We start from the raw sequence: 144,179 nt of genomic DNA, 5'->3' as shown, positions 1-144,179 counted from the left end.
ACATTGCAGTATATTTGCATTCGTCCATCCTGACCCCAGAGCAACTGGTTCAGAAAAAAATGGGGTTACTCAACTTTACCTCATTTTGGTACAATTGCAACAAATTCCCCTACAGAAGATTAAAAATTTAGGTTGGGACAATGGCCATCAACATTTAAGTTCCAATAGGTATGCAGTTTTGCCCTGTCCAAAGCAGCCTGACTCTGATAGGATGGCTGAGTGATGTTCCTAAGGGCAGGAGATGGGCCCTGCGTTATTTAAGGATCCTATTACCCCACCAGGGGAAACAGACATGAGACAGAGCAAAAAGCATGTGTAGGTGGAGAGAATGATCTGGTGAAGTACGAAGCCAATCTTTGAGTTTCCTGATTTCCCATCATGTCACTGGGCCCTCTGGAACCAATCCAGTAGTGTAAAAAAAAGAATCAGCACCCACTGCAAGACCTGGTTCTAAGATGTTAGGTCCAGAAACATCACTAGTATTTGGTCTGTCTTTGTCAACTTACTCAGGTGACAGAATGAACTATCATTAACCACTCTCCAGAAAGCGTGAAACTTTATTTTCCTTCTTATTTGAGTAAACGAATTATTCAGGATGATCTATTACCTTGTTAAGGATTCTGGACATCAGTGGATTTCATGTCATTTAAAAAAAATTCTGAAATATTTGTTTTTCAACAGTGTCGTGTATTTTAACATCATACTGTGCATTTAAAAAATGAAAAACAAATCATGTAAAAACAATACTATATTGCTAAAAAATGTTAACTATCACCTGATCCTTCAGTGAGTCATCATCTTTTGCAACAGTAACACCAAAGATCACTGATCACAGAACACCATAACAAATATAATGAAAATGAAAATATCTGCAATATTGTGAGAATTACCAAAATGTGACACAGAGACATGAGGTGAGCAAATGCTGTTGGGAAAAACAGCGCCAACAGACTTGCTCCATGCAGGGCTGCCACAAACCTTCAATCTGTAAAAAAATGCAGTATCTGTGAAGTACAACAAAGCAAAGTGCAATAAAATGAGGTATGCTTGTATTGTCAATAAATCTACCTAAAAATAAGAAATAAATATAATTAAAAATTTTTAATGCAGATATCTATGCAAAGCAAGTTCCTAATAGACTAGAACACAAAGCTGGCAGTAAAAAGGCTGGTTGGGGGCCTATTTGACAGTTGAAAGACATCAATGACACCTAAATGCAAGACAATAACAGTGAGAATGCAAAGAAAAAGACTTGCTTAAAGTTAAAATGCAGAGCAAGACTATTAAATTATTCACATCACAAAATCATCCTGAGATTCCATGTTTAGCAGGTCCATATTACACTGATAAAATAAATGACAATATTCTTATTAATCTTAAAATTCCAAAGACCAGACCCAATCAACACTATCTCAGTTTTGCTCTGGCAAAAAGAGTTAATTTCAATACAGTACCCCAAGCTCTGGGAAATTCCTTCTTATGGCACTGTCATCACTTTCCAGACTTAATTTGCAAGCTGCTCAAGCCTCTAAAAGTTCTCCTCTACTTTTTCTTAATCAACATGTCACGAATTGGGTAAAATGCAATTGCTGAAAATGGTGCAGTTTTATGATATGAATAACCAGGTTTTTCTTATATAGTTAATGGACTCAGAAAATAACACATTTTTCATTCAATCACATTTTTCTGTGAAACAGTTCTTAATAAATATTAACTAGTATTAACATATTCAAAAGGATGAGATATAATGTAAAGAAATATAAATATCCAAATATCCCGTTAGGGCTTCCCTGGTGGAGCAGTAGTTGAGAGTCTGCCTGCCGATGCAGGGGACACGGGTTCATGCCCCGGTCCGGGAAGATCCCACATGCCGCGGAGCGGCTGGGCCCGTGAGCCATGGCCGCTGAGCCTGCGCGTCCGGAGCCTGTGCTCCGCAACGGGAGAGGCCACAACAGTGAGAGGCCCGCGTACCGCAAAAAAAAAAAAAAAATCCCGTTAATCTTTAATTCATCCTTCGCTGCTCATTCTAACCCTGGTTTTATTGAGCACTGAGTTTTCTAATTTACCTTTAACCACTGCCAGAACTGGACTTTCCTGATGTTTATCGCTTTAAGACTCTCCAGAGATTCAAAGATATCAAAATTCTCAAAGGCTCCCTTTTCTAAAGATTAAATTATCCCAACGGGAGAGGGAGCTCTGACTTCCTTCTACTGTAGTCAGAAAAGGCTCTTAGGATTCACCTTTCCTGTAAATTTAAATGGTTCTCTGTGAGTCGGAGTTAATAGATAAGTTTTCTCTTCCATAGCTAGAAGATAAAAGAAAAACATCTGTGCAAAGTATCTCTAATGTTAATGTTTACTGATTAACATACAATCTGTGCCCTTATAAACAGAGGCTTATGTCATGAAGTTTTTACTGTCAATCCTCTGACACAGACTGTTCAATCAGTCAAAGTAACTTGGAGTTAGTAAACTTCCAAATTCTCTCAGAAGCTAACATTTTTTAAATATTATGATCAGGTTAAAACCAAGACAAATTTATATCTCTACTGATATAATATAAAAATGGCCAGTCATTATGAATGACTAAGCTCTTATAATATGCAGAATTGGGCTTCCCTGGTGGCGCAGTTGTTAAGAATCCACCTGCCAAGGCAGGGGACACGGGTTCAATCCCTGGTCCAGGAAGCTCCCACATGCCGCGGAACAACTAAGCCTGTGTGCCACAACTACTGAGCCCGCGCTCTAGAGCCCACGAGCCACAACTACTGAGCCCATGTGCCACAACTACTGAAGCCCTTGCGCCTAGAGCCCATGGCCCCACAACAAGAGAAGCCATGGCAATGAGAAGCCTGCGCACCTCAACAAAGAGTAGCCCCCACTCGCCGCAACTAAAAAGAAAGCTGCACGCAGCAACAAAGACCCAACACAGCCAAAAATAAATTAATTAATTTAAAAAAAAAACCACCTTTAAAAAATAATAATATGTAGAACTTCTAATTTACTGAATTGATAAAAAAGAAAAGTTAGTATTCCACATAATGTGAAACATCACCATATGCATCAAAAGGCAAGACCTCCTTGGCAAAATGTAGAAAATAGCCTAGCCTCCTTTAAACATTGTAAATAGTTAAGCATAAAAAAATAATGTCCTGCTACATAAAAGAATAAAATTAGCACACTCCCTAACACCATACACAAAAATAAACTCAAAATGGATTAAAGACCTAAATGTAAGGCCAGACACTATCAAACTCTTAGAGGAAAACATAGGCAGAACACGCTATGACATAAATTACAGCAAGATCCTAGAGAAAAGGAAGTAAAAACAAAAGTAAACAAATGGGACCTAATGAAACCTGTAAGCTTCTGCACAGCAAAGGAAACCATAAACAAGACAAAAAGACAACCCTCAGAACGGGAGAAAATATTTGCAAACAAAGCAACTGACAAAGGATTCATCTCCAAAATATACAAGCAGCTCATGCTCAATATCAAAAAGCAAACAACCCAATCCAAAAATGGGCAGAAGACCTAAATAGACATTTCTCCAAATAAGATATACAGATTGCCAACAAACACATGAAAGGATGCTCAACATCACTAATCATCAGAGAAATGCAAATCAAAACTACAATGAGGTATCACCTCATACCGGTCAGAATGGCCATCATCAAAAAATCTACAAACAATAAATGCTGGAGAGGGTGTGGAGAAAAGGGAACCCTCTTGCACTGTTGGTGGGAATGTAAATTGATACAGCCACTTTGGAGAAAGTATGGAGGTTCCTTAAAAAACTAAAAATAGAACTACCATATGACCCAGGAATCCTACTACTGGGCATATACCCTGAGAATACCATAATTCAAAGAGAGTCATGTACCACAGTGTTCACTGCAGTACTGTTTACAATAGCCAGGACATGGAAGCAACCAAGAGTCCATCGGCAGATGAATGGATACAGAAGATGTGGCACATATATACAATGGAATATTACTCAGCCATAAAAAGAAACAAAATTGAGTTATTTGTAGTGAGGTGGATGGACCTAGAGTCTGTCATACAGAGTAAGGTAAGTCAGAAAGAGAAAAACAAATACCGTATGCTAACACCTATATATGGAATCTAAAAGAAAAAAAATGGTTCTGAAGAACCTAGGGGGAGGACAGGAATAAAGATGCAGATGTAGATAATGGACTTGAGGACATGGGGAGAGGGAATGGTAAGCTGGGATGAAGTGAAAGTGACATGGACATATATACACTACCAAATGTAAAACAGATAGCTAGTGGGAAGCAGCCGCATAGCACAGGGAGATAAGCTTGGTGCTTTGTGTCCACCTAGAGGGCTGGGATAGGGAAGGTAGGAGGGAGACGCAAGAGGGAGGAGAAATGCAGATATATGTATATGTATAGCTGATTCACTTTGTTATACAGAAGAAACTAACACACCATTGTAAAGCAATTATACTGCAATAAAGATGCTAAAGAAAGTTATTATGAAAAAAAAAAAAATGTCCTGGGGGCTTTCCTGGTGGCGCAGTGGTTGGGAGTCTGCCTGCCAATTCAGGGGACAAGGGTTCAAGCCCTGGTCTGGGAAGATCCCACATGCCGTGGAGCAACTAAGCCCGTGTGCCACAACTACTGAACCTGTGCTCTAGAGCCCGCAAGCCACAACTACTGAGCCCATGTGCCACAACTACTGATGCCTGCATGCCTAGAGCCTGCACTCCGCAACAAGAGAAGCCACCACAATGAGAAGCCGGTGCACTGCAACAAAGAGTAGCCCCTGCTCACCCCAACTAGAGAAAGCCCGCGTGCAGCAACAAAGACCCAACACAGCCAAAAATAAATAAATTTATTTAAAACAAAAATAATGTCCTATTCAATACTGTACTAGACATGCTAGCTAGAGAATTAAGCAAGAAAAAGAAACAGAAGGAATCCAAATTATAAAGAAGTAAAACTATCTCTATTCTCAGATATCTTGATTCTACATGTAGAAAACCCCAAAGAATACACACACACACACACGCATTAGAGCTAATAAATGAAATTAGCAAAATTTTCAGGGTACAATATCAACATACAAAATCAGTTGAGTTTCTGTATAAGGTTGACCCTTGAACAACACAGAGGTTAAGGGCACTACCCTCCATGCCATCGAAAATCCATGTAAAACTTTATAATCTGCCTTACATATCCGTTCCTCCCAGTCCGAGGTTCCACATCTATGGATTCAACCAATCTTGGGTCTCATAGTATTATATGCATTTATTGAAAACAATCCATGTATAAATAGACCCTTGCAGTTCAAACCCATGTTCTTGTTTTTTTTTTTAATTGAAGTATAGTTAACTTACGCTTCAGGTATACATCAAAGTGATTCAGTCAAACCCATGTTGTTCAAGGGTCAACTATACTAGCAATAAAATATCCAAAAAGGCAATTAAGAAAACAATGCCATTTATAATAGCATCCAAAAGAATAAAATACCTAGAAATAAGTTTAACTAAGACTTCTGTACTGAAAAAAACTACAAAGCACTGTTGAGAGAAATTAAAGACCTAAATAAATGGAAAGACATTCCATGCTCATGAACTGAAGAACTTAATATTGTTAAAATGGCAATACTGGGACTTCCTTGGTGGCACAGTGGATAAGACTCTAAGCTCCCAACGCACAGGGCCCAGGTTCTATCCCTGGTCAGGGAACTAGATCCCACGTGCATGCCACAACTAAGAGTTCACATGCCACAACTAAGGAGCCCACATGCTGCAACTAAGGAGCCCACCTGTCACAACTAAGGAGCCCGCCTGTCGCAACTAAGACCTGGTGCAACCAAATAATTTTTTTTAAAATGGCAATACTACCCAAAGCAATCTACAAATTCAATGCAATCCCTCCCAAAATTCCAACAGCCTGTTTTTCAGAAATAGAAAAGACAATCTTGAAATTCATATGGAATCTCAAGGGGTCCCAAACAGCCAAAACTATCTGGAAAAAGAAGAACAAAGTTAGGGGCTTCCCTTGTGGCACAGTGGTTGAGAGTCCGCCTGCCAATGCAGGGGACATGGGTTTGTGCCCTGTTCCGGGAGGATCCCACGTGCCGCGGAGCAGCTGGGCCCGTGAGCCATGGCTGCTGAGCCTGCGTGTCCGGAGCCTGTGCTCCGCAACAGGAGAGGTCACAGCAGTGAGAGGCCCGCGTACAGCAAAAAATAAAATAAAAAAGAACAAAGTTAGAAGACTCACACTTCCTCATTTCAAAACTTAACTACAAAGCTACAGTAATCAAACAGTATGGTACTGACATAAGGATAGACATATAGATCAGTGGAAAAAAATTGAGAGTCCAGAAATAAATCCATATATCTATGGCCAATTGATTTTCAACAAGGATGCCAAGACCATTCAATGAGGGAAAGAACAGTCTCTTCAACAAATGGTGCTTGGTCAACTGGATAACCATATGCAAAAGAATGATGCTGAGCCCTTACCTCACGCCATATAAAAAAAATTAACTCAACCTTACACCCTATAAAAACATTAACTTGAAATGGATCAAAGACTTAAATATAAGACCTAAAACTATAAAACTCTTAGAGGAAAACATTGGCGCAAAGCTTCATGACATTGGACTTGAGAATGAGTCCTTGTATATGACACCAAAATCAAAGGCAACAAAAGTAAAAATAGATAAATTAGACTACATCAAAATTAAAAACTTCTCATCAAAGGGCACAATCGACAGAGTCAAAAGGCAACCTATAGGAAAAATTGTCTACAAAACTTATATCTGATAAGCAGTTAATACCCAGAGCTCCAACAATGCAACAACAAAGAAAACCAAACAACGTGATTAGAAAACAGGCAAAGGACTTGAATAGATATTCTCCACAGAAACTATATTTATATTTGTATAATGGCCCACGAGCACAGGAAAAGATGCTCAGATGGCTCAACATCACTAATCATTAGAAAAATACGAATCAAAAGCACAATGAGATACCACCTAGCACCCGTTAGAAAGGCTATTATTTTTTTTTTTTTTCCCAAGCTTTAATTCCAACTGGAGCTGGCTGCTCAGGGGAGAGAAGATGACACAGAAGGATCAATGCAGACTTCCAGGAGTGATGGGGCCAAGGAGGCAAGCAACATTTACTGAATGTCTAGACTGTGCCAGGCCATCCTAACATTTAATACTGAATGATAGAAGGACAATTGTACCCTTCTAACAGATGAGGTTAACAAATGTGCTCCAGGTCACATGGGTATGAAGAGGTGGGCTCCCCACCAGCACTCACTCCAGTATATCTGATCAAAAGTCCATGCTTTTTGCATAGAAAGGCTATTACTGAAAAACAAACAGAAAATAACAAGTGTTGGTGAGGATATGGAGAAACTGGAACTCTTGTGCATTGTTGGTGAGAATGTAAAATGGTGCAGACACTATGGAAATGGTATGGCAGTTCCTCAAAATTTAAACATAATTACCACAATTCCACTTTTGGGTATACACCCAAAAGAACTGAAAGCAGGGGTTCAAAGAGGTATTTGTACACCAGTATTCATAGCAGCATTATTCACAGTAGCCAAAAGGCGGAAGCAACCCAAGTGTCCATCAAAGGATAAATGGATAAACAAAATGTGGTATATACAATGGAATATTATTCAGCTTTAAAAATGAAGGAAATTCTGATACATGCTACAGCATGTATGATCCTTGAGGACATCATGCTAAGTGAAATAAGCCAGTCACAAAAAGATAAATAGTGTATGATTCCACTTACATGAAGTACCTAGAGTGGTCAAATTCATACACAGAAAGTAGAATGTTAGTTGCCAGGGGCTAGAGGGAGGGAGGGAATAGGGAGTTGTTTATTGGGTAGAACTTCAGTTTTGCAAGGTTTAGAGTTCTGGAGATTGGTTGCACAACAATGTGAACATACTTAATACTACTGAACTGTACACTTAAAAATGATTAACATGGGGACTTCCCTGGTGGCGCAGTGGTTAAGAATCCACCTGCCAATGAAGGAGACACGGGTTCGAGCCCTGATCCGGGAAGATCCCACATGCCGCGGAGCAACTAAGCCCGTGCTCCACAACAAGAGAAGCCACTGCAATGAGAAGACTGCACACTGCAATGAAGAGTCGCCCCTACTCACTGCAACTAGAGAAAGCCCACGTGCAGCAACAAAGAACTAATGCAACCAAAAGTAAATATAAAATAAAAAATAAATTTATAAAAAGAAATTATTAATATGGGGACTTCCCTAGCAATCCAGTGGTTAAGACTCCATGCTTCCAATTCAGGGGGCACAGACTTGAGCCCTGGTCAGGCAACGAAGATCCCACAGTCGTGCAGTGCAGCCAAAAAAAAAGATTAATATGGTCAAATTTTTTTGAAATACTTTATTTATTTATTTGGCTACATCAGGTGTTTAGTTGCGGCATATGGGATCTTTCTTTTGCGGCACATGGATTCTAGAGCACGCGGGCTTAGTTGCCCCATGGCATGCGGGATCTTAGTTCCCCACCCAGGGCTCGAACCCACGTCCCCTGCATTGGAAGGCGGATTCTTAACTACTGGACCACCAGGGAAGTCCCCAATATGGTCAATTTTATGCTAGGTCAATCAATTCCTTGCCACAGATTTTAAATACTTTTATTAAACATTTCATATATAAAAGGTACCATACCTTTTAATAATGGGGCACACACAAGAAGAAAGTCACACAACTTCTGTTTTGCCAAAAACCTGAATGAGCATGAACTGAACGCCATTTGTTAGAAATAAGAATCTCACCAAAAGATAATGGTAAGCAGGAGAACCACCAACCCCAAAGAAATATGTCTGCCTTCCACAATTATTCAAAATTCTTTTTGCGTTTTAAAAGAATATTTACACAGCCATTCATATTTACAAGAGAACCTCATCATTTACCTCCTTCCATGAATTGAATAAAGTACCACAGACTAAACACCACCATATTTGCAATTTCTATATGGTGTTTTAGGAGTTTCCATTGTCTTTTGTTTTAGCTTCAGTCAGAAAGCAGTATCTCACTTACTTAAGGGATTTTTATCCCCTCAGGCATTGGCCTTGTGGAAAGGAGGCAAGGCAAAGTATTCAATAAACCTGAAGATGTTATCAGCAATTCACCTATTCAGACTACTTAAACGCAAAAGTGGGCTAAAAAAATGCTTAAAACAAAAAAGGCAGCAAGTTAGTTGCTTAAAGACCTTATATATGTTCGTACATATATGCACATATTTTGTTGTTGTATAAGATACACTATTTTATAATATCTGTAATCATTATTCCCAATCTAATTCTCCTGGAAACCATCTCATCTTGTTTTTAAATGCCAAGAAAAACAAAAACAGCTTTCCCAATTATTGTACCTTTTGAACTAAAATATATTATTTCACAAATTCAGTCAATTCTTATTATTCACAGTTGAGAGAAAAACGATTACCTCTATTGTCACAATAGCTGGTTCAGTCACTTTCCATTGTAAAGTATCTATCTACCTGTGAGTAGTGGGGAAATAGTAATGAACCAACTCAACTGAATTAGGCTCATTATAACATAAATCAACTAGAAATGGGAAAGCATCTAGATAGCAAGAAAATGTTCTGGGTCTAAGAGATAACGAGACGCTTGCTCCCTAGAACTTATTTCCCAGCTATAGTGAATGGATCAACACCCTCATGTAACGCTTAGAAGATTATCTAAAAACATCCCGTTACATCCAGAAATTGAGTATTAGCTATATTCAAAATTGCCACAGATCTATATAATTTTATATAATTATATAAATGCCACAATTTATATAATTGGTAAGTGTGATCAATAAGACAACCAAATATTCTATAACTTTCCAAGTTTTACTGTCACACTGAAAAAATATTTTCCTATTTAGCGGAAGTTTAGCAGGTAAAAAAAAATCCTGAAAAAGATTACATAGTTTTTCTTAAAAGAAGCAGAGAGACAAACTTGATGCACTAATTTCTCAAATCTAAATACTGTACTGGAAATCACTTTCCCAAATAATTCTCAAATTATTAAAATAAACAAGGAAAAAAAAACCCAAGTAAACTTTGAACAAAAATAACTAGCATTTTCTAAAAAACAACAAACCCGAACTACAAATCTTATTTTGCATCTTGTGTATAAATTTTTGTCTCTACTTTTGATTATAGCAGTATGCTGCTTTGTTGATACGCAAGAAAATTCAAAATCTATTTCACTTCTTCCTGTTTGGGCATCTTATTTTCAATATCATATTCTAGTAGACAAGAGCACAAAAAATTCTTATTGGACTCATACACCATAATTTCCTGCAAATATCCCAGTTTTTCATTTATTATACCCATGTTTATATTCTTTATCTTAAAAGTAATACAAATTGTGGCAGATTATATCATCCAAAAATGGCTACAATGGCAGATTCCATCCCATATGCTCTTATAAATTGATGTTGATACTCTTCCCTTCAAGTGGTGGGGTCTATGTCCAGCCCCTCCTCTGAACCTGGGTGGACCTTTATGACTACCTCAACCAACAAAAAAAGAGCAGAGTAACACTAGGTGACTTCCAAAACTAAGTCAAATATGCCAGGTAACTTCGCCTCGCTCTTTTGGGATGCTCTCGCTTGGAACCCACCATGCTGTGAGGAAGCCAAGCAGCCAAAAAGAGAGGTCATCTGCAAGTGTTCTGGCCTACAGAGAGCACTAACCACCAGACACATGAGTGAGCAAGTCTTCAAATGATTCAAGGGTGGGAGGGAGACACAAGAGAGAGGGGATATGGTGATATAAGTATACGTATAGCTGATTCACTTTGTTATATAGCAGAAACTAATACAACAATGTAAAGCAATTATACTCCAATTAAGATGTTAAAAGAAAAATGATTCTAGCTCCCAGCCATTGAGCCACCACCCTCCCTCCAGCAACCCCACCTCACACCACGTCTTAACAGAGATAAGCTGTCCCCACCAAGCGAGCCTTGCCCAAATTGTGGATTCATGAGCAAAATAAATGACTGATGTGTTTCAAACCACTAAGTTCCAGTGTTTTGTTATGCAACAACAGGTAACTAACGCAAGTTCATAAATACAATTTGGAAAAACATACAAAAAGAAAAATATTTTAATTACCCTAAGTTTCACCACTGATAACATTTTGACACATATTTTACAATCAAGAAAATGTTTTGCCCACCCACCTAGAATTCCAAATGCTTTGTTTTTAACAGGATAAAGGGTTAAATTCTTAAAGGCAGTCAACTGTTTGCATCTAACAAGAAATAGGAAGGAATCGTATTAGCACTCATTCTACTTTTCTTATCCTTCTTATCTCTTTCACTTACCTGTCCTCAGTGAGGTGTCTGAGGATGGCTGGCCCACCAATATTCCAATCTATGGATGTGGATCAAAATCTTGGGTTGCAACAGCAGCTGCACTGGCCTTCTTCCCTGGAAGTTGTTTAAGCCCCAAATCTGAAATTTTCAAGGAAAGAAAACGCTAAATATAGACATCTTTTTAAAATCACTTATAATTCCATCTCTACAACTGAATGGGAGCTGTTAGAGTAGGTTAAAATTACATGGAAGTGAATGCACAGGTTTCGCTAAAATGGATTTGGGTAACATGGATTCAGTCCAACTCTACTTCTTAACAGCTATATGATCTTAGTGAAGGCACAAATTGTGCCTTAATCTCAGCATGTGATGAAGACTGAGGGGACAGGATCAAAATTTGGGGCTGAGAGTCAGAAGATCTGGGTTCTAAACTCAGTGGTCATTCTGCCTTGCTGTAAGAACTTGGATACTTCTCTAGATTCAGATACATCATCTCTAAAAGGAGAGGACTGCATTAGATAATAGTTCCTGAAATCTAATTCTTGAACAGGTACCAGCCATGACCAAAAAGATGGGTTTAAAGTTACCAAACTGTGCTTACTATGAGATTGCCTTTCCTACTTTTTTGGTGTTAAAATGGCTTCTTTTATGAGATGATGTGATAGACAGTAGTAGTTGTGTTTTAAATACCCTAAATAGGCAAAATCAAAAGCTGAAGCCCTATGTAAACAATCAAAAATTGTATTTTAGAAATTTAGTGTCTAATATTTACATGAGCTCTAAAATTCCTTTTACTTCTAACATTCTACATATTCATTCACTACTCAACTTTTATTAGGTAACTAATATGTGACAAGTACTCTACTAGTTGCTGGGGGGGCCCCAGAAATACTTAAGACTAGTCCCTGCTCTAAAAAAATCTCCCAATCTAACAGGAAAACAGACACATAAACCTCAAATACAATTTAATGGGTTAAGTCTTCAAAGAGAGGTCTTGTACCTACGACAAACATACAGGAGGTAGAACAGTAAAATGAATGAGTTTTTAAATTAAGTAGGATTTTGGACTGAGTTTTGTAGCTGTATGAGGAAACTACCTCTTTGAACCTCAATTTGCAAATTTCCACATTTGCAAAACAGGAATGATTACAGATACCACTGAGTTGTGGTAAATATGACAAGATGCTAAAAATAAAGGGCCAATCCACCCACAAATTTGGCTTATATACCTTCCTGAAGACAAAATAAAAATGTATCATGTATTAATGAGCTGGCACAAAAGGGGTTATTTACAACACTGATTTACACTCAGTGGTACCTTTCTCTACTAGCCTCTGAACAACTGAAGGACACACCCAAGTTTGCTCCATTTTACATTCCTAGCACCTAGTACAATGCCTTATAAAGAACAGGTATCAATAAAGTTTATTAGGAAAAAATGACTTATTGAATGAATGGCTTCTCTCTCTTTTTTTATACAGGAATTAAAGTTATAGTAGCTGAAAGTAAAAATTCTTAAGATTTTTATTCAAAACTAATTTTAAGTGTATATGTTAAGCACCCAAACCTGTCGTATTAGAACCTGGATATCCATGCCTGTTTTAAAAAGCAAAATAAATTCATCATAGACAATGCAATAGTGGTGTTCCCAAATAAAAAGACTAGCAGCAACTAACATTTATTGAATACTTACTGTGTGCCAAAACTCTTCAAAGCATTTTCCGTGGATTAATTATCTCACTTAATCCTAACAACAATACTTATGAAATGGACTATTAATGATTTTATAACCAGAAAAACTGAGGCACAGAGAAGTCAAGTTACTTCCAACATCACAAAACTACTAAGCAGTAGGGTTGGGATTAAAGAAAAAAAATCAGGCTGCATGACTCCAGACTCCTCTTTTTATTTTTCTTTAACTAAATAACTTTAAGAAAAAACAAAACAGATTTTACCAGAACTAGAAACATATGCTCCTAATGAGTCTTAAAAAAAAACTAAACAAAGAGTCCTTTAATATGTGCGCTAAACACAAATATATAATATAGTTCCTGCCCTCAAAGGCTCAATTACACACCAACGTGGTGATGTAATATTAACAAGTCACACCCTAATTTTATTCTTAAATTTAATTATTTCAGTATTAGACTTATCTGTATTTTCTTTCTCATTTACTTTACATTTACATTACTTTTTCATTTATTTCATATTTCAATTACATTTCCAGGTATTACTATCTTGAGTTTTCAGAATATATAGGAAAGGCTTATATGGTTCTAAAGGAAAACTGGGTTAAAAACTGGAAAACGTTAGAAACTTATTTTGTATGGACACCTACTTTGAGATATTTACATTTTTATTTTTTATTTATTTTATTTATTTTGGCTGAGCCGGATCTTAGTTTCGGCATGCAGGCGTCTTAGTTGCAGCATGCATGCAGGATCTAGTTCCCCAACCAGGGATCGAACCCTGGCCTGCTGCACTGGGGGTGAGGAGTCTTACCCACTGGACCACCAGGGAAGTCCCCAGATAACTACATTTTTTAAAACCCACAGAATAAGAACAGATGAATTTCATTTCCAGTAGATGCTCTAACAAAACAATTTCAGATGTAATTTGCAAATATATTTTTAGCCTATAATCTGTTTTACTTAATTTCTTCCTTGGCCTGATTCTAGAACAGACTATAATGCTTTTAATGTTTTACTTTCAGTTTTAACAGTTATGTTAAAAGAGAACGAAATACTGAAATAACAATAGGTGCAGCAAACGCTTTTCAAATATGCCAGAAATCGCACTGGGTTTGTAACTAGCGAAAAAACTTGACATGTGGTTCATTTAATCATAATGAACCAATACAATTAAAGGAACAATGAGATTTTGTCCATGATTACATTTCACATCTTTCTGCCTACATAACAGTACAATAACTAAGTCTCCTTACAATATTATAACTATTGGGTTGGCCAAAAAGTTCGTTCAGGTTTTTCCTTACGGAAAACCCAAACTAACTTTTTGGCCAACCCAATATTTTAAAAGGAAACCAACATGTTCCAATGACACTAAAACAAAGAGCCATAATAAATTATGGATGTTAGTAGTAATTCCCCAATATCTTCAGATTGGAACAAACTAGGTGTTATATTAAAGAGGATACATGAAAATATGTTACTTTTAAAATAGTACCAGAAAGGGGAAAAAAAAATCTAAACTTCTAAAAACACAACTGGAAACACTAGCATTGTGAATTCATAAAACTAAATAAAAGGTTGCTGGTTCAAAGATTTGGCTTGCCAAATTTTTCTCTATGGATAAATGCTTGATACCCACTGGACATTTTATACCACCTCCAAGATTAAGAGTCTTCTGCTAATTCTGTGAAGATAAATGAATTCCCAGGTTGCTTATGCTCCAAGTAGCTGTCACCAGAGGAACAGATCAGAGAAGGGCAACTTAATCACATTTAAGCTTATTCAGATCTGTAAAACAAAGGAATTTTTTTTTTTTTTGGCGGTATGCGAGCCTCTCACTGTTGTGGCCTCTCCCGTTGGGGAGCACAGGCTCCAGACGCGCAGGCTCAGCGGCCATGGCTCACGGGCCAAGCTGCTTCACGGCATGTGGGATCTTCCCGGACTGGGGCACGGACCCGTGTCCCCTGCATCGGCAGGCAGACTCTCAACCACTGCACCACCAGGGAAGCCCAAACAAAGAAATTTGACATACTCTCCACACAGAATATGCCTATGGGAAAAATTATACTATTTAAAGAAAAAAAACCAAACACTTATTTTTACTTTTTTTTTTTTACTACAATCACTATGCCAATTAGAGTAAGTATAAAGAGGAGAGAAAATCTTCCCAATTACAAACTAAGTCCTCCTAGTCAATACCTAACTCTTAACAAATTTTGTTTCTCTGACTAGATATTTACTTTTATCATACCTGAAAATCCTCATCTCTTTCACCGCCTAGTATCTTTTCAAAGGTTTTAGACCCACCCACTATCCAACCTCAGTTGATTACCTCCTTAATACCCCTTCTTTGTATATGAACATTAACAGCTCTTATCATTTCACTTCACCAAGGCCAAGTTCTGAGTGATGTGCTGCTCAGAATTCCAAGTCTGTGCTGCATGGCCCCAAATCACTCCTCTCAAAATGGTAGCAGGCTATTCTTCTTTTCTCTTATTTATACACTAATTCCTTGCTACACAAAGTGTGGTTCACAGATTGGTAACAGAAGCAGCACCCAGAAGCTTGTCAGAATTGCAGAATCTCAGGCCCTACCTTAGACCTATTGGCTAAGAATCTGCAATTTAACAAGATCCTCAGGTGATTCATACACATAGAAAAATTTGAGAGGCACTGTCCTTGTTCACTCATTCAGGGTCTCTTTCTCCTGCTTTACAGTTCCTCACTTCCTATCTGGCATATAAGGGGACCAGATCCTTTTTCTTTTGAGCATACTGAAACCCACCAAAATGAAATAAGGAATCTTTAAATAAGACTACATAGTTTCTTCCTAACCTTTTCATAAAAGATTGTAAACTCCATGAAGCCAGGGACTTCATTGTATCCTCAAAACCAAAACAGTGCCAGGCAAATATTTGTAAAGGGAACAAAATAGATAGCAGATGATCCCTAAAGTCCTCCAACTCTTAACTCTTTGGCTCTTCCATTTGCTATGTAAGCAAAATTCTACCTAAGGTAAGGGAAGCTAAAATATGAGATCACCTAAACTTAAAAAAGGAAAAATATAACACTTTAAAGGATTTGATCAAGGTCACAAGGCAGGTTCATGATTAAGTTCATAAGACTCAACAACATTTTAATCAAATCATTACATCATTATTAATATTACTGTATTTCATTATTATATTCTAGGTCAAATGACTCTAATACTTCCTCTACATATATCAATACATCCTCCACTATCACCTAGGTAGCTAGCAAGTTCAACTGTCCAGAAGAGTTATGCACTCAGAGTTTAAGGAAGCCTAAAATTTACACACTGCTGGACAGAATCTGTACATAAAAATTAAAGATTACATGGTATGATTAATTTTTTTAAAACCAGAAGAAATAAGTTCTTTCGATCCTTATCTAGCTCTTGTTGAAACAGAGAAAAGAAACAAAAGGAAAAGAAATGAATAAAGGTATGGAAAAGACAAAAAAAATCAGGAACCAGATATAGCAACAAGATATAGAAAAGAAGAGATCAGGATTAAAAGTAATCAAAGGTCTCAAGGAATGAGATATAGGCAAAAGTGGCTACAAAGACAAAGAGCAGAATACCAACCAAGGCAGCATCCTCGTCAACAACCTCTAATGATGACACATAATGCAAGAAATTTTTAGAGCAAGTAGACTGTAGAATATCTCATGAGGTTAGTGTATCACTTCTCCCATCTACTATATCCTACATATCTAAATTAACAAGAAAATACATCCCAAACCCTTAGAGATCAATAAAAAGCAAATTAGGTTCAATATGTACTATGTGTTCTGTGGCAAGTTAAGTATTGGTTTGGAAAAGTTTTCATCAATCTCTATGAAGATTTTCATCCAAAAAAAAAAAAAAAGGTTAAAATAAAGTTTTGATTCCTCACCTGCCTTTTACATTTCATTTTCCCAAACTACTTACAATATCAGATGTAATTCAAAACAGATTTAATCAGTTCATGCAGAGATTTCTATTTCTAAAAAAACATTTTCTAGAAATCTCTCAATTTTATACATATATATATATATATATAAAAAATATTAAATCAGGGTGGGCCAAGACCACCAGAACAATGGGCCAAAATAGAAATAGTAAAGGACTAATAAAACTGACTATAAAAATGTAAAACATCTATACTGCAAAAGACATTATGAAGAAAAATTAAAAGACAAATGACAAATTGGGAAAATATCTACAATATAAAACAAAGGTTTACTATCCTTAGTGTATAAGGAGCTCTTACAAATTAATAAAAAGACAGGAGCAGAAATACATGAATACCAACTGACAAAAAAAGAAACAAAATAATAAGCACACGCTGTTCAACTTCACTAGTAGCGACCAAAGAGATGCAAATTACTATAATTTCTTGACAAATACGAAAATGATCAATAAAACCCAGTGTTTTATAAGGTATGGGGAATCTGGCACTCCTATTCACTATTACTGGAACTATATATATATTTTTTTGCATTTTATTTTTAACTTTTTATTTTATATTGGAGTATAGCCAATTAACAATGTTGTGATAGTTTCAGGTGCACAGCAAAGCGACTCAGACATACATATACACGTATCCATTCTCCCCGAGACTCCCCTCCCATCCAGGCTGTCACATAACATTGAGCAGAGTTCCCTGGGCTATACAGTAGGTCCTTGTTGGTTATCCTTTTTAAATGTAGCAGTGTGTACATGTCAATCCCAAACTTCCTAACCATCCCTTCCCTCCACCCTTCCCCCTGCCCCCCTGTAACCATAAGTTCATTCTCTAAGTCTGTGAGTCTGTTTCTGTTTTTTAGATTCTGCATATAAGCGATATCATACAATATTTGTCTTTCTGTGTCTGACTTACTTCTCTCAGTATAACAATCTCTAGGTCCAACCATGTTGCTGCAAATGGCATTATTTCACTCTTTTTTATGGCTGAGTAATATTCCATTGTATATATGTACCACATCTTCTTTATCCATTCCTCTGTCGATGGACATTTAGGTTGCTTCCATGTCTTGGCTATTGTAAACAGCGCTGCAAGGAACATTGGGGGTGCATGTATCCTTTCGGACCATGTTTTTCTCCAGACAGATGCCCAGGAGTGGGTCATATGGTAGCTCTATTTTTCATTTTTAAGGAACCTCCATATTGTTCTCCATAGCAGCTATACCAATTTACATTCCCACCAACAGTGTAGGAGGGTCCCCTTCTCTCCACACCCTCTCCGGTATTTATTCTTTGTGGATTGTTTGATGATAGCCATTTTGACTGGTGTGAGGTGATGTCTCTTTGTAGTTTTGATTTGCATTTCTCTAATCATTAGCAATACTGAACATCTTTACACGTGCCTCTTGGCCATTTGTATGTCTTATTGGAAAAATGTCTATTTAGGTATTCTGCCCATTTTTTGATTGGGCTGTTTGTTTTGATGATATTAAGCCACAGGAGCTGTTTGTAGATCTTGGAGACTAATCCCTTGTCAGTCACATCATTTGCAAATATTCTTCCCAATCTCTGGGTTTTCTTTTCATTTGTTTATGGTTTCCTTTGCTGTGCAAAAGCTTTTGAGTTTAATTAGGTCCCATTTGTTTATTTTTTATTTTATTTCCATTACTCTGGGAGACAGATCAGAAAAGATATTGCTGTTATTTTTGTCAGAGAGTATTCTGCCTATGTTTTCCTCTAGGAGTTTTATAGTGTCCAGTCTCACACTTAGGTTTTTAATCCATTTTGAGGTTATTTTTGTGTACAGTGTTAAAGAATGATCTCAATTTCATTTTTTTACATGTATCTGTCCAGTTTTCCCATCACCATTTGTTGAAGAAACTGTTTTTCCATCATTGTAGAGTCTTGCCTCCTCTGTCATGGGTTAATTGACCATATGTGCGTGGGTTTATTTCTGGGCTTTCTATCCTGTTCCATTGGACTATAGTTCTATTTTTGTGCCAGTGCCACACTGTTTTGATGACTATAGCTTTGTAGTATAGTCTGAAGGTACTATATTTTAAAATAGTTTATAAAAACTTTTAGGAAAATAATCAAATTTCAAAATATGCCTATCCTTTGACAAAACAGCCCCACTTCTAAAAAATTTATTCTAAATAAATGGATGTGTGCAAATATGTGTGTACAGAAGAGCCATTACATATGCCTAGCATATGGCAGGTGTTCAATAAATATTTGATGAATGAACCATAATATTGTTTATAATAGCAAGAATTGTTAACAGTAGAAATGTCTACAAATAAACCATGACATATCCATACCCTGAAACCCTATGCAGCCGTCAAAAATGATAAAAACAGATCTATAATTATTGATTAAAAATACATCTATAATAAATTATAGATGTAAAAGAAAACCAGTAAAATGTATGGCAATTCCTCAAAAAATTAAACGTAGAATTACCATATGATCCAGCAATTCCATATGGTATATACCTAAAAAAATTGAAAGAAGGACTCAAACAGGTATTTGTACACCAATGTTCACAGTAGCATTAGTCACAAGAGCCAAAAGATGGAAACAATCCATGTGTCCAGTGATAGGTTAATGAATAAACAAAATGTACATACAATGGAATATTATTCCAAATAGACATACAATGGAATGTTATTCAGCCTTAAAAAGCAATGTTCTAAACGTATGGACACCAAGGTGGGAAAGTGGGGGGGGAGGGCGGGTTGGTGGTGGTGGGATGAATTGGGAGATTGGGATTGAAATATATACACTAACATGTATAAAATAGATAATTAATAAGAACCTGCTTTATAAAAAAATAAAATTTAAAAAAAAAGCAATGTTCTGATAAATGCTGCAACATGGATTAACCTTGAAGAAATTACACTAAGTGAAATAAAGCCAGATACAAAAGGACAAATATTGTATAATTCCATGTATATGAGATATTCAGAGTAGTCAAATTTGTAGAGACAGAGAGAAGAATGGAGATTGCCATGGGCTGAGGGAAGAGGAGAATGGGGAGTTAATGTTTAACAGGTACAGAGTTTGAGTTTGGAAAGATAAAGTTCTAGAGATAGATGGTGGTGATGGTTGCACAACAATGTGAATGTACTGAATGCCACTGCACTGTACACTTAAAAATGGTTAAAACAGGGCTTCCCTGCTGGCACAGTGGTTGCAGCGGACATGGGTTCGTGCCCTGGTCCGGGAATATCCCACATGCCGTGGAGCGGCTGGGCCTGTGAGCCATGGCCGCTGAGCCTGCGCGTCCGGAGCCTTGCTCCGCAATGGGAGAGGCCACAACAGTGAGAGGCCCACGTACCGCAAAAAAACAAAAAAAAACCCAAAAACATAATGTTGATTAGCCAAAGCAAGCAAGAATATACATACACCATGGTTCTATTTTTAGAGTTAAAAAATAAATAAAACTAAACAATATATTTTTGAAATACATGCAAATGTGGTAAACTTTTAAAAAAAGGAAGGGAATGATAAGTAAACATTCCAAAACAAAATCCTGAATAGTTTCATCCCTGGTGGAAAGACAAGTAGATGGAAAACAAGGAGAAATATCCCAACAACATTGGTAATGTTCTTTTTCTTGAGTTGGGTGGTGGGTTTACAGGTATTGGTTTCATTATATGCCTCATTACTTACATACACAGTACCATATTCTAATCTATATATCAAATAGTTCATAATGGGATGGGAAAACAGAAAACGAAGGGAGAGGGAAGAAAAGGAAAGGGAAGGACAGACATCAATAATGAAAGTCAACATGGAACTCCTATCTCTCCCTGCAAAGGGCACATAAACTTCCATTAAATATAGGCTCCATCCTGAAACCCCACTAAAACAAAAAAAGTTTTTTGTTTTGAAAGCATAAATCTGAAATGAAACGCAAGTAGGTAACTTACCTATCCTCAGTTTTTAAAAATTACGATAATGCCTAGGGCTTCCCAGGTGGTGCAGTGGTTAAGAATCCGCCTGCCAGTGCAGGGGACATGGGTTTGAGCCCTGGTCCGGGAAGATCCCACATGCCTTGGAGCAACTAAGCCCGTGCACCACAACTACTGAGGCTGTGCTCTAGAGTCCATGAGCCACAACTACTGAAGACTGCGGGCCTAGAGCCTGTGCTCCGCAACAAGAGAAGCCACTGCAATGAGAAGCCTGTGCACCACAACGAAGAGTAGCCCCTGCTTGCCACAACTAGAGAAAGCCCGCGCGGCAACAAAGACCTGATGCAGCCAAAAATAAATAAATAAAATAAATAAAAATTTTTTAAAAGATAATGCCTAATGTAATATAAGAGGGGAAAAAAGTAATTTTTAATAAACTATTTTAATATGTAAATGTACCAGTATAACCATCCTAAAATTCATATTAATAAGAAAATAGACACTTGCTCCCACACACAGAAATGCCATGAACAGGGACTTCCCTGGTGGTCCAGTGGGTAACATTCCGTGTTCCCAGTGCAAGGGGGCTGGGTTTGATCCCTGGTTGGGGAACTAGATCCCACATGCATGCTGCAGCTAAGAGTTCACATGCCGCAACTAAGAGTCTGCATGCTGCAACTAAGAAGTCCGCATGCCACAATGAAGATCCCTCATGCTGCAACTAAGACGCAGCACAGCCAAAATAAATAAATAAATACAAAAAAGAAAAAAAGAAAAGAAATGCCATGAACATGACAGCTACAAATGAAGACTGACACAAATGAGCTGTGTTGGGAAATCAAATACCACAAGGGGCAATGCCATTGGTAATATGATTTTCCAAAACAGTTAACAACTCGTTTTAGTTCTAAACAAAACAAAGTACAATTTGCTCTCCATTTACCCAGTAATTACATTCCTGGAAAATTCAGTGTCTATTAAAGCCATGCAAAAACCCACTTTGTGTTTAAATGTAAAACAGAACTAGGATCAGATAAGTACAAACAGGTTTTTCACCCTTAAGAAGGTCTGGGGAAATGTTCAAAATTCATGCAGAACTGTCTCATACCTTGTGAGATGTATGGCATTCCTGAGTCCTGCTCACTAAATGCCAATGCTGCACCTACCCCACCTTAATCACTGTGGCAACCAAAGGTGCACACTCAAAGATCCAAGCACATCATAGGGGAAGTACTTACTCCATTGAGAACCGGTGACTTTGAGAAAGGCTAGGTCCCAATTTGGATTCTAGATGCCCCTTATTTTACATGACATCACGAAGCTGAATGTAAATGATAAAGTCTAACCAATTTCTAACTTTGGCAAAGGAGGAATCCTCATAAGGTGAAGAATTTATTGTTAGGGAAAATATAAAGGCAGGCAAAAACCTAAGGATATTCGCCTTAAATACAACTGATACATCAAACCAAAAGCTGGCAGTCTTTTCACCCAAATGATGGCAATCTTTAAGGACAGTATTGCTCTCTGGCTAAAATACAACAAATGTCACAACTGAAAAACACTGTAAGAAAGGGTATGTTATAGATCACAAAGCATTTTTAATTTTAATATTTATAGCAATTCTATGGGACAGATATCATTATTCTTTTCAAATTACTTATAAGGAAAACAATCTAAAAAGGTCAGGGCTTCCCTGGTGGCGCAGTGGTTGAGGGTCCGCCTGCCGATGCAGGGGACACGGGTTCATGCCCCAGTCCAGGAGGATCCCACATGCTGTGGAGCGGCTGGGCCCGTGAGCCATGGTCGCTGAGCCTGCGCGTCCGGAGCCTGTGCTCCACAGCGGGAGAGGCCACAGCGGTGGGAGGCCCGCGTACCACAAAAAATAAATAAATAAATAAAAAGGTGAAAGTCGGGGCTTCCATGGTGGCGCAGTGGTTAATAATCCGCTGCCAATGCTGAGTACACGGGTTCGAGCCCTGTCCAGGAAGATCCCACATTCCATGGAGCAACTAAGCCCATGTGGCACAACTACTAAGCCTGCGCTCTAGAGCCCACGAGCCACAGCTACTGAACCCGTGTGCCACAACTACTGAAGCCCGCGCACCTAGAGCCCGTGCTCTGCAACAAGAGAAGACACTGCAATGAAAAGGCTGTGCACCTCAACGAAGAGTAGCCTCCGATCACCGCAACTAGAGAAAGCCTGCGCGCAGCAACAAAGACCCAACACAGCCAAAAAACAAATTAATTAATTAATTAAATTTTTTTTAAAAAAAGGTCAAAGTCACAGACCTAATAAACTGACAGAGACAGGACTTTAAGCCCTCTGATTTCAAATCCTGCGTCTTTCCCTCAAACTAGTATCTGCTTCACAGAGGCCCAATATGGCAATACAGATCAAAGGAAATTCATCACTCAGTACAACAGAAGTGTCAATGTATAGCCTCAATCTATTTTGATATATGACAGATAGTTGCACTTATACTACGTATGTCAGTTATTTCTCAATATGAGATTTTTTTTTTTTTCTTTTTTTTTGCGGTACGCGGGCCTCTCACTGTTGTGGCCTCTCCCGTTGCGGAGCACACGCTCTGGATGTGCAGGCTCAGCAGCCATGGCTCACAGGCCTAGCTGCTCCGCGCCATGTGGGATCTTCCTGGACTGGGGCACGAACCTGTGTCCCCTGCATCGGCAGGCAGACTCTCAACCACTGCGCCACCAGGGAAGCCCTATGAGAGATTTTAAAATGTTAACAGTCTTGTCTCATATTGAAAAAGAAAAAGAAAAATACTTAAAAAGAAAAAAGTAAACTTTTAGCAGTTACCATGACATATAGTGTCTAATTATTTCCTAATATCAGAAAGATTCTGGATCAGAATCCTAATGAATCTTCTACTGAATCAAACACTTCAGAATCCCACCACAGATTCTGACAATTAAAGAGTTAATGGGAAACTTCCGGGAAGATGGCGGAAGAGTAAGACGTGGAGATCACCTTCCTCCCCACAGATACACCAGAAATACATCTACGCGTGGAACAACTCCTACGGAGCACCTACTGAACGCTGGCAGAAGACCTCAGACCTCCCAAAAGGCAAGGAACCCCCCACGTACCTGGTTAGGGCAAAAGAAAAAACTAAACAGAGACAAAAGGATAGGGACGGGTCCTGCACCAGCGGGAGAGAGCTGTGAAGGAGGAAAAGTGTCCACACACTAGGAAGCCCCTTCGCGGGTGGAGACTTCGGGAGGCGGAGTGGGGGAGCTTGGGAGCCGCGGAGGAGAGCACAGCAACAGGGGTGCGGAGGGCAAAGCGGACAGATTCCAGCGCAGAGGATCGGGCCGACCGGCACTCACCAGCCGAGAGGCTTGTCTGCTCGCCCGCCGGGGCGGGCGGGACTGGGAGCTGAGGCTCCGGCTTTTGTCGGAGCGCCGGGAGAGGACTGAGCTTGGCGGCGTGAACACAGCCTGCAGGGCGTTAGTGCACCTCGGCTAGCCGGGAGAGAGTCCGGGGAGGAGTCTGGACCTGCAGAAGAGGCAAGAGACTTTTGCGTCCCTCTTTGTTTCCTGGTGCACGAGGAGAGGGGATTAAGAACGCTGCTTGAGAGAGCTCCAGGGACGGGCGCGAGCCGAGGCTGAGGGTGCGGAGCCCAGAGACAGACATGAGACGCTAAGGCCGCTGCTGCCGCCACCAGGAGGCCTGTGTGCGAACACAGGTCACTGGCCACGCGCCCCTCCGGGGAACCTGTGCAGCCCGCCACTGCCAGGGTCCCGGGATCCAGGGACAACTCCCCCGGGAGAACGCAAGGCGAGCCTCAGGCTGCAACATCACGCTGGCCTCTGCCGCTGCAGGCCCGCCCCGCACTCCGCGACCCTCCCTACCCCCCGGCCTGAGTGAGCCAGAGCCTTCGAATCAGCGGCTCCTTTAACCCCGTCCTGTCTGAGCAAAGAACAGACGCCCTCCGGCGACCTACACGCACAGGCGGGGCCAAATCCAAAGCTGAGCCGCTGGGAACTGTAAGAACAAAGAAGAGAAAGGGAAATCTCTCCCAGAAGCCTCAGAAGCAGCGGGATTAAAGCTCCACAATCAACTTGATATACCCTGCATCTGTGGAATACCTGAATAGACAACGAATCATCCCAAATTAAGGAGCCCTGTGGATGAAAGGCTCTTGGTGCTGCAGCCAGGAGTCAGTGCTGTGCCTCTGAGGTGCGAGAGCCAACTTCAGGACACTGGTCCACAAGAGGCCTCCCAGCTGCACATAATATCAAACAGCAAAAATCTCCGAGAGATCTCCATCTCAACGCCAGCACCCAGCTTCACTCAACGACCAGCAAGCTACAGTGCTGGACATCCTATGCCAAACAACTAGCAAGACAGGAACACAACCCCACCCATTAGCAGAGAGGCTGCCCAAAATCATAGTAAGTCTACAGACACCCCAAAACACACCACCAGACGTGGACCTGCCCACCAGAGAGACAAGATCCAGCCTCATACACCAGAACACAGGCACTAGTACCCTCCACCAGGAAGCCTACACAACCCACTGAACCAACCTTAGCCACTGGGGACAGACACAAAAAACAACAGGAACTACGAACCTTCAGCCTGCAAAAAAGGAGACCCCAAACACAGTAAGATAAGCAAAATGAAAAGACAGAAAAACACACAGCAGATGAAGGAGCAAGATAAAAACCCACCAGACCTAACAAATGAAGAGGAAATAGGCAATCTACCTGAAAAAGAATTCAGAATAATGATAGTAAGGTTGATCCGAAATCTTGGAGATAGAATGGACAACAGAATGGACAAAATGCAAGAATCAGTTAACAAGGACCTAGAAGAACTAAAGATGAAACAAGCAACGATGAACAACACAATAAATGAAATTAAAAGTACTCTAGATGGGATCAATAGCAGAATAACTGAGGCAGAAGAACGGATAAGTGACCTGGAAGATAAAATAGTGGAAATAACTACTGCAGAGCATAATAAAGAAAAAAGAATGAAAAGAACTGAGGACAGTCTCAGAGACCTCTGGGACAACATTAAACGCACCAACATTCGAATTATAGGGGTTCCAGAAGAAGAAGAGAAAAAGAAAGGGACTGAGAAAATATTTGAAGAGATTATAGTTGAAAACTTCCCTAATATGGGAAAAGAAATAGTTAATCAAGTCCAGGAAGCACAGAGAGTCCCATACAGGATAAATCCAAGGAGAAATACGCCAAGACACATATTAATCAAACTGTCAAAAATTAAATACAAAGAAAACATATTAAAAGCAGCAAGGGAAAAACAACAAATAACACACAAAGGAATCCCCATAAGGTTAACAGCTGATCTTTCAGCAGAAACTCTGCAAGCCAGAAGGGAGTGGCAGGACATATTGAAAGTGTTGAAGGAGAAAAACCTGCAACCAAGATTACTCTACCCAGCAAGGATCTCATTCAGATTTGATGGAGAAATTAAAACCTTTACAGACAAGCAAAAGCTGAGAGAGTTCAGCACCACCAAACCAGCTCTACAACAACTGCTAAAAGAACTTCTCTAGGCAAGAAACACAAAAGAAGGAAAAGACCTACAATAACGAACCCAAAACAAGAAAATGGGAATAGGAACACACATATCAATAATTACCTTAAATGTAAATGGACTAAATGCTCCCACCAAAAGACACAGATTGGCTGAATGGATACAAAAACAAGACCCATATATTTGCTGTCTACAAGAGACCCACTTCAGACCTAGAGACACATACAGACTGAAAGTAAGGGGATGGAAAAAGGTATTTCATGCAAATGGAAACCAAAAGAAAGCTGGAGTAGCAATTCTCATATCAGACAAAATAGACTTTAAAACAAAGACTATTAGAAGAGACAAAGAAGGACACTACATAATGATCAACGGATCGATCCAAGAGGAAGATATAACAATTGTAAATATTTATGCACCCAACTTAGGTGCACCTCAATACATAAGGCAAATACTGACAACCATAAAAGGGGAAATCGACAGTAACACATTCATAGTAGGGGACTTTAACACCCCACTTTCACCAATGGACAGATCATCCAAAATGAAAATAAATAAGGAAACAGAAGCTTTAAATGATACATTAAACGAGATGGAGTTAATTGATATTTATAGGACATTCCATCCAAAAACAACAGAATACACATTTTTCTCAAGTGCTCATGGAACATTCTCCAGGATAGATCATATCTTGGGTCACAAATCAAGCCTTGGTAAATTTAAGAAAATTGAAATTGTATCAAGTATCTTTTCCGACCACAACGCTATGAGACTCGATATCAATTACAGGAGAAGATCTGTAAAAAATACAAACACATGGAGGCTAAACAATACACTACTTAATAACGAAGTGATCACTGAAGCAATCAAAGAGGAAATCAAAAAATACCTAGAAACAAATGACAATGGAGACACGACGACTCAAAATCTATGGGATGCAGCAAAAGCAGTTCTAAGAGGGAAGTTTATAGCAATACAATCTTATCTTAAGAAACAGGAAACATCTCGAATAAACAACCTAACCTTGCACCTAAAGCAATTAGAGAAAGAAGAACAAAAAAACCCCAAAGTTAGCAGGAGGAAAGAAATCATAAAAATCAGATCAGAAATAAATGAAAAAGAAATGAAGGAAACGATAACAAAGATCAATAAAACTAAAAGCTGGTTCTTTGAAAGGATAAACAAAATTAATAAACCATTAGCCAGACTCATCAAGAAAAAAAGGGAGAAGACTCAAATCAATAGAATTAGAAATGAAAAAGGAGAAGTAACAACTGACACTGCAGAAATACAAAAGATCATGAGAGATTACTACAAGCAACTCTATGCCAATAAAATGGACAACCTGGAAGAAATGGACAAATTCTTAGAAAGCCACAACCTGCCAAGACTGAATCAGGAAGAAATAGAAAATATGAACAGACCAATCACAAGCACTGAAATTGAAACTGTGATTAAAAATCTTCCAACAAGCAAAAGCCCAGGACCAGATGGCTTCACAGGCGAATTCTATCAAACATTTAGAGAAGAGCTATCACCTATCCTTCTCAGACTCTTCCAAAATATAGCAGAGGGAGGAACACTCCCAAACTCATTCTACGAGGCCACCATCACCCTGATACCAAAACCAGACAAGGATGTCACAAAGAAAGAAAACTACAGGCCAATATCACTGATGAACATAGATGCAAAGATCCTCAACAAAATACTAGCAAACAGAATCCAACAGCACATTAAACGGTTCATACACCATGATCAAGTGGGGTTTATTCCAGGAATGCAAGGATTCTTCAATATACGCAAATCAATCAACGTGATACACCATATTAACAAATTGAAAGAGAAAAACCATATGATCATCTCAATAGATGCAGAGAAAGCTTTTGACAAAATTCAACACCCATTTATGATAAAAACCCTGCAGAAAGTAGGCATAGAGGGAACTTTCCTCAACATAATAAAGGCCATATATGACAAACCCACAGCCAACATCGTCCTCAATGGTGAAAAACTGAAAGCATTTCCACTAAGATCAGGAACAAGACAAGGTTGCCCACTCTCACCACTCTTATTCAACATAGTTTTGGAAGTTTTAGCCACAGCAATCAGAGAAGAAAAGGAAATAAAAGGAATCCAAATCGGAAAAGAAGAAGTAAAGCTGTCACTGTTTGCAGATGACATGATACTATACATAGAGAATCCTAAAAATGCTACCAGAAAACTACTAGAGCTAATCAATGAATTTGGTAAAGTGGCAGGATACAAAATTAATGCACAGAAATCTCTGGCATTCCTATACACTAAGGATGAAAAATCTGAAAGTGAAATTAAGAAAACACTCCCATTTACCATTGCAACAAAAAGAATAAAATACCTAGGAATAAACCTACCTAAGGAGACAAAAGACCTGTATGCAGAAAATTATAAGACACTGATGAAAGAAATTAAAGATGATACAAATAGATGGAGAGATATACCATGTTCTTGGATTAGAAGAATCAACATTGTGAAAATGACTCTACTACCCAAAGCAATCTACAGATTCAATGCAATCCCTATCAAACTACCAATGGCATTTTTCACAGAACTAGAACAAAAAACTTCACAATTTGTATGGAAACACAAAAGACCCCAAATAGCCAAAGCAATCTTGAGAACGAAAAATGGAGCTGGAGGAATCAGGCTTATAACTTATAACTAACTTCAGACTATACTACAAAGCTACAGTAATCAAGACAGTATGGTACTGGCACAAAAACAGAAAGATAGATCAATGGAACAGGATAGAAAGCCCAGAGATAAACCCACGCACATATGGTCACCTTATCTTTGACAAAGGAGGCAGAAATCTACAGTGGAGAAAGGACAGCCTATTCAATAAGTGGTGCTGGGAAAACTGGACAGCTACATGTAAAAGTATGAGATTAGATCACTCCCTAACACCATACACAAAAATAAGCTCAAAATGGATTAAAGACCTAAATGTAAGGCCAGAAACTATCAAACTCTTAGAGGAAAACATAGGCAGAACACTCTATGACATAAATCACAGCAAGGTCCTTTTTGACCCACCTCCTAGAGAAATGGAAATAAAAACAAAAGTAAACAAATGGAACCTAATGAAACTTAAAAGCTTTCGCGCAGCAAAGGAAACCATAAAGAAGACCAAAAGACAACCCTCAGAATGGGAGAAAATATTTGCAAGTGAAGCAACTGACAAAGGATTAATCTCCAAAATTTATAAGCAGCTCATGCAACTTAATAACAAAAAAACAAACAACCCAATCCAAAAATGGGCAGAAGACCTAAATAGACATTTCTCCAAAGAAGATATACAGACTGCCAACAAACACATGAAAGAATGCTCAACATCACTAATCATTAGAGAAATGCAAATCAAAACTACAATGAGATATCATCTCACACCAGTCAGAATGGCCATCATCAAAAAATCTAGAAACAATAAATGCTGGAGAGGGTGTGGAGAAAAGGGAACCCTCTTACACTGTTGGTGGGAATGTAAATTGATACAGCCACTGTGGAGAACAGTATGGAGGTTCCTTAAAAAGCTACAAATAGAACTACCATATGACCCAGCAATCCCACTACTGGGCATATACCCTGAGAAAACCATAATTCAAAAAGAGTCATGTACCAAAATGTTCATTGCAGCTCTATTTACAATAGCCCAGAGATGGAAACAACCTAAGTGTCCATCATCGGATGAATGGATAAAGAAGATGTGGCACATATATACAATGGAATATTACTCAGCCATAAAAAGAGACGAAATTGAGCTATTTGTAATGAGGTGGATAGACCTAGAGTCTGTCATACAGAGTGAAGTCAGTCAGAAAGAGAGAGACAAATACCGTATGCTAACACATATATATGGAATTTAAGAAAAAAAAAATGTCATGAAAAACCTGGGTGAAACAGGAATAAAGACACAGACTTACTAGAGAATGGACTTGAGGCTATGGGGAGGGGGAAGGGTAAACGGTGACAAAGCGATAAAGAGGCATGGACATATATACACTACCAAACGTAAGGTAGATAGCTAGTGGGAAGCAGCCGCATAGCACAGGGAGATCAGCTCGGTGCTTTGTGACCGCCTGGAGGGGTGGGATAGGGAGGGTGGGAGGGAGGGAGACGCAAGCGGGAAGAGATATGGGAATATATGTATATATATATAACTGATTTATTTTGTTGTGAAGCTGAAACTAACATACCATTGTAAAGCAATTATACTCCAATAAAGTTGTTAAAAAAAAAAGAGTTAATGAAGTCTTTTTTAAAAACTTTCAGTTTGGGGAGAAATGCATAACCATTAAGAACTCTTTAAAAATCTCAACTTAAGCAAAATACCACTAACGTCACCAGCTGGATCAGTCCTCTGTGAAACACATATCTAAAGTTCACCTGAGAATGACTACATGATGGGATGACATATTGAATTAGTTTTCATTCATGACCAGTAGATTAAGACTCTAAATGGTATTGTGCCATGCTTCTTTCTTTGAACCACTTTCTTGGTTCCAAATACCTATATGTGCACAATAGTTTACAACATAAGACAAAAATAAAAGCCCTTGCATCAGGGCTTGATGCAAGAGGAAAAAGGAAGTAGTGTGTCTTATTATTTCAGCTGAAGAAATAAGGAAGTAAGATCATTTATCAGCAAGCACCATCTTAGACACATCTCTAAAGGGCAGAATAATCGATTCGGCATAACCTTAAAAACAGTAGTAGCTGATGATCTATCAGACTCACCCTTCCACTAATTCAAACCCAAAATCCAAGAAGAAAGAATAATTTAACTGACATTTCTCTTTTAAAAGAAAAAAATTTTTAATTTATGCTTCTGAATTCATGGGTAAAGTTTTAACAGACTAGATGAAGGCTTTAGGGGTTACAATATTCAAGCATATTAGTTATACCTAAACACACAAAATGGAAATCTGTCATAATATTTTATCCCTCCTTTTTGTTCCTCTTTCCCAAAGAGGATCTTTACCTCAGCGTAACTATGCTTGTCAAAGCCAAAACCTCTCCCTCAAACCACCCTTTTTCCTCTCTCATGCACACTTTTAACATTCCCTTTCCTGACTTAAAATTCACTCCGTTATAACTTCCATAATCTCTATGATCTTCTCACATACTGCACTGACTTTTTGAATAGTAGCTAATGGAAAGTACATGCAATAGAGCTTAAAAGAATATCAATTACTGGACTACCACAAACACAAAGAATAAAGCACTTCAGCACTTTATTACATTGAAAAAAAATTTGTAATTCCTCCTGAAAAATTTCCAATTCAAGCTTGCCAAAACACAGATTAAAATTCAATTTAAATGTCCCACCAAAAAGCCTCAAAACATGCCATAATCCCCAGACACATTTGCAGAAATTTCAAATAATGACTGACAAGTGTTTTGGGGTCACTACATATATATAATGCACACTATATATATACACACACTATATATATGTGTGTGTGTGTGTGTGTGTGTGTGTGTATACACACACACACACACTGTCTAAACACAGAAATCAACAAGGAATTCTAGGACTCACCTGAACATACAACAGCTCCCATATATAGAGAACTAACTTTATGCTAGGTATTGTTCTAAGAATTTATATACAAGTGTGTAAAAGGTTTCTCAAGGTGGTACAGTAAATTCACCCAAATAACAATCAATATATAAACGTATCAAATACATAAACAAACAATGCAGGACTTGGCGCAGTGGTTAAGAATCCGCCTGCCAATGCAGGGGACACAGGTTCGAACCCTGGTCTGGGAAGATCCCACATGCCTCGGAGCAACTAAACCCATGTGCCACAGCTACTGAGCCTGCACACTAGAGCCTGTGCGCCACAACTGCTAAAGCCTGTGTGTCACAACTACAGAAGCCCGCGCGCCCAGAGCCCATGCTCTGCAACAAGAGAACCACCACAATGAGAAGCCCACACACCACAATGAAGAGTAACCCCCGCTCACCACAACTAGAGAAAGCCTGCACACAGCAACAAAGACCCAACACAGCCAAAAATTAAAAAAATAAATTTGTTAAAAATTAATTAATTAAAAGAATAAACAAACAAGGCATAGCTGGCTCAAAAAACAATATAAATATCTCTCAGGCAGTGATAAGGAACAGAGATGCAAAATGATGTGGTGCTGAAACCAGAGGCCCACTGGGTTCCTGGTCTAGAAACAGGCGGTGGCAGCTGGGACTTTGGCTTCCCTGGGGAACAGGGACTAAAAGTGCTCCATATGAGACAGAGGGCTTATCAGAGCTAGGCCAGAGCTAGGGCTGGGTAGGGCTCTCTTATAAAGAAAACAACTGCCAACTCTGCCTGAGGTCATGGCTTACAGGAAATAACCCCCAGGAAGGTTGCAGGATACAGACACAGCTTCAAAACCAAGAAAGAAACCAGGCCACCTGCTAGGTCTGTGACTGGGTCTGCAATATCCACAGTATCACCAATATCTCTGAGGGGCAGGAACTCTAAGCCTGGTTCTAGAACTGGGGTCCAAAGGCAAGTGTGAAACTACTATACAAGGAGGGAGGTGAACACAAGAGGGACAAGGAAAGTTAGCTGAGACTCAAGAATAGAAGACAACTAAAGGGACTTCCCTGGTGGTCCAGCGGTTAAGACTCTGTGCTCCCAATGCAGGGGACCCGTGTTCGATCCCTGGTCAGGGAACTAGATCCCGCATGCCACAACTAAGAGCCTGCATGCTACAACTAAAAGATCCCACGTGCCACAACTAAAAGATCCCACATGCCACAACTAAAAGATCCTGCATGCCGCAACTAAAGATCCCGCACACCACAACGAAGATCCCATGTGCTGCAACTAAGACCCGGCACAGCCAAATAAATAAATAAATATTTTTTTAAAAAAAAGACAACTAAAGCTGCTGTTATAGTCTGAATGACATTCCATTATCTATTTCCTGAAAGTGTAACTATTAAGACCGTTTCCAGGGCTTTCTCTTACATCTCAGTATTTATAAGATAAATCCTCATTACTTAAGGTAACCAGGAAAAACCTAACACTCTTAAACCTTTTCTACCTTCCCAACAAACCAATAATCACGATAATCTGAAAAGATTACTTTTTTAAATGCAATGAAGTGTCAAAAACCTATTTCTAAATGATAGCCTTTGACAACTCCAAAATCTAGCATCCAGTTTCCCACGGTTAAAGCAAACTGTCTTTATAACTAAATGTGTTGACTATGCCTACACAAACTTTAAGTGATGTAGCATCTCTCAAATTCAGCCTTCCTATTATCAACCAGACACAGGACTTTCCTACCACTAAGAAGGTTGTGGTTTCCAGCTTAAAGATGACACAATTGAAAGGTTCTGAACGGCCATTTAAAATAGTCTCTAGAAAGAATAACTCAAATAAAAAGTGTTTTGGTAAAACAAGCATCAAATTAGTAACCCACCATTTAAATTCTAGACCTACTTCTGCCACTAACTAGCTATGTGACTTTAGCTAACCTAAACTAGGCTTCATCTTTACCTGTAAAACAAACACTATAAGTCTCTAGGGCTTTACTAATTGTAACACTGTAACATTCTTTTAAACTTATGGTAAGAATGTTTGCTAAATGCAGACAAATTCATCATGTATGCGTTTTCTAGAGCTTCAAAGAATTTTATAAATGCCAATAATGCCTGTCCACCGCTCTCTCCTCCCAAAAAGTTACATATGCAAAATCTAAAAATAAACAAAACAACATTTTCTTGAGACAGTTTTCCAAAATACTTTTTAATATGGTAACATATTACATGCTAGAACTTTAACTGAGGTATAATTTATATACACTAAAGTTCACTTTTAAGTGTACACTTCTGAGTTTGAAAAACACATAGTCATGTAAACACCACCGCTGTCAAGATATAGAACAGTTAACAGACAATATAGAACACCACAAAAAACTCCCTCCTACCCTGTGTAGTTAAACCATCCCCCCACACCTTGGCAACCACTAGTCAGTTTTCTGTCCCTTTAGTTATGTTTATTCTAAAGTACCATTAAAATGGAACCATACAGTATGTGGTCTTTTGAGTCTGGCTTCTTTCACTTAGCATAATGCATTTGATACCCATCCATGTTGTTGCATGCACTGCCAAATAGTACTCCATTTTTATGAATGTACCAAAGTTTATCAATTCACCAGCTGAGGTTCATCTGGGTTTGTTTCCAGTTTGGGGCATTAGCATATAGATTTGTGTGTGACTACACGTTTTCATTTCACTTGAGTAAATACCTAGGAGTAGAACTACTGGATTATTATGTTAACTGTATGTTTAACTATATATAAGAACCTGCCAACCTGTTTTTTAAAAAGACTATACCAAAAATGAATAAGTTGTTTAATGGTTTTAAGGAAAAGTAAGTTTAGATCTTATGTCACAAACTTCATAGAAAGATCCTAAATAGATCCAGAGGAAATTATTTATTTATCAGAGGAAATTATTTTCCTATGTCCTATTTATAGGAAGTAGGAGTTAACAAAGGAAGTTGATTTGATAAATAATAAATATTCATATTGATAAATATCTGTATTTATCAAATAGACAAAAAAGATTTTTTTAAGACTTTAAAATATGTCATGTTTTACACAAAAGTAAACTCAAAATGGATTAAAGACCTAAATGTAAGGCCAGACACTATCAAACTCTTAGAGGAAAACATAGGCAGAACACCCTATGACATAAATCACAGCAAGATCCTTTTGGACCCACCTCCTAGAGAAATGGAAATAAAAACAAAAATAAACAAATGGGACCTAATGAAACTTAAAAGCTTTTGCATAGCAAAGGAAACCATAAACAAGACGAAAGGACAACCCTCAGAACGGGAGAAAATATTTGCAAATGAAGCAACTGAAAAAGGAATTATCTCCAAAATTTACAAGCAGCTCACGCAGCTCAATATCAAAAAGCAAACAACCCAATCCAAAAACCGGCAGAAGACCTAAATAGACATTTCTCCAAAGAAGATATACAGATTGCCAACAAACATGAAAGAATGCTCAACATCATTCATCATTAGAGAAATGCAAATCAAAACTACAATGAGATATCATCTCACACCCGTCAGAATGGCCATCATCAAAAAATCTAGAAACAATAAATGCTGGAGAGGGTGTGGAGAAAAGGGAACCCTCTTGCACTGTTGGTGGGAATGTAAATTGATACAGCCACTATGGAGAACAGTATGGACGTTCCTTAAAAAACTAAAAATAGAACTACCATATGACCCAGCAATCCCACTACTGGGCATATACCCTGAGAAAACCATAATTCAAAAAGAGTCATATACCAAAATGTTCATTGCAGCTCTATTTACAATAGCCAGGACATGGAAGCAACCTAAGTGTCCATCAACAGATGAATGGATAAAGAAGATTTGGCACATATATACAATGGAATATTACTCAGCCATGAAAAGAAACGAAATTGAGTTATTTGTAGTGAGGTGGATGGACCTAGAGTCTGTCATACAGAGTGAAGTAAGTCAGAAAGAGAAAAACAAATACTGTATGCTAACACATATATATGGAATCTAAGGAAAAAAAAGGTCATGAAGAACCTAGGGGCAAGACGGGAATAAAGACACAGACCTACTAGAGAATGGACTTGAGGATATCGGGAGGGGGAACGGTAAGCTGTGACAAAGTGAGAGAGTGGCATGGACATATATACACTACCAAACGTAAAATAGATAGCTAGTGGGAAGCAGCCGCATAGCACAGGGAGATCAGCTTGCTGCTTTGTGACCACCTAGAGGGGTGGGATAGGGAGGGTGAGAGGGAGGGAGGGAGACGCAAGAGGGAAGAGATATGGTAACATATGTATATGTATAACTGATTCACTTTATTATAAATCAGAAACTAACACACGATTGTAAAGCAATTACACTCCAATAAAGATGTTAAAAAAAAAATGTCATGTTTGAAATCACAGTCGTAAGCTCTATAGGGACTTCCCTGGTGGTCCAGTGGCTACGACTCCGCACTCCCAATGCAGGGGCCCGGGTTTGATCCCTGGTCAGGGAACTAGATCCCACATGCCGCGACTAAAGATCCTGCATGCCACAACTAAAGATCCCCCATGCCACAACGAAGATCCCAAGATCTAAGACCCAGCACAGCTACATAAATAAATAAATATTTTTTTAAAAAAAAAGCTCTATAGGTCACTAACTCTGTCCGTGTGCACACCCACTTCAGTCTAGCTAGAATGTGGGTTTAAACTGTCTATTTAGAATGGAAGGTTCCAAGTGGTTAAGTCTTCACAAATTCTGGTCATTTGGAACATAAATGAGAAAGACATAATAAAAAAGATTTGATCTTTCCAACTCACTTGTTCAACTGGCCGTCAGAAACAATTCTTAGTTCTTAGGACTTCCCTGGCGGTGCAGTAGTTAAGAATCCGCTTGCCAACACAAGGGACATGGGTTTGATCCCTGGTCTGGGAAGATCCACATGCCATGGAGCAACTAGGCCCGTGCGCCAGAACTACTGAGCCCATGCACCGCAGCTACTGAAGCCCATGCATTCTAAGGCACGTGCTGCAACTAGTGAAGCCCGAGTGCCTAGAGCCCGTGCTCCGCAACAAAGAGAAGCCACCGCAATGAGAAGCCCACGCACCACAATGAAGAGTAATTCCCGCTCACCGCAACTAGAGAAAGCCCATGCACAGCAACAAAGAGCCAAAGCAGCCAAAAAGCGGAAAAAAAGAAGAAATAATTCTTAGTGCTTAATGAGAGGACCTATTTATGAAAGTCTCCACTTGGTCCTTATCAATCTCCTGGTTTCACTCCTTTTTTTTTGGGGGGGGGGGGCCTCGCCAAATGGCATGCAGGATCGTAGTTCCCTGACCAGGAATCGAATCCGTGCCCCCTGCAGTGGAAACACAGAGTCTTAACCACTGGACCACCAGGGAAGTCCCTCTCTTTTTTATCCAACTAAGATTTCACAGTCCAACAATATAATCACTCCTTGAACTCAATTCAATGTTTCCCATGTCTCTCTCCTTCACACTCTCCTAGCAAAATTCCAGCTAACCTTCTCCAAGACTGCAACAGAGCAGTGGAATCTTGAAGAAGATAACATATCCAGGCAGAATGGTTATTGTCATAAATTCACACTTAACAACTTCAACCAAGTTCGTGCACCTGACAAACAGTGAGGCCAAACAAACCAAAACATCGGAGTTTGGAGTGAAGAAAAATTTATTGCAAGGACCAAGCAAGGAGGATGGGGCAGCTCATGCTCAAAAGGCCCTAACTCCCTGATGGTTTTCAGGGAAGAAGTTTTACAGGCAAAATTGCAGGGAGGGCTGCAGGGTGTGTGACCTTCCTCTGAGTGGGTGGTGATGAGGTAACAGGTGTTGTTCTAGGAATCTCAATCATCAGCCTCTGGTTCCAACCAGTCTGGGGTCCACGTGCTTATGCTTAGCCTGAAGTTACCACACTCCACCTGGGTGGGGGGCCTTAGTTCCTATAGAACTCAGAGGTATGTATGTATCAAATTGCTATGCACATCCTCTGAGGAAGAACCAGGACTCTGCCCATCATTGCACTGGGGCTTCTTTCTGCATTCCTACACCCCCCCAGTTAGCAACTGTTTGAATCTGCCCTTTGGAACTCAGGGAAGGTCTAGCAGACTGAAAGCCTTTTTTCTGCAAACAAGAAACAGGGACAGGGAAAGGCCTCTGTGCCTGGGAGGGCCCCATAGGGTCCCGCCCAGTTTCAATATCGCTATAAAAGTTCCCCGTAGTTGCTGCTTTATACTTTTTCCTCAGTTCTTAAACATCTCTCCCCTCCTCTCCATTTCCTCCCAACTCTTTTTTTTTAAATTTATTTATTTTATTTATTTTTGGCTGTATTGGGTCTTCGTTGCTGTGTGTAGGCTTTCTCTACTTGTGGCAAGCGGGGGTTACTCTTCATTGCGGTGCACGGGCTTCTCATTGCGGTGGCTTCTCTTGTTGCCGAGCACGGGCTCTAGGCGCACAGGCTTCAGTAGTTGTGGCCAGCGGGCTCAGTAGTTGTGGCACGTAAGCTTAGTTGCTCCACGGCATGTGGGGTCTTCCTGGACCAGGGCTCAAACCCATGTCCCCTGCATTGGCAGGCGGATTCTTAACCACTGCGCCACTGGGGAAGTCCCCCTCCCAACTCTTTTAATTTGACACTTTCATTAAGAAAATGGAAGCTACATGCAAGAAACTATGATAGGCAACTGTGGGAGTTACAAAGAATAAGTCAAAGTAACATGGATCCTGTTCCCAGTATGTACATAATCTAGTTAGGGGGGAAAATGTAAACAACTATAATGCAAAGCAGACAATATGCCATATAACATTGGTATAAAGTGCTAAAGAATCAAAAGAGAAAGAAAAAATGTAGAGAAAGTGATAAGAAAGCCCTCATGTAAGGAGATGGTTCTATTATGGCTTGGAAGGACAACAAAGAAAAAGCATTCAAAGCAGAGCAAACAACCTTAATGAAAAGACAAAAAGGGAGAAAGTAAAGGGTATATAAGGAGAGGAGGTTAAAAAGATCAATGCAGCTAGAACATGAGGAACTACAGAGTTCTACTGCAATGTTTGATAATGGTAGTTAGGAAATAGGAAACAAAATTTTCAGTGAGTGTGATATAGAACTCAACTTTATCCACTATAAAATGAAAATATGGAGTATTTTCAAGTAAATGAAAACGAATGTCCTTTCCAGGTCTAAATTCCAAATGACGGAGCTTATACAGACAACTAGTTTTAAAGTAAAAGATACTCATAAAGCATGTTTCATCAATTTCATGTGAAATTTATCATGACTTTTAAAGTGGTTTTAAACTATTTGTCTAAACTACAATTTTTCAAAAATCCTGCTTACTCTTTCCAAAACTGTAACCAAAGGGAGTATGGAATGGGGCAGGGAGTGGGGGGAGCATTCAAGATATTTAATATTACACCCAGTCTAAATTTCAAAGTAATTTAATTAAACATTTCCACAAGGAAAAGCCAAGTATTTTAGTGGTATTCTCAAAAGTCAAGAGTCATATTTTTACTGATATTAACTTGTGACACGTTGTTGTCCATAAGCTTTATAGAACATAACTAGCTGTTGTTCATTATACTCATTCAATAAGTAAGTATTGATTACCAAGCAGTATTACAGTACTACACACAAAATCACAGAATTTTATAGGCTAACAGAGAGAAGAAAAATCAAGATAATTTTAAAGAATAATGAAGTGGGGGGATGGGGCCTCACCATACCAGACATCTAAATTTATTACAAAGCTACAGTAAATAAAGACAGTGTAGTACTGCCTCATGGATAGGCAAATAGAGAGAGCATAAAAAACAGGCCCATGCGTATACAGAACATGACATATGACTTAAGATTCTCACTGTAGGGCATTCCCTGGCGGTCCAGTAGCTAGGACTCGGTGCTTTCACTGCCGAGGGCCAGGGTTCAATCCCTGGTTGGGGAACTAAGATCCCACAAGCCACGTGGTGTGGCCAAAAAAAAAAAAAAACCAGATCCTCACTATAGATCAGTGAGGAATGGATGATACTCAATAAATGGGGTGTTAGTACTACTTATTTTCTATATGGAAAAACTGAATTATATTCATTGTATTATTCACTGTAATTTTTAGAATAATTTAAATATTTCAGCATCAAAAAAACTTTAAAGATCTAGTCCAATGACTTCACTTTGTTAAAGAAGAAACAAAGACCCAGAGAAGTTAAAACATTTAGCCAAATCAGAGTGTGGCAGCACAGGAATTAAACTCGTATCTCATGATTTATTCATTCGGGAATTGGCATTCCCTCATTTAATACACACAAAATACTTCCCACCCACCCCAACTTCAAGTTACCCATGATATCAACATATCAACAGACACAAATCAGAAGTGGAGGAAGCCACAAAAGGTATGGTGAAAGAAAAAGCCGATACTTCTTTCATTTTCTTCCATCTCCAAATCTTCTTTCAAGGAAATGAGCCAAAAAATATAGTCCTCCCCTCAAAGATTAATCTTATCTAAACCCAAACTAATGACAAAGAAGTGTTCCATGGGTCAGTATGCAGGGGTTTCAGAAAGAAAGAAAAGAATGTCAAGAACTGTGATTCCCCATCATAAATATCTATGAACATTAAGTATTTTAAATGACTTTTTTTTTTTTTTTTTTTTTTTTTTTTTTTTGCGGTACGCGGACCTCTCACTGTTGTGGCCTCTCCCGTTGCTGAGCACAGGCTCTGGACGCGCAGGCTCAGCGGCCGTGGCTCACGGGCCCAGAGGCATGTGGGATCCTCCCGGATCGGGGCACGAACCCATGTCTCCTGCATCGGCAGGCAGACTCTCAACCACTGCGCCACCAGGGAAGCCCGAACATTAAGTATTTTAGATAGTGCTGTTATTAGGCCCAACGTTTTTCAGGCACAAGTTCCATCAACCTCGTATCTAACTCAGTTTGTTTCCAGAGGATGTTAAACATTTACACTTAGAGATTTTCACAAAGACCAGTTAAACAAACACTACTAAAGACTGTCCAAAAATAAATGCTCCAATTCCAAGAGTCAATTAAGGTATAGAGAGAAATGACATCTTCTCTAGGAAAGCACTCAATCTCAGGTTACTAGGGTTTCCATCATCTGTTAATTCAGATAAAACTTTCCTTCCATAAATCACCCCCCGGGATACATGACAGGAGTATTGATAGTGAAGGGAGAGAGACTGGTAGACAGCCTATGTTCAAACTTAGAAATCCCAGTTTAAACTCTGACCACCACTACCACACATTCTATAAAGAATGCAAATTTGACTGCATTTGATTCAATTACTTTAGCACTGAGGGGTAAGAATATGAGTCCATCACTTGCTCTATGATTTGGGGCAAACTGCTCTCTGTGCTTCAGATTCCTCAACTGGAAAGTAAGGATAATAACAGTACCTACTCTCGTAGGGATTATTGTAGGATTAAATTAGTGCATGTAAAGCACTTCGAGCAAAGCCTGGAATACAGTGTTAGCTGTTGGTAGTATTATTATTATTACCTGATACCCTTACTAGACTATCAGTTCTCACGTGTGGCTCAAATACAGAATAGTTTTTGAGCCAGATCATGCAATATTAATGTTCCTGAATCAATGATTCAATTGCAAAAATTCAAAAAGCAGCTCTACAACACACAGTCTGAAGTCCTCCTTTTGAATCATTTACTTATCAAAGTTCTCACAAATATTAATCAACAGCAAATGTTTACTTAACTCCAAGAAACCACTATGAATTATCACTATGATATGGAACTTCTGAAAAATCTTATACTTGAAATATTTTTCATTTTACTTTTAATTACAAATTAATCTCTGATCTTACAAATCAGATAAGTCTAGATCCATTATATAGTAATAAAACACACTGAACTTTCTGTTAAAGTATTTACTATCAATCTGCAAATTTGCCTTTGTAAAAGATTTTAACCAAAAAAAAAAAAAATCAGTAAGTGCTCAACATCTTTAGTCACCTGGAAATTGCAAATTAAAACCATTCTAAGATATCACTTTACACCCATTAAAATGGCTAAAAGTCAAAAAGACGAACAACCCAAGTGGTGGCAAAGACATGGAGCAACTGGAGAACCATTCAGCAATTGCTTATAAAGTTAAACATATATCTGCCCTGTGACCCAACAATTCCACTCCTAGGTATTCGACCAAGAGAAATGAAACATATGTTTAAAAGACTTGTACAAGAATGCTTACAGCAGTCTTATTCATAACAGGCAAAAAAAACAAAAACAAAAAAAACAGAAATAATGCAAATGTCTATCAACAGGAGAATGGAAAAACAAAGTGTATTATATTTATAAAATGGAATACTATGCCACCTAGGAAGTTATCTGGTGTTTACAAAAATGTTTTGAATTTACTATTCAGTGAAGAAGTCTTATTTTTATTCTCTTCAAATTCTCTCTCATTTTAAAATGCATTTTAAACAATCCCTAGTTGAAGATAATTTTTATTCTGAAAATAACCTTATTTTTTGTTTGTTTAGTAACTAACTTGAGTTTTCTTGCCACAATATAAACTTTTGAGAAATGTTTTAATTGGTGCTTTTAAGAGGCAAATAAATCTCAGGGTTTTATTAAATGATTCTCCCACAGAAACTCTTAAATGTATTTGCACATACATATTTTTCTTATGCATTCCTAGTGCATGTTCATCCTGAGTAGAGTGCTCTCTCCAGAAATTACCCACGTGTAGAAATAAGACTGGCTTAAAATGGCTACTGTGATGGAAATGGTGTCTTAGGGAGATACAACTTGGACTTGAGGTAAATTAAATAGTTAACAAACTGTGGTTTAGAGAATGCTTTAATGGCATTTTATTTTAAAGGCCATACCATTGCTGTAATTTTCTATTGGTTATGGTTTCCTTAGTAATAAAAGTGTACAAAACAAAATGAATCTCAAAAACATGTTAAACAAAAGAAGTCAGATAAAAAGAGTACATATGGGGTTTTGGTTTGTTTTTTGGTTTTGGGGGGTTTTTTTGGCCGCACCACGCGGCATGCAGGATCTTAGTTCCCTGATCCTCGAACCATGCCCCCTGCATTGAGAGTGCAGAGTCTCAACCACTGGACCACGAGGGAAGTCCCAAGAGTACATATGGTATTACTGCAAATATATGAAATTCAAAAACAACAGTAACTTAACTTAAAGGAAATACTTAAAGGTTAAAGATCACATTTAAAATATTTGGCTAGTGATCGAATAAATTCAAATTTAAGAAATCAGTTACTATTTTCTCTTTATGTTAACATTTTAAATATTTAAAATACTTTAAAAGGTATATATCTCAATCTTATGTATCGCTAATGGGAATGTAAATTGGTCCTACAACCTTTCTGGAGAGCAACTGTGCAATGTTTTGCTCTCTTCAAAGCCCTAAGAAATGTATACCTTGACTTGATAGTTCCATTTACAGGAATCTATCTTAAAAATAAAGAAATGTGGGACTTCCCTGGTGGCGCAGTGGTTAAGAAGCCGCCTGACAATGCAGGGTACACGGGTTCGAGCCCTGGCCTGGGAAGATCCCACATGCCGCAGAGCAACTAAGCCTGTGAGCCACAACTACTGAGCCTGCGCTCTAGAGCCCAAGAGCCATAACTACTGAAGCGTGCGCCTAGAGCCCGTGCTCCACACAAAGAAAAGCCAGTGCACCGCAGCGAAGAAAAGCCCCCGCTCTCCGCAACTAGAGAAAGCCCGCGGGCAGCAACGAAGACCCAACGCAGCCATAAATAAATAAATTTATTTTTTAAAGAACACAGAAATGTGGACAAAGATTTGGGTTTCGCATATTCACTAAAGTTTTGTTTATAATAACTGGAAATTAGCAATCTAAATGTGAACACTATGGACACTGGTTGTATAAATGATGTATCCATTATTGGAACATTCTTCAGCTCTTTTAAACTGTTTTCAAATAATTGTAATGATATTAAAATGTATGTTAATAAAATGTATGTTAATAAAAGTGTCTGAATTTTATTGTAAGAACACAAGTTATACCCCTCACTAACTAGGTCTACTGGAGGGGGAAAAAAGACCAAAAGAGTAAGAATATTCATTAAAGAAACACACCATTAGTATTATATTATTTCAGATACGAACAGCCAACTCAGCAAATGAAGTCAAAGTCCTTCAGGGTATGCTAACAAATCTATAACAAGAAAAACTCACAGAATTCAATGCAGTGCAAATATATATCAATCATATTTAATTTGAACTGGGGAAAATAATTAGATAATTTAGTGATTTTCCACAGGACTGAGCTCAGCTCTTTTACAAAGCAACAAAAGAAGAAGGGAAAGGCACAGCAAGAAGTCAAGCCAGCAATCTGATTTCCCAGGAAATTAGCTCTTTCTTGGCAAAGTACTGGCCTCATATTCTAAAGAAGCAGAACTCTACAGAGATGAGACACAAAAAATTCAAATACTCCGTAAAAGATGTATACTTTTGCCTTTGCTTGTAAGACCTCCAAAAGAGAATAATTAATGCCTCTTAAAATAGGAAAAAAGTTAAAAGCCCAATTTAGAGTTAAATGTTCTATAAATAATGTTTCTTTCAAAATGCTAAGTAATCTCACAAGTTGTAAAATAACTGTATTTTTATTTTTTTTAAATGAAAGGAAAATACCATGCTATTTCTAACCTTCAACTAGGATTACAAGGAAAAGGAAACTTTGATATTATTGATATTAATTCTGGATTTTAAATTTACCAAGGTTAACAAAAATACTTATAATTTCTCTATAATGTTTTCAATCGTCACTATAAAACATTTCCTTCAATCTCCAACTTAAAATAAAAAAGCCTTAGTATTTGATCTTCCTTCAGAAAAAGACTATCTGTTAATAGTCCAAAAGAGGAGTCTTCTTAAGATAAAAAGGTAATAGGATAGGTGAGTTAAAGAAGGAAAAGGGGGGAGGGGTAGGAAAAGGGGCCATAATAGAAGCTTTTCTTCTTTTAAGCCACATGTTTAAAAATCTGACCCTGATTTCCATTAAATGGTCCAGCACTGAAGCTTCTGCAGAACTATGGGACATGGTCGCCCAGTAGGCAGAAAAATGGCAGCTGAACTTCATATAGTATTCAAGTATAAAGTAATGTAATGATGAAATTAGACAACCATATATTTAAATCAGCAGGTTCATTTATAACCCATTCTTGCAACTCTAAACTGTTTCCCTCAGCACCATGACCCCAACTGCCACACTAGACCAAAAGGCCAACAAAATGCTACTTCAAAGAATCAGTAACAAAGCAGAAAATTTTATTAAACTTTTCTAACAAGCCAATAAACAAAAAGTAATGGTCTCAACAAATGGTGCTGAGACAACTGGATAACCATATGTAAAAGAATTACGTTGGGCCCCTTCTCCATACCATACACAAAAATTAACCCAAAATAGATCAAAGAACTAAACATAAGAACTAAAATTTGTATAAACTCTTAGAAGAAAACATAGGCATAAATATTCATGACCCTGGATTAGGCGATTGTTTCTTAGATATTATACCAAAAGCACAAACATAGCGCTATATCAAAGTGAAAAAGTTTTATGCTTCAAAAAAAGTTTCGTGCATCAAGAATGTGAAAATAGGGGCTTCCCTGATGGTGCAGTGGTTAAGAATCCGCCTGCCAGTGCAGGGAACACAGGTTCGAACCCTGGTCCAGGAAGATCCCACATGCCGCGGAGCAACTAAGCCCGTGCGCCACAACTACTGAGCCTGCAAGCCACGTGCCACAACTACTGAAGCCCGCACACCTAGAGCCCGTGCTCCGCAACAAGAGAAGCCACCGTAATGAGAAGCCCGCGCACAGCAACAAAGAGTAGCCCCAGCTCGCCGCAACTAGAGAAAGCCTGCATGCAGCAACGAAGACCCAACGCAGCCAAAGATAAATTAATTAATTAATTTTAAAAAAGAAAGGAAGAAAGTGGAAATACAAGCCACATATTGGGAGAAAATATTTGCAAATCATACATCTGACAAGGGACTTGTATCCAGAACATATAAAGGTTTTTCACAACTCATAACTCAATAATAAAAGATGACCCCGTTTTTAAATGAAGACCCAACGCAGCCAAAAAGAAATTAATTAATTTAAAAATAAATAAATAAAGTCAATTCCAGTTTTTCTAACTGCCACATTGCTTATAATCACAGTATCTGGGATATTAGCCCTTCCTAGAAAGAGAAGTCTAATATTGTTATAATTACTAATAAAAAAAATTAACATCATCATGTGTTGAGTGCCCACTATAAGCAAGGTACTACATAAAATGCTTTTCATTTAATTCTCAGCTTAGTTAAGGAGGATAAGCTCTATTTTATAGATGACAAAACTGAGGCTACAAGAGATTTAATAAACTGCCCAATTAGTCAATTAGTAAATGACAGATCCAGGATTCAAAAACATGGTCATACAATGATAAAACTTGGATTTTTCTTCCATTCTATCATTCTTACTCAGAACACAAATGATGCTTTTTTCAATATCATAATATGCTATTACAAATATACTTCTGTGATCATCAGGCTATTCTATGACTCCATGAGATTCTAGGTTGAAAAAAAAGTTTATCTTGATGAAATAATCCTGGGAGCTAAAATTCCTGATAACAAAGTCAGCTATATTAAAAATAACTAGGTAAATAAACCCTTATAAATTATGCAAAGCAGTACCACATGACACAATTGAAAGGTACCCATGGAGTACTTGTGCACAGCTGACCAGGACAAAAGCATCACTTTTACTTTTCTAAGGCCAAAGGAAGTCAATTTTAAAGATATAAATTTTGCTTTTTTCTGTGTTCCTGACTTCCCTGACTTTGCCTTTATTCAGGAGCCAAGCAGTGTTCTATGGCTTTAAATCCCTCTTCCTCCCCAACTAAACTGGAAAAAAACTGGATAATAATCATTTTCCTAATTAACTATATCCACCTTAATATAAACAAGTTACCACAATTAATATTTTGCTATCTAATCAGAGAACTCAAGACTTTGATCCTGAAGGTAAGGTATCAGCAAGCAAGTAGGGAGAAACAGTTTCGAGAGAGGGAAAGGGAAGTCACTGAACATTAATTATTAAGCAGCCCCTTGGTTAATCCATTTAAGATGACTGGGAGTCTCTTCCTACTGCCTAATCCCAGACTCCATTAGAAAGGACAACTGGGAAGACTTGGCCTAGTTACAATTGTTGGGCACCTATTCCCAAGAACCGGAGAAGCAGAGACAAGTGTCCAGCCTTCTAAATCCACATGGTCCTGCAAAGCCTCCCATCCTAGGACTAGCAATTCTCAGTGTATTCATTTGTATTCTGACACGCTTTCCTGAGAGGAACACAACAAAGAAAGAGTTCTAACAAGCACAGCGAAAAATATGTCCGTGCGAGAATGTTGCAAATAGGATCATCCTCCTTTACATATGTCACTCCAGGAAAACTGCCAAGAAAGGCTCACTCCTCTAGACATACTTCCTGCAGATCCTCCGACTCCTCCTCAAACATATCAGTATTCTCCTCATTCTCCCTTAGTCTCAATCCTTTTGCCCCAAGATTTACAAGTGCATATTTTATATTCTCAAAAATATATGGCAATAGGATAATGACATCTTATTTATCATTACCTGTGTCTCATATCTGAACAAACGTCCTAAAGCCTTATATAGAATTTCCATCTTTAATAATGAGATTTCCAATACATTATATTACTGAATATAAATTTTCTTTGCAAATAAATTTTTCTTTCTTTCCAAAAAATTGTATTTCTTTGCAAATAAAGGATTTATCATAATGTCAAGATAAAAAATAATATAGCAAAAAAATTTAAGGAGTACAATTGTTTCCTTTCTCCCTAGCCCCACCAAGGAAACATATATCAGAGTTCAGAAACTGGCAGAATTAAAGATCCATTCCATAGAAATCAAAATTTATTAAACACAATACATGTATTTTGGCAAGTCCAAAATAAAACGTAGCTTTCCGGGCTTCCCTGGTGGCGCAGTGGTTGAGAATCCACCTGCTAATGCAGGGGACATGGGTTCGAGCCCTGGTCTGGGAGGATCCCACATGCCGCGGACCAACTGGGCCCGTGAGCCACAACTACTGAGCCTGCGGGTCTGGAGCTTGTGCTCCACAACAAGAGACCGCGACAGTGAGAGGCCCATGCACCACGATGAAGAGTGGCCCCCGCTCGCTGCAACTGGAGAAAGCCCTTGCACAGAAACGAAGACCCAACACAGCCAAAAATAAATAAATAAATTTATTTAAAATAAAAAAACACGTAGCTTTCCAAGTACTCTATTAAAAGACTTTTTTTAAGGTAATAAGTTTACCACGGGACCTTTTCTGATAAAAGGAATTCTCCCAGCAAACTAAAAACCAGATGTTGGGGTTCTGTACTTTCACAGAACTAGATTTTCAGGCAGCACATTTCCATTAGGATTTATTGTATGAGTAGTTGAAGAGAAAGAAGCAGAGAAAGCAGATCAGAAGCGATGTGTAAAAGACAAAACTTTATTGAAATAGAAAATAAACTTAATGAACTAGTGTTAATTGAACTTCCACTTTTAAAAACCATTTACCTGAATAATCTTTGAAACTGGAAAATGAGCCTCACTAAATTGTACCATCAGGAGCAGTTTCTCTGGAATTTAAAAACCACCATTTTTTCAACTACAAATTAACAAATCTCACTGTAAAAACGGTTGAGCAATCAGAGATATTCCTAGATAAGTATGATTAAATTATGGGTGAATAATAAGTCAACTGAATAAAGTCCATTCATTAAAAAGCAAGTAAGTAATCAAACTAGTTAATGTCCACAATTATGACGAATGAATTTTATATTTTTCCCACACTCGACTACTAAGATTTTACATTCTTCCATCAGTTAGTAAAGAACTGAATGATCAGGCTTCCCTGGTGGCGCAGTGGTTGAGAGTCCGCCTGCCGATGCAGGGGACACGGGTTCGTGCCCCGGTCCAGGAAGATCCCACATGCCGCGGAGCAGCTAGGCCTGTGAGCCATGGCCGCTGAGCCTGCGTGTCTGGAGCCTGTGCTCTGCAACGGGAGAGGCCACAACAGTGAGAGGCCCACGTACCGCAAAAAAAAAAAAAAAAAAAGAACTGAATAATCTATACAAAAGTGCCCATCAATTGTACAATGACTTAACCATTTTGGTGGTAGGGATACTACATTTAACTCAAAGCAAGTAATTCAAAAGCTTTCATCCTTGGAACCTCTGTCACAAAAAATTAGTAAATTTGTTTTATGAAAAGACTGCTTATGTTTTTCAACTCAAAAATGAAATAATTACATGTTTCATAGTCTTCCAAACAAAAATTAAAATTTTGTAAAAATATAATAAAAACATGAAATAGAACTAAAAATTATTTGAGAAAAAATCTAAAAATCCTGATGCAAAGCTACTCCAAAAGTTTCTTCACAATTTCATAAAACATTAATGAAAGGGTTATAAATCCCCTAGATTAAAGATTTTAAAGAGAGCTATAAGAATCTCTTTCAGTTTTCAATACTGTTTTCTCTGTCCTTACATCCATTAAAACAAACATGAATCAACTCTTTCTAAATATAAACCATCTAGTCTTACAGAAGAAAAATCAAACGAAGAACAGCACAAAACATACATATATATTCTTAATATAGCTTAAAATAAGTATATAGATTACATTTGGGTCCCTCAAACAAGTTAAATTTACAACTCTATGCCAGATCCAGATCATTCTCAAGGGAGAAAACCATCAAAACAAAAGCTCCTGCTTAATAAACTATTTACTTTGTAGTTAAAACTCTATCCCAGGTGCATCTGAGCATTATTACTATGTCTTCTCTCTTCAAAAACCTAGAAATCTAAAATACACAAGTATATCTGGTTCCCTTAAAAATGCTTTTATATTATATATTTTGTATTAAGGCCATGAAAACTTCAGAATTCCTTACTCTCTAAAAAGGAAACACCCTTTTGCTTTTCTCTTTTGAAATGTGTCTTATTTGGTTTTTGCTTACTTTCTATACAGGAACTGATCTCAAACCAGTCTATTTGTGTTGGTTGTTTACTGTCAACACGTCTGTGTATACTTAGGTTTTATACAGACAGTGCTTTACAGTACACTGGTAAAAAAGAAAAGGTAAACAAGAGGGCATGAGTGAAACAAAAGTGGACCACATCTGAGAAACACCACTCAATTTCACCTCTCTACCTCAAATTCCCTTTAGTCCTCCTGTTAAAGATTCTCAGTATTTAAAAAGAAGCGCAACACAATGTATGATAAGGCAAACACAGGAGAAACCAATTCAGAAACTGAAGAAATTTAATAGAATGTATCACCACCTGATAAAATTACCACAAAAAGAAAAATAAATAAACAATAAACCCAGTCGCTGGATGTCCCTACTGAAGGGCTGCTTTTGCTGCACTGCATGGCTCAAAACAGTTTTACAAACTCTTTTTAATGCAAGAAATACATTTTACATTGTGACCTAGTACACACATGTATGAGCAAAATTTCCCAAAACAATATTTTTCCTTGCCACGTGCAATGGTAGTCAATTCTGTTCTATTCTATTTTATTTTTAATCAATTTAACCCACTAAATTGATTTTATAAATTACTAATAAATCATGATCCACAGTTTGAAAAACACAGGCTTAAAATACGGCATCCCTTATACATTATTAGGATCTTTGTTTTGCAATTTGCTTCTACCTGTCTCTAGCAGGGTAGACAAGTATTTTAAGGTTGCTACATTATTACTGTTTTCAATAAAGCAAGTGGTTCCCCTGACCAACATAAGCCATCACCTGAGATAAATGCAAACTCTCAGGCCCCATCCCAGACCTACTGAATCAGAAACTCTGGGTGGAGCCAGCAGACTACATTTTATCAAGCCGTCCAGGTGATTCTGGTTTAAGTTAAAGTTTGAGAACAACGCATTAAAGAATTCAGGACTTTCTTTATCCTCTACACATTTAATAATCCAGTACAGTGCTTACTTTGTGCCAGTCACTATTCTAAAAGTTCCACAGATATTAACTCATGTGAAAAAGCAACCCTAAGAAGTAGGAAGTATTGTTATTCCTATTACACAGATGAAACTTCCAAACAGAGAGAGGTTAAGTTGTCAAAGCTAAGTGGTAGAACTAGAATTCAAATTTATTTCTAATCTGGCGAAAGTTAAGCCTGTTCTCTTCATGCCTCTCTTCTAAGTCCCCGGTCGCACTCCTTTAGTTCAGCTATCCCCTTTTCCCCTTTTAAATTCCCCATATTGTCAATGTCCTTATTTTCTAACATTATTGCTCGCGTCCTAAAACAAATTTCTTTTCTAAAGCATTGGAATGTAAGTCACAACTCTGCTTTTAGAACCCTTTCTCTGATCCTAGATGGCATCTTAGTATTACGAAGCTGAAGGTTCTACTATTTCTGAAGTCCTTAGACCCTATTAAGGGCCCCATGTTAATTTCTCATATCTACTGTTCCGGCCAGTTTCCACAAGACCTCTAGTCTCTTCCCGAGCAACTTTCTCGCTCCCTCCTACTACACCCTACCTCCCACTCCCTTCCTACAAGGAAACAACTTCTCCCGCCCACCGCCGTGTCATTTTGCTTGACTTATCCCCAACTGAGAGAACTTCCATTCCTCAGCTAAACCCCTCACCACAGTCTCAAACCCGAGCTACCCCTCCAAAACTTTTTTCAAAACCCTGGTTTCCTGGGGACCCTCAGACCTAGGGGTTCCCAGGCCACTCTTGAATTTCCCATCCCAGACCAGCGGTGGGGGGCAGGGCGCTCCCGTTCCTCCCCAAGCTATTCAAGGTCTCCACGGGTCCGACACTCCAAAGCTCCCCAAGAACCCCAGGAGCGCTCCTCTCTCGGATGGCCGCCTTTCTCAGGAGGATCCTCAGGTGCCTTCCCTGCCTTTCCTCGACGCCCTCGCTGAGACCCCGGCCGCCCTCGGCCTCCCTTCTCCCTCGGACCCGGGCCACTCCCAGTCTCCCGGCCCCCCAGCTTTCTCCTCTCGGGCCGCTCCCGGGCTTCCCGGGTTCCCCTTCCTCCTCGCACCCAAGCTGTCCTGTCCGAGTCACCTGGCCCGCAGACCAGGTCGTAACCGGTCACCCCGGGTCACCCCTTTCTCTGGGACCCGACACCCCCGTCTCCCCAAGGACCTACCCCTCACACACCGGACGCCGGGCAGTGCCCCAGACCCGCGCAGCTAAGCGTCCCAAGGGACCTCCCGGCCTGACCCGCTTGGGTCTGGCCCCAGCCTACCTTGCCACCACGAACTCCGCCGCCAGGAGCCGGGCTGCTCTCCCACCAGCCCAGTCAGCGCGAACTCGCCGCCGCCGCCGCCGCCCCCGCCCCGGCCCCGACCGGGGCCCGACCCGGCCCGCAGTCCAGGCCCCCTTCCGCTGGCTTCCGCCTCAGGAGCGCCGAGCTGGAGTTTCCGCCCCGCGACTGCCCCCAGACCTCAGGTCCGCGTTACCAGTACTCACCTGCCGCTGCCCGCGGCCAACTCCAGTGCCACTGCCTCTACCTCGGGCGCCAGTAGCCACCTAGCGCCACCACCTCCCCCATGACAACAGGCCCACCCCGCTTCACACTTCCTATCTCTCCATTGGGTAGTGGGGCGGCAGCTCTCTGCTCTTATTGGTTTAGTTTACCCGTCCGTCAAAGCTTCCTTCCCACCCCTTTTCCTGACCTGGTATTACCCCCCCTCCCGGACCTGGAGCGTCCTAGACCAAGCTTTAGTTGTAATTGGTTGATGGTTGGGCAGTTCAAAGTTCTGATAGGCTGCCGAAAGTGTCTGTTAAGTCAATTGGCAAAGTATGTGACGGCCATGGTTGGTTCTAGCTTGGGCACAGTTTGGTTGCGCAGTAGAAAGCAAGGGGCAGACGCTCACGTTCGAGGGGAAGGGTTAACTCTTTGTGGTACAGTGGACTCTGGAAACTCGTCCCTTTCTCCAACTTCCTCCCTATAAGGAGAAGCTTATCACTAATAGCTTACCCAGAGGGTAGTACTTACAAAACAGCAACATCAGAGGTTGTGTTTAAAAATCATTTACAACCCCTTGAGAGAAAAGCAGTATACAGATTAAAATTTCCCCTTCTTGAGGTCCTAAGATGCCCAGTTTCCTTGACGTTCTTTCCAGAAGTCTCCATGCTAAAGGGCAAAGCACAACCGTTTATTTTGCAGAGGTCAGTCCACTTTGGTTGCAGTTAATAAATTGAAGTGGCGTGTTGAGGGTTCTCCAGCTTCCAGACTCACCCCTGGCTGGCTCCTGCGAAGTGACCAGGCAACCAACAGCAAGTTTGGACTAAATGGGCCATATTTTACCCTTGTGATGCTCTGGACAAGAGAATTCGGCTCCCGCAACTGGATTTTTATGCTCAGCAGTTCTTAAATAGCCCTACTAGTTGTGTGTCAGATACTTAAAAACTTGTCTTTTTTTCTAAACCTCTCCTCTTCCTAAGCAGTCTAAATTAGGACCATTGAAAGACTGCAGTTCCTTTCGCATATTGGCACAATGCACAAGAATAAATGATTGCATTTTTACTCATTTGGGTACAAATCACAGTAGACACTTTTGAGAAATTTGGTGTTGCTATAAAAACTCTTGCGCTCCTAGAAATATATCCATCATTAGTTTTTGCATTTCTTTTTCATTTCCACCCCTTTTCCTGCTCCTAAATAGCAAAATGCTGGCCTAATTATTCTTTCAATTTCTGAATCAGATTTAAATGTACCTTCCTCACAACTCCACCTAGCATACACAAACCTGTGGGTCATGAAACATACACTCAGGAATGGACTGGGACAGGTCAAGGGTACTTCCCTCTTAAGCATCCCTTTAGTGGTTGGGGACTATCTGTGGCACCAAGAATCTGGACTTTGCCCCTTTCTTATTCCCACTAACTCTTTGTTCCATATCTCTTCTATTTACCCTTATATCCTGTTCCAGCAAGCTACAAGGAGTTTAAAACTGCATGGTTCATTATCCAAAAAAACATTGTCTATTTTCTAACATATATTTTTAGTCAGGTTTAAATAAACTACATACCTCTATCACCAAACTAAGCGGAAATTATTCCTCCAGCAACTCTACATAACAATAAGGTGTCTTTTCCCAGTTATTTTCCGGAACTTTCCTCCCCCTTCTCTCATCCTCACCTTCCAATTTAGAAATAACCTCCCCTTCAATTCAATGACTCATAAAAAGCCTGTAAAAGGAAAGTGGAAAAGCCAAAATAACTTCAGAGTTGTCTGAATCATTCAATTGAAGGAAAGATCAGACATTGACCATGATAAGACGGAATCCAAGACAAAAGGCAAGGCTGAACTAACATCCCATAACAAAAGAAGTAACGTGTAAATGTGAAGACGCTCCAATGAGAAGGAGGTAGCAGTAAGTCCTTTACCCAGCTTTTTAGTATATTACCAGCAGCTTTCTTCTCTCTAGTCTTGGCAGTGTGTCCTACCTACCAATTTTAGAGCAAGTTGGAAGGCAATTAATGTCCTGGAAGATAGGAAACAATAACGTCATAGGAGGACATGTCCATTATTATGGTACTTTGGGTAATAATGGCTCTTGCACAGTCATAGTCACTATGTGCCATAGAGAACATAGAATTAGGCCAGCCTCACTAAGAGGACTTGTCATCTAAGTTCAGGAACTGAACAGAATTACTATCACAAAACCAGGAAAATTGCCACAAAGGTCAGCTATTCCTTCTATTTCGTTTTATTTATTTATTCATTTTATTTTTTGGCCACACCACACGGCACGTGGGATCTTAGTTCCCTGACCAGGGATCGAACCTGTGCCCCCTGCAGTAGAAGAGCAGAGTCTTTTCTTTTTTTTTAATGTTTTATTTATTGCTGTAATACAAGTGCCTAGAACAAGTGCCTGGCATAGAGAAGATGCCATTAATGGCTTTGGGGATTTCTGTTCTCTCCTTTTCTTGGGGACTTAAGGAGTGGGTGAGGGGTGCATAGTCCCTGGTACCGTCTGCTCACACTGACACCCACAGCGATGGCAGTCACTTGGACTGGGCTTTGAACATCAGCCAGGCAGGGTGCTGCGGAGGTGTCCCTAGATCCCAGCTGTATGACTCCTTCAGGTATGGAGGGCCCCTCTGTGACTTCCCCGCTACTCTCGGGGACACAGAAGTCATTTGGTTGCTCCCATGCATGACAGGGTACAGCAACTCTTCAAGGCTGTCCATCTGCCCAGGTGCTTGCTGAGACTCTCTTTACTGGGCTCATTTTTTTTTTTTAACATCTTTATTGGAGTATAATTGCTTTACAATGGTGTGTTAGTTTCTGCTTTATAACAAAGTGAACCAACTATACATATACATATAACCCTATATCTCCTCCCTCTTGTGTCTCCCTCCCATCCTCCCTATCCCACCCCTCTAGGTGGTCACAAAGCACTGAGCTGATCTCCCTGTGCTATGCGGCTGCTTCCCACTAGCTATCTATTTTACATTTGGTAGTGTATATATGTCCATGCCACTCTCCCACTTCGTCCCAACTTACCCTTCCCACTCCCCGTGTCCTCAAGTCCATTCTCTACGTCTGCATCTTTATTCCTGTCCTGCCCCTAGGTTCTTCAGAACCTTTTTTTTTTTTTAGATTCCATATATATGTGTTAGCATACAGTATTTGTTTTTCTCTTTCTGACTTACTTCACTCTGTATGACAGACTCTAGGTCCATCCACCTCACTACAAATAACTCAATTTCATTTCTTTTTTTGGCTGAGTAATATTCCATTGTATGTACGTGCCACATCTGGAAGAGCAGAGTCTTAACCAGTGGACTGCCAGGGAAGTCCCCCTCCTATTTCATACACTAAAAGAAAAAAAATCATTTATAAATATTTTTGCTCACACATACATATACACTCCTACCCTCCCATTCCTTGTGAAAATCAATTAAGAAGAAAAATGGGGACTTCCCTGGTGGTGCAGTGGTTAAGAGTCCGTCTGCCAATGCAGGGGACACGGGTTCCGACCTTGGTCTGGGAAGATCCCACATGCCGTGGAGCAACTAAACCCGTGCACCTACTGAGCCTGCGCTCTAGAGCCCATGAGCCACAACTGCTGAGCCCGCGTGCCACAACTACTGAAGGCTGCACGCCTAGAGCCTGTGCTCTGCAACAAGAGAAGCCACCGCCATGAGAAGCCCACACACCGCAACAAAGGGTACGCCACAACTAGAGAGAGCCCATGCACAGCAGTGACGACCCAACACAGCCAAGAATAAATAAATTTTCAAAAAGAAAAGAAAAATGTAATATAAACACGTACAATGCAGTAAGAAGAGAGAAAACCTTAAAGAGGGAAGGTTTTAAGGAACATTCTTTGATCCCACAGAAGGCTATTGTGTTATTGAAGCCCATGCAGTACTGGAAAAGTTAATGCTTGAACCCTACGTTTTAATTTTGTTTTGATTTTGGGTGCACAAAGTAACCTTGTAAAGTAATTACTCCATCCAGCTTCTCTTTTCTTTCCTGTGTTATGTGCTTCTCCATCACTCTCAAGGCCCCCTCTTAAAAAGCAAGAGCCCTTGGGTCAGGGAGTCTGCAGCTTTGCGTCGCATGGCTGGCTGTGGAGGTGGTGCAGATGGTATCTGTGCAAAACCACTTGAGCAAGACCAGGACGACAGGTATATTACAGGCAAAAATAACCTTTATAAATCCTGATGAAGTGGAAAATGATGGACTCAGAGTGATGCCCCAATATCTGAGTGGTATGGTTTGCCTTGGGCTCTAGTGTGTGCTGGTGCTTTTTGCTCTCTTTTCTTTGCTACTCCTCTCTTTTCATCATATCACTTTTCAAGGGAGCAGAATCTAAGTCTCTTTTCATTTCTATTTTAGTCCAGGGGTCAGTCTCACTATGGAAAAGCTCCTTTTGCGGGTTTTTGTTTGTTCGGTTTTGGATTTTTTTCTCCGTGGTTTCTACACACAATTCCAAATGGATTAGAGAAACAAACAACTGGTGGAGAAGAAAATCACTCAGATAAGCGGACAAGGGCCAGAGCTGCCTGCTGCTAGAAGTTAGGGGCAAAGCCATGATATTTGATAAGCGATGGTTCCCTGAGTTTGGGACCCCTGAAGGTGGAGGTTGACAGGGATGAAGGTATCGGAGAGAAGGGAGGAAAGAGAGAGAAAGAGAGACAGAGACAGAGGAAATGAGAACTGAGAAAGAAAAAGAGAGAGAGGGCCCATAGAGAAGAGGGTAATGAAATCGAGAAAGAGTCAAGAGGCCACAATCAGAGTGCTGAGCCAGCTTAGAGTCCTACCCCCACCTCCGCAGCTATGGACTTTACACCAGGTTGCACAATTGCACCAACCAAGCGCAGCCTCTGCCACTGGTTGAAAGGAGAATGGGGCCAGAAGGCTACCCTATGGGATCATCGTTCTCCTGCCACCTGGAAATCGCCAGGTGCTGCTTCGGCACCAGGGCAAAGCTGACAAGGAAGGATAGATCCCTGCAGCCAGCCATCAAGTGCATCTTCATTTGATTTCATAAAGGTGACCACTGGCATGAAGCTCTGGATAAACAAAGGGAAATTTTCTGGAAGAAGATGTTTTTGCCATCCCAAACTGGGGAGCTTCCAACAAAAGGACGTGCCAAGCTGCTTTCCATGCTCGAACAAAGCACTGTGGTTTCAAAGTTCAAGGCTCTGTTCCATGGAGGGAAGAAGAAAAAAAAAAAAAGTCAGTGGAAGAGGGTGTTCCCTCAGGCAGAACCATTTGCTTTCCAATTCCAGGGCTCATGTGATTTTTAAATAGCACACCATACCTTCTCATAACTCAATGCATGAATTTTCATCCTCAAGAAAAGTGTGTGTACCCCTCTACCCACCTTGCATAGCATAGGTAAGATGGCTTGAGTGCTTGTAAAATGGATGGGCTGCAGCTCTTAGCTCTGCCATTGTGCTATTGAATGGAACCCCTGGTTACTATCACCAGATCTATGGGTGGACCAGCCATTCTTCTGCAGCAGGGAGTGGGCCGCTCAAAGAACTTTTAAACTTTTGTCCATCCCAGTTTTACACACACACAAAGAGTTTCCTGGAAACATGGCTACACTCCAAGGATTTCAGAGAGTAGAATACCTTCTAGAGCTCCAGTTTCCTAATCACTTGGAATCTCATAAGAAAGTAGACTTGAACTCAGACTCTTGAACCTAAATGTGTTCAGATCTTGGCTCTGCCATTCGTAGCTGTGTGACTTTGGGAAATTTGATTCATCTACCTAAATTTCAGTTCCTTCATCCACAAAATGGAATATGTATTAGTTATCTCTTGCTGCACAACAAATTACGCAAAAACTTAGTAGCTTAAAACTGCAATTATTATCTCTGTTTCTGTGGTTCAGAAATCCTGATGCAGCTTAACTGGGTTCTCTGGCTCTGGGGGTCTCACAAGGCTGCAGTCATCTCAAGGCTCAATTGGGGGACTTCCCTTGTGGTCCAGTGGTTAAGACTCCATGCTCTGAATGCAGGAGGCCCGGGTTCAATCCCTGGTCTGGGAACTAGATCCCTCACGCCGCAACTAAAGATCCTGCATGTCACAACGAAGATCCCCCACGCGGCAACGAAGATCCTGAGTGCTGCAACTAAGACCCGGCACAGCCAAATATATAAATTAATTTTTTTTTAAAAAAAGGCTCAATTAGGATGAATCTGCATCCTAGCTCAGTCATATCATTGTTGGCAGGGTTCCTTAGCTCACAGGCTTTAGGCTAAGGCCTTAGGTCCTCATGAGCTGTTAGCTCAGGACTTCCCTCAGTGCCTTGCCTTGTGGATCTCTCCATAGAGCACCTCAAAACATGGCAGCTTACTTCATCAGAGCAAGCCAGCAAGAGGGCAAGAGAGAGGGCCAGTAAGAGTGAGACTGCTAAAGAGACGCAAGTCATAGTCTTTTGTAATCTAATCACAGAAGTGACATCCCAAAATTCTTGCCACATTCTATTAGTTAAAAGCAAGTCATTAGGTCCAGCCCACACTCAAGGAAAGGGGATTACACAAGGATGTACATACCAGAAGAGGGATCATTGGAGTCACTTTAGAAGCAGACTACCTTAGTATAATAATAATAATAATAATACCTACTTGTAGGTTTTGTTTAAACATTAAGGGAGAGAATATGTTCAATTCAGGGTACATGTATTATGTACCTGGTGTATACAATAACTATTATTACTATTAATGTTATTATTGAGTATATAATGATTGGTTTTCTCTCCCTTCTAGCTACTAGGAGGAAACTTTTATGAGCAATAAATGAGATAATCTACATAATTCAGGAAGGACCTGACGCATAGTAAGCGCTCAGTAACCATTAATTATTATTAATGTTATATGAGTGTATGCTATCTGGTTGCCCCTCCAAGCTACTGGAAAGATATGCTATGATTACGGTAACTTCCAGAGTGGTCTAATTTTCAAATGTTTTGCCTCATTTATCCATGTGTACCCTATACTTGCCAGAACACAATTCTAGATTTGGGGCTCATAAAATATGACCAACAAAGCCATGATCCAGTTTAATTTCCTGCCTGCGCTATACTAAGAAAGGCATGCTCAAAACAAGCAAGATGGGCTAAGTATGGCAGCACCTTCCAGTATGCAGAAATCTGAGCCTGGATCCATTCAAGTTCCAGAGAGAGGGGAGTGTGCCCAGAATGAGCAAGGACTTGGCTGTGTGACTTTTGTCCCTTTCAAAAGAAGCTGGTCACTGTGTAGTCTGCTGTCAGTCGTTAACTGAGGATGAGAGAAAGGGGGATTCTACCCAGGCTCCGTGGATGGAGTAAGGACACCCAAGAGGTGGATTGCACACCTGGATTGGGAGAAGTCAGAATCAAGAGACTGAAGAAAGAGAAATTTTGCAATTAGAAAGTTGGAAGAAGAGAGTCCAGTTTGCAACATGAACGAAAGATCACTACAAGGTTAGAGTGACCCAGCAGGGCTGCGTTGAGTGGATTCCTTGTAAGGGAGGAGGATATTGAGGTCTGGCTAGTGGCCAGAGAAAATGAGGAACTATAATCAAGGAAACCCCGTTATTTTGGCTTTGAGTCATTTCTCAGGGCTCACCCATGATTATTATATAGAAAAATGGCAGAGAAATACCCCTAAAGTATAAATGATCTTTAAACCGAAAACACTGTAGAAGAACAAAGGTCCAAGTGCATAGCTCACCTCATCTTATCTTTTCAGGCTAGGAGTAGCTACTCAAATATTCTCTCTCCCTCCCTCCCTCCCTCCCTCCCTCTCCTTATATTTGTACATGTTCTTTCCTTTTGTTTGTGTTCCAGGCAGAAGAAGAAACTATCCTCACAAGGAAATGCCCTAGGATCTTTTCAACTGGAGCTGTTTCCTGATCCAGAGCCTCCGTCTCCAACAGTTTCTTCTGTGGTGCTAGACCATTAGAGCTCAATAAATACTCGCAGGTAATAACAGTTACACCTCTGCCTCCAAATCAAGTCACCTGTGCAGCTGTGATTTAAACAGGCCCCTTGATTTTCTGAGATGCACCAGCTCTGGTCCCTTCTCCTCTGGGCGTGTTCCCAGGTGTTTCCAGGTTTGTGCACAGAAAGGCTCAAAGCAGAAGTTGCTGGGAAAGTTCCGTGAGGTTAAAGGAGAGGTGTATAGCAACATCAAGTTCCTCTTCCTGTTACTCTTGTCTCTTCTTCTTCTAACTCTATGTTTCCTCTGTGTTTGAGAAAGGGGAGAATAATAAATAAGGCTCAGTACCACTCAGCAGCCAGAGAAGATCTCTGTCTGCTTTTTTGCAGGATGGCCAATTTTAGAAGGGAAAGGGGCTGAGGAGATGAGGACTTGCCCCCAGGAAGTCTGCCTACACAATAGAGATGGTGCGTTTATTTATTCAGCCTTTTCCTACAGGCAGCCAGAGCAACAGCCATTTCATTTTGTCCTCAGGAAGTGTATTTAGTGGTAGGCTTTCTTTCTTTTCCTGTTAGTTTCCTGCAAAAGGACACCAGTGTCTTCTCAGAGCAGCAGCTGATAAGAAGGATTTTGTTGCTCAAGTGAAGGCAGACAAACATATTTCCTGAGGCAGACCCAGCACATCCCAAGGGCACGGAGAACTGAGCCTGGGTGTGGAAATAGAAGAACCTGATTTTCACACCTATTTCCCTCGTGCCATCTTCCTCCCTGAAATAGTCTCTCTAGTGGGATACAATAATTACATCTTCCACTTGTGTAGAATTTCACACTTTCCCAAGGTCTCGTCACACTGTACAGAAGCAGACTCCAAGGCACTGTATTTGAAGGAGGCTGGGAGTAAGTAACTACTTTGGAGGGTTGATATAAGGAGGCAGCTTTGGGTTTAACTCTATGTTCTGGGGAAATTATACCAATAGTATAGGTTTACCCTAAGTTAGATTCCATTTACTAGCTGCTTCTCATCTTACAGATCTCACCTTCAAAGTCACTACTACAGTGGGGCCTGCTGATACCTCCTCTCCCAGCCACCACTGGGTTGGATGCCCCTCTTATACACACTGCACTTCCGTGTGGAATACACACACCTCACGTGTAAACTTGCATAGTGCCTATCTCCCCTGCAGCATTGTGATACCGGGAAACTCATCCATCCTGCTCACAGCTCCTAGCACGAGGCCTGACCCAAACTAGCTCACTAAATGTTTAGTGAATGAATGAGTCAGGAGTTGTCTCTAGGGGCAGCCTTCCCACTCTACACCATCATTTATTTTGGGGTGGTGCTATGGGAGTTATGAAAAAGGCATGTGCTAATTATCATATAATGATCACTAGTGGTTACATTAATTAGTAGGTAAAAGCACAGTGGGGGGATATGACTAAATAAAGCCTTCTACCAGTGTGTATAGGGCCTTCCCTGCATTATGAATTTGAAATCTCATTGCCTGTCTCTGTTGGACTCCCATAGAGAGACAGGGTCATTCCTTCAGTCGCCAAAAGTGGGGAGAGGGAGAACTCGGTTTCCTCTGACTCAGTGAAACTGAGTTCTGGTCTGAAAATTAAATTAAAATGCTGGGCTGGTGGTGGCCCTCTGCTACTTCCCTCTCAGGCTCTGGGATGGATTTCCCCATCAAGGGTCTGCACTGAGTCATTCCTGCTCCAGATAAAAAACAAAAAAATTCAACTCCCTCAGGATGAGTGATGCAAGCAAAGACTCATCCTGCTAATCCTCCCGTTGGGGGTCGTTGTTCATGGCCTTGGCCTCCTCCTTGGGAACAAGAGGATAAACTGAGAGAAAAGACAAAACTCTTCCTTCCCATTCCTTCCTACCTCAAAAGCTCTTGGTCTGTGGTTTCCTCTTCTTCTGCAGAGGGGAAGTGAGGATGGACATAGAGAAGGAGGAAGGATACACCACAGGACACAGCACTCTGATGGCCCTGAGATGGTGGGGGAGTTGTGAATTGGGATGAAGGATGGCAAGACATGAAGAATCCCTAGGGATCCTTCAACAGGATCCTTCAAACAACCAAGGCACAGCCCACTTGCCAGGACACAGGGAATCAGAAATGCAGTCAGTGGGAAGTGATGACAGCAAAGAAGCAGGCAGATCTGACACACAGGCCCTACTAAGAACTATGCCCCATGGGAGCACAGATTGCTGCAGATTGGGTAGTAAAGAGAGGGAGTGAGCGTTGAGTGTGAGGTCTTGGATCAGGAGGCCCACACTCTATTTCCTGCTCAGCCATCAGTTGATGGAAGGAGCCCACGCAAAAGATGATTGTCAGAGATGTGGCTTAATCAGCTACCCAAGGAATGGGCAGATGTTTGTGAAATGCTTTGAAATCTCTAGATGAAAAGACATGCTAGGAAAAGTTGTTATTATTTTGATTGTTGATTCATAGAGGACCCGGAGCATCTTTGAGCTCCTGTATTGGAATCAGAGGCCACAGTATTTTCATCTTGGGTGGACCAGTCCCTGGAGATCTGTTTTCTAATAACCTCAGTTGAGAACATGTTCATTGCCGATGTCTGTAAGGAATACAACCAAAAATCCCCATCATTGGAGTATTACAAATTTCCAACCAAGCACCAGTAAGTTTTCTGTGCAACAGATCCTGGCCAGGCCTAATTTGTGTGGAGGGATGTATAGGCTGTGACCTGGTAACACTTCTCCCTCTCTCTCTCTCTCCTAAGCCCTCCCTCCTATCCTCTTTTTTACATGTGTGTAAGGCTACTTAGGAACTTTGACTTATCAAAGGATATTTGGAGACTCCAAAATGATCACCCCAATTGTGGCTCTCCATCTCCCACCACTTAGCCCTTTTATTTTTAAGGAAGTGGTTAAACCAGACCCTTTTTCATTCTATTTGGCAGGTATGTGACCCTGGTATTCTACTTCTCTATTCACTCCCTTGTATACTTTGCTATAAATGCTCCTGCCCCACTACCCCTCCTGGTCTCTGTTCCACAGACCAACCAGATTGTCATTCCAAAGTGATATGTTAGTCATTGAGTTCTTAAGTGAAAGTATATTCCCCTTCTTGGTGTCTCCAAAGCTAATAGGCTGACTAGACTCATAACAGGACTTTAACCTGAGCCTGTAACAAGTACTTACCTGTCCTGAATGACCTAAGCAGTAACAATCCCAGGTCACAATCATCACAGGAACAGATATTATTTTTCTGCTGTTGCACAAAGTGGACAAAGGTTGTCGAACTGATGCAGAATGGATCACCTAATAAAGCCAGAGCTGCGTGTAAACCAAGAAAAATCTCAAGAATGGGCACGTGACTGCTAGGTGTGCTTTAGGGGGAGAGCGGAGCTAATTCTATAGTATCACAAACAGCATGGGGAAGATCAGCAGGAACTCTGCTCTCAAATCCCCGAATCCTAGGATTATAACATCATTGACAAACTTCCAGTAGAGTTAAGATGAGGACTGGTAAAAAAAAAAAGAATACTTTAAGGTGTAGGTAATAAATGCATGGAGCTCATTATCCAGGGAGGGAATATAGTCAGAATACAGAAATGATTAGAGCAAATTTATGAATTGCAGAGTCATACATGAGTGAACCAGTCATTTTTCAACCCCAGTCCTACCGCAGAGTCCCAGATCCCTTTCCTAGTTCCAGGGGTTCCACTTCATTAGGTTGGAGTAGGGTCCAGAGATCTGTACTTCATTTTTGCAAAGCTCCACCAAGTGATTCTGATTCATAACCAGGTTTAAGAACCACTACTTGAATAACCTTTCGTCCAAGGTAAGAGAATATTAAATGGACTATAGGTCTGTCTCAACCTGGTAATCCTTATAGTCCTAACTGTCAAACTGCTTGGTTAGTGAATGCCAACTCAGAGACATAACAGCTGGTATCTTTGTGATACGGACCAAACTCCAGAGTAGCCATTAGACCCTGGATCCAGTGATCAAATATAGTAATATAATAATTCTCCGGCCCCTGGCTCATTTAGAACCTTCTGCAAGATCTGTGAGACTTTCCCACCTCAGGGATGAATCAACTGGAGCTTTTTAGAACAACCTTTGGAAGGAAATATTCAAATCTGCTTACCAGAATACAGTGCAGACTTCTTTAAACATTTCCCTTGTGACTCTTCATGTGCAGTGCTTAGAATACTAGGCATTCACTCATTAGTAAATATCCATTGACTAAAAATTAGACACATACTCTATGCTAATAGTTTGCTGCTGAGGGTGTAAATAAGCAAATAAGACAGTGGTAAAACAGATGTGGTCCCTAGCTTCATAAGTAACTAATAGGCTCTCAAATTCTTTTTGTTTTTTTATAATGGCTGGGTACAGTGGAACAGCCATCCCAGGAAATTCTATGAGGGCCATTCTACCCTCTTAGGGACATAGCATTTGAGTTCTAGATGTAGCTCGCCTGAGGCCAAGAACAACTGTAAAATGAGATGCCCCCCCCTTTTTTTTCCCCAAATGTACCTACAAGTAAAGGATAAAATGAGCTTCCAGAGGATAAGAACTATAGTTTGTTCACCTTTGGATCCGCAATTCCATGTAGAGTACCTTGTGCATAGGAAGGTTCAGTGTTTTTGAATGAGTGAATGAATGAATGAGGCTTGAATCTAAGTTCTGCTGCTTACTGTGCATCCTGTACAAGTCACGGAATCTTTCTGACCCTCTGCTTCCTCACGATAGAGGCAATAACTATCTTGCCTACTTGTCATACGATTAGAAATCACATGGTCACTAGCACTATAGCTGGCATAAGGCAGGCAGGTACTCAACAAATGGTTGTAGGGATGGTACATGGCTGTTACTGTGAGAACAGGTAAACAGAAGCTTCCAGGAACCAACTTGCATGGTCAGACTGACACCTGGTGGTGCAATCTTAGAACCTATGCCAAAAGTATAGTCAATTGCTGGATTGAAATTTAAGTTAGGGAGTAACTAGGAACTAGTAAGATGGGCTTTACCCAAGTAACAATTTTTTTTTTTACACAAGTAATATTATTTAATCCTCACCAGTGATTTTCAATCCTGACTGTATATTAGAATAATCTACAGAGCTTTTATAATCTACTGCTATCTGGATCTCACCCTCAGAGATTTTGACTTAATTTGTAGAACAGGCCGCCACATTTTTTTTTAATTAAAAAAATTTATTTTGATGTGGACCATTTTAAAAATCTTTATTGAATTTGTTTCTCTCTCTTTTTTTTTTTTGGCTGTGTTAGGTCTTCGTTGCTGTGCGTGGGCTTTCTCTAGTTGTGGTGCGCAGGTTTCTCATTGTCGTGGCTTCTCTTGTTGTGGAGCACGGGCTCTGGGCGTGCAGGCTTCAGTAGTTGTGGCATGTGGGTTCAGTAGCTGTGGCTTGTGGGCTCTAGAGCTCAGGCTCAGTAGTTGTGGTGCACGGGCTTAGTTGCTCCATGGCATGTGGAATCTTCCCAGACCAGGGCTCGAACCCGTGTCCCCTGCATTGGCAGGTGGATTCTTAACCACTGCGCCACCAGAGAAGCCCACTTCTGTCTTATGTTTTGGGGGTTTTTTTGGCTGTGAGGCATGTGAGATCTTAGATCCCCAACCATGGATCAAACCTGCACCCTCTGCATTGGAAGGTGAAATCTCAACCACTGGACCACCAGGGAAGTCCCAGGCTGCCACATTTTTAAAAGCAATGTTAATGTGCAACCAGGTTGAGAACCACTGCAAAAGACCCGTGAGATAATTATCATTCTTCCCATTTTACAAATGATGAAAGTAAAACTCAGAATGATAAAGTACTTTTCACAGAGTCACATAGTTATTCGTAGCAGAAGGGAGTTTGAACGCGACTCTACCATTTTTCTCTATATCACATTTTCTTTTTTTTTTTAACACCTTTATTGGAGTATAATTGCTTTACAATGGTGTGTAGCTTCTGCTTTAAAACAAAGTGAATCAACTATACGTATACATATATCCCCATATCTCCTCCCTCTTGCGTCTCCCTCCCACCCTCCCTAACCCACCCCTCTAGGTGGTCACAAAGCACCAAGCTGATCTCCCTGTGCTATGTGGCTGCTTCTCACTAGCTATCTATTTTACGTTTGGTAGTGTATATATGTCCATGCCACTCTCCCACTTCGTCCCAGCTTACCCTTCCCCCCCCCATGTCCTCAAGTCTATTCTCTAGTAGGTCTGCGTCTTTATTCCCGACTTGCCCCTAGGTTCTTCATGACCATTTTTTTGTTTTGTTTTTTAGATTCCATGTATATGTGTCAGCATACAGTATTTGTTTTTCTCTTTCTGACTTACTTCACTGTGCATGACAGACTCTAGGTCCATCCACCTCACTACAAATAACTCAATTTCGTTTCTTTTTATGGCTGAGTAATATTCCATTGTACATATGTTCCACATCTTCTTTATCCATTCATCTGTTGATGGACACTTAGGTTGCTTCCATGTCCTGGCCATTGTAAATAGAGCTGCAGTGAACATTGTGGTACATGACTCTTTTTGAATTATGGTTTTCTCAGGGTATATGCCCAGTAGTGGGATTGCTGGGTCATATGGTAGTTCTATTTTTAGTTTTTTAAGGAACGTCCATACTGTTCTCCATAGTGGCTCTATCAATTTACATTCACACCAACAGTGCAAGAGGGTTCCCTTTTCTCCACACCCTCTCCAGCATTTATTGTTTGTAGATTTTTTGATGATGGCCATTCTGACTGGTGTGAGATGATATCTCATTGTAGTTTTGATTTGCATTTCTCCAATGATGAATGATGTTGAGCATTCTTTCATGTGTTTGTTGGCAGTCTGTATATCTTCTTTGGAGAAATGTCTATTTAGGTCTTCTGCCCATTTTTGGATTGGGTTGTTTGTTTTTTGATATTGAGCTGCATGAGCTGCTTGTATATTTTGGAGATTAATCCTTTGTCAGTTGCTTCATTTGCAAATATTTTCTCCCATTCTGAGGGTTGTCTTTTCGTCTTGTTTATGGTTTCCTTTGCTGTGCAAAAGGTTTGAAGTTTCATTAGGTCCCATTTGTTTATTTTTGTTTTTATTTCCATTTCTCTAGGAGGTGGGTCAAAAAGGATCTTGCTGTGATTTATGTCATAGCATGTTCTGCCTATGTTTTCCTCTAAGAGTTTTATAGTGCCCGGTCTTACATTTAGATCTCGAATCCATTTTGAGTTTATTCTTGTGTATGGTGTCAGGGAGTGTTCTAATTTCATTCTTTTACATGTAGCTGTCCAGTTTTCCCAGCACCACTTATTGACGAGGCTGTCTTTTCTCCACTCTATATTCTTGCCTCCTTTATCAAAGGTATGGTACCACGCTGTCTTGGTAGAGGCTTTTGGAAATCTGATGTGCTCCACTTAGCTTCTGCCTGTGAAAGTCTCAAACTCAGAGGCACTGGAAAATTCCATGACCCTATGGGGTGAAGTACCCCAAACAGCATTTTGGTGTTGAGAGGGTAAAATGGCCTAATGAAGGCACTGACTTCCTGAATTCTCTCTATAGAATCCCTCTTCCCAGAGCTTTAAACTCTACTGCTCTGTTGATGGACAAATGAGCAATTTAAATTTGTTTGACTCTGAATTGAATAGTTACAAGATATATTTAGAGCTTTTTTTTTTTCTTTTCTGAGATCTGGGATATGTTAGAGAACTAAAACAGATTAATTATCCATTACTGAGTTCCAGGAAACAGCCTCCCATACAACTAGTGTGCACTTATATGTTTGTCCAAAAACAGTTGAGGTGACAGGTATCAGCAGATAAAGAAGAATGAAAGGGCTAAATCCTAACATCTGAGACTGTGTCCTAAACTGGCCTCCCAAAGAGATTCTCAGAGGACAGATGATCTTGAAAGGTATGGGAAGCACAAGTGCCTTCCAAACCTACCCTGTAGGAAGTGCCAGCTCAGCCCAGGCATGGAAAATGAATGGGGCCTCACTGGGTCACTGAGGAAGCCTGCAGCATCTTATACAGATGGGTGAGATCCAGGCCACTGCCTAGCTCAATTACTTGCTAGGACGATTCCTCTGAATTTTTGAGGAATTTTTCTTTGGTTGGTGCTGGGCAGCACATGGGAACAGGCTGAGGGTGCTGAGGTTCAGCCAGGTAAGCGATAGCCTAGAAACTCACCCTCTGAAAAGCCTACATCAGGGGTCACAAACTCTCAGCCCAAGGGCAAAATCTGGCTCCCAGATGTGTTTTGCACAGTGTTAGTTTTCAGTGTTTTTAATATTTTTAAAGTAATTGCCAATGTTTTACAGTGGACAAGTTTCATGTAAAAATCTAGATTTTTTTGCATGAGTTATAATGTAGAAAACCTTGACTATCCTGGTCACTGCTATGTCCCAGAACCTAGAACAGTTCCTGGAATGTAATAACTCTTTAATAAATATTTTTTGAATCAATGTTTTTTTAAAAAAAACAAAACCCAGTCCTATGAAGTAGGAATTATTGTCACCATTTTACAGTGAATGAAAGAAATCTCAGGGCTTCCCTGGTGGCAGAGTGGTTAATAATCCACCTGCCAATTCAGGGGACAAGGGTTCGAGCCCTGGTCCAGGAAGATCTCACATGCCGTGGAGTAACTAAGCCCGTGTGCCACAACTACTGAGCCTGCACTCTACAGCCTGCAAGCCACAACTACGGAGCCCATGTGCTACAACTACTGAAGCCCGTGCACCTAGAGCCCGTGCTCCACAACAAGAGAAGATACTACAATGAGAAGCCCACGCACCACAACGAAGAGTAGCCCTCACTTGCCGCAACTAGAGAAAGCCAGCATGCAACAACAAATACCCAATGCAGCCAAAAATAAATAAATAAAATAAATTTATTTTAAAAAATAATAAATCTCAGAGAATTTAAGTCACTCACCAAAGGTCACATAATTAATAAGCAGCAAAATATTTGGACTCAGGCATGTTGACTTCCAAAGCCAGTGTTCTGTTCACTACTCCACACTGCACAGCATCCTACACTTGTGGGCCTTTCACAGTCACAAAAGCCTTTCGATTTAGATTTTTTAAAAACAGCCGAATTGAGGTACAATTAACATACTGTACAATTCACCCATTTAAAGTGTATGATGCAATGTTTTTTCATTTTATTCACAAGGTTGAACAATCATCACCACAGTCTAATTTTAGAACATATCTGTTCCCCCAAAAGAAACCCCATTAACAGTCAATTCCTATTCCCCTCTCCAACTTTCCCTCCCCCATTCCCACCTCTCCCAGCCCTAAGCAATCACTAATCTACTTTCTGTTTATATAAATTTGATATTCTGTAATCTTCTGCAAAGGAGGCAAGAATATACAAGGAGAAAAGAGAGTCTCTTTAGCAAATGGTGTTGGAAAAGCTGGACAGCTACATGTAAAAGAATGAAATTAGAACACTCCCTTACACCATATACAAAAATAAAATGGTTAAAATACCTAAATATAAGACATAACACCATAAACTCCTAGAAGAGAACATAGGCAAAACATTCTTTGACCTAAATCGTAGCAATATTTTTTTGGACCTGTCTCTTAAGGCAAAGGAAACAAAAGCAAAAATAAACAAATGGGACCTAATCAAACTTATAAGCTTTTGCATAGCAAAGGAAACTATCAACAAAATTAAAAGACAACCTATGGACTGGGAGAAAATATTTGCACATGATGCAATTGACAAGAGGTTAATATCCAAAATGTACAAACAGCTTATGCAACTCAATATCAAAAAAAAAAAAAACCCAACCCAGTCAAAAAATGGGCAGAAGACCTAAACAGACATTTCTCCAAAGAAGACATTCAGATGGCCACAGGCACATGAAAAAATGCTCCACACCACTAATTATTAGAGAAATGCAAATCAAAACCACAATTGGGCACTACCTCATACCGATCAGAATGGCTATCGTCCAAAAGTCTATATAAAGATGTTAAAAAAAGAAAAAAGTCTATAAAAAAATGCTGGAGAGGCTGTGGAGAAAAGGAACCCTCCTACACTATTGATGGGAGTGTAAATTGGTGAAGCCACTATGGAGAACAGTATGCAGGTTCCTCAAAAAACTAAAAATAGAGCTACCATATATCCAGCAATTCCACTCCTGGGCATATATCTGGAAAAGTTGAAAACTCCAATTTGAAAAGACACATGCACTCCAATGTTCATAGCAGCACTATTTACAGTAGCCGAGACATGAAAATAACCCAAGTGCGCATCAACAGACGATTGGTTTAAGAAGGAATAGACAAATTAAAAAATTTGTCCAGTCTGGAAATTTCATATAAATGAAATCATACAATATGTGATCTTTGGTAACTGGTTTCCTTCACTTAGCATAGTGTTTACAAGGTTCAGCCACGCTGTAGCATTTATCAGTACTTCAGTATATTGATTTATAATGTGTTAGTTTCATGTATACAGCAAAGTGATTCAGTTATACATTCTTTTTCAGATTCTTTTCCATTATAGGTTATTACAAGATATTGAATATAGTTCCCTGTGCTATACAGTAGGTCTTTGTTGTTTATCTATTTTGTATATGGTAGTGTGTATCTGCTAATCCCAAACTCCTAATTTATTCCTCCCTACCCCTTTTCCCCTTTGGTTACCATAAGTTTGTTTTCAATGTCTGTGAGTCTCTTTCTATTTTGTAAATAAGTTCATTTGTATCATTTTTTTAGATTCCACATATAAGTGATATCATATAATATTTGTCTTTCTCTGTCTGACTTACTTCACTTAGTATGATAATCTCTAGGTCCACCCATGTTGCTGCAAATGGCATTATTTCATTCTTTTTTATGGCTGAGTAGTATTTCCATTGTATATGTGGGTATACATTTATATGTGTGTATATGTATATATATATATATATATAAAATCACATTTTCTTTATCCTTTCATCTGTCGATGGACTAGTACTTCATTACTTTTTATTGACAAATAATATTTTATTGTATGGATACACCAAAGTTTATTTATCCATCCATCAGTTGATGGACATTTGGGTTGTTTCCACTTCTTGGCTATTATGAATAATATTGCTATGAACATTCATGTTAATTTAGATTTTTGACATTGTTTCAAAAGTTAGTCATTGTAATTTTTTGTGTTAAAAGCAATAATTTAAGTGGATACATTAAAAACCTACTGTATTTTTAGAAATTTCATTTTGGCACTTCATTTTTAAAAATATAGCTGAAGTCTCAAAAAAGTCAGAGTATCCAGCTCACTCTTGACCTCTGAGAGGCACTGATGCTGCTGCCTCCAACAAATGAGCCCCTTTTATCCAGTAAGAAAACAAACTCCTCAGAGTCAGAAAAACTGTCTTACACTTCCTGGCACAGCCATGATGCCTAAGTATAATACATGCATTTGGTAACTATTTGTTGACAGTATAGCTCTTCCAGAAAGGATACGATGGAGTGGGAGGATTAAGTGATAACCAATGGGAGGTTGTGGGATGGGAGAGAACAAATTCTAAAGAACAAATTCTAACGCAGGTGTTTTCCTTCGACCCACCGCCCTCCCTTTGCTGTTAGTCTGGTCCGGAAGATTTCTGTTGATGTAGTTCACTAAGGGATGCTAACTTAGATGGAATATGTAAACTAATAAGGACATGAATCTTAGCTGAAAAATGGAAAATTTCTCTAGATCTTGACAAAGAGAAGGTCAGCATAGTGTTTCTCCCACAAATTGGGCCAAACAGAAGCTTCCTTTTAAAGTAGGATAGGCAGCAATCCCTTGTCTAATCAACCTGTGGAGTTAGCGAATGTCTGTGGCAGAAGAAAGGAGACGAAAAATGGAAAGAGCAATGGAAAGGAGACAGCCAAAACATTCTGTGTGGGAAAACTCTCCTACAACTGCCTCAGTCTGGAAGGACAGGCAAGGATCTCTGGAATATTTTGTCATTATAACAGTTTATTAATATGAATAGATACAGCTAGAAAGCACAAGGGCAAGGAGAATGGATGACCTGCTTCTTTATTGTGAAGCAACAAGTGAACCGATTTGGAAACACAAGAGGAAAATGGAGATGTCGTGGAGCCCTGCCGAGTTCCATCCTCCAGCTTTTCTCGTGTCCTTCCCCACACCTGGAAGATCTTCCCTCCTCCCCTCACTCTATCTAGCTCGTGCTATCCCTGAGACCCATGACTACTCCAGCGCCCTTCTCCCCTGGACTCCTACAACACATCTTCTGTGTACCCCACAATTCCTACTAGATTAAGCATACTGTCTTTCAAAGGTTCTTATATGTGTGTTTTATAGAACCCTTTGTACACTCCTCAAAGACAAGGGCCATTTCTGCTGCTTCTGCTACATCTCCCAGAGTACCGAAGGCCTAACAGACCCTCTGTTTGGCCTTGCTGACTGACTGAAGGGTTCCGTTCAGGCTTCTTGTTCCTGCCAGTGATGCAGAGAGCACAATAAAGTCCTTTCATTATGAAATGACAAAGTCAAAGATAGAAGGGCTGAGAAAGTACTCACACAGAATTATTTATTGTCTCAAATGTCTCATGGCAGCCAGATCTCAGAATCTTCAGACTTGATAGATGTGGAAATAATTTTGATGTATGTGATGGTGCTTTTTGGATTAGTATTTAACTTGAAGTGTGTAAATTAATAAATAAAAACATGGGTTACATGAGTCAGGAAAAGGGAAGATTTTCTTTTACATACTTAACTGATATCCCCCCAAAGTTCTTTTTTCCCCCATGTTCAATAGCTGCTAGGTGTTCATAGTGGAAATTATTGCTTTTTATATTTCTGATCGTAACAGTGCAACCAGAAGAGAGGATCTGATTAGGGGGAGAAAAATGGAGAGAGAAATTAATATTGGCTTTATTTTAATCACTGAATGTCCCAAAGCTATTTAGGGTGTAAACAGCAATCAATATTTAGGAAAGAAAGCTGGATGAGTTCTGCTACTATGAGTTCTGAATCTTTCCTCTTCCATGGCAATTTTTTGGATATTGTGTGCTCTTACGGGATCCCAGCTTAGGATACAGATACCGTTTGTAACTCTCCCATGATGCCTTAATCTTTTAAGCATTAAGTACATTAAGGAGGCTCATGAGAATTGCTAATCAGCCTTGTGAAACTGCAGCAATGCTTCCTAGGGATCTAAAAGTGTTCACACCCACCCACACAGTACAAGGTGGAAAATATTGTATTAGCTCTGTTTTCTTGTAACAGTCCAGTGACATGGCTTCCTTATTGCCTTCTGGGCTGCAGTTAAAGAACTTGCTCTAAAACAAGACTAGACTTGTAGATAGAAAACATCACTTAACATTTTCTTTCCTAGATTAATGGGATTCTAGTTTGGGTTTCAAAGGGCTCTTTGTATAGCTTACAAAAGATTCTGGGTCTTTGAATATTTCTATTCTAGTAAAATTTGGAGTTCTGACCTATATTTAATATAGGACTTTTCTGGGTTATGGAAAAATATGGACTGTCACCTAATGTGTTGTCAATTTTCTTTAACCCTCTGTGTAAATGGTGCACATTAAAGAGCCAGGTTTACTGTTAAACAGATTTTTCTTTATAAACATAATGACAAAGAGATACACAACATCAGTTAAAGAGAAGAATGTGACTAGGTCCACTGCTGCCTGTGTCTTGGAGCAAGAGAAGGGCTCATCCCAGAAATAATTACCTTTCCTTCTAGGGGAAGAGGACACGACCCTGGAAAAAACTTGAGTTTTTACTTAGCTAGAGATCTTGGTTGTCAGATCCAAATGGTCCCATCGCAATTCTTTTTTCCCGGGCAGTGCGTAGATCTTTGACAAGTGATGAATGACCTCTGCTTCTTGTGCTTAGGCCCGGGACTGGACTCTGTGACCAGGGATTTGGTGTGCGGGGCCTCACAGGCTGCAGAGAGATATTAACATGTGAGCGCATGTGCAAAATGTGGTCTCATGTGACAGATCCAAAGAGAAAGCCTCTTCAGCCATGGTTTTATCAGAATAGCTCTGTGAACTACCATAATAAATGAAAGAATAGAATCTATGAGTCCAAGACCTGCCTGTTTTGATTGCAGTCAGCAGCCTAATGTGGAGAATATGCCTGAATTTCCCACCCAAGGCTTGGACCTCCACACGGTGATCTTTGGGGTTAGCCTGTGTTTTCTATGTCTTTATTAATATGTAGTCGTAGCAGCAGCTATGGGAACTGTAGTAGCAATGACTAAAGAGCTTTATTCTTCATGTGTGCTAAGGTGGATTCACTCAGGGTGAACAGCCCCTGGGGACACAGCGCTGCTCTATTTTCACCTTATAAACCAAAGTAGTGATGGCCGTAGTTGAGTTTGTACCTAGGTTAAAGCATTCCCAGGAATCTAGGCTGTTCTAATGTTAATCTAGGTTTCTGTATTACTCTATGAAATAGTAAGAGAGTTATCTATCTCATTCCCAAATGTATTCTTAGCTTAGGGCCAAAGTACAAATGGAATTCCATTTACTAAACGTCTAAATATTTAAATGTTATAAATCAAGCTAGTAGGGATTTCCCTGGTGGTCCAGTGGCTAAGACTCCCACCCACTGCAGGGCTCCCGGTTTGATCCCTGGTCAGGGAACTAGATCCCGCATGCTGCAACTAAAAGATCCCGCGTGCCGCAGGATCTTCTAAGACTGGGCGCGGCCAAATAAATAAATAAGTATTTTTTAAAAATCAAGCTAACAAACGGTTTTGTTTTGTTTTGTTTTGTGGTACGCGGGCCTCTCACTGTCGTGGCCTCTCCCGTTGCGAAGCATAGGCTCCGGACTCGCAGGCCCAGCGGCCATGGCTCACGGGCCTAGCCGCTCCGCGGCATGTGGGATCTTCCCGGACCAAGGCACTGAACCCGTGTCCCCTGCATCGCAGGCGGACTCTCAACTACTGCACCACCAGGGAAGCCCCAAACTTTTAAAAAATATATATATATATTTATTGACTTGGCCGCATCGCGTCTTAGTTGTGGCATGCGGGATCTATTTCCCTGACCAGGGATCGAACCCGGGCTTCCTGCATTGGGAGCACGGAGTCGTAACCACTGGACCACCAGGGAAGTCCCCAAACTGTTAACTAAAATACATACTATCACCTACATTGACAAAAAGACCAGGTTTGAATTTGGAATTTTTGCAGTCTTTGGAGCTCCTTACCAGAATGTGGTGGTGCAGGAAAACTGCATTATAAATAAATGCACCATGTTTTTCTTTTGTGATAGGATCAAGTAAAATAGAATACATCAGAATTGTGTATTTGCAGGGAGCAAACCTCTAGTGGTACTACAAATGGTGAATTTTTTAAAATTTTAATTTAATTAATTTATTTTTTGGCCATGCTGTGAAGCATGCAGGATCTTAGTTCCCCAACAAGGGATGAAACCTGTGCCTCCTGCAGTGGAAGCATGGAGTCTTAACCCCTGGACCGCCAGGGAAGTCCCTTGTGTATGTATATATCTTCCTCCTTCATTAAATAAATAGGAAAAATTTTATTATGATGTCTAATGAATTTAATGGGATTATTTCTGATTTTTTATATTGGGTCAGCCAAAAAGTTCATTCGGGTTTTTCCCATAAGATGGTACAAAAACCCGAACGAACTTTTTGGCCAACCCATACTTGACTATTCTTTAATTAATCTCAAAAGCCTAACCCCAAAGTTTGATATATGCCCACTTACATATATGCAGAGAGAACACCATGCCTTGTATAATATTTCTTATTTCACAAATAACTTACAATTTTAGCTACATATTATATTGTATTTTTGCTATTTAAGGAAAAAGAACCAACACATTATTTATTATCTTGTTTTTCATTACTTAAAAAATTGAATAAATCAATTGTGACGGGTCATATCATTTTAACTTTTAATTTGTAAGTCTCACCTGCACATGAATGTTTGTAGCAATTTTATTCATAATCATTAAAAACCAGAATCAACCTTCAGTAGGTGAAATGAAAAACAAAGTGTGGTATATCCATACAATGAAATATTGTTCACAGACAAGAAATAAGCTCTCAAGCCACAAGACTTGGGTGAACCTCCTTGAACATGTATCGCTAAGTGAAACAAGTTAGCCTGAAAAGGCTACATATGTATGATTTTAATTATATGACATTCTAGAAAAGGCAGAACTACAGAGATAATAAGAAGATCACTGATTGTCAGTTGTTTGCGGGGAGGAAGAGAGGATGGAAAAGAGGAAGCACAGAAGATTTATAGTGTGGTTAAACTATTCTGCATGATACTGAAATGGTGGATACATGGCATTATGCATTTGTGAAAACCCGTAGAACTATACAGCACAAGAATGAAACTTAATGAATACAAATTAAAAAGAAAATCATTTAGGAGGTCAGGGAATCCCAGGAAAAACCCAGACTATGACAAGAGAATATAACCGTAACCTCAATTTAAATACATATTTTTGTTACAGACAGTGTTATGATGATGAAAAATATTTTCAAGCATAAACATATAGTATATTAGAATAAAATTCTGTCTGGAAGTTATTTCAAAATGGAAATGTAAGCTTAAAAAAAGACATTAAATTTTCAACTTCAAAGAAGAGCTTGTTTATTTTATACTTTTTTTAAATGGATGATGGTAGGTATCAAACTGTTATAGATTTAGTTGGATGTTTAAAGTGATGTAACAGTTTTTTGTGGGGTTTTTTTGCGGTATGCGGGCCTCTCACTGCTGTGGCTTCTCCCGTCGCGGAGCACAGGCTCCGGACGCGCAGGCTCAGCGGCCATGGCTCATGGGTCCAGCCGCTCTGCGGCATGTGGGATCTTCCCGGACCGGGGCACGAACCCGTGTCCCCTGCATCGGCAGGCGGACTCTCAACCACTGCGCCACAAGGGAAGCCTGATGTAACAGTTTTAATTTAAAATATCAATATATATAAATGCTGGACTATGTAGATGTTAGAAATTAGATGCTTTGTGTCTATTTAAACTTAAAAAAAATGTTTGATGCCAATGAAAAAAGGTGAAGAGGTGACGTAGCTTTTCACAATTCTTTTTTTTTTTTTTAACATCTTTATTGGAGTATAATTGCTTTACAATGGTATGTTAGCTTCAGCTTCACAACAAAATGAATCAGTTATATACATACATATATTCCCATATCTCTTCCCGCTTGCGTCTCCCTCCCTCCCACCCTCCCTATCCCACCCCTCCAGGCGGTCACAAAGCACCGAGTTGATCTCCCTGTGCTATGCGGCTGCTTCCCACTAGCTATTTACCTTACGTTTGGTAGTGTATATATGTCCATGCCTCTTTATCGCTTTGTCACCGTTTACCCTTCCCCCTCCCCATAACCTCAAGTCCATTCTCTAGTAAGTCTGTGTCTTTATTCCTGTTTCACCCCTAGGTTTTTCATGACATTTTTTTTTTTAATTCCATATATATGTGTTAGCATACGGTATTTGTCTCTCTCTTTCTGACTTACTTCACTCTGTATGACAGACTCTAGGTCTATCCACCTCATTACAAATAGCTCAATTTCGTCTCTTTTTATGGCTGAGTAATATTCCATTGTATATATGTGCCACATCTTCTTTATCCATTCATCCGATGATGGACACTTAGGTTGTTTCCATCTCCGGGCTATTGTAAATAGAGCTGCAATGAACATTTTGCTACATGACTCTTTTTGAATTATGGTTTTCTCAGGGTATATGCCCAGTAGTGGGATTGCTGGGTCATATGGTAGTTCTATTTGTAGCTTTTTAAGGAACCTCCATACTGTTCTCCACAGTGGCTGTATCAATTTACATTCCCACCAACAGTGTAAGAGGGTTCCCTTTTCTCCACACCCTCTCCAGCATTTATTGTTTCTAGATTTTTTGATGATGGCCATTCTGACTGGTGTGAGATGATATCTCATTGTAGTTTTGATTTGCATTTCTCTCATGATTAGTGATGTTGAGCATTCTTTCATGTGTTTGTTGGCAGTCTGTATATCTTCTTTGGAGAAATGTCTATTTAGGTCTTCTGCCCATTTTTGGATTGGGTTGTTTGTTTTTTTGTTATTAAGCTGCATGAGCTGCTTATAAATTTTGGAGATCAATCCTTTGTCAGTTGCTTCATTTGCAAATATTTTCTCCCATTCTGAGGGTTGTCTTTTGGTCTTCTTTATGGTTTCCTTTGCTGCGCAAAAGCTTTTAAGTTTCATTAGGTCCCATTTGTTTACTCTTGTTTTTATTTCCATTTCTCTAGGAGGTGGGTCAAAAAGGACCTTGCTGTGATTTATGTCATAGAGTGTTCTGCCTATGTTTTCCTCTAAGAGTTTGATAGTTTCTGGCCTTACATTTAGGTCTTTAATCCATTTTGAGCTTATTTTTGTGTATGGTGTTAGGGAGTGATCTAATTTCATACCTTTACATGTAGATGTCCAGTTTTCCCAGCACCACTTATTGAATAGGCTGTCCTTTCTCCACTGTACATTTCTGCCTCCTTTGTCAAAGATAAGGTGACCATATGTGCGTGGGTTTATCTCTGGGCTTTCTATCCTGTTCCATTGATCTATCTTTCTGTTTTTGTGCCAGTACCATACCGTCTTGATAACTGTAGCTTTGTAGTATAGTCTGAAGTCTGGGAGCCTGATTCCTCCAGTTCCTTCTTTCGTTCTCAAAATTGCTTTGGCTATTCGGGGTCTTTTGTGTTTCCATACAAATTGCAAAATTTTTTGTTCTAGTTCTGTGAAAAATGCCAGTGGTAGTTTGATAGGGATTGCATTGAATCTATAGATTGCTTTGGGTAGTAGAGTCATTTTCACAATGTTGATTCTTCCAATCCAAGAACATGGTATATCTCTCCATCTATTTGTATCGTCTTTAATTTCTTTCATCAGTGTCTTATAATTTTCTGCATACAGATCTTTTGTCTCCTTAGGTAGGTTTATTCCTAGATATTTTATTCTTTTTGTTGCAATGGTAAATGGGAGTGTTTTCTTGATTTCACTTTCAGATTTTTCATCATTAGTATATAGGAATGCCAGAGATTTCTGTGCATTAATTTTGTATCCTGCCACTTTACCAAATTCATTGATTAGCTCTAGTAGTTTTCTGGTAGCATCTTTAGGGTTCTCTATGTATAGTATCATGTCATCTGCAAACAGTGACAGCTTTACTTCTTCTTTTCCGATTTGGATTCCTTTTATTTCCTTTTCTTCTCTGATTGCTGTGGCTAAAACTTCCAAAACTATGTTGAATAAGAGTGGTGAGAGTGGGCAACCTTGTCTTGTTCCTGATCTTAGTGGAAATGCTTTCAGTTTTTCACCATTGAGGATGATGTTTGCTGTGGGCTTGTCATATATGGCCTTTATTATGTTGAGGAAAGTTCCCTCTATGCCTACTTTCTGCAGGGTTTTTATCATAAATGGGTGTTGAATTTTGTCAAAAGCTTTCTCTGCATCTATTGAGATGATCATATGGTTTTTCTCCTTCAGTTTGTTAATATGGTTTATCACATTGATAGATTTGCGTATATTGAAGAATCCTTGCATTCCTGGAATAAACCCCACTTGATCATGGTGTATGATTCTTTTAATGTGCTGTTGGATTCTGTTTGCTAGTATTTTGTTGAGGATTTTTGCATCTATGTTCATCAGTGATATTGGCCTGTAGTTTTCTTTCTTTGTGACATCCTTGTCTGGTTTTGGTATCAAGGTGATGGTGGCCTCGTAGAAGGAGTTTGGGAGTGTTCTTCCCTCTGCTATATTTTGGAAGAGTTTGAGAAGGATAGGTGTTAGCTCTTCTCTAAATGTTTGATAGAATTCGCCTGTGAAGCCATCTGGTCCTGGGCTTTTCTTTGTTGGAAGATTTTTAATCACAGTTTCAATTTCAGTGCTTGTGATTGGTCTGTTCATATTTTCTATTTCTTCCTGATTCAGTCTTGGCAGGTTGTGCATTTCCAAGAATTTGTCCATTTCTTCCAGATTGTCCATTTTATTGGCATAGAGTTGCTTGTAGTAATCTCTCATGATCTCTTTTATTTCTGCAGTGTCAGTTGTTACCTCTCCTTTTTCATTTCTAATTCTATTGATTTGAGTCTTCTCCCTTTTTTTCTTGATGAGTCTGGCTAGTGGTTTATCTATTTTGTTTATCTTCTCAAAGAACCAGCTTTTAGTTTTATTGATCTTTGCTATTGTTTCCTTCATTTCTTTTTCATTTATTTCTGATCTGATTTTTATGATTTCTTTCCTTCTGCTAGCTTTGGGGTTTTTTTGTTCTTCTTTCTCTAATTGCTTGAGGTGCAAGGTTAGGTTGTTTATTCGAAATGTTTCCTGCTTCTTAAGGTGGGCTTGTATTGCTATAAACTTCCCCCTTAGAACTGCTTTTGCTGCATCCCACAGGTTTTGGGTCGTTGTGTCTCCATTGTCGTTTGTTTCTAGGTATTTTTTGATTTCCTCTTTGATTTCTTCAGTGGTCACTTCATTATTAAGTAGTGTATGTTTAGCCTCCATGTGTTTGTATTTTTTACAGATCTTTTCCTGTAATTGATATCTAGTCTCATGGCGTTGTGGTCAGAAAAGATACTTGATACAATTTCAATTTTCTTAAATTTACCAAGGCTTGATTTGTGACCCAAGATATGATCTATCCTGGAGAATGTTCCATGAGCACTTGAGAAAAATGTGTATTCTGTTGTTTTTGGATGGAATGTCCTATAAATATCAATTAACTCCATCTCGTTTAATGTATCATTTAAAGCTTGTGTTTCCTTATTTATTTTCATTTTGGATGATCTGTCCATTGGTGAAAGTGGGGTGTTAAAGTCCCCTACTATGAATGTGTTACTGTCGATTTCCCCTTTTATGGTTGTCAGTATTTGCCTTATGTATTGAGGTGCACCTAAGTTGGGTGCATAAATATTTACAATTGTTATATCTTCCTCTTGGATCGATCCCTTGATCATTATGTAGTGTCCTTCTTTGTCTCTTCTAATAGTCTTTGTTTTAAAGTCTATTTTGTCTGATATGAGAATTGCTACTCCAGCTTTCTTTTGGTTTCCATTTGCATGAAATACCTTTTTCCATCCCCTTACTTTCAGTCTGTATGTGTCTCTAGGTCTGAAGTGGGTCTCTTGTAGACAGCAAATATATGGGTCTTGTTTTTGTATCCATTCAGCCAATCTGTGTCTTTTGGTGGGAGCATTTAGTCCATTTACACTTAAGGTAATTATCGATATGTGTGTTCCTATTCCCATTTTCTTAATTGTTTTGGGTTCATTATTGTAGGTCCTTTCCTTCTTTTGTGTTTCTTGCCTAGAGAAGTTCCTTTAGCAGTTGTTGTAGAGCTGGTTTGGTGGTGCTGAACTCTCTCAGCTTTTGCTTGTCTGTAAAGGTTTTAATTTCTCCATCAAATCTGAATGAGATCCTTGCTGGGTAAAGTAATCTTGGTTGCAGGTTTTTCTCCTTCAACACTTTCAATATGTCCTGCCACTCCCTTCTGGCTTGCAGAGTTTCTGCTGAAAGATCAGCTGTTAACCTTATGGGGATTCCCTTGTGTGTTATTTGTTGTTTTTCCCTTGCTGCTTTTAATATGTTTTCTTTGTATTTAATTTTTGACAGTTTGATTAATATGTGTCTTGGCGTATTTCTCCTTGGATTTATCCTGTATGGGACTCTCTGTGCTTCCTGGACTTGATTAACTATTTCTTTTCCCATATTAGGGAAGTTTTCAACTATAATCTCTTCAAATATTTTCTCAGTCCCTTTCTTTTTCTCTTCTTCTTCTGGAACCCCTATAATTCGAATGTTGGTGCGTTTAATGTTGTCCCAGAGGTCTCTGAGACTGTCCTCAGTTCTTTTCATTCTTTTTTCTTTATTCTGCTCTGCAGTAGTTATTTCCACTATTTTATCTTCCAGGTCACTTATCCGTTCTTCTGCCTCAGTTATTCTGCTATTGATCCCATCTAGAGTATTTTTAATTTCATTTATTGTGTTGTTCATCATTGCTTGTTTCATCTTTAGTTCTTCTAGGTCCTTGTTAACTGATTCTTGCAATTTGTCCATTCTATTGTCCATTCTATCTCCAAGATTTCGGATCAACCTTACTATCATTATTCTGAATTCTTTTTCAGGTAGACTGCCTATTTCCTCTTCATTTGTTAGGTCTGGTGGGTTTTTATCTTGCTCCTTCATCTGCTGTGTGTTTTTCTGTCTTTTCATTTTGCTTATCTTACTGTGTTTGGGGTCTCCTTTTTTGCAGGCTGAAGGTTCGTAGTTCCTGTTGTTTTTTGTGTCTGTCCCCAGTGGCTAAAGTTGGTTCAGTGGGTTGTGTAGGCTTCCTGGTGGAGGGTACTAGTGCCTGTGTTCTGGTGTATGAGGCTGGATCTTGTCTCTCTGGTGGGCAGGTCCACGTCTGGTGGTGTGTTTTGGGGTGTCTGTAGACTTACTATGATTTTGGGCAGCCTCTCTGCTAATGGGTGGGGTTGTGTTCCTGTCTTGCTAGTTGTTTGGCATAGGATGTCCAGCACTGTAGCTTGCTGGTCGTTGAGTGAAGCTGGGTGCTGGCGTTGAGATGGAGATCTCTCGGAGATTTTTGCTGTTTGATATTATGTGCAGCTGGGAGGCCTCTTGTGGACCAGTGTCCTGAAGTTGGCTCTCCCACCTCAGAGGCACAGCACTGACTCCTGGCTGCAGCACCAAGAGCCTTTCATCCACAGGGCTCCTTAATTTGGGATGATTCGTTGTCTATTCAGGTATTCCACAGATGCAGGGTATATCAAGTTGATTGTGGAGCTTTAATCCCGCTGCTTCTGAGGCTGCTGGGAGAGATTTCCCTTTCTCTTCTTTGTTCTGACAGTTCCCAGGCGCTCAGCTTTGGATTTGGCCCCGCCTGCGCGTGTAGGTCACCGGAGGGCGTCTGTTCTTTGCTCAGACAGGACGGGGTTAAAGGAGCCGCTGATTCGGAGGCTCTGGCTCACCCAGGCCGGGGGGTAGGGAGGGTCACGGAGTGCGGGGCGGGCCTGCAGCGGCAGAGGCCGGCGTGACGCTGCAGCCTGATGGCGCCGTGCGCTCTCCCGGGGGAGCCGTCCCTGGATCCCGGGACCCTGGCAGTGGCGGGCTGCACAGGCTCCCCGGAAGGGCGTGTGGCTAGTGACCTGTGCTCGCACACAGGCCTCCTGATGGCGGCAGCAGCGGCCTCAGCGTCCCATGTCCGTCTCTGGGCTCCGCAATCTTAGCCGCGGCTCGCGCCCGTCCCTGGAGCCCTCTCAAGCAGCGCTCTTAATCCCCTCTCCTCGTGCACCAGGAAACAAAGAGGGACGCAAAAGTCTCTTGCCTCTTCTGCAGGTCCAGACTCCTCCCCGGACTCTCTCCCGGCTAGCCGCGGTGCACTAACGCCCTGCAGGCTGTGTTCACGCCGCCAACCTCAGTCCTCTCCGACAAAAGCCGGAGCCTCAGCTCCCAGTCCCGCCCGCCCTGGCGGGCGAGCAGACAAGCCTCTCGGCTGGTGAGTGCCGGTCGGCCCGATCCTCTGCGCTGGAATCTGTCCGCTTTGCCCTCCGCACCCCTGTTGCTGTGTTCTCCTCCGCGGCTCCCAAGCTCCCCCACTCCGCCTCCCGAAGTCTCCACCCGCGAAGGGGCTTCCTAGTGTGTGGACACTTTTCCTCCTTCACAGCTCTCTCCCGCTGGTGCAGGACCCGTCCCTATCCTTTTGTCTCTGTTTAGTTTTTTCTTTTGCCCTAACCAGGTACGTGGGGGGTTCCTTGCCTTTTGGGAGGTCTGAGGTCTTCTGCCAGCGTTCAGTAGGTGCTCCGTAGGAGTTGTTCCACGCGTAGATGTACTTCTGGTGTATCTGTGGAGAGGAAGGTGATCTCCGCGTCTTACTCTTCCGCCATCTTCCCCCACAATTCTTTTAGAGGGTCCATGAGCAAAAGAGTTGGAAGTTCAACATCCTAGACAGCATCTTACATGATGTTCTGCAGGACTTGGCAGACTTCTGTGAAGGGCCAAATATTAATAGTATATATTTTAGGCTTTGTGGGCCTGATGGCCTGTGTCAAAACTGCTCAGCTCTGCTATTGTAGTATGAGAGTAGCCACAGACAGTTTGTAATGAATGAGTGTGGTTGTATTCCAATAAAATTTATCTGTGGGCACTGAAATTTGAGTTTTGTACACATTTTATTTCAGAAAATATTATTCTTCTTTTGATTTTTTTCAACCATTTAAAAATATGAAAATCATTCTTAGTCCACAGGGTGTGTAAAAACAGAAGTCAGGCCAGATTTGACCTGAGAGTTATAATTTGTTGATCCCTAATTTACAGTAATTTGGTAAAATAGTTTTACAAATTAGTGAGTCAGTAGTCTCAAAGTTAGACTGTAATCTGTCTCACATTTGCCAAAGCAAAGTCCTATATCCTTGAGGTCTTAAGCAAAATTATTCACAAATGTATAAAGTTAAACATGAAAGTTCTTCTATTGCCAATAATGCCATTCCCCAGGGGCAACCTCTGACTTCAAATATTCAACTGTGCAGTCACACACACAAATACAACATATGTGGTTTTAAAGAAACTATATATAAATGTATATGGATTTTTTAAAAAAGGGACAACATATATGTTGTGCTGCAATTTGATTTTTCAGTTTACAATATATTTTCAACATCTTTCTTAGTCATTATTTTTAACAAGAATTCTTGAAACTTAGTCGACATTTGAGTCATTTCCAATTTTGAAATGATAAGCAATGAGCATCTGTATATATCTCTGTCTCTCTCTCTCTCTCTATCTCTATATCTATATATGTTTGTACACATGGATGAATATTTCTGTAGGATAGATTCCTAGAAGCAGTATTACTGGATCAAAGATAGCCACATTTTTATGTTGATGGGGTCATCCAAAAGTTTATCCTAGGGTTTCTCAACCTTGGTACATTTAGGGCCGGATAATTCTTTGTTGTGGGGCTGTACTGCACATTGTAGGATGTTTAGCAGCATCTCTGGCCTCTACGCATTAGATGCCAGTAGCATCTCCCCTGTTGTGACAATCAAAACTGTCTCTCGATATTGCCAAATGTCCCCTGGAGGGGGGGGGCAAAATCATCTTGGGCTGAGAACCACTACCCTGGACACTTGTTTTTCTTTTTTCTTTAATTTCTTTTTCTCCCTATCCCCCTTTCAACAACTTATCATGTTATCCTTCCTTTAAAAAGGAAAAGTGCTTAAAGGAATTTGTGACTTAGTGTATATCACCCCTCTGTTATGGGATAAATTGTGTCTCCCAAAATTCATGTGTTGAAGTTCTAACCCCCAGTACCTCAGAATGCGACTGTATTTGAAGATAGGGTCTTTAAAGAGGTTATTAAGTTAAAATGAGATTGTAAAAATGGACCCTAATCTAATATGACTGATGTTCTTATAAAAAGGAGAAATTTTAACACAGAACTGTACAGAGGGAAGACCATATAAAGATTGGGAGAAGGCAGTCATCCACAAGCTAAGGAGAGAGGCCCCAGAAAACAGCCCTGCCAACACCTTGATCTTGGACTTCTAGCCTCCAGAAATTGTTTTCTGAAAATAAACTTCTGTTGTTAAAGTCAGCCAGTCTGTGGTACTTTGTTATGGCAGCCCTGGCAAATTATTACACCTTCCCAGTGTATTTGAATTTTAAATAAAGAATGAATGAAAAAGGCAATGACTTATCCAAAGGTATAACTATCTAACAATGGGATTTGGTGGGGGAGATAACTTTTCTGAGAGGATTCAGATCATTCTATGTAGATTTAAACATGGGATTGGCTCTATTCAACCTCTTTTCTACAGCAGCTTCTCTGATGAACAATTAGTAACTTCTGTAATCTCAATGTCAAATTTCTTTCATTAAACAAAGATAATATCAATTCAAAAAAATAAGAGCAAGGCAAGCAATGATTAGAGATCAGAAGAAATGAAATGAATTAGGGAGAGTGAAGTTTGTTGTTTAAAAAAACACTATTTTTTTTTTTTTGGCCGTGCCCCACAGCTTGCGGGTTCTGAGTTCCCCAACCAGGGATGGAACCCTTGCCCCTGCAGTGGAAGCACAGAGTCCTAACCACTGGACTGCTAGGGAATTTCAAAAAAAACACTATATTTTTAATTGCACAAATGATATGTACAATGTAGAAAACCCAGACCAGGCAAATATGCAAAGAAGAAGAAAATAAAAATCACCTGGAATCCCACCATCCAAAGACGATCACTGTTAAATATTGTGGCATAAAGACTCCCAAACTTTTTTCAGTAGTACGTATATATGGATGGATGTATAGATAGATAGAAATACACATACATATCGACACACACATATATATCTCCCAAATGGGATCCTACCATAATACTTATTTTGTCTGCTTTTTTTCTTATTCAGTGATATATTGAGAACATTATTCCATGTCAGTAAATATATTTCTTTTTCTTTTTCTTTCTTTTTTTTGGCTGTGTTGGGTCTTCGTTGCTGTGCACGGGCTTTCTCTAGTTGCAGTGAGGAGCAGGGGCTACTCTTCGATGTGGTGCACAGGCTTCTCCTTGCGGTGGCTTCTCTTGTTGTGGAGCACGGGCTCTAGGTGCGCAGGCTCAGTAGTTGTGGCTTGCGGGCTCTAGAGCGCTGGCTCAGTAGTTGTGGCGCTCGGGCTTAGTTGCCCTGTGGCATGTGGGATCTTCCTGGATAAGGGATCGAACCTGTGTCCCCTGCATTGGCAGGCGGATTCTTAACCACTGCGCCGCCAGGGAAGTCCCAGTAAATATATTTCTGAAAATGGTTATTAATAGCTGCTTTTGTTGAACTAAGTAGAGCCACAGGAAAATGATGAAATTAAAAGTAAGTCAGTCTCCAAAAGGTGTCTCCCAGTCACAAGGGAAACTAGAAGACAGATAGCAACAACATTCTTTACTTGAGGAAATCACAAAATGTTGAAGAAAGAAAAGGATGAGGTCACAGGAAAGACTAAGAGGAGGAGATATTGTACAGGATGTGGAAAAGACAAATTTACAGCTCTTGTCTAGCTAAGCCCAGTGTTTCCCAGCTTTGCCAGCAGAGAAGCATAGCTCATCCCCCCAGTTCACTACAGGATGTGTCCACTGTCTATTGAAAACCGCTCCCTTTGAAAAAGCAATGAAACCTCCCAGTGCCATCCTTGACCTGCCCTCTGCAATATTTCCCTGGGGAATCTGATATCAGGGTCTGGCCAGCACACACAGCCTGTATGTCAATTAGGAAGAGGGCTCCCCCTCTGCTGGCCCTTCCTCCAGACACTGCAGCCCTAGAGTAGGGCACAGGACTTTCGAGGATAACATCGGTTGGTTTCAGACCCTACTCTGGCCCTTGGCCAGGTAACTTTGTGCAGAGCGATACCTCACACGATGGCCTTGTCTGAAACGGTCCCACTCACCCATTTAAACTTCCACAGGGCACAGGCAAAAATAGTCTTAATCTTCCCATCCCATGCTGTCATCCTGGCCAATTCAAGAACTTCTCTGACTCCCCCACTCCTAGTTTCTCTGAACTAGGCCAGAGGCACAAAAGCCATCATACAGGTCCTTGCTCCATAATAATAAATTATAGCTACAATTTTTTAAGTGTTTAGATCTGTACCAGATCCTGTGCTAAGTGCCTTGCATGCATTATTTTATGCTCACAATAAAACATTATTTTCTCCATACATCTATGAAGAAGTTCAATGACTACTCCTACTTTACAGATGAGATTACCGAGATCTGAGAGAGTAACTTGACTGAGCTAATGCCACAGATAATGAGTAGCAGGGACTCAATTCTGGTTGGTCTGCTTCCCACAAACATTTCCTGTGCATCTTCTCTGTGAAGAGCAGTGTGCTAAAAGCAAGAGAAAGAGGCATAAGGAAGTCCTTTGCTCGAAGGAGTTTACAGTTTAGGAAGTTTAAGAAGGAATCTGATATATAATACACCAATACATGCACAATGTGCTAAAGCAATGTGAAAGGGCCAAAGTTCTCCTGTGACTAGGGAGATGGGAGAGCCTTTGGGGAGGAGATGGAATGTGAAATGGGCTTTAATAAGGGTACTTATTTTTATTTAAGATTTTTTTGATGTGGACCTTTTTTTTTTTTTTTTTCCTCCATACGCGGGCCTCTCACTGTTGTGGCCTCTCCCGTTGCAGAGCACAGGCTCTGGACGCGCAGGCTCAGCGGCCATGGCTCATGGGCCCAGCCGCTCTGCAGCATGTGGGATCTTCCCGGACCGGGGCACGAACCCGTGTCCCCTGCATCGGCAGGCGGACTCTCAAGCACTGCGCCACCAGGGAAGCCCCATTTTTTTTTTTTAATCACAAACATTTATTACTTTCCCCAAAGCAGTTTGAAAAACATTTGGGAGGCAATGTAGAAGGCCCACTAGGTAGAATTAAAAGGCTTCTTTCTTTCCTTTTTTTTTTGAAATATAGTTGATTTAAAAGGTTGTGCTAGTTTCTGGCGTACAGCAAAGTGATTCTGATATATACATATTCTTTTTCAGATTCTTTTCCATTATAGGTTATCACAGGTATTGAATATAATTCCCTGTGCTAAACAGTAGGACTTTGGTGTTTATCTATTTTATATACAGTAATGTGTATATTAATCTTTTTTTTTTTTTTTTTTTTTTTTTTTGCAGTATGCAGGCCTCTCACCGTTGTAGCCTCTCCCGTTGCGGAGCACAGGCTCCAGACTCCCAGGCTCAGCGGCCATGGCTCACGGGCCCAGCCGCTCCACGGCATGTGGGATCCTCCCAGACCGGGGCATGAACCCACGTCCCCCGCACCGGCAGGCAGACCCCCAACCACTACGCCACCAGGGAAGCCCCTGTATATTAATCTTAATCTTAATCTCAAGATCCTAATTTATCCCTCTTCTCCCCTTTCCCCTTTGGTAACCATGTTTGTTTTCTATGTCTGTGAGTCTATTTCTGTTTTGTAAATAAGTTCCTTTGTATCATTTTTTTTAGATTCCACATAAAAGTGATATATGATCTTTGTCTGACTTACTTCACTTAGTATGATAATCTCTAGGTCCATCCATGTTGCTCCAAATGGCATAATTTCATTCTTTTTTATGGTATATATATATATATATATATATATATATATATATATATATATATACACCACATATTCTTTATCCATTCGTTTTTGGACACTTAGGTTGCTTCCATGTCTTGGCTATTGTAAATAGTGCTGCTATGAACATTGGGGTGAATGTGTCTTTTCGAAATAGAGTTTTTGTCTTTTCTGGATATATGCCCAGGAGTGGGATTCCTGGATCATATGGTAGCTCTATTTTTAGTTTTTTAAGGACCCTCCATACTGTTCTCCATAGTGGCTGCACCAACTTATAGTCCCTCCTACAGTGTAGGAGGGTTCCCTTTTCTCCACACCCTCTCCAGCATTTATTATTCGTAGACTTTTTGATGATGGCCATTCTGACTGGTGTGAGGTGATACCTCATTGCAGTTTTGATTTGCATTTCTCTAATAATTAGTGATGTTGAACACCTGTTCATGTGCCTTTTGGCCATCTGTATGTCTTCTTTGGAGAAATATCTATTTAGGTATTCTGCCCATTTTTTTTTAAAGATTTATTTATTTTTATTTATTTATTTTGGCTGCGCTGGGTCTTAGCTGCAGCACACGGGATCTTCGTTGCAGCATGTAGGATCTTTTAGTTGCAGCATGTGGACTTCTTAGTTGTGGCATGCATGTGGGATCTAGTTCCCCGACCAGAGATCGAACCCAGGCCCCCTGCATTGGAGTGCTGAGTCTTACCCACTGGATGACTAAGGAAGTCCCTCTGCCCATTTTTTGATTGGGTTTTTTGTTTTTCTAATATTTAGCTGTATGAGCTGTTTGTATATTTTGGAAATTAAGCCCTTGTTGGTCACATTACAAATATTTTCTCTCATTACGTAGGTTGTCTTTTTGTTTTGTTTATGGTCTCCTTTGCTGTGCAAAAGCTTATACGTTTGATGAGGTCAAAAGGCTTCTTTCTTGAACTGAAGTTTCTCTCCTATTCTTGATCAAGTCTCTTGTTCTGAGTTCCAGAGAATATGGCAGGGGAAACCAGCAACATTGTTTCTCATCAAGGCCCAGTATAAACCCACATGTTGAGCTGCCTGTAGAGTTTGCAATTTCTTTTTTTTTTCTCTTAATCATTATTAGAGTATAGTTGCTTTACAGTGTTGTGTTAGTTTTTACTGCACAGCAAAGTGAATCACCTATATGTATACATATATCCCCTCTTTTTTGGATTTCCTTCCACTTTAGGTCACCACAGAGCATTGAGTAGAGTTCCCTGTGCTATACAGTAGGTTCTCATTAGTTATCTAATTTATACATAGTATCAATAGTGTATATATGTCAATCCCAATCTCCCAGTTCATCCCAACCCCCCCCATTGCCCCCTTGGTATCCATAGGTTTGTTCTCTATGCCTGTGTCTCTATTTCTGCTTTGTAAACAAGATCGTCTATACCAATTTTTTCAGATTCCACATATATGTGTTAATATACGATATTTGAGTGTTCCCTGGGAAGGCAAAATTGCCCCCACTTGAGGACCACTGTAATAGACCATGTGAGAAATTAAAAGTGTAGATGTGACACCTGGGTAGGGGTAAAATCGAAATGCTTTCTCAAGGGTTTGGATAGGAATGTGAGGAAGAAGATTGAGAGATCAAACAGAAACACAGAAAAGGCCCTAGAGGCCATGTAGTCTAACCTGCTCATAATTGCTTGCAAGGTTGTAAACTCTTTGGGAGGAAGTTTGGTAAAACCTATAATAATCACAAAAATTATCTTGCCCTACAATAATCACAAAAATTAAATTGACCCAGCAATTCCATTCCTGGTAATCTATCATAAATGTTTCAAATGAAGACAAGTAATCTTTATGTATAAAGCAACAATAGTTACATGGGGACAGTGACCATGTTCTCAACAATTGCACCCTCATGCCTACCACAGTGCCTGTTAATGAGAGGCCCAGATTTAAGAAGTCGATTTAAGGTCCAGAGGAGGTGAGTTTGAGGATTCTGGAGAGAGAAGTTGTAGCTAATAAAACAAAATCCCAGAGGGGGTGTGAAGGGCAGTTATCAAGAATACAGAATGGCCCCGGGGGCTTACCTGGTGGCGCAGTGGTTGAGAGTCCGCCTGCTGTTGCAGGGGACACGGGTTCGTGCCCCTGTCCAGGAGGATCCCACATGCCGCGGAGTGGCTGGGCCCGTGAGCCATGGCCGCTGAGCCTGCGCGTCCGGAGCCTGTGCTCCGCAACGGAAGGGGCCACAACAGTGAGAGGCCCTCTTACCGCAAAAAAAAAAAAAAAAAAAAAAAAAAAAATGGCCCCGATTCCCCTGAGGAGGCGCAGGTCGGCCCCCTCCCCACCCCTGCCGCCCGAGTGAACTGGATTGACGAGGGACCAAAGTTCCCCTGGACCAAGACGCTGCGCGCAGCTCTTCCTAAACAGCATGGGCAGCTTGGAGAGAACACGTGGGACTCAGAGTTGGTCTCCCGCAGCAGCTCGGGGACACAGGACATTTTTTGGATGGACGCTCAACTGCCACCAAAAACAGTGAGGATATCGCTCACCTCTGCATCTCCGGTGTCTAGAAGAGCGCCTGGCATATGGTCACCTCTCAAGACCTTCTGAAGCAGGATAACACTAGACGTGGACTCTAAAAAGAATCGTAGGCAGCCTGTATATATAGTGACGCTCCTCTGAGTCACTTTGACTGGAGAAACTTGGGTCACTTGGTTAAGCACAAGCCAATCATTGTGGCCAGGCCTTCCACAGTCTGGGAGCATTCACTGTGTTCTGCAGCACTTCTGGAGACCAAGTGGAGTCCCAGCACAGGATGGTTCTTCAAAGGAAATTCAGTGTCTTTCGTCGCGGGGGCGGGGGTGGATGGCCGGGATGGATGCTGGGCAGGTAGAGTCAGCATATGTTCACTGAATATGGAATTATTAAGTCAGAAAATATTCCTTTCCAGTTTAATTAAGAAGTAGCCTTGGAGATGAACTTCAAGTTTGAGCTGGATTAAACTAGCAAAGATGAAGGGAAGAAAAAGGAAAGTGTGCATTTCCTTGCAGGTTGATCGTGTCCTCTGAAACGTGTCCCATGAAGGCAGGTGATAGTCTGTTTCGTTGTCTTGTCTATGATTGTTACTCCGATGCCATCGCAATGTCTGTCACTAGTCAGTAAACATTTGTTAAATTAAAAAAATAAAATAAAAAAAGAATAAAAGTAGAAAAGTCTGTAGCTTCATTTTCAGAGAGAGAGCAATGACTGAAAATTTGTAATGGAGAGGGGAGGAAGGGAAGTTAGGCGGAGGAATTTAGGGCTTCAATCAGTCTGTAAAGAGACCCAGGTGGATCGAAATTTGAACCTAGAACTTTGCCTGAGGGCATTCCTTGAAACCAAGAATTGTGCGCTTTCTCATGCAAAGCTGCTGGGGAACGTGTTTTTCAGAAACGGGGACCTCCCGAGGAACACTGCAATTTGCAGGCACTAGAAGGAAAAAGTTCAGTAGCTAACTTTCTTTCTCCTGGAGTCCCTGGCAACTTGATTTGTAAACTGCCCCCTAAATATGGAATTCGTGTTAATTTGGCAGGGACTCCGCCGCTCTAGCGGGAAGCCATGCATTGAATTAACATTTTCTAAAGGGGCCAGCCGGAGGCGCCGGCGGAAGAATGGTGGGCGGGGACAACCCAGAGGCGGCTGGAGGCCCACCCCTTTCCCAGAGTACACTGCGGAAGCCGACTGCCTGAGCCGGTTTCTCGCCACCTCCCGCTGGGCTCGGGAGAGGGTAGGACTATGGACGGGCTCCGGGCTAGCGCTGGGCTGCCGAGGCGCGGGCGGTTGAGGCGCCGGCGCCAGCCACAGCCACATAGCGGGTCGGTCCTGGCCCTGCCCCTGAGGCCCAGGAAGATCCGAAGGCAGCTGAGGAGAAGTGTCGCGTCCCGGATGGCCGCGCTGAGGGCCCAGGCGCTGCCGAGCGAGGACTCGGAGGACTCGAGGGTGGAGTCGATGGTCGACGATCGCAGGGACCCGCTGGCTGGAGGGGCGGCGGCCCTCTCGGATGTGACCCGGCGGGAGCCGTACGGCCACCTCGGGCCCGCGGAGCTGTTAGAGGCCTCGCCCGCGTCCCGATCCCTGCAGACTCCCCGCGCCCTGGTGGAGGCGCAGACCCCATCGGCGCGCTTGGTGGAGGCGCAGACCCCGCCGGCGCGCCTGGTGGAGGCATCCGCCCTGCCGGCACGCCTGGTGGAGGCATCCGCCCTGCCGGCACGCCTGGTGCAGGCCTCGGGCCCCCCGCCGCGCTTGGTGGAGACCTCGGCCGTGCTGTGCTCTGCCCAGCACTTGGCGGCCGCCCCGCCGTCCGTGGCTCCAGCGACGCTGTCGGGGCCGCAGGGGGAAAGCGCGGGTGGGGAGCTGCCCTGGGACTCCCCGCTGCAGCGCGTCTTGGCTGAGCTGAACCGCATCCCCAGCAGCCGGCGGCGGGCGGCGCGCCTCTTCGAGTGGCTCATCGCGCCCATGCCGCCCGACCATTTCTACCGGCGCCTATGGGAGCGCGAGGCTGTGCTGGTGCGGCGGCAGGACCACACCTACTACCAGGGTCTTTTCTCTACCGCCGATCTGGACTCAATGCTGCGCGACGAGGAGGTGCAGTTTGGGCAGCACCTGGACGCCGCGCGCTACATCAGTGGGCGGCGCGAGACCCTGAACCCACCCGGCCGCGCCCTGCCCGCCGCCGCGTGGTCCCTGTACAGGGCCGGCTGCTCCCTGCGCCTCCTCTGTCCGCAGGCTTTCTCCACCACCGTGTGGCAGTTTTTGGCTGTGCTCCAGGAGCAGTTTGGAAGCATGGCAGGCTCCAACGTTTACCTCACGCCCCCCAACTCGCAGGGCTTTGCCCCCCACTACGACGATATCGAGGCTTTTGTGCTGCAGCTGGAAGGTAGGAAACTCTGGCGGGTCTACCGACCGCGGGTTCCGACCGAGGAACTAGCCCTGACATCCAGCCCCAACTTCAGTCAGGACGACCTAGGAGAGCCGGTGCTGCAGACGGTGCTGGAACCTGGAGATTTGCTCTATTTTCCCAGAGGCTTCATTCACCAAGCCGAATGCCAGGATGGAGTGCACTCTCTGCACCTGACCTTGTCCACCTACCAGCGCAATACCTGGGGCGACTTCCTGGAGGCCGTACTGCCTCTGGCAGTGCAGGCTGCAATGGAGGAAAATGTGGAGTTTCGTAGGGGACTGCCCCGAGACTTTATGGATTACATGGGGGCCCAGCATTCGGAGTCTAAGGATCCGCGAAGAACTGCTTTCATGGAGAAAGTGCGGGTCCTGGTTGCCCGCTTGGGACACTTTGCCCCTGTCGATGCTGTGGCTGACCAGAGAGCCAAAGACTTCATCCACGATTCTCTGCCCCCAGTGTTGACTGAGAGGGAGAGGGCACTAAGCGTTTATGGGCTCCCAATTCGGTGGGAGGCTGGGGAACCCGTAAACGTGGGGGCCCAATTGACAACAGAAACAGAAGTGCACATGCTTCAGGATGGTATAGCTCGGCTGGTGGGTGAGGGAGGCCATTTGTTTCTCTATTATACAGTGGAAAACTCCCGAGTTTATCATCTGGAAGAGCCCAAGTGCTTGGAGATATACCCCCAGCAAGCTGATGCCATGGAACTCCTGCTCCGCTCCTACCCAGAGTTTGTGAGGGTAGCGGACTTGCCGTGCGACAGTGTGGAGGACCAGCTTTCCCTGGCGACCATGTTATATGACAAGGGGCTGCTGCTCACCAAGATGCCTCTAACCTGAACTAGTTACTCCTTGATTGCCAGAAACAAGACAGTAGTGATTCTCTCCTACCACCACCACTTTTTTTGGGGGGAAAATTCGTTCTTACCTTAATAACCATGACTGTGCTTACATTTACCTTTATGACTGCTTCAATGTCACACAACTCAGACGGTCTTCTAGGAAACACCACCTCATCTAGGCACAAAAGTAAAAGCAGAAGTTGGAGGTGGAAGAAGGAGCTTGTTCTGAAGTAACCCTGATTCCTGATCGTTTGAGAGTACCAACTTCATCATCACCCTCAGGCTTCCGTGTACTGTGTGGCATTTGCTGTGTTACTCTGCTTGAGACATTAGAAGTTTTTATTTGGAATTTGCATCCTTCGTTTGAGTTCTCTTTCATCAGTTTGGGGGGAGGGTTGGGGTCAGTATCCTGTTTGTTACTGTGAGTCTGTGTGAAAGTTAGAAAAGTTATTAAAATGCCAGAGAATGTTTTCCTTTTTCTAGGGCTAGATTCTTATGTGGCATGGTCTGAAGAAACGTGGGAGGAGGGAGGTCGATAGGGAAAATCAACAGCTGAGGTGAAAGGTAACTTGGGACGGTTGTAGGATTGGGGCCAATTCTGCAACTTTGGGGGTAATTGATTTATTTTAATCATGTTACTCGAACCCCAAACAGCACAATCCTATTAGAAAAGTTTTGAGTATATTATGTTTTTAAAAGTGTATTAGGGTTTTGCTCAGTGCTTGCTTGCATCAGTGGCTGGCACTGCTCCCAAAGAGACAGAATGTCACCTAGTTGTGCTGTCATAGGCCTCAGTCAGCCAACTTGTAGCAAGCTGGCCATGAGGGAAGGCTGGTGTTCAAGTTACTTTCCACTCTCATTTTTTTCTGGCAGTTGGAAGAAACTTCCCCAAATCTGGCAAGTGAATATTCTCATGGTTGGTGGAAAAGAGCCTGGTGTACCAGAGAGAGCACTGGACTTGGAAGCAGAAGACCTGGGTTTGGGGTGGTGGCTGGTGGGCAGCTGGCTGAATGACCTGAGGCTGCTGCTGCGCCTGGGCACACTGATTTTGTAAGTATGTTTTGGTACAGCTTGATGTCTACACCTCATCATTTAGGTTGTATCTGGAACTTTTAAGATCCTTTCACCGTAACTGATAGGTTGAGTTATGTAAAGTTGAGAACTTTATGAAATCGTTTTTTTTTTAAAGTTGCAAAAGCGTAGATGTACGTATAATCTCACTTTCCAGAGGTAATATTACTATTCAAGGTTAAGCTTCAAGGATTTTTCTGAGTGCTTAACCAGACGTACACACGGCAGTTTTTTGTTTTGTTTTTCTAAGGCGTCCGTTTTTTGACCTAACTTTCAAATTGGTTCATAGAATTACATCATTCTTTTTTTAAGGGGCAGATAGCAAATCAGAGCCTGGGGGAGGGGGACAAGGAAACGATAACAGAAGGACTGAGAGGATGGTGGCCAAGAAGAAAAGAAAGTGTCCTTTCCTGGCTCTCATCCTACAGGGCTCACAACTAAGTCCCCAAACATCCAGTCATGAAAAAGCCTTGTTAAAGGAGTCAAGGCATAGGACTCACCCCTAGAAAACTTACCCTGAAAAGTTTCTTGGAGAAAAGTATGGAATTTCAGTGGTTTTTGCCCTTGTTTGGGTTGCATGTAAACACGTTTTGCTTCCTCCTTCACTTTTCCTATGACTGTCTCGATCTTGAATATTTTCTGTATCAACAGTTCCTTTTGGCTTAGTGTTTGAATCTGAATCAGAACAAATGTTGAAAAAAAAAACTATACTAGGCTGTAAATCATCAAAAAGCGTTAATAAAGTAGCATTGCATCATGCTTATTAGTATTAGGTGGTATGTAAATGCCTGAGAACATTGTTCTCTGGTGATATTGGTTGGACATTTTTCACATCTGTTACTGAAAAATTTACTTTAGCTTTTTGGACATGATGAAAGGAATCTGCTAAGAAATGCTTGCTTGATGTGAAATTGGTTTTGTGAATCATATGAAGAATCTTTTGCCTTTTTTTTTTTTTTTTTTTTGCGGTACGCGGGCCTCTCACCACCGGGGCCCCTCCCGCTGCAGAGCAACAGGCTCCGGACGTGCAGGCTCAGCGGCCATGGCTCACGGGCGCAGCCGCTCCGCGGCATGTGGGACCCCCCCAGACCGGGGCACGAACCCGTGTCCCCTGCATCGGCAGGCGGACCCCCAACTACTGCGCCACCAGGGAAGCCCTCTTTTGCCTTTTTAAAGTCCTTTTCCCTCGATTTTTCATCTCCTCTAACAGCTTTGAAAAATTAGAACCACCTGTTCAGCTAGAGTTCCTTTGGTGAAAGAGCCCAGATTAGGAATTAAGGAAAGTTTAGAAGGAAAAAGAAAATCTAGGGACCTCCCTGGTGGTGCAGTGGTTAAGAATCCACCTGCCAATGCAGGGGACATGGGTTTGAGACCTGGTCCGGGAAGATCCCACATGCCACAGAGCAACTAAGCCCGTGCGCCACAACTACTGAGCCTGTGCTCTAGAGCCGGCGAGCCACAACTACAGAAGCCCGTGTGCCTAGAGCCCATGCTCCTCAACAAGAGAAGCCACCGCAGTGAGAAGCCCGTGCGCCGCAACGAAGAGTAGCCCCCACTTGCAGCAACTAGAGAAAGCCTTGCGCAGCAACGAAGAACTAACACAGCCCAAAAAAATTAATTAAAAAAAAAAATCTAGGGGGCCTATTCCAGTCCCTCATTCCTTCTTTATGCCTATCTGCAAAAAAGAAAGAACTTGAGTTTAGAGGATGGTGGGGGAAAAAAGGGAAGGAAAGGAAACAATATTTCAGAAACAGCTGATTTTGAGGGCTGCTTGACAGGCCTAAGGGGATTTTTGCTTTGTTTTACTTTTTACTAGTAGGATTTTATAATCCTATCTTGCACAGATGTATTTTGTATCTTCAAGTGAGATATTGTATCTGGGGCTGTAGAAAGTATTTCTGTGTTGGGGAAGAGGGTACGTACATGCTTAGGGGGAAAAAGGGGTCTGAGGAACCCTTGAGAGCCCTGAATTTTTTCTTGAAAACATAGCTTGTACTTATCTACCCTGTTCTTGATCTTCTGAAGCATTTCTTGGTTTCCTTCATTTTCTAAGTTGAGTATCTTCATTGCATGGTGAATTTCTCTGAAAGGTAAGAAGGACTTCTTAGGCTGTTCTTCCTATCCTTAAAGCATGGAGGTGGAAAATACAGGACTTGGAATCAGACAAGAATCCTAAGTTCCAATCCTAACTGCAGTTTTGCTGAGCTTTATTTGCAAAAATTGTATGATGCTTAGCTTGTAGGGGTGTTCTGTAGTTTTTGAGATGATATACTTGAAGGTACTAGTAGATATTATTTATTGAACACCTTTATGACAGGTACTAACATGTTATCTCATTACTCATCACCACAGACCCATAAGGCAGAGTGCCGTCTGCGTTTGATACATGAAAAAATGGGCTCAGAGAATTTAAGTAACTTACCCAGACTCACAGAGCTAGCACATGTCTGAGCTGGGGTTCAAATCCTGGTCTTTTTGACGCTAAAGCCTATCGTCACTAAGTAGGCACTTGATAAATGTTAGTTGAATAAAAAAACCCACCTGGGATGATGAACAAGTACGTAAACTACATGAGCTTGACTTTTAATCTAATTCAGGCCAGTTTTTCTGTTACCCACTTGCTCAGTAGATGAATGGCCCAGGTGAGCCTGTGCTTTTTACAGCCATTAAGCAGCCTGGAAAGGCAGGCACATACTCTGTTAACAAGGTTGGGAGAGTTGGCAGTAAAAGAGGTCACGGCAGGAACCAGAGGGTTAGTGCTTACTTTAGAACAGCATCATGGTTCTCTAGGAGCAGCATGTCTAGGAAGGTGTCCCTGACTCGGTCTCCTTGAAGTTTGAGGGCTAGGATGCTACGGCAAGCCTCTAGTCGTACACCTGGTGATTCTTCATAGTGTATAGCCCAGAGCAGGGAGTCTATCAGTTGGGGATTCACGTGGCCAATTTGTCCCAAAGCTGCAGAGATTAGAGGGCAGCGTGTTCCACTGTCACTTAAGATTGAGCTTGCTATATCCTAGCATCCAGAAATGGCCTTATTAATAAATAATAATAATAAGGTATAGGCAACCACTTGCAATTATTTAATTTGCAATTAAATATTGCAAATACTAAACTAAGTATTTTGTCTTTACCTTCCCTTTTAGATGACAATTACCATTAGAATTTTAGGAATGGGTTAGAATAGGACATTATCCCCAGAGAATTCCCAGAAAGGGGGGGGGGTATTCCACGCCATCCTTGTCCATTAGGATGTGAGAATATACTAATTTACCTATTTATCTAGGAATGAGATATGGGATAGATAACTCAGAAGACCAACCTAGTCAAGGCAGGGTAATGGGGAAAGAAGGCACAATTACTTCACAGCTTAACCCAGGGCAGATTCTTAAAGGGACCTGCCAGACTGTCAGAGAGAAACAATGCCAAAAATCCCTAAAAAGAAACTCTAGGAAATTTGAGGGCAGGATTTTAGGTTTGTAGCAGTCTTGAATCTGGTCTGACTTTTACAGAGTCCTATGGTTGAAACCTCCAGAGAAAGCAAGTATATCCAACAGTGGATACCTACTTGGAACTCATACCTAACTCTGTTGGCAGGGATTGTCCTTTCAGCCCTTTGCCTTAAAGCGTTTGACATAGACCTAGACGCCTTAACTAAAAATTAAAAAGCACAAGAAAATAATCTTTAATTTCTCAGGCAAGGGACTTCTGAGAAGCTGTGATTATCCCCTCACTTACGCTCTACTCTCTTCCTAAAGAGGTTCTGGGGATCATCTATACTAAAGTACGGGAAGGTTGAGGAGCTGGGGCCACTCCTGTAATACCTCGAATGGCAAAGGCCTTGATTTTCCAGCAGGGATCTCTCTGTGTGAGATTCAGAAGGCATTCAAGGACCTGGGATGGATAAAAGGCAGTGCTGAGTGGAGAGAATCAGAGCAAGAATGAACCAGAGACAGGGACCCCTCTTGTCTAAATGTGCTTTAACTGGAAAAGTGGCCCTCTATCAAATCTAGTGAAAAAATGAGCTGGAGCCAGAAGTACTGGCTTAGGCGCAGAGTGCTCTTATCTCCTGTCTGTAGATTGATTTTCCCAGCTCACAGATCTATGGCCATATAGGCTTCTTTTGAATATCTCCATCGGGTTTTCCACTCATAACTAGGGATTATAACTCGATTCACTGGAGTCGATCCCTAAGCCTATCAGCACCCATGTAATGAGAAGCTAGGTAACTGAGGTGAGAACAGGATTCAGGGGTGTGCTCTAAAGTGAAGTCTAGGCTGGCTTGGAGCTAAGTGTGGTCCAAACTGTTGGTGTGGCCTATATATCTCCTCACCTTCCTGGTTCTGATCTCTCATTCTGTGTCCCCACAGAATGGTGAGTATGCTATGTACGAATGAAGCACAGGGTAATGCCCTCTTGGGTTGATCAGGTAAGATGGGTACATGTCTCCTTGACTCACCATATTATCGTGGATCTGCAGGGCACCAGCAGCCAAACAAGCTGCCTGCCGAACTGCCGTGAAGTCATCAGAGAAGCAGTTCAGAAAGCTTGGGAGAAGCTTGGCCGTCATGAGCTTGAGCCCACGAATCAGGGAGAGGGCTTCCACACGCTCCTGGGAGTTTCCTTGGCCCAGCTTGACTCTGTAAGGCACAGGTGCTTTTATTTTCCCTCCTTAAACTTTTGGTCCCTTTCCCTACGCCCACCCCCAGTGCCCTCAGGATAAAATCCAACTTCTGTAGGCTCTCCATTATCCATTCCCACCCTTTCCTACTTAGCCTTATGCACATTAATTTAAGTTTCACCAGGTAGAGAGACCTCAACTGTTTTATTTACTTGAATCCCTATTACCTAGAGTATGCTAGGCGCTAAACTCTGTTGAATGACTGAATAAAGGAAACTTTAAACATGGATCTCTTGCTACAGTCAAGTTCTCTTCCCCACTGCCCTCACATGTGCCATGTTCATTTCTGTATTTGGCTCCCAGTGTGGAAGGTCTTACCTTCTCTCTGCCTACGTAGTCTTACCCATCCTTCATGAAACTTGACTTTGCTAGGCATTTGTGTATCTTGCCTGTATAATCAGAATCATGGCATACATTTGAACTCTCAAACATCTAAAACAGTGCCAAACACCTAGCGGGCATTCAATTAATGACTCTTCCCTTAGCTACATTGTTAGTGTCTGTAGGGGCTGTTAATGTTTTATTTTATTAAAAACAAAAAAAATCTGCAATGGGATCTATACAATGCTGAGCAGACAGAGCAGCTTAACAAATGCTGGCTGGCTGGAGCCCAGGCTCCCTGGACACTTTTAAGAATAAAAAAGCTTTCTCCATGTTGACAAGGTCTTACCTGATTGTGTCATGCACCTCTTTCCCAAGGCTCATTTGCCCCAGAGCTTGGGCAGCTGCTTGTCTCACTTTCTTATTCCAGTCACCCAACATCAGCTGGATCAACTTATGTTTCACATCCTACACAGAGGTGTAATAATTAGCTACCATTTATTACCAAGTCAATTTTGTACTTGGCACTGTGCTAATAAGTATTTCTACCTGTCACGTAATCCTCCCAAACAATCCCATAAGACAGATATTACCATTTATAGGTGACAGAATGGAGGCTTAGATTTCTTGCCCAAGGTTAACCTGCTGAGTGCTGGAGCCAGGACTCAGACCCAGGCCTGTTTTTGAAGCTTATGCTTTATTTATTCATAAATTTATTTTATTTATTTATTTGTTTATTTATGGCTGTGCTGGGTCTTCGTAGCTGCATGCGGGCTTCAGTAGTTGTGGCTCATGGGCTCTAGAGTGCAGGCTCAGTAGTTGTGGTGCACAGGCTTAGTTGCTCCGCAGCATGTGCGATATTCCCAGACCAGGAACTCGAACCCATGTCCCCTGCATTGGCAGGTGGATTCTTACCCACTGCGCCACCAGGGAAGCCCGAAGCTCACGCTTTAAACTACTGTATTATATCTGTACTTGAGACTCTTAAAATTTGAAAGTGATACATTAGTAGGGTGACCAACTCATTCCAATTTGCCTGGGACTTTTCCTGGGTTTAGTACTGAAAGTCCTATGTACTGGACAAGCTAGGACAGTTGGCCACCCTATGTGTTAGTACATCTCTCAAAGGGAAAGGGACGAAGATTACTAGTTGGTGATTATGTAATGTGCCCAAAGCTATTCTCCCTGCCTGAAACATCTCGCTTTTCCACCCCTATCTGATACCTGATGTTTTCCTGTTCTTTTAGGATTGAACTCAAAAAGCATCTCCTCAGTGAACTCTCCTCTGCCTTCTGTAAGCAATAGGAAATCCCCATAATACTCTACAGCTACTTCTGTTATCTTTGCATCCCCAGTGGTAGCATGCTGCCCAGCATGTAGGATGTGGTCAGAAACTGCTTGCTTACTGAATGAGTGAAAGGACTGATGGACATATTGCTTAACCCCAGCAGTCTGATGTGAAGTTCTCATCTTTACCCCGTCCCCTGCTTGCTCTGCATGGCTTTTTACTTTCAGTTGGCCATCCTGAGTAACAAGTGCTGAGGAGGTGAATGTACAAATTAATCAGATGTTGTTAAAATGGTGTTGTTAAATTCAGGTTCTGATTGAATTGACCAGAGGTGAGATTTTTCACTTCCAGCAAACTCCCGGGTGATACCTATGCTGCTGGTCCAAGACTTTAGCAGCAGGGTACTACTATGGCAGTCGAGGCAGAATTAACCCAGACTAGAATTATACTGATTACACTGAATGGCCAGGTTTTGTGCTTCCCACATCAAAATGTGAGGGTCAGGATGGAGGGTGCTCTCTTCTCGTGGGAATGGCAGTGTTCTGGGCCATTTTGGAGTTACTTAGTGTTATAAGGAAAAGATAGTGGCACATAGGAAGAAGGGAAAAATCCCATTTGGACAGCTGAAGTTGATTTTAAAATAATGGCAAGAAGGAGTCAGGTGAAAGCCTAAATGATGGTCAGGGTTTCCCGTGCCTGGAAGTCTTTTTTTCAGTTCTGTCCCAAGTCTTGCTCAGCTGACCCACACTCCTTCCTTCACAGAACTTTAACTGATGGGTTCAGCCCACACTAATCTCTCTCTGAAAAGTTTTGAGTACATTACATTTATCACTTGTTCTTGAATCATTTGTGTATGTTAGTCTTGTTACTCTAACTCTAATGTCAGGTTTTTGAAAGTAGGGACAGTATTGACTGATACTTATAAAAGTACCTTGATGTGGAGGCAATGTCAAATTACTATAAAAGTTTCTAAACTTTTCTCTTTTTTTTTTTCTTGCTTACTTCATTGTAGGTAGGTTACAAACAGTTTGTGGACTGCCACCAGGCTGAGAAGCAGTGTCTTAAGTAATAGAACGATATGCTGGCATTTGAAGAGAATTCTGGGTTAGGAGTAAGAGGTAGCAGTATGGGAATAGAGATCTGTGTGGCAAGAATGGGATACTAGATAGCAGCAAAAAGTGGAAGAGCTCCCTAGCTCAGTTTTTTTATTATTATTTTTGCGGTACGCGGGCCTCTCACTGTTGTGGCCTCTCCCGTTGTGGAGCACAGGCTCCAGACGCGCAGGCTCAGCGGCCGTGGCTCACGGGCCCATCCGCTCCGCGGCATGTGGGATCTTCCCGGATCGGGGCACGAACCCGTGTCCCCTGCATCGGCAGGCGGACTCTCAACCACTGCGCCACCAGGGAAGACCCCTCCTAGCTCAGTTTTGCTTAGACTTTCTGTCCTGGAAACACAGGAAGAGAAGGCTTACCACATTGACATTTCCACCAATCTGGGAGAGAGCTCGGCAGGCTACAATCCGGTCTTTCCATTGATGGCTATTCAGCTCCACGGCAAGCATGGTATGTATCAGGGTCTGAGGAAATGGAAGACGTGTATGGATATCCAAGATCACTTTTAGAGATGATGGGGCCTTGAAGAAGTTATATCCTAACCTGGCATCCAGCATAGTTAATGTCACAAACACATGAGATGCCCGTTGCTAGCAAAGGAGAGTGGGTTTACAATGGGGCACTCTTCCATCCAAGCCAACTGATTTCTGGGGAACAATATACAGATTTAGTAATATGAACAGAAAATTCCTAGGACCTTCTCTTCTTAATTTAACTATCTTTCCCCCTAAAATGATTTGTATATGCCTCAATCAGTGAGTTTCACATTTCTACTGGAAGTAAACAGAATTGTAGGTCTGTGTAGTTTTCAGTGGTAAACTTCTAGCAGAAGCAAATTCTGCATATCACAACTTTCCTTGCCTACACGGTTAAAAGCCATCTGCAGCCTACTTTTCTCGCCTTTCTCAGCTAGCTGTTGTCACTCTTCCTTGTATACACACTGGTTCACCCACACTTAGTCCGGTTTTACCTGTGCTTGAGATGATCCCTATCCAACCACCTGCATTTTCAGTTCCTTACATGCACCGACCTCAAAGACCCAACTGTTCCCCCCAAACTCGGTTTCTTTCTCTGACCCCGTAATGGACACATACTGTCTTTGCACTTAGATGGCTCAAGAGCATACAAGACTGTTGCTCAGTGTCCTCATTCTTCTTGTTAAACAGCTGATGGAGGATCCTCGTAATCACGGGGTAAGTGGCAGCACCTTCCAGAGCCAGGCACTGAGCTGCAGCCCAGCTGTCCACGCTATTACCTGCCACAGTGGGGTGAAAAAGGAGTCCAGAATGGCGATCTCTTCTCCCCACAGAGAGAGCAGCCTTTGGGTTGGTACACAAGGCTGCTACCTGCCTGATATCTCACTTCCCTCTGCCCCCTGTCTCAAAATTCAATCCTTATTTAAATCATATTTAAATGGATTGTATCAAGGTTCTAAATATAGACTGAAAATCTTAACCTGCAAAGTCAAATCCTAATATGTTTTTGTTAGGTAACAGCAGGAAGGCACTTCCGGCCTGGGTGAGAGATACAGTTGTCCCCCTCACTAGAGATTGGGAAGTCTGGAGTGGAGGCTTTCTTAAGACAGATGAATTAAATCGTTGAGTATCTCCATGCCGAAGGCCAAACTGGTCAGCCAGTTGTCCTCCACCCCTGCCGCCACGCAAGGAGCAGGTACATCTTTCAGACAGAGCATTTGGGCACCTTGGGCCTATCATCTGACAGAACCTTTCTGCTTGTATTACTCCAGCAATGCTTGTGGACAATGCCTGTAAGTTCATGTGCAAAAATGGAAGCAAGATGTGTTCAAGTAGTGATTTAAAAAATTTTTAGAACGTATTCTTTAATATTACATTATCTTTTCAATTGAAAATCTGGTTTATGAAAGGGGACATGGTTTCTGTTCAAATGCACTTATGAAACGTTTAGCCCAGGTACCACTAGGTGGCAGTGTACCTATTTTGTAAAGTACCTGGGAAGAACAAATCTCTCAGTATCTAAATGGAAGCCCAGACCCAATACAGTAGACATCATAGAGCATGATGGTGGAGAGGAAAGGATTAGGAAAAGCTGATGGTGAGGTGTCCTCTCTTTACCCCATATTTCCAGGTCAAAAGTAAGAAGGAGTTACTCACCCTTCAAAAGGGCAGTCTGCATGATTTCCCGGGCAAGAAGATTATCTGACTGCATGGCATATTGGCATACTGCTGCTGCCATCCGCACACTGGCGTTCTTGTCACAAAGAGCAGCCTTTAGGGGGGCCTGTAGAACCTCTGGCAAGTCCTGGATAGGTGGAGCTTTGACGGTTTCCTTGTCTGTGATCAAAAGAAAGCCAGTAAGAGGGTGCTAGCTAGCCCCTTTGCTTTCCTCTGAAACAGAACTTGTTCCTGTAGTCACATGGTGGCCAACCTCAGTCTCAGTTGCACATGCTTACTGCTTCTTAATATAATTAGAGTTTAGCTGAGCCCCTACAATGGGCAGGATTTTAAGGCTGACTTTTGTGCTGGGTATTCCTGTTCCCAATCCTTTATCATCTGGCCTCTACAGAGCTATATTCAAGCCAAAGGAGAATGTTTCCAGCTAGACTATGGTGACCATCACCATTAGTTTTAGTGATGAAAATCAACCTATTTAAATATTTTTGTATTTTTAATAATAATAGCAAATATATTTTGGTAGTGCTTTGCTGCTTATATGGTGTTTCATATTCATTATCTCATTCAGTCTTCTAACCCTCATTGAAGTAGGCAAGGCAGGTATGACTGCAGAGCTCACCTGAAATATGTGTATTGCAGGAGTCCTTTCAGGTTTAACTACACAGTCTCACAAGACTATCATAGGCCACGCATGGCACTAATCTTTGGAAGGAAATAGGATGGAAGCATAGTTTGCCAACAGGACAGCATCAGGCGTTCCTTTTGGCAAGAGTTCTTGAGGTGGTTTGTCTAGCATTCCATAGAGCCTTCTGGGGACAGTTCAGGAGCATGGAATCGATCCCCAGGTATGTGTCTTATGTTCCACCAGAGTTATTATCTCTTTTATAGAACAACTCCATAGATATAATTCCAAGGTCCTCAAAGGGCATGCTTTGACAAGTTACAGCATTCATGGGAGCCCAAAGGATGGTGCCTCCTTCCCAGTCCAGATGTAATTTATCAGTCAGGGTTCATTTTTATCATAAGCAATGTTGCCTGCAAAGATAGTTCCTATCCTTATCAGGTTATCGGGACAACAGGTAGGCATTTAACTAAAGCTCATTTCTCAAGTAAGAGGGGAAAGTGTTTTGTTAACCTTTTGTCCACAACTAGTTTCATTTTATAGATAAGGAATTTGAAGTTCAGAGAGGTTAACTGACCTCCCAAGATGTGGCAGAGCTAGTTCTATAGCTAAGGTTTTAGAATTTCTGATCTGTCCTTTTTGCTACTACTGTGGGCCACTGTGCCATCTGTTAAGAATGGGCTAGGTGGAAATATGTGCATTTCAGGGGAACAGACAGAAGTCAATTATTTCAAGAAATAATGAGTAAGATAATTTTCTTTGGGAAGTTGTGGGGAGGAAACAAGACAAAATCAAAATCTAGACACCCAGGAAAGGGATCACATGAAAGGGAAAGACAAAGGTATTCTCTAATGTATGTGGAAGATTTGGGGATAAGATAATATCTCTTGCCACCTATTGAAGGTTTTCTCTATGTGCCAGGCACTAACATACATCATCCCAATTAATACCCAAGGAAATAAGCGTTTAAAATAAAGGATGTGTACATGTGGAAGCATATTAGCAGGGACATCAAACCAAGTCTGGGTGGTGGGGCAGGGAAGACTCCTCAGAGGAAGTGATACCTTAGCTGAAAATTGAAGGGCATGTATAGAAGTTAATCAGGTAAAGAGGGAGAGGGAGAGTTTCCCAGCAGAGGGAGCAGCAAATTTGAAAACCTGGAGTTAAAATGCCCATATCTGGAACTCAGAAGACAGGAAATAAGTGAAATGAAACTTTAAAAACCTGACAACTTTGTAGAGATAAAATTAGTTCCCACCTCTAAGAAGTTCCTTGTTTGGTAGAGATGGCAGAAAAGTAAACAGACAATTATGACAGAATGATAAATGTTAGGGCAGAATAATATCAGGATGCTACCAGACTTCCCTGGTGGCGCAGTGGTTAAGAATCTGCCTGCCAGTGCAGGAGACACAGGTTCAATCCCTTGTTCGGGAAGATCCCACATGCCATGGAGCAACTAAGCCCCTGTGCCACAACTACTGAGCCCATGTGCTGCAACTACTGAAGCCTGTGTGCTGCAACTACTGAAGCCCATGTGCCTAGAGCCCATGCTCCACAAGAGAAGCCACCGCAATGAGAAGCCTGCACACCGCAACAAAGAGTAGCCCCCGCTTGCTGCATCTAGAGAAAGACCTCACGCAGCAACGAAGACCCAGCGCAGCCAAAAATTAAAAATAAATAAAAATTTTAAAAAGATGCTACCATCAGCAGAGAAGGAAGAAGTATCAGCCCAGGCTTCTCACAAAAGGTGGTATCTGAGAGGGTACTTGGGGGTTAGTAAGTCAGTTGGTTTTATGTCCTTTCAGCAGCATTTTATAGTTTCTGTCATCTGGGTCCTGTGTCTTGTTAAGCCAGCTCCTTGGTAGATTACAGTTCTGGCTCTTGTAGATGGGAAATTTTCCTTTTTAACTGCTTATTGCTAGTAAAGAAAAAACTATTGACATTTCTTTTTCAAAAGATTACAGACCATTGGGGAAAATGGCCAAGTCCTTAATTCATTTTAAAAGGCTAGTAAAAACTAAAACTTGATAAAGATAGTATAAATAAACACAAAACTACCGATTTCACTTACAAATGTAGTAAAATATTCTAAAATATTAACAAATCAAACCCAGTGGAGTGAAAGAAAGATCCATTAGGATTTTTTCCAAGAGTTTAACAACAGAATTCATTATATCCACAAATTAAAGGAGAAGAAACTAGAAAATGGCTGGTAAAATTCAACACTCATTTTTGTAATAAATAGATAAGCTCACATGTATGTTGGCATATGTTTGTAAAAGCATAGGGAAAATGGTGGAATGCCAAACTAAACATTGGTTACCCTGGGGAATGGCATGGGGGTGGGATTGGGACTGGGAAGTGAGTTGGGGGAAGGTAATCACCTCTTTTTTTTTTTTTTTTCCACCTCTTTTTTTAAAAATTTTTTTGTCTGCACTGGGTCTTTGCTGCGTGCGGGCTTTCTCTAGTTGTGGTGAGCGGGGGCTACTCTTTGTTGCAGTGCGCGGGCTTCTCATTGCGGTGGCTTCTCTTGTTGTGGAGCAGGGGCTCTAGGCACACGGGCTTCCGTAGTTGCGTGGGCTCGGTAATTGTGGCTTGTGGACTCTAGAGCACAGGCTCAGTATTTTTGGTGCAGGGGCTTAGTTCCTCTGTGGCATGTGGGATCTTCCTGGACCACGGATCTAACCCGTGTCTCCTGCATTGGCAGGCAGATTCTTAACCACTGAGCCACCAGGGAAGTCCCACCTCTTTTTATACTCCTCTGTGTTGACTGATAATGACACTTTATATTTCTTTCATAATAAAAAAAATGTTTAGGAAGCAGAATCTGTAGAATTTATTGGTCGATCGGTTGTGGGAAGAGGAAAGATTTTATCCAGGATGACTCCCAGGGTCCTAGCTCAGAAACTGCATGGATTGTGGGGATGCCGATTGCGATGTGGAATGTGGGGAGGGGTCTGTGGAGAGGGTGATGAGTTCAGTATGGGACATGTTGAGTTTGAGATGTGCTGTCAAAAGAAGCGCTAAAGTGGAGTCGGGAGAAAAGTGTGTGCATTCACACACACATACACATACTTTTTGGGTATTATGAATGGGATCTCTCAAGGTAGAACAATGTGAACTTACTTGTAAGCTACTGATCATCAAAGGGTGATGAAATTCATGCAAAAAGCACTAGACTAGGAGTCAGGAATTTTAAATTCATCTCTATTGCTGATAAGAGATGGGTCTTGGTTTTTCAGGCCAGTCTCTGGGTCTTGGTTTCCATTTTGTGAAATGATCTCAGATAAGCTTCAGGGTCTCCGCCAGTTCAAAATTTCTATGGCTCTGCGAATTGCTTATATTCTCAAGCAGTCCAGTTCTGGCTCTCACCTGAGTCCCCCTGGCTGATGGCAGTACGGGGTCGTTCTAAAGCAGCTGTGGCACAAGTGATGATGGCTTGGATGCGGACGTCATCATGGATGTCCACCAAGCTCTGCAGCAGGCCCTCTATTGTCTTATGGTGCCACTCGATGACTACCATGAGGAGGAAAATTAGAAGAGAACCACCTGGTTAGGGCTAGATATTGTGCTGCAGGCAGGTGACAAGAAGTCCCCTTCCCCTAGGACAATTCAAGCAAAACAGTTCAGAAGAATAAAGGGCTCCAGAGATGGAGTCCTGTCCTGAGGGAAGTTATTTCTCTGATGATCCATGCACCCTCTTAGGTAGTTCCCAAACAAAACTCCTAATCCCATCCTATATTCTTTTTTTTTTTTTTTGGCTTAAATAACTCTTTATTGTTATCACCTGGTAAATAGTTAGGTACAATAAAACATAGCGGTTAAGGAGACTTAGTCATCAGACATACCTGGTTTGGAATCGCAATTACTAGCTATGTGACCTTGGACAAATTACTTAACCTCACTGGGCTTGAGATTTCTCATTTGTAAGATGAGAATAATGCTGGAACCCATTGTATTGAGTTACGTTGAGTGTTAAATGAGTTAACTGGACAAAGTGTTTAGCAAAATGCCTGCAAGATAATAAGGGCTCACATGTTAATGGTTGTGGTTATCATTAGGTTTCCTTGACTTCTAGGGCTCTTCCATCTGGCTTTCAAGGGCTTCTTCCTTTTATTGCTAACTGCTCTCTTTATAGCTTTGGAGCTTTTATTTCAGTGCTCCCACCACCTGTAGGTGCTCCCCACTGGTAGCTTTTACTCAGAATCTCTTTTTCAACTCTCTTTTTGTTTACCTGAACCAGTTTATGTGATGAATCACCTCTCTTTTTCCTGCACTAACTAAACTAGTTTTTCATGTTCTGAAAGCCAGCAGCCCTTGAGTCCTCAAATCTTGCAGCTTTCAACACTCCTTGCTGGGCCCTTCCTCTGTCCCAGGCACTCAGCGTTCTATTCCCATATCGCTGAAGGCAAAGTAAATATATGATAATCCCAAATTTACAAATGAATTTTGGAAAAGGGTTGTATATACCACGGCCAACTGAAGTTTCTTTTGATCACTGCATTTCCATTGCTTGGGCAGCACATTTCACCCTTTCTTTCACGCATCACTTATTGAGTGTAAAGTTTCAGAGGTCAGTAAGATAGGGTCTCGGCCTGTGAAGAATTCTCAGCATAGTGAGTTTCCACAAATTACTGATGTAAAACCTGCCCGTGCAAAAAGTATCTAGATAAATGCAGCTGTCATTGTGTGAAAAGCTCTTTTCTAGTCTAACCTTGATGAGGCAACCAGATTTTTATGTCTCACAAGAGAGGGATGGATTTTCAAAGATTGAGAAACACTAGTCCAAGGTGAGAACCTCCTCCTTCACAAATAACATGCTGATATGTCAGGACCCCCGCCCGCCCCACCCCCTTCACTCACTTAGAGCCCAGGCCATCTTCCATTCCTGCAGCATCCTCCGCAGGACCACCAGTTCCCAAGTCACATTCTCCTTCAGTGACTCTGCCTGCTTCTTCAGTCTCCTGGTCTTCGTGGGCATGTCCTCCTCACCCACCTGCAGCAGCAGATCCTTGGCCGGTATGGGCAGAGCTGTCCAGCGCCTGGCTCCTTTCACAGGCCTGCAAGCTGTGCGGGGCAGCAGTATGAGGTATTCTGCCCACTGCCCTAAGCGTGTGTTCCCAGCCAGCATCACATTCCTATTCCTGGCTAGCACTAAGGCAAAACAAAACTGTCAAGAGCCAACTTTCCTGTGATTATGTAGGAAACTGAGTACAAGTCCCATAGGGAGTTATGACAAGTCCTGACTACAAACATGATAAAGCCATGATGATGGAGCAGAGAAATTTGGGGAAGAAAAGTTGAGATACATATAAGCCTTTTTATAAGTTTAATAAATCTTTAGGAATATAAATATGTTTATATGTAACAACGTTTGCTCATAAAATTCAATACTTGATATATTGCCATTTAAAGTAGAATGTAATTAGCCATTAATTCCTAATTTATTGTTTTCTTTTTAATGTTTTTAATTTGGGAGGAGGAATGGTGCTATAAGCTGCTAAGTGTTTACGAGTGCCTTGCTATAGGAATGATTAGTGTCTCAGTTTTAATGAGGCAGCTGAAGCCCTGGGAGGTGACTTGCTAAGACCCAACCCAAGGCTTTGCTACATGCTTTCTTCACTGCTTTATAATCGTAGCCCTCAACAAAGGAGGAGGCTGTGTGAGTTTGGTGGAAGCTGCCCACATCTGCCATCATTAGCACCTCCTCTGCTCTAGTGGCTATTGCCTCTAGAGCCAGGCAGCACTAGAGACAGAGGTTTGGGGCTGGTAGGAAAAAGAATGGTTCACTACTGCTGCTAGTTTCTGCACACCAGTGGGCCCATCTGAACGGTGACACTGCAAAAAAAAAGAGTCATGGGGAATGGAGACGTAGTCTCTGGAGGATGGGCACTTTTTTTTTTTTTGTGGTACGCGGGCCCCTCACTGTTGTGGCCTCTCCCGTTGCAGAGCACAGGCTCCGGACGCGCAGGCTCAGCGGCCATGGCTCACGGGCCCAGCCGCTCCGCAGCATGTGGGATCTTCCCGGACCGGGGCACGAACCCGTGTCCTCTGCATCGGCAGGCGGACTCTCAACCACTGTGCCACCAGGGAAGCCCGAGGATGGGCACTTTTTGTTTCATAAGTTTATTTCTTGGTTAACTCCTTTCCCTCTACCTTACCTAACTTACAGAATGAAGGATGATGTACTCATGAAACAGAAATTTGAAACACAGGTTGATTCTAGGGCCTGAAGCAGGTATGGGCCTGAGAATGGAGTGGGAGGGTAGAGCCAGCCCAAGGAAAAAGGGCAGAGTGCTAGATCAGGGGTTTGATGTACTTCATTTGGAAGCATTAAGGTGAGATCTGTCTTATTAGGAATTACTGGCCCTAAACCACTTGGTTACAACTAAGTTCCATCTCATTTCAGCTGTATGGGCCACAAAGGCTTTTCCTGTTACAATTAGTATTTTATAATTTTATGAGATGATTTTTAGTTAGTAGGAAGGGACTCACCTAGATGCTGGTGGTGTCCCAGCCTATGAAACAGGGACCTTAAAGAACTAACCCTACATCCACCTTTACCCCCATTATCAGCTTCGTGCTTACATGATTCAGGAACTGGCTGGGAAGTCCACCTTTCTGGGGTTTCAGGGAAGACCTTAGATAGCTGCTTGCTGTATCGATTGAGGTTTTCCAGGAAAATTTGGTCTCTCTTTGCACCAATCTGGTGGATGATCTGGACTCTATCTGTGAACAGATAAATAATGAGTCCCTAGAACCCGCCTCCTTCCTCTCTTGGTCACCAGGATCAACCGAGTTTTTGGTTGATTTTGGTCACCAGGATCAACCGAGTTTCCTTTTGCCCTACTCTAAGCCTCTAGGACTCATGACTACCATGCTCTGGGGGCATCCCTTGAAGGTGACTGTTGCTTGGAAGTATGACCTGGTGGCCTCATAAAAGCCTGGAAGCCAAGTCAGAACCTAACTTACAGGCATTGTCCGCTATGAAAAGCTAGATACTAATGAAGGGTTACCTAATTCATCTCTTATCAGTCATAAATACCTTTGTCTGAATAATTTTGTTAAACATTTTAAGAAGACTTTCAGTTGAAAGCAGTTTCGGAACAAGATGAGGGTAGGGAAGAATAAACAGCTTGGAACGTGCAATCCTAGATTGTGTATCCTGGAAGCCCAGGCATCTAAAGGGTAGCAGGATGGAAGGGGAAGGTAGTGGACATTCATGGGTATTGGGCAAGAAGCACTATATTTCTTGTCTACTTAAAGTGCATTTTTGTTAATATTGTTTTACAAATAAGGTATGTAAGGCTTGGACAGCTTATATAATTTGCTGAAGGTTAGTAGGAAGGGGCTAAGCCAGGATTTAAGCTCAGATCTCCAGAGCCTGTGGTTGTTTTTTCCAACATAGCACCTCATTGGGGGAATTATCTCAGTGAGAGAAGGGAGAACAGAGAAGAGGTAGGTTGTTCCCAAAGCTGAATCTTGCTTACTTTGCAATCCTACCTCCACTACCTCTTTAGTAAACATAAAGGGATAGAGAGAGGGGAAAGAGGAAGAAGAGTTTCCTTCCTATCAGATACCTACCCCCTGTCCCCGGCCTCCACCCCACAAACCCAAAAAAAACCTCATGTGCTAGTAACCAGGAAGTGTCAACATGAACACTTGGTTCATCCAGGGCCTCTCATCCACACCCATGACTGTGTTATCCCCCAGCTACCTTCCACCTCCCTGCTCCATGTCCCCCTAGGCCCCCACTACAGGGCCCAAGCTCCATTACCAAAGTAAATCTCCTGTTCAAAGGTGTTGTCTGTGGAGTAAGCAAACTTTCCAGCTCGGGGATTCACCTGTCGGAAGTGGCTCTGCCTTGGGGGCTGGTAGATGCTCCCCTTTCCATCGATGTCCTCAGCAGCCTTACTGATGCCAGGTGTGATTTCAACTGTCTGCACTTGCGGCAAGTAATTGGGCAATCTTGGAATGAGTGACATGGGGAGAAAAGGGGGGACGGGTAGCTTTAAAACTGGTGCCCTTAGAGGGTGCATGGACTTGGGGAAGGGAACCCACCTCCTACATTACCTCACTTTACCTATTATGTGTGTGGTTGTTTAGTGGACAGACTGTAAGCTCTTTAAAGGATAGGTCCGTGTCGGTTTCATTTACATTGTATTCCCAGCACTTTGCAGAGTGCCTGGAAAGTGGTGGCAATGCAATTTATATTTGTCCAATAGATGAATAAATAAATGTTTCCACTTATCTTTAGTTCACTTTTAGGAATCAGGGATGTTATAGCTCCAGTCTTCCTTAGAGTTATAAATGAAAAGGAAGCAACGTGAGAAACGTGCAGTTATCCTCTTCTCTAAGCTTGTTTAGTTCTCCATCCTGCGCCAGTCAGTTTTCGAGTCAGTTGACACACTGGCTCCTTATTCAGACTGAGGCAGGACCAAACCTCATGAGGTCTCTGCCTTCCTCACTCCCACCATGGATTCGTTTCCAGGAGCACCTGGATAGTACCTGGAACAGCAGAATGGCTCAGTCTGCTGGGAAAGGCTGAGAACCCATTCCTTTAAAGGCAGTGGTTCTCAGCTGGGAGCAGCTTTGTCCCTCAAAGGGACATGCGTCAGTGTCTGGAGACATCTTTGGTTGTCACACCTGGAGAGTGCTACTGGCATGCAGTAGGCTGCTGCTAAACATCCTACAGTGCACAGGACCAGCCCCACAACAAAGAATTATCCAACCTCAGGAGTGCTGAGGTTGCGAAACCTTACTTGGTGGAAATCTTAGCAGGTTGGTGGTGGAAAACACAAGAGGTTAATGTGACAGTGTGTTCTGAAATAAGGAGTGTGAGGCCACCCAGGAGTCCTTGAAGGGGAGCCAGGGATTCTCAAAGGCGCGCCCGAGGCCCCAGCCAGTCTACCTATAATAGACAGGAAGCAGCAGCTCTGGCTTCTTTTCCTCCTGGGTGGGCAGAACGACACTTCGATCCTCAAATTCTGCTGTCTCTTCTTCCTCCAGCTGTTCCAAGAGCTCCAGGTCGCTGGAGGAAGTGAGCTCATCCCGGATGTGGCTCCAGTCGTATTGCTGGTGCAAGAAGCTCTGCCACTTACTGGGGGACACCCCAGGCCTCAGAGGACTCTTGTTCTGGATCCATCGGGCAGTGCGCTTGTTAAGCTTTTCCAGCACGACAGCCTGCCATGCTCTGGCCTCCTTCTCAGAAGGGGGAAGCCAGGTTTCCCTCTCCTCCAGGTAGACATCTGGAGAAAGTGACAGATCCAGCACGTCTAGCTCCCTGCTTGGATGAAGATTGAGAGGACCAGATGCTTCCTGGACTGCGCTTGCTGGCTTTGATTTCTTCAGCTTCTTAAGATTGGCAGAGCTTTCCGTCTTCACAGCCTGGGAGGTGACCCTTGTTGAGGGACCTGAAAAATCCAGGAACTTGAAGCTGACGGGCTTCTCAGCTCGGGGCTTCCTGACTTGGGGAGGCTGGATGATGCCGTCTGCATCGTAGAGATGGTCAAAGCTGTTTTGGCTGTAAGGAATGCTGGCCAGCCCTCGCTGCTGCACCACCTCCCGAGAAAAGGTGAGGTTTGCAGCTGCCTGTTTCAAATATTGGTTCTTGAGGTTCGCACAGTGCTGCGGGCTGGAGTGGAAGACTGGAGGCACACTGGAAACGGAGGCGCGCTCCTCCTTGTTTCTTGGTTTTAAGTAGGAGAAAATCATGCCCCATCCCAGCCGTGGGGGGAGTGACTGACGGAAATGCTGGGAGAGAAAGGTCTTTCCCTTCTCGGTCTTAGTCATTGTTTCCCAGCAAATGCTTCCTTCCACACTGCCTGGTCCAGAGGAGGACCTGGAGGCATGACCAGGCACCTGTTAAGGGGATGGGAAGAACTGGTGAGAGCTCTAGGTCAGTAGAAATTGGTAGCCCATAGCAGTCAGTAAGAAAAGAACTTGGAGAACAGGTAGGGGAGGGGGGAAGCCATGGGAATTAGAAAGACAAAAGAAAGAAATGCTGCAACATTTGAAATGGTCCTTGTTCAGACCTTTGCTTCCAGTTCTCACATTTGTCCCAAAGCTCAGACCCTCATCTCCTTATGAGGGATTACTGCTTTTCAGCAGTATCCCAGGTTTCCAGTTTTTCCCCAAAAGTTGCTTCCTCCCTGTTCAAAGAACTTACAGCGTAAAGTTCAGACAACTCAGCCTGGCATTCAGGGTTCTCCCTGAGTATGACCCCAGTTTATGACCTTGTCCTGACATGTAACCTCTCCTCTCAACTCTCCTAGCTCTTCTCCGAGTGTTCTTCCCTCCACAAGTAGCTCTTCCTTCTGTGCCATGTGAAGCCTTTCTTCCATACTTGACACAAATTCTGTCCATTCTTCCAGGCCCAGCTCAATTCCTGCCTACTCCGTAACTCTTTCTTGACCTATCCAGGCCTCCCTGTCATACACAGATTTACAAATCACTCCTAGTCCATTCCAGTTATTTTAACTTTTAACCCTGTGACACCTCACATCGTTAAATATTTGGCTCCTTAACTGCACCATAAGGACCACGTCTCCAGTCTGTTGTCCTTCAGAGTCACCCAGTACTTTTCCATATTGTTACATAGTCTTCATTGTTAAAATGTTTTACAGCTACAGAATATTTTATCAAATAGGTAAATCACCTTAGCTCTTAATTATCAGGCAAGTTGTTTCCAGGTTTTAGCTAGCATGGAAAACACTGTAGAGAACAATTGCCCAGAGTTAGTGCTTTTTAAAACTTTTTCCTTCTGAAGCACTTCCTTGGCCTAATAATAATAATTGACAATTATGGGTACTTTGCTAAGGGCTTTACACTGGGGTGATATTATGGTCTTTATTGCCTGTGGGAAGAAGCTGAGGTTCAGAGAGGTAGGTAAATTACTTCAGATCACATAGGCCATAAGTAGCAGAGTCAGGCTTCAAAGTCAGCTGCCAGATTCCACCCCAGAGCACTTAACTTCTGCGCCACACTGGCTTTGGCTCCATACCACTCATTTTGTTGGCCTTGCCATTCCCAGGGGCAGGTGACACTGCCCCCCAACCTCTGCCCCAAGCATGAAGGTGAGACCATTATTCTGTTGTGCTTAGTGCCAACTCCTGCCTTTCCTGCCCTGTGCACAGGGTACCCCTTAGCCTGGATCTGACTCTTCTCTCTCTCTTTCACAACACCCAGCACAGTACCTTCTCTTTTTAGGGCTTGATTTATTCCATTGTCTTCTGTGTATTAAATCTGTCCTCTTGGTGTGTCTTTTTGTTAAGGGTCAGCTTTTACCTAGATGTCACTAGGCCAGAATTAATGACCTAACTCACATTAAGTCACACATGATTAATGTGATGTCCCTCCAGGAATTTTTGCACATAAGGTTAAATTTAGTCGTTCCATCTCTTCACAGTCACGAAGGCAACAGGGCCACCGGGCACTGAGTATTTTAAAAGTCAGCCTAAAAAAATTAGGGCAAGGCTAGAGGGTGGTCACAAGGTGCTGTTTTTCTTTAAACAGTGTCTACTCTCACTGGTTGAAAATGAACTGCGAGATGAACACAATATTAGTGTTCTCCTGCCTTGTGTATTGCCTAATAGAACATCTTATTCTTAACATATCAGTGTGTCAGTATCTTGCTCCTAAGTCAGGGGGCATTTTGAGCCTAAACACTTGAAAAACAGAATGAGGACTGGTTTCACCCTAAGATGACTACCTATATGGAATGATTTGGGATGTCCCCAGATATATGCCCTTTAGCCTGTGACATACAGAATCTTTGGTTACAATGCTGTCATCACAGAAAGAATACCATGTTATCATTATCAGTTATTATAAATTCTCAAGGAATAGTTATCATCATCTAAGATAATGGCTTGTTGAAAAAGGATGAACACATGATAGATATGTTTTTGTAAAGGAATTGGGACAGGACAAAATGTTCTAAGGTTTGGTCAAAAGAGGTCTGTCCTGGACGGACTTAGAGTCAGAAGACAAGTGTCAGGCCAGGTTCTGCACTTCCCAGCCATGTTTAAACGATTTAATATCCCTGGTTTGCCTTAGTTTGCCAATCTGAAAATAGAGTCTGATACCTGTTCTAATTTAGTGTTGATATGAAGCTCAAAATTAGGGAACATGTATGAAAGTTCTCTGCAAGCTGCAAAGTATTACATAACTGTGAGGAATTGTTATTGATTTAGAGGCTGGAGTATTGTCCTTAGAAGGCAAGTCTCTGGGGCCCCACAGGTAGATGCACTGGGCACTTAGGGAAAAGTTTAGGAATACTGGGGCCCTAGGCAATTAAGAGAGGGAAGAAAAGACCTACAAACAGAGTTTGGAAGCTCCATATTATCCAAACTTAAGTATTACTTGGACTAACATCGAGGCAGGGTTCCCTCCCAACAAATAGCCCTTAAGAACCAAAAGCAGAGTGGCAGGTTCCGGGTGCTTTTGTGCACTGACAGCATAAGAAATTGAATAAATTGCATCCTACAGTTATTCAAAGCTGGCATAACTGCAGATCAGGCCCTGTAATCTGGTAAGCAGCAACCACCAGATTATCTCTTGCATTTCTAGGAACTTGGCTAGACAGGCAGGAGTGGGGCTCGAAGGTTTATGCCACATGTGTCCAGTTAACACCTGATATAAAAATCCAGACTCAAAATGGATGCTATCTCAGAGGTTCCAAATTTAGTTCCACTCTTCTGTTCACTTCCCAGTCCCCGACCCTCACCCCCTGGTCTGTTGCCTTTATTCTGCAGAAATAGTTGAAGTGGGCTAAATAATGCATGCTGAAAGGAGAAATATCTTGTTTCTTTCCTTCTGTTACTAAAGCAGTGGAAACTGCCACAGAAGGAAAGGCTATAAACCTTAGCACAGTATCTTGAGAGGTTGTTTTTTTTTTTTTAATTAATTTATTTAATTTATTTGGGCTGCGCCGGGTCTTAGTTGCACCACGCAGGGTCTTCGTCACAGCCTGTGGGATCTTCTTAGTTGCAGCACTTGGGGTTTTAGTTGCGGCACATGGACTTCTTAGTTGCGGCATGCGGGATCTAGTTCCCTGACCAGGGATGGAACCCGGGCCCCCTGCATTGGGAGTGTGGAGTCTTATCCACTGGACCACCAGGGAAGTCCCATCTTCTGAGCGTTTTAGACAAGTAATACACTCTGATCTACATCCACAGATTCTGAAGTTCTGAGGAAGGGCCCAAGAGGGGACAGTCAGCTTCTGTGACAGTGCTTGTTAGATACAGTTAAAGGACCTTCTGCATCAAGGTCACCTGAGGAGTTTGTTAAAATGCATATTCTTGTGTCCCACACTCTAGAATATTGATTCAGTGGGCTGCAATTGAAGCTTAGAGATCTGCATTTTAACAAGCTCTCAGAGGTTTTTATACACATTAAATTTAGAGAAACCATAGCTCCAAAATGTATCTGTCAGATTTGTGAAGGAAGTTTGGTTAGTGGGGAGAGTGGGATCAGGGAACACAGCCTTTTAACCTGGCTTATTTCAAATACCCTCTCTCTGCTGCCTTTTTTTTTTAAGTTAAGTATTTTTAAAATTAATTAATTTATTTTTTGGCTGTGTTGGGTCTTCGTTGCTGCCCATGGGCTTTCTCTAGTTGCGGCGAGCAGGGCTACTCTTCGTTGCGGTGTACAGGCTTCTCATTGCGGTGGCTTCTCTTGTTGCGGAGCATGAGCTCTAGGTGCGCAGTCTTCAGTAGTTGTGGCATGTGGGCTTCAGTAGTTGTAGTGCGCAGGCTCAGTATTTGTGACTCATGGGCTCTAGAGCGCAGGCTCAGAGCCTACTTCAGTAGTTGTGCTGCGTGGGCTTAGTTGCTCTGCGGCATGTGGGATCCTCCCAGACCAGGGCTCGAACCCGTGTGCCCTGCATTGGCAGGTGGATTCTTAACCAGTGCGCCACCAGGGAGGTCCCTGCTCCTCTTTCTTTTTTTTTTTTTAACATCTTTATTGGGGTATAATTGCTTTACAATGGTATGTTAGTTTCTGCTTTATAACAAAGTGAATCAGTTATACATAGACATATGTTCCCGTATGTCTTCCCTCTTGCGTCTCCCTCCCTCCCACCCGCCCTATCCCACCCCTCCAGGCTGTCACAAAGCACCGAGCCAATATCCCTGTGCCATGCGGCTGCTTCCCACTAGCTATCTACCTTACGTTTGTTAGTGTGTATATGTCCATTACTCTCTCTCGCCCTGTCACAGCTCACCCTTCCCCCTCCCCATATCCTCAAGTCTGTTCTCCAGTAGGTCTGCGTCTTTATTCCTGTCTTACCCCTAGGTTCTTCATGACATTTTTTTTTCTTAAATTTCATATATATGTGTTAGCATACGGTATTTGTCTTTGTCTTTCTGACTTACTTCCCTCTGTATGACAGACTCTACGTCTATCCACCTCATTACAAATAGCTCAATTTCGTTTCTTTTTATGGCTGAGTAATATTCCATTGTATATATGTGCCACATCTTCTTTATCCATTCCCTGCTGCCTCTTTCTTAACAGAAAGTTCCCTTCATTTTTTTCCCCCTCTACTTTCTTTTTTCTTTCTTTCTTTTTTTTTTTTTGGCATGCCGAGTGGCTTGGGGGATTTTAGTTCCCCTACTAGGGACTGAACCTGGGCCAGAGCAGTGAAAGTCCTAACCACTGGACTGCCAGGGAATTCCCTCCCCTCTACTTTCTAATTCCCATTCTTTGCCATGCACTCATACAGGTACACTGCTGTCTCATGAGATTACTCTGGAAATGCTGCCATAAAGATAATCTGTTAAAACTCTTTTATATTAGGTTTCAAAACCAAGGTCTGGAGAGCAGACGTGACTAAGATCACAGCACTGCTTAGTACCTGAAGCAACACACTGATACTTTGACACTTAATCCAAAATATTTTCAACTACTTCTGTCTGTCTCTTATCATTCATCTGATGCTAATAAGCTCCTTTCACATACTGGTGAAGCAGCAGTGTTTTGAAATTACCTTCAAAGTGGCTTCCCACACACAGTCTTCAAAGGGAAGCAAGTTTCTTCCATCTTAAACCTTCCTTAGTTTTAGGTTCCAAAGCTGCTTATATTGGTTACTAGGCAACCACCTCTTTAGAATTCCATGAGTCTACTCACAGAACCTATGGGTTCAATCAGGGGTATCTTCAGCTATTTATTAAATTTCCTTCTTTGTAAATTGAACTTTGGGAAGTTGCATTGTATTTACTGATTGGTGGCAAAATGGATTTCTTGGTCATCCTTTGAAAAATAAACCTCTAGGTCTATGCAGCTCAATGTCCACCCCCCCCCGCCCCACCATTCGTTCATAAGTCCTACTGAGAAAGAGACAGAGCAAGGGAACACATGAACACCCAGCTCTGGCATGCTTCAGACCACCAGGTTGATAGAACAAACGGTAAAGCAGAATGAGTGTCTTTGGGACCTTTCCCATTCCCCTTTCGTCTCTGCCCCTGCTTAATCTCCTTCCTTCACACAGTTCAGTTCCATCTCCCCTGCTTCCCAAATTCTGGCTAGGTTGTCAGCCAATAACACTATTTTTTTTACAAGGGGACTCTTCAAGTCCTATATTTTTAATAATAAAATTCCAGGCCTACAGAATACTGGTCTTCAGGCTTCCCCTTGTGAAGAGAACTAATTTGTCCTGACAGTAAAGAAGATCTCTGGCCATAATGTTCTGTCTGTCTTGTTGATCTGGGGCTGTGCTATTCAGGTGGTTACCATCTCTTGCTGACCAACCTGAACACTAACTTTAGTACCAGGGCTCAGTTTGTGCTCAGACTCTGGGTCCCTCACAAAAGAGTGAAAGGACATGTTCTCTGAGATGAAATGAATGAAAGAATTAAGAAATTAAATATTAAAACACTGGTTAAGGGCTTCCCTGGTGGCGCAGTGGTTGGGAGTCTGCCTGCCGATGCAGGGGACGCGGGTTCGTGCCCCGGTACGGGAGGATCCCACATGCCGCGGAGCAGCTGGGCCCGTGGGCCATGGCCGCTGAGCCTGCACGTCTGGAGCCTGTGCTCCGCAACGGGAGAGGCCACAGCAGCGAGAGGCCCACGTAACGCAAAAAAACAAAAACAAAAACACTGGTTAAGGTTCCTCAAGAAATTAAAATTAACATGTGATCCAGCAATTCCATTTCTGGGTATATACCCAAAGAACTGAAAGCAGAGGCTCATACAGATGTTTGTACGCCCATGCTCATAGCATATTCACAACAGCCAAAAGGTGGAAGCAACCTAAATGTCCATCGATGGATGAATGGATAAACAGAATGTGGTATATACATACAATAGAATATTATTCAGCTTTAAAAAGGAATAAAATGCTGGTACATGCTACATATATGGGTGAACCTGGAAGATATTATGCAAAGTGAAATAAGCCAGACGCAAAAGGACAAATACTGTATGATTCCACTGATCTAAGGTACTTAGAATAGTCAAATAATAGCTACAGAAAGTGGAATAATGATGTCCAAGGGGCTGTGGTAGAGAGGGAGGAATGAGGAGTTGTTTAATAGGTACAGAATTTCAGTTTGGGTGATGAAAAAGGAGATAGGGTTAAAGGTTGCACAACAATGTGAATGTACTTAAGTAACTATGCCTTTTAAAATGGTAAATTTTATCTTTGTATATTACCACAGTTTAAAAAAACCAACCCTGTTTAATTATAAAAGCCATGTGTTTTTTGGTGATAGAAATTCTGCACAAAGAAGAAAATTAAAACTACTCATGATACCCCAAAGCCTAAGAGACAACAGTTTAGGGTAGCTTTCTACTAGTCTTTTTTTTTTTAATGTTTATATATATATATATATATATATATATATATATATATAAACTTCTACAAACTGTTCTCTACCTGCTTTCAATGTCATGAAAATTTCCTCATCATATTCTGCTATATCATTTTTAATGGCTACATCTCTTCTGTTGTATTACTGCATTACAATCAAATTGACTAAACCAAATTTATCTTGCTAGTTTCTTTTTCCTCTGTTAAAACAACGATATGGTAAACATTGTTATAGCCAAATATTTACACACATTTATGAATGTTTATTTAGGCAAAGTTTCTAGAGTGGAATTGTGAGTCAAAGAGAATGCATCTTTTAAATATTTTTAACCAGGTTGCTCTGAAAAGCTCATACCAGTGTGTACGTCCACCAACAGTATATGAATGTCTGTTTCCCAAATCTTCTCAACTAGGACATCATCATGTGAGAAACAAAGCATAATGGTTCAGAGCACAGGCTCTGGAATTGGATTGCAAAGGTATAAATCCCAGCATTTCCACTTTCTAGCTGTGTGATCTTCAGCAAATCAATTCACCTCTCTGGGCCTTAATTTTCTCATAAGGTTCTTGTAAGGATTAAGAGTTAGCTATTATTATTTACCGTCTTTAGTTTGAGTCTCGTGCACAAAATACACTGTGAAGTATCCCACAGAACCAGTACAAAAGTAATTAGAGCTAAAGGGAGTTGCATGATTAATGACCAGCAGGACAGGAGAACATTTGAAACTAGGTAAAAAGTCTTGTCTGGGAAGCTCATGGGGGTGGCCTTATTAGGAGCAGAGGCAAACACAGGTTTTGTGGGTTTGAAGCTTATACAATTTGCAGGTTTCTCTAATAGAAAGGATATGAATTCATGAATGTAAAATCAAGTACAAGGCCTTGGAAGGGGCCTGCAGTTAAGTTTGATGAAAAATTCACCACTGGATGGAACCCATAGCTTATGAAATAGTGGGAAAAGGTGAGCAGTCCAGGGCGAGAGGGAGATAACGTTTGCCTAAATGGAGCAATATAAGAGTCCAGATAACAAAATAACAACTATTACCTCATTTGGCTGTTTTTACACCCATAAGGAATGAAAGTGAGGTCACACAGCTAGTAAGATGCCAGGCCCCTTAGTTGTGGAATGGTGTGGAAAAATAATCATAATAGACAAATAACATATAAGCAAAACACCATGGTGCACATTTTATTTTTATTTTCATTTTTTTTTTGGCCGTGCCGCACAGCATGGAGAACTTCCCCTAACAGGGATCGAACTCATGCTCCCTGTATTGGAAGGGCAGTGTCTTAGCCACTGGACCACCAGGGAGGTCTTTTTTTTTTTTTTTTTTTATGGTGCACATTTTAAAAGAAAAGACATGATTATTAGCTGGTGTGAATTACTCAACAAAGTGACAAAACTCAATTCCAGTCCACTCCTCTGGCAATTAATGTTACCGAACATAAGTCCATGTGCCTGACGCACAGTGAGGCCAAACAATACCAAAACGTTGGAGTTTGGAACAGAGAAAGGTTTATTGCAGGCCATGCAAAGAGATTGGTGGCTCATGCCTTAAAAACCCCAAACTCCCCTAAAGCTTTCAGCAAAGCCCTTTTATAGGAAAGGTGGAGGGGGCGTGGTTAGTTGTTGCAAACTTCTTGATGTTAGATCCTTTTTTTTAAAAAAAAATTATGTATTTATTTAGTCGGCACCAGGTCCTAGTTGCAGCATGCTTGCAGGATCTAGTTCCCCGACCCCCTGCATTGGGAGCGGGGAGTCTTACCCACTGGACCACCAGGGATGTCCCAGATCCTTTGTTCTTGAGGTCAGGTCAGGTCAAGGTCAGGTAACGATGTTCTCATAAATCTCCACCAAACAAATGTTATTCTCTGTTCCGGCCTGAAAGGGCAAGGTCCCAAGGCACAACTTTCACCCTCAGGGCCGGGTCCCCAGACCCTGCCCAGCCGTCATCACTGAGGGAGCAAGGCGTCCAGAACCCAACTGGCCCTCAGGCTCCTCAGGCCGCCCAAAAGGCGGAGGTCAGGTCCCACAGACTGCGACCCAGGCAGACTACCGCTGCCATTAGGTCGCAGAGACGGGCATGGGGGAGAGGTTCACCACTGCCTCAAGGCCTGGGCCCCGCCAGTGGGCAGCCTTGGCAAGGGCTCTGAAGCCCTACAGGACACCCCCCAGCCTGTCCTGGGGCTCCCCAGCGCACCTGCTGGCAGGAGGCTGCGGAGGGCCTGGAGGGCCCCAGGGAGAAGGCCGTGGTCTGATCCACCTCTTACCTCACTCTCCGCTGGAGGACCACCGCCGGTCGGACAGTTGGCGGAGAAGGACCGCTAATCGCCTCTCTAACCTTCCCGCTTTGGGGTTCTCACGGTAACCGGTCGCCCAGAGTAACTGCGTGCAGCAAATGCTGCGCGCCAAGGGCTGCTCGCTGCCCCGCTCCACCACAGTATCCCGGGCAGGCTCAGGGGCTCGGTACCGCCGAGGGGCCGGCGCTGCCTCAGCTGCCGTCTGCCTTAGCAGCTGGGCTGGGGGCGGGGCCAGAGACCGGGGTCGCCCCGGTCGGCCCGGGGCCCGCGTCGGAGCCAATCGGGCGGATGGCTGCAGGAGGTAGCGGCGGCCGCACGCTCCTACATCATAGAGGCCCGGGGTCCGGCCGGCGCGCCCTGCCCTATTACATTAATTTTGGAGACTGGACACTTTGTTAAGTGCCAGGTTCCTTCAGGGGCAGCCCGGTCCAGCCCACGCTGCACGAACCAAAGAACTTCTAAGAGGCAAAACTAGGAAAATTCTTCCCAACATAAAGTTCCTGTGTGTCTGCTTTCGCTCTTGCTTTTAAAGGTCGGCCACTGATCGGCAGGACTTCGCGGCCCTCCAAAGAGTTATAGCAGGCTGCTCGGCCCCATGAGGCCTTAGGCTGCAGGTAGGCAGCCTGTCGCTAGAGGGACTCTAGTTTCTAACCTTCTTCACAGCCCTCTGAAGTTGACCTGAGATCTGAAAAAGGCGCAAAATGGTGGTCTCATTTCCGGCTCTCCTGCGACCCTTCCGACGCTGTCGATGGGACCCGACACCCTGGGCGCGGTTGGCAGGGCCTACAAAGCTCAGGACCGGTGACCCAAACTCTTGGGCCCCTGCCAGGATGGCGGTGACAGTGACGCTGGAGCCCGCGGGCCGCTGCCGCTGGGACGAGCCCGTGCGCATCGCCGTGCGCGGCCTGGCCCCGGGACAGCCGGTCACGCTGCGCGCGTCCCTGCGCGACGAGAAGGACGCGCTCTTCCGAGCCCACGCGCGCTACTGCGCCGACGCCCACGGCCAGCTGGACCTCGAGCGCGCGCCCGCGCTGGGCGGCAGCTTCACGGGCCTCGAGCCCATGGGGCTCCTCTGGGCTTTAGAGCCCGAGAAGCCCTTGCTGCGGCTGGTGAAGCGGGACGTGCAGACGCCCTTCGCCGTGGAGCTGGAGGTGCTCGATGGCCACGACCCGGAGGCCGGAGGGCTCCTGGGCCGGGCGGTGAACGAGCGCGACTTCCTGGCGCCGGGGGTACGGCGCGAGCCCGTGCGCTCGGGCCGGGTGCGCGCCACGCTCTTCTTGCCGCCGGGTAAGCCCCCTGCTTCCCTAACTGTTTATCTTGTCTGTGAGAGAGAAAGGTAGTAAGTAGGTAGCTCCCAACATTCCGAAGGTCTGTGGGGCCTGAAAATTTCGAGTAGACAAGAATGGAACGTAAGGCTGGCTGGGGAGGTGGCTCTGCTGCTCCAAGACAGAGGTCAGAACGAAGACATCGCAAGGAAAGGGTAAAGACAGTTGTAATTAAAAAAAAAAAAAGTATAAGGAGTTTGCAGTTTCTAAAGTTTTCTTTCTGAAGTTTCTCAGTTTTACAACTTTGCTTCTAACTCCCAGAGTATATTAAGATTTAAGAAAATTACCATGAAGGAAGAAGGCCTCTTGCTATCCACTGGAAATCTTCTGAATTATTGGTTAATTTTACCATTACATAAAAAGCAACAGGCCAATGAAAAAGTTAAAAGATGCTTGTCCTGATTAGGATCAGGGAAATGCAAAGTAAAACTAAACACTACACTCAACACCCTCAAAATTTAGAAGTCTAACATTACCAGTTTTTGACCAGTATGTGGAGGAAAAGGAACTCCCATACACTGCTAAAAGGAACACAGAATCTGCCTGCCAATTCAGGGGACACGGGTTCAAGCCCTGGTCCGGGAAGATCCCACATGCCGCAGAGCAACTAACCCAGTGCACCACAACTGCTGAGCCTGCGTTCTAGAGCCCGTGAGCCACAACTACTGAAGCCCGCGCTCCACAAGAGAAGCCACCACATTGAGAAGCGCACTGCGAAGAGTAGCCCCTGCTCACCGCAACTAGAGAAAGCCTGCCAGCAGCAACAAAGACCCAACGCAGCCAAAAATAAATAATTGTTTTTAAAAAAGGAACACAATTATTCATCTACTCTGGAAAAAATTGCTTTTACTTACAAAGTTGACTGTCATTCTACTCCTGGTGCACCAATAGGTATTTATGTTTGTAAGAGCAAAAACAACTGGAAACAGCCTAAATCCATCAGCAATAAAACTGATGAATAAATTGAGGTATACTTATAGCACAAAAGTGATTGAAATATAGTCACAAGAATCAAGGGACTTCCCTGATGGTCCAGTGGTTAAGAATCCACCTTCCAATGCAGGGGACACAGGTTCGATCCCTGGTGAGGGAACTAAGATCCCACATGCCGCAGGGCAACTAAGCCCGCGTGCCACAGCAACTAAGACCCCACACAGCCCAAAATAAATATTTTTTAAAAACCAAGAATCAAAATGGATGAACCTCAAAAACAGTGTTGATGGAAACATCAAGTCCCCAAAGAACACATTCAGTATCATTACATTCAGATAAAATTCAAAAATTAGGCAAAATAAACAAAATGCCATTTAAGGAATACTTACAAGTAGTAAGACTGTAAAGAAAATCAAGAGATTGATAAAATTCAGAATAGTGGAAAGTGAGGGAAGGGGAACAGGTACTGACAGGGCTTTGATGGTTAGTACTGAATTATTAAAGGTCTGAGTATAATTTGCCTTATAAATTGTCCTTAAAATTTGCACATTAAATACAAACTTTTAATGTAAATAGTGAAAATGTGACATAACTAGACTTATACACAGTAGGTAGCTTTTTTTTTTTTTTTGCGGTACGCGGGCCTCTCACTGTTGTGGCCCCTCCCGTTGCGGAGCACAGGCTCCGGACGCGCAGGCTCAGCGGCTATGGCTCAGGCTCAGCGGCTATGGCTCACAGGCCAAGCCGCTCCACGGCATGTGGGATCCTCCCGGACCGGGGCACGAACCCATGTCCCCTGCATCGGCAGGCGGACTCTCAACCACTGCACCACCAGGGAAGCCCATAGGTAGCTGTCTGAGTCTAGCATAATGTATTTGAGATTCATTCCTGTTGCTCCATATATTGGTAGTTCCTTCTTCTTGTGTCTTAGAAGTTTCCCATTAGATGGATGTGGCACAGTTTGTTTATTCTTTCGCCAGTTGGAGGACGTTTGGGTTTCAAGTCTTTGGAGATTAAGAATAAAGTCACTGGAAACGCTTGCATCCAAGTTTTTGTGTGAACACAAGTTTTCATTTTTCTTGGGTAAATACCAGGGAGTGAGATTGCTGGGTCATAACCTAAGTGTATGTTTAACTTTATAAGAAATTGTAAGCTGTTTTCCAAAGTGATTGTATCATTTTGCACCCCCACTGTTGCCCTTAAATATAAAAGTTAGTTACTTGACTAACAAAAATGGATTAATTTGGGAATAGCAGAGAATTGCAAATTGGAACAAGCAAGCTACGGCTAAAACCATAGGCAAGTGCGACAAAGCAAGGAGAAGAACACTATTTTATAGAGAAAAAGGAGGAAGCTGGGAGGGGTTGTTTTGAACAAAAGTCCATCAGAGAAAAGAGAGTTTGGGATAATGGTGATTTTTTACTGTTGAGTTGTTGGGGTAGTCAGTTTCTTGGAGGGGAGGCCATTTACATCTTTTGCTGTTGGGGCCTGTAGTTGATGATTCTTTCCTGTTGATGTAATTGACAATTCTTCCTATAATTGACATGGAGTGGTACTGCAGGAAAGCTCCCCAATTCTGTCCTCCTTACTCCGTTGTAGTGCGGTTTCCCTTTATTAGTTTTCACATTTCTCCCTTTTAATCACGATCTTTCTCCAAAACCATCGATGATCAAGAGTCAGTGGAGTGGCTTTTTGTCCTTCTGTGTCAGGAAGGACCTTTCCTGGGTGTCATGTCTCTTGTTAGAGGGAAACTGCACAGAGTGGAAACCTAGTGAGGTCACATTTGAGTAACAAGGAGGGGTAGGAGGGAGAACTTTCAGGAACTTTCCATCTATAGTCCATATTTCTCAAGACCCTAAGAACTAGAGATCATCTCTTTTGGTATATATCATTTTTACAGAGGTTTGACAGGAAACAAGTATAGAATCAAAAGTAACATGACAATTCCAAATTGTATGATGATTCTAAACCAGGATCCTAGGCCTGAAGATAGCCAACTGAACAAATATTTATTGGCACTTACTCTGATTTCGGGGAGAAAAGTTATCCCTACTGAGGTGAACCCAGAGCCATGGATGCCTCCTGGAAGTCCCCGTTTAAAGCAGCCAGGAGAGCAAAATAGACTAGCAAATACAACAAGGGCATCGTCAATCTAAAACAGTTAACCAAGTGCATTCAGGAAGGTACAGTGCAGGCATAAACATGAGGCAACACCTAATGAACTCTTCATGAAGATAGCAAAACTTAAAAGACATTTTAAAACAGTATTCTTACCTTAAAAGAACTGTTTGTAACCAAATGTGTTATTACTGGCATAGCATGTGAGGTTGCAAGTTCAGTTACCCTGAATCTGGATAAGAATCCAGAGTCAGTTAACAGTCCAGATGAAAAGACGAATGTGAATCCTGAACTTTCTAACAGTACTGGCCCTGACGTCTTAGCAAAGCTGTCTGGTCAGATGTCGTGCGCTTCAATTCTAGGAAATCTTTACTTTCAGGTCATCCTATGATGTGAGGTCCAGTGAGGGTTTGGTGCTTTTTTTCAGATGTGTCATGTAAGTGAAGAGTCTGTTCCCTGGAGTTTGGCAGCACAAGGGTTGTTTAGCAGTAATTGAAAGTAATTGAAAGGGGCCTTCCCAGTGGGGTCAAAAAAGTCTTTCTGGAGGTGTCTTTTTCAAGAGGAAATCTCCAGGATACAAGGTATGATGCTTAAGGTCTTCATCTCCTGGGATTGCTCTGTGACAAGATTGCTCTGCCAAAGCATGATTATTTTTAATGGAAGCAACTAGGTCTTTACAGTATGAAATATACCTCCTTTTATCAGCTGTGAATCAAAAGAGGCAGGGGCCAGGTGCATTAGATGTCTTGTGACTATCGCAAAGGGTGAGAGCTTATGAGTTCCAGAGGGGGTGGATCTGAGATTTAGAAGGACCAACGGCAATGCTTTTGGCCAAGGTATTTGGAGGGTTTGTATGAATTTTGCCAATTTAGTCTTTTTTTTAAAAAAAATTATTTATTTATTGGCTGCGTTGGATCTTAGTTGCAGCACTTGGGATCTTTGTTGCGGCATGCAGACTTCTTAGTTGCAGCATGTGGACTGTTAGCTGCGGCATGCATTCAGGATCTAGTTCCCTGACCAGGGATTGAATCCCGGCCCCCTGCATTGGGAACACAGAGTCTTACCCACTGGGCCACCAGGGAAGTCCTGCCAATTGAGTCTTTGTTGTTGTTGTTGTTGTTTTGGCTGCACTGGGTGTTCATTGCAGGCTCTAGAGCACAGGCTCAGTAGTTGTGGTGCACGGGCTTAGTTGCTCTGCGGCACGTGGGATCTTCCTGGACCAGGGCTTGAACCCATGTCCCCTGCATTGGCAGGTAGATTCTTAACCACTGCGCCACCAGGGAAGTCCCTTTAAATTATTTTTAACCACAAAAATAGTACATGTTCTTTGTAAAAATCTGTGGGGCTTTGAGGCCCCAGGTATAGCAGGGAATGTGGGTTTAGCCTATGCCACAGTCTGGATTTTTGAAGACCAGAGCCATTCAGCATTTCTGATTGTCAACAGAAAACTTTGACATCACCAAATAGGTAAAAATGGCTTTTGACGCCACTGCAAAGAGTTTCAAGTATAGTTTAGTTTTGTGTTTTGTTTCTTCCCAAGGACCTGTACCCTTTCCTGGGATTGTGGACATTTCTGGAACTGGACGTGGCCTTCCGGAATATCGAGCTAGTCTGCTGGCTGGGAAGGGTTTTGCTGTGATGGCTCTGGCTTATTATAACTATGAAGACCTCCCCAAGAGCATAGAGAACCTCCACCTGGAGTACTTTGAAGAAGCTATGAACTACCTGCTTAATCACCCTCAGGTTGGAACTTCCTCTAATTTTTATGTTCTGCCTATCAGTTCTCCTTCTCTTAAATGCTCTTGGTTTTCACAGAACTTGACAAATTCATGACAGCCCTTTCCTGCCCCCAACACACACTACCTTTCATAGTCGCTTCTCCCAGACAGTTTCCATGCAATTAGATGTAGCTGTAATAGATTTCCTGCTAGTAAAGATGTCCTAGTTGGAATTATGGAATTTTAAATTCCAGTATTTTATACTATTTCATTACAAGCCCAAACACATTGAGAAACCTGGGTTTGACACAGGAAGTAGAGGAAAAGGGGAACGAGATCAGTGTCTCTAGTTTAAATGTTTGTGTTTAATAAACCTCTCCTCCATGTGCCCCTCTGAGAGCAGAGGATTCAGTTTTAAAGAACCTGGTGACAAAGAACCTAGGTAGTACGGAGCGTTTGGAGGGCTCAGGATATCAGAGGATTAGAAGATAGACCTTGCTTATTTTATAATTCAGTCAGAGCTCAAGGGGGATGGAAGTGCTGGAGCTCTTAGAAAATGTGATGCGGTGTAGTGGAACCGGCACAATATGTTTGATAGAGAAAAGTTAAATTTGAGGTTTGATTTTGCCACTTAACTAGCTTCATGACCTTGGGGCCTCTGTTTCTTCCTCTCAAAAGTTGGGATGACAGTAATATCCCATTCCGAGTATCTTTATGAGAAATAAGTGGCTGAAAACAGTTAAGAGTGCTCTTGTAGAAACCGTAACAACAACAAAAAGTGCTGTTGAGAGGTCAATAAAAAGGCATTTGTAACAGAAGAGTTTGGTAATTGACAAGAAGAGTCCTTATGGAATAGGGCAAACCCAAATTACCCTGGAGGGGATTGAGTAGAAAATGAAGAAAGAAAATAACTACAAAATTTCCCACAAGTTTTGCTGTGAAAGGGAGTAGAAAAGTGGGGCAGAGTGGATTTAAGCTCAAAGGATTGTTATTAAAATGTAAGAGGTACTAGAGCTTGGGGTACACTGATGGGGATGAGCCAGTAAAGAGGAAAGTTATGAAGGAGAGAAGGAGGAAGTAATTGCAGGAGCAAAGTCCCTGAGGATGAGAATAGATGGGATCCCAAGCACAAGCAGAGGGTGGCCTTGAATTAGAGATACTTTGGAAACAGGAAGGAAGGAGAGCTTGATTCATGTAGAACTACGTAGACTTGGAAGGGAAAATTGAGGACAAGTTCCTACCTGATAGCTTCTATTTTTAGTGAAGGGGAATAGGGGTTAAAGGGGCTTACAGAGGTAGGAGACAAGGTGGAATGGCCTTTTGGAGAAGTGGAAAGCAAACATCAGGGAAGCAGGATTGAGGGGCAATATGGACGCTTATTTGAAATTTGTGGTCATGACGTGAAAGTAAGATCTGTCCGCACGAGCATATATATTTTTAAAATTAATTAATTTATTTTTGGCTGCGTTGGGTCTTTGTTGCTGCATGCAGGCTTTCTCTAGTTGTGGCAAGTGGGGCTACTCAGTTGCAGTGCGCAGGTTTCTCATTGCAGTAGCTTCTTTTGTTGAGGTGCATGGGCTCTAGGCACACAGGCTCAGTAGTTGTGGCTCGCGGGCTCTAGAGCACAGGTTCAGTAGTTGTGGCGCACGGGCATAGCTGCTCTGCGGCATGTGGGATCTTCCTGGTCCAGGGCTCGAACCCGTGTCCCCTGCATTGGCAGGCGGATTCTTAACCACTGCACCACCAGGGAAGCCCAACAAGCATGCATTTTTTTCTCCAGCAGTGTTCATTTGCACAAATGCAGGCCAGGAGGAAGTGAATAACAGGTGCTAACTGAGGTCAGCACTTTTCTAGGCGAGTAGGACCAAAGGGAGAGAGGTATTAAGGGAGTTAGGAGTGTTTGCAGGGGAGCGATAATAATAACGATGAAGCTTGAAATCTAAGCCGGATGAGGTGAGAAGTGAGAAAATGAGAGGTACTGATAGGGAAAAAATGGTAGTCAGGGTCTCAAAGAGGTGGGAGTGGGCAGTACTAGAATTGCTAAACTGGAGGTAAATAAGTTGGTGATTAGACAGTAGCATGCTTGAAGCTGATGTTTTGGAGATGATGTACTTATTGATGACTTGACTTAGGTTATGACAATGGGAGTGTGTGTCTGAGGTCGGGGAGAGAAAAAGATAATGGGAGGTTTGGAGGTCAAGGAACCGAGAGGCCAGAGTATTTAGCTGTCGTCCACATGGTTGAAGACACCAGGAATGGTGATGGAGAAATTGTGGAAAGCAAGGTAGAGAGGAAGGCTAAGTCAGTATCCCAAGGCTGCAAACCCTGGTCAGTGGGAGAGCCCAGATCCACGCTCAGTTCTAACCGACTCTCAAGTCCAGGCGCTACTCGCCACACTGCACTGTTCACGGACTCATTCTCCTTTTCCCTTTGGCCTTTTCTCAGGTAAAGGGCCCAGGGGTAGGGCTGCTTGGGATTTCCAAAGGAGGCGAACTCTGCCTCTCCATGGCCTCGTTCCTGAAGGGCATCACCGCGGCTGTCATCATCAATGGCTCTGTGGCCAGTGTCGGCGGAACCTTACACTACAAGGGTGAGACGCTGCCGCCTGTGGGTGTCAGCCGAAGTCGATTCAAGGTGACCAAAGATGGCCTAACAGACATTTTGGATGTCCTGAACAGCCCTTTGGAAGGACCTGATCAGAAGAGCTTCATTCCTGTGGAAAGGGCTGAGTGTGCCTTCCTGTTCCTTGTGGGTCAGGATGACCACAACTGGAAGAGTGAATTCTATGCTAATGAGGCCTCGAAACGCTTGCAGGCCCATAGTAAGGCGAAGCCCCAGATCATTTGTTACCCAGGGGCGGGACACTACATTGAGCCTCCTTACTTCCCCATGTGCCGGGCTTCCCTGCACACCTTGGTGGGCAGTCCTGTCATCTGGGGAGGGGAGCCCAGGGCTCATGCCAGGGCCCAGGTGGATGCTTGGCAGCAGCTCCAGACTTTCTTCCACAAACACTTGGGTGGGGAAAAGGGGCCAATCCCAGGAATGCTGTGATCGTTTATCCTGGGGACAGCTGCCACAATTAGTGTATATGTGTAGTTTTTCTCTTTTTAATAATTACTTCAGTGTTAAAGTGAATGTACCAAGAAATTTTCAAGATATTTATAAATTACATACTTTTTCAGTTGTTTGGGAGGAGAGTGATTCTACAGAAAACACAACAGGTGGAGAAAGCATGCCCTTTAGTGTCTAACAACACATAACTGACAAGACTTTAGCTCTGAAAGGAAAAGAGTAATAATACCTGGTACACAATTGGTGCTTAGTTATTATTTGAATAATATTGATTTTGTTTAATAATTAATTTATAAATAAATGATTACCTACTGTGGAAGAAAAGCATATAAAATATCAAAACTATTATCAGATCTGAGTTTCTAATTTAAGAATCGAAGTGAACATCTTAGCTGTAAATTACTATACTAGTTATAGAACTACTTAGATGAAAAAAATGACTAAAAATTTTCAAAGCAAGTATGGTTTTAGTTCTTTGATATCTTCTCCTTGAATGAGTAAGCATTCTCCTCATGCAAGTGTATTTTAAGTTATTTTTGTATCTTCACATATGGACCTTTGTGATCTAGTTATTCTGAAAGCTGGTAAAACATTTAGATGAATTTCATAAGTGACTTTAATAATGATTAGCGTGCAAATAAATTATTCAGTTTTGTACCACTTGATATAAATAGTTCCATATTAAACTTACTGAACTTTTCTAAAGCTTAATGTGTTTAAAATAAAAAACACCTTAATTTGTGATATGGTATTCCAGTTCCTCAACTTTCTTTTTCAGTAAAGCAATTCCTGACAGGTGTTTTTTCTCAAAATTCAAAAACAGTACAGAACTCTTTTTGTTTTGCCAGCTGTTTTTTTCTTCTATACCATTGTGAGGCAGGTGTCATCTTCATTTTACAGATGAGGAAACTGAGACTCAGTACCTGCATGGTACCTCTAGAGCTGGGGCCCCGGCTCCCCACATCAAGTTTCTTCTCCCTTGAGCCCGTCCATGCCCTGTGCAGGGCAGCAGCCCCAGTCACAGGCAAAGGAAGTGGCTCGTCTTTCTCCTAAGTTCTCAGGGGAGTTCCTGGACTTGCAGTCTGGGGGGTAGGGGTATTTCAGGGCTCTGATGTTGAAAGAGTAGATCTGGAACCGTGTTTAAACCCTTGACATAGTAGTATGGTTTTGCGGGAGCTGACAGGCAACTCAAAATGCCTACACTCCTTCCCTTGATTGTTAACAATGTGTATGTGATTTGCCCTCCTCTTCCTCTTTCCTCTCTTTGTATCTCTCTTTCTGCTACTTTCTGTAAACAGCGTCTTCCGTGACACTTGAAGGAATCGCGCCATCTATCAAGCTGGAGTGTCAGTCTTCTCTAGATGCTGATCATGAGTGATAAAAGGCAGAAGCAGCAGAAATTTGGGGGCCAATTAATGACGAAGTTAAATTGTAGACCATGTATTTCAAAAGACACAAAGATGATTTCCTCTTTAAATTCTCTTGAGTAGGAGGATCTAAGAAAAGGGGAAATAGAGACACCATAGGCACGTGTTCTGGAGGGGAGAGTGAAACTACATACTATGATGTGAAGATTAGAAAAGAATTCAGAGTGATAGTGGCTTTTGATATGGGTCTTAACTGATAGGATCTCTTTTTCTCGAATCTAGAGTAATAAAAATTCATAGAAAACTTGGAAAATAGAGAAAATTATTCACTAGAAAAGGAGTTGCATATAATCCATTCACTAGAAACTAGCACACTTAACATTTTAGAATATTTCCATTTTCCTCTAGGCTGCTTGTTGTGTGTATTGAGTTTTTACTCAATTAAGTGTACATCCATTTTACCTCAGTATTGTATGATGTTTTTCTTACCATGTTATTATATTCTTCAAATACATGACTTTTTAAAAACAGTGATATGTATTCCATTGATTGGTGCTACAACTCTTCATTTAATCCATCCCCTATTGTTAGCCCTTGACATTGTTGATAGCTTTTCTATATAAAGTCCGTTCCTATGGTGAAGGGACATATACATGTATAAGTCTTTGTGTATCACTGATTATTTCTTTAAGAGAGATTCTTTGAAAGGAAATTACTGGGTCAAACTTCTGAACAGTATTATGATCCTTTACTATGCATACCAGAAACAATCAAGTACACCATCAAAGACACTGTATGAGACAGCCATGTTGTCAATACTGGTGTAATGTGTGTGTATAGGTGTGCGTGTGTCTAATTTTTATAATTTTATAAATTTTATAGGTTGAAAAGAGAATCTCATATTGTTGTGCTTTTTTGTTGTTGTTGTTAGTGAGGTTGAATATTTCCCTCACTTATTGGGAAAATATTTGTATTCCTTTTAATCTACATTTCCCATTCCTTTAGAATGTTCACCTGTTTCTTCATGACCTAGAGCAGCATTTCATTATGTGTTTCAGAAGTAGATAATTCTAATATACGTTGGCAACATTATATTACCTTGTTATTTGCCATTTAAACTATGTGTATGTGTGTGGATATATGTGTGTCAGGTTTTGCAAGATGGACTTGATGACGGAAGGTGGAAATGATAAGAAATATGTGTACTGGTCTCTGCCTGTACCTTTCTCCCAACTTCCAGCACAGAGCTCCTAAACCCTTGTAAATTCCTAACTGATAAAAGCACTAGTAGCATCTTTTGTTCTATCGAGGCAACTCTGGGTGGGCTCCTGGATGGCTCCTGGATGGGGACTGGTAACCAGAAAGACCAATCCATGATTAGAAACTTGGAATTTTCAGCCGTCTTGCCCCATTCTCCAGAGGAGAGCAGGGCCAGAAACTGAGTTAATAATTGATCATGCCTAATGTGAGGAAGCCGTCAGAAAATCCCAATAGTATGGGGTTTGGAGAGCTTCCAGGTTGGCAAACACTACCACACAGGCAGGGTGATGCACCCCAACTCCACAGGGACAGAAGTTCCTGTAGTCGGGACCCTCTCAGACCTCACCCCACGCATCTCTTCATCTGGCTGTTCCTCTATATCCTTTGTGATTTCCTTTAATAAGGTAGTTGATGTAAGGGTTTCCCTGAGTTCTGCGAGCTGCTCTAGCAAATTAGTTGAACCTGAGGAGGGGGTTGTGGAAACCTCGGATTTATTGCCAAATCACACAGAAGTTGTGGATACCGTGGGGACCTATCACCTGCAATTGGCAGCTGAGGAGGGGTGAGAGCAGTTTTGTGGGACTGAGCCTTTAACCTCAGGGAACTGACACAGTCTCCGGGTAAATAGTGTTAGGACTGAATTAAATTGTAGGACATCCAGATGGTTGTCTCAGAGATTTGCCTGGTGTGGAGATAAAAACCTCCACACATGTGGTAACCAGCAGTGTCAGAAGTGCAGTGTTCTGTGTGAGTAGTAAAGGAAACACATAGAAAAGAAAGACACAGGAGGATAACTGTAGGTTTTTCCTTATATACAGAAGACATTTTAGGAAGTCAAAATAACAGGGTCAGTGGTGGAAAACTCAAGTGTGTTCAAGTATAGTTGTCCATGTTAGAGCATAGGGTACACATAAAATAGCAGTGTGTAAACACTACAAAAGGAGGAGAATGCTGTGTGATAGACAGTCTTAACTGTGTTTAATTGTACAGGCAAAGGGAGACCTTAAAGATTGGTAAGAAAGAGGGTGATATAGTTGCCATTGTACTTTAGAAAAAGAATATGGTGTGAAGTACCCACATGGGCACTATTGCAATAGTGAAGGATTCTACTGCAATGCCTTATGGGAAGAGTGGGCCCTTTCTATCTTACACACTTTATAGGATCTCAAAATTTCTTGATACTTTCTAGTTAAACCTAGAAGCTGTAGGGAGGGAGGAGGACTGTTCCTTTTCCTAAAAGAGGTTTCATTCTGAACAGTACTTGGACACCAATTCTGCATGGACATCAGTTTGGATCTGGAGAAGCCCCAGGGGTAGGAACTAATCAAACCCCATTTTAGGAGAGGACAGTGCTCTTCAGGCTTCTTCATCCAGCCACTGACTGGACCACATCTAGCTAATCAGACCCCCTTGACATCATCTGTTACCTCAACAGTATCCCTTTGTTTGTGCTCTATTTCAATACCTGTTACTCTTCGAATATCAACAAAATTTCTACTAGGAGTGCATGTGGTTTTACCTTATCTCACCTGTGTAGGGGAGGAAAATGTTTTACCTATACTCTTTTGGAGTTTCTGAGTAGGCTTGAGAATAAAATTGACATAAGACAGATTAATAAGAGAAAAGAATACTAAGTTGTTTTTTTTTTACATGAACATCAAGGTCTCAACAAGGAAATGAAGACCCGAAGAAGTGGAAAAACCGAAGTATTTATACAGTAGTTTGAAGAGAGTGCAAACTGTGGAAAAGTAAAATATACTGGGAAACTAAAGGAAGAGAAATTATCGTGACAGTCATGTGCAGAATTCGCTCAGCCTTGACTCCTATTTCTGGTGATAAGACTGAACTTTCCTCCCGTATAGGGAGGCACCGCTCACAAGGGAGTCTCCTCTTCTGCTTTCAAGGAAAAAACGGGGCATAAGTGCCCTTCTTGCGCCTGCTGTTTTTCAAGTGCCTTTAGCTCTAGTCAGTATGCCAAAGTGACATATTTTGGGGTGGCATCTGCTGAACCCTTCACCCGAATTGTTTCCACAGTGTCTCTCATCCCCACTTGACTTTGAGAACTGAAGATAAACTGAGGGAGAATTTTCATCTTGCTGTGAAATACTGTGTGCTTAATTTCTTCATGTTTCCTAACATGTTTTTTTCTAATGGCAAATTCTGAGTTCAAATCTAAAACACAAGAATATTCTAAAAGTTAACCTCTAAATTCCTTAACTGGTCCCACTAATAGTCATAATTCTTCTTATTATTTATTTATTTATTATTTAAATAATATATTTATATATTATTATTTATTATTATTAGTCCCATATTATTAGTTATTTATTATTTATATATTATTATTATTAGTCCCATATTTTCCTTCTGTAAATTCTAAAAAATTCCTTTCTTGTTCTAACTTCTAGAAAGCCACCAATACCGTAATGGGTCTCCTCCACTGCTCTCAGGGATGTTGTCAAGTGCTTACCCAGCAAACATTACCCCTCCTCCTGGTATAAGACTTCCGGATTTTCATTCAGGAATTGGCCATCCTCTGCAGCTATGGGCATCAGGGAAAGCTAACTCCACCCTGACGGCAAGGGCAATGATGGTCATCCCTGTTGGGTTTAAGTCAATCTCAACATTCCATCCAGGGGAAAGTATGTAACTTAGGTGACATACTTGGAATTCTGGATTTTCTCCCTCCCATTAAACATGAACGAAGATGCAGGAAGCCCCAGTTATTCCACCAGTCACCATGTGACACTGTGATTGTCAGAGTGGGCAGAAGGAAATCGTTCTTGGTGTCATCATTGAGCTATCGTATCAATCAAATATGAAGCCAGACCTATTCCTGACTTTCTATGAAATAAATTTCCTTATATTTTTAAAGGCTTTATTTTTTTGAGCATATTTAGGTTCACACTAAATTGAGAAGAAGGACAGAAATTTCCCATAGATCCCCTTCCCCCACATATGCACAACCTCCCTCACCATCAACATCCCACACCAGAACGCTACATTTATTACAATTGATGATGCTACATTGACCCATTATTATTACCCAAAGTCCCTAGTTTACATTAGGTTTACCTCTTGGTGGTGTACATTCTATGGGTTTGGACAAATGTATTGTAACATGAATCTACCCTTATTGTACCATACAAAATTGTTTCACTGCCCTAAAACTCCTCTGTGCTTCACCTATTCAACCCTCCCTCCCTCCAACCTCTGGCAACCACTGATCTTTTTACTGTCTCCATGTTTTACCTTTTCCAGAGTGTCACAGAGTTGGAATCATACAGAATGCAGCCTTTTTAGATGATTGGTGTCTTTCACTTAGTAATATGCATTTAAGGCTCCTCCATGTCTTTTCATAGCTTGATAGCTCATTTTCTTTTTATTCCTGAATAATATTCCACTGTCTGGAAGTACCGAAGCTTGTTTATCCATTCACCTACTGAAGGACACCTTGGTTGCACCCAAATTTTGTCCCTCTCCTCACATTTTGAAGCAAGTTAGGCACCAGTATTCACTAGCTCTTATTTAAGCCTTGACTTATGGATCCAGGCTTTTTTCTATGATGTAGCTTTGCCAACTGTAACATCTGCAGTGGCTTCCAAAATTAGCATGGAAAGGAAAGAATATAGGGAATCATGTTTTATGACCAGCCCAGGGGGTATCATTTTTGCCCTCACCCCACTGGTAGAACTTACTCATCTAAACCTACCGAACTACAGAGGAGGCTGGGAAATATTATCCTGTTTTCCAGGAAAGAGAAATAAACTGGTAGTGTTAATTAATTTAAAAGTGTATGCAGGATGGTTGTGGCATTGGGAACCAGTCAGACTCTTCTGCAAACACATCCTAACTGAGCTACAGGCCCCTGGGACACTTAGCCCCAGGTAATACTTGAGACCACACTCAATAAAATGTGAAGAATCTGGTTAGGGAAGCTTTCTACTGGTAAGTATATAGGCTTAAAATCTCCACAACAGACAGGGGATGGGGGTGGGGGAGGTGGACAGGAGAAAAGGCAGCTCTGACCAGGGAGGCGACTATACTAAATAAATATCTCCAGTTTCAGGAGAAAGGAGTAAAGTCCTCCTTTTTTAATAGGACAGGGAGGTTGTCCCCAGTGAGTCAGCATGTTCAGTGACCTGAAATTAAGCCTGATAGTGACATTCACATACCCCACACATTTATATAGAACCTACAGTCACTTCCCATTCAGGAGAAGGCTGCTGGGGCAAAACACTTCTACAACTGCAGAAGAAACATGCAAGCTACGTAAATCAGTGAGTCTAACCCTTCACTTGTGAATATAAATGGACCATGAGGAAAAACCAACAGCATGAACCATAAGGGCCACATTGAGCAAACAGAACCACTGACCCAAGAATAAACACAGATTATCCAGGGAACCATATACAACTTAGAAAAAACTCTCACTGACATCCTCAGATATGATATTTGAGAATATTTTATCAGAAAACAAGAAAAAGTTGCAAGTTTTAAAAATCAGAGAAAAAGAATTTATTGGAAATTACAAATATGATTGCTGAGATACACAATTCAGTAGATGAGCTGAAAAACAAAATGGACACGACTAATAGCCAAATTAGGGATTCGGAAGGAAGACTTAAAATCTCTCACAATTTGCTGAAGCAAGAGGTGGGAAATGTGTGAGAAAAAATTAAGGCATAGAAGATTGTAACACATACTCTGCTCTGCTAGCAGCAATGGTCTCGGTTTTCGATGAACAAATTTACAAAACAGAATAGGCTTCACCCAGCACCAAGTTTACTTAGATTTAAGAATTCAGAAAAAGAGAAGACACAGCCACAGTATAAAGTCATTACGCACTCAGGAAGCATGTGGTCCCACAAGATGAGGCTGAGTACATGTAGACAACTTCTGGCTTCAGATTAAAAGGCTCTACACAGAAATGAAGAGAAAGCCGTTAAAAATGTCCAATTGTGGGGGGCTTCCCTGATGGCACAGTGGTTGAGAGTCCGCCTGCCGATGCAGGGGATACGGGTTCGCGCCCCGGTCCGGGAAGATCCCACATGCCGCGGAGCGGCTGGGCCCGTGAGCCATGGCCACTGAGCCTGCGCGTCTGGAGCCTGTGCTCTGCAACGGGAGAGGCCACAGCAGCGAGAGGCCCGCGTACCGCAAAAAAAAAAAAAAAAAAGTCCAATTGTGTATTGAAGAATTAACACTACCAAACAAGAGGGCTGGTCATTACCCTTGGCTACTAGAAGGTGATCTCTAGGCTTCTGGAATGCCTGAAAGCAGTATCTTTGCTCGGGGGCCTTGGGTCACACTGGATGATTTAGGGTGGGGGCTGCCCACACCTTAGCGTAGGGACTGGCCACACCAGAAAGACCAATAGTGTGATTTAGACTGGAGGCTTTGGGTGTCAGTCCACCTGCAGACTGAAGACTGAGATCAACCATGTGGACAATCAATCAATCATGCCTACGTAATGGAGCCCCAATACAACTGAACAGTGGGGTTCAGGTGAACCTCCTGGTTGTGCAAATTACTGCACATCAAGGCCAGGAGAGTAACACGTCTTGACCTCACAAGAGAAAACAACATAAGCTCCATGTTAGGAACGTGCCTGGACTCTGCCCTGTACACATCTTCCCTTGGCTGATTTTCATATGTATCTTTTCTTGTAGTAAGTCATAACCAGGGATATGGTAGCTTTCATTGTGTTCTGTGAGTCCTTCTAGGAAAATTATTGAAACTGTGGGTAGTTTTGGGAACCCTTGCCTCACCCAAACTTACTATTGGTGTCAAAAGTGAGGGTGATCTTTTTAAAGAACTGTTCCCTCTAACTCTGTAGTTCACCCCAAACTCCTTGCACCAATCATAATGAAGTAGATAATTTATCTTTTCTTTGGCTGCCTAGCATCTGAACCCCCTTTCTAAGTTAGTCCAGTTTCCTTAGTCTTATGAGACTTGCTGGGATACAGAGCCCAACTATCACAACAGAACTTAGGAACAGCATTAAGGCTAGAGATGGTTGGTAGTGACAGAAAATCCCCCCAAAAGTGGGTTAAACAAGATAGAATTAATTTCTCCTTCACAAAAATTGCAGGTAAGGGGCACAGGGCAAGGATTATTTTCTACAGTGTCAGGCACCCAAGCTCTGCTGTCCTTACTAAGGAGCTTCCACATCATGGTATAAGGAAAGCTAGCTGCTCCAGCTATCATGTACGATTCCAGCCAGCAGGAAGAAGAAAGGGGCAGGGGAAGGGCACACTATCTCCCTTGAGAATACTTTCCCAAACTTTCACATTCCACTTCTGCCTCTATGCTATTGGTCAGAACTTTGTTACATGACCACATCAAGCTGCAAGGGAGGTAGGGAAATATAGTCTTTATTCCTGGTAGTCACGTACTCATAAAATATGCAATCCAGCAAGACGTCAGAATAGTCACAGACATTTATATATCTAACAATATAGTTTTAAATACATAAAGCAAACACTTTAGAAATACGATAAGAAACTTAAAGTTCTACAATAATCATATATGTATTTAAACGCTCAGAAACTGACAGATGTAAGGTAAGCAATAAGTAAATCTCTATAATATGAACTACATAAATAATAAATTTGATTAGATAAGACAGAGCAAGAAAGAGAGTAGGAAACTTTGCTCACAACAGACAGAT

General features: G+C 41.8%; 4 protein-coding genes across 18 annotated transcripts in view; 2 read left to right on the top strand and 2 right to left on the bottom strand.

The window, feature by feature from the left end:
• The window catches only part of NUMB (NUMB endocytic adaptor protein), a 187,299-nt gene extending 134,586 nt beyond the window's left edge, over positions 1-52,713 (bottom strand). For 9 of the 10 annotated variants that reach the window (XM_060139600.1, XM_060139655.1, XM_060139625.1 and 6 more), the window contains exons 1-2: positions 52,604-52,713; positions 11,379-11,507 (exon numbers count right to left, since the gene is read on the bottom strand). The gene's annotated coding sequence lies outside the window, so the exon portion shown is untranslated. Of the gene's footprint in view, positions 1-11,234; positions 11,253-11,378; positions 11,508-52,603 lie in introns of those variants that run through there. The other variant, XM_060139616.1, reaches the window with a different exon arrangement.
• Positions 52,714-73,865: 21,152 nt separating this feature from the next.
• HEATR4 (HEAT repeat containing 4) lies at positions 73,866-116,466 on the bottom strand. Of its 2 annotated transcripts, none has more exons than XM_060139558.1 (16): positions 115,521-116,466; positions 114,387-114,577; positions 113,198-113,338; positions 111,473-111,763; positions 109,982-110,125; positions 105,967-106,146; positions 104,929-105,089; positions 104,194-104,298; positions 101,784-101,902; positions 100,892-101,072; positions 100,257-100,326; positions 99,201-99,390; positions 98,441-98,519; positions 96,952-97,111; positions 95,482-95,540; positions 73,866-74,430 (listed from the first exon to the last, which is right to left on the bottom strand). In XM_060139558.1, exons 1-16 carry the CDS (start codon positions 116,399-116,401, stop codon positions 74,272-74,274), a joined length of 3,111 nt encoding a protein of 1,036 aa, XP_059995541.1. In that variant the 5' UTR covers positions 116,402-116,466; the 3' UTR covers positions 73,866-74,271. The 2 variants fall into 2 exon arrangements, with proteins under 2 accessions (XP_059995541.1, XP_059995548.1); XM_060139565.1 differs by having other exon boundaries at positions 111,473-111,676.
• RIOX1 (ribosomal oxygenase 1) lies at positions 93,299-101,675 on the top strand. 2 transcript variants are annotated; one of them, XM_060139576.1, is made up of 3 exons: positions 93,299-95,765; positions 96,239-96,415; positions 100,913-101,675. In XM_060139576.1, the coding sequence occupies exon 1, from the start codon at positions 93,360-93,362 to the stop codon at positions 95,361-95,363; it is 2,004 nt and encodes a 667-aa protein (XP_059995559.1). In that variant the 5' UTR covers positions 93,299-93,359; the 3' UTR covers positions 95,364-95,765; positions 96,239-96,415; positions 100,913-101,675. The 2 variants fall into 2 exon arrangements, with proteins under 2 accessions (XP_059995559.1, XP_059995569.1); XM_060139586.1 differs by lacking the exons at positions 96,239-96,415; positions 100,913-101,675 and having other exon boundaries at positions 93,299-93,806; positions 93,837-95,835.
• A 9,853-nt stretch (positions 116,467-126,319) lies between the features above and the next one.
• On the top strand, positions 126,320-140,383 carry LOC132514675 (acyl-coenzyme A thioesterase 1-like). Of its 4 annotated transcripts, none has more exons than XM_060139697.1 (4): positions 126,320-127,003; positions 131,633-131,835; positions 134,256-134,400; positions 139,918-140,383. In XM_060139697.1, exons 1-4 carry the CDS (start codon positions 126,418-126,420, stop codon positions 140,157-140,159), a joined length of 1,176 nt encoding a protein of 391 aa, XP_059995680.1. In that variant the 5' UTR covers positions 126,320-126,417; the 3' UTR covers positions 140,160-140,383. The 4 variants fall into 4 exon arrangements, with proteins under 4 accessions (XP_059995680.1, XP_059995701.1, XP_059995691.1 ...); XM_060139718.1 differs by lacking the exon at positions 139,918-140,383 and adding an exon at positions 136,181-137,128 and having other exon boundaries at positions 126,321-127,003; positions 134,256-134,444; XM_060139708.1 differs by lacking the exon at positions 139,918-140,383 and adding an exon at positions 136,181-137,128 and having other exon boundaries at positions 126,325-127,003.
• Positions 140,384-144,179: the final 3,796 nt, after the last annotated feature.

Source organism: Lagenorhynchus albirostris, chromosome 1 (genome assembly GCF_949774975.1).
Source record: "Lagenorhynchus albirostris chromosome 1, mLagAlb1.1, whole genome shotgun sequence".
In the NCBI taxonomy this organism is placed as follows: domain Eukaryota; kingdom Metazoa; phylum Chordata; class Mammalia; order Artiodactyla; family Delphinidae; genus Lagenorhynchus; species Lagenorhynchus albirostris.
Note: the sequence above shows the minus strand (reverse complement) of the source record. Positions and strands in the feature narration are given on the sequence as shown.

Coding starts and splice junctions, on each gene's coding strand:
- RIOX1 (XM_060139576.1), top strand. CDS start 93,360: ATGGACGGGCTCCGGGCTAGCGCTGGGCTGCCGAGGCGCGGGCGGTTG.
- HEATR4 (XM_060139558.1), bottom strand. CDS start 116,401: ATGACTAAGACCGAGAAGGGAAAGACCTTTCTCTCCCAGCATTTCCGT. Junction 114,578..115,520: donor CTGCTTCCTGTCTATTATAG/GTAGACTGGCTG, acceptor ACTCATTCCAAG/ATTGCCCAATTACTTGCCGC. Junction 110,126..111,472: donor GAAGATGGCCTGGGCTCTAA/GTGAGTGAAGGG, acceptor TCCTCATGGTAG/TCATCGAGTGGCACCATAAG.
- LOC132514675 (XM_060139686.1), top strand. CDS start 126,418: ATGGTGGTCTCATTTCCGGCTCTCCTGCGACCCTTCCGACGCTGTCGA. Junction 127,004..131,632: donor CACGCTCTTCTTGCCGCCGG/GTAAGCCCCCTG, acceptor TTTCTTCCCAAG/GACCTGTACCCTTTCCTGGG. Junction 131,836..134,255: donor ACCTGCTTAATCACCCTCAG/GTTGGAACTTCC, acceptor GCCTTTTCTCAG/GTAAAGGGCCCAGGGGTAGG.